The sequence below is a fragment of the Serinus canaria genome, chromosome 4 (genome assembly GCF_022539315.1).
Source record: "Serinus canaria isolate serCan28SL12 chromosome 4, serCan2020, whole genome shotgun sequence".
NCBI classification, from domain to species: domain Eukaryota; kingdom Metazoa; phylum Chordata; class Aves; order Passeriformes; family Fringillidae; genus Serinus; species Serinus canaria.
In genome coordinates, this window is record NC_066317.1 from 14,874,433 (window position 1) to 14,988,270 (window position 113,838).

General features: G+C 39.1%; 3 protein-coding genes across 26 annotated transcripts; 2 read left to right on the plus strand and 1 right to left on the minus strand.

Moving 5' to 3' along the window:
- Positions 1–16,113: 16,113 nt before the first annotated feature.
- OTUD4 (OTU deubiquitinase 4) lies at positions 16,114–41,583 on the plus strand. 13 transcript variants are annotated; one of them, XM_050974049.1, is made up of 22 exons: positions 16,440–16,616; positions 18,151–18,234; positions 21,107–21,157; positions 21,465–21,511; positions 23,223–23,295; positions 23,784–23,865; positions 24,097–24,241; positions 26,105–26,162; positions 26,541–26,658; positions 26,886–26,950; positions 28,642–28,742; positions 30,105–30,229; positions 30,344–30,524; positions 31,093–31,258; positions 32,086–32,206; positions 33,881–33,936; positions 34,483–34,641; positions 35,143–35,281; positions 36,293–36,372; positions 36,448–36,562; positions 37,262–37,302; positions 38,951–41,583. In XM_050974049.1, exons 1-22 carry the CDS (start codon positions 16,452–16,454, stop codon positions 40,175–40,177), a joined length of 3,399 nt encoding a protein of 1,132 aa, XP_050830006.1. In that variant the 5' UTR covers positions 16,440–16,451; the 3' UTR covers positions 40,178–41,583. The 13 variants fall into 13 exon arrangements, 11 of the variants coding, with proteins under 11 accessions (XP_050830003.1, XP_050830006.1, XP_050830005.1 ...); XM_050974046.1 differs by having other exon boundaries at positions 16,114–16,616; positions 36,293–36,562; XM_050974048.1 differs by having other exon boundaries at positions 34,483–34,566; positions 36,293–36,562.
- Positions 41,584–43,181: 1,598 nt separating this feature from the next.
- On the minus strand, positions 43,182–61,178 carry ABCE1 (ATP binding cassette subfamily E member 1). Of its 2 annotated transcripts, none has more exons than XM_009101348.3 (18): positions 61,031–61,178; positions 53,968–54,135; positions 53,564–53,649; positions 52,961–53,058; positions 52,454–52,571; positions 50,468–50,605; positions 50,254–50,323; positions 49,104–49,200; positions 48,055–48,144; positions 47,292–47,413; positions 46,425–46,646; positions 45,949–46,008; positions 45,806–45,864; positions 45,501–45,611; positions 45,268–45,410; positions 45,052–45,174; positions 43,956–44,067; positions 43,182–43,715 (listed from the first exon to the last, which is right to left on the minus strand). In XM_009101348.3, exons 2-18 carry the CDS (start codon positions 54,068–54,070, stop codon positions 43,668–43,670), a joined length of 1,800 nt encoding a protein of 599 aa, XP_009099596.1. In that variant the 5' UTR covers positions 54,071–54,135; positions 61,031–61,178; the 3' UTR covers positions 43,182–43,667. The 2 variants fall into 2 exon arrangements, with proteins under 2 accessions (XP_009099596.1, XP_030094837.1); XM_030238977.2 differs by lacking the exon at positions 61,031–61,178 and adding an exon at positions 60,222–60,370.
- Positions 60,670–93,584, plus strand: ANAPC10 (anaphase promoting complex subunit 10). Of its 11 annotated transcripts, none has more exons than XM_018926904.2 (6): positions 61,232–61,300; positions 63,578–63,689; positions 66,936–67,052; positions 68,973–69,063; positions 69,796–69,916; positions 93,198–93,584. In XM_018926904.2, exons 3-6 carry the CDS (start codon positions 66,938–66,940, stop codon positions 93,426–93,428), a joined length of 558 nt encoding a protein of 185 aa, XP_018782449.1. In that variant the 5' UTR covers positions 61,232–61,300; positions 63,578–63,689; positions 66,936–66,937; the 3' UTR covers positions 93,429–93,584. The 11 variants fall into 11 exon arrangements, with proteins under 11 accessions (XP_018782456.1, XP_009099592.3, XP_018782449.1 ...); XM_018926903.2 differs by having other exon boundaries at positions 61,238–61,309; XM_018926908.3 differs by having other exon boundaries at positions 61,245–61,300; positions 63,585–63,689.
- The last annotated feature ends 20,254 nt before the right edge of the window (positions 93,585–113,838 follow it).

Genomic DNA, 113,838 nt, shown 5'->3' on the forward strand with positions numbered 1-113,838 from the left:
ATAAGAAGAGAAAACATTCATCACATGTTTTAGATGTTTCAAACTAATAATAGTCTGGGACCGGTTTTCAAAGAAAGACATAGCTGTGCTTAGGAAGCGTGTGAATCCCAAGTACAACTGCTGTGAATAAAAGCTTTGTTTCTTTGATTCTGTCCGATTCCTCATGAGAAAAATTTACTCCATATGTAGTACATATAATGGTTTTGCAATTCTAATGGAAAGTGTTAGCTACAGGCAGATTATACAGCATCCAAACTCTGCTACACTCAGCAGTGTGCTGTGGCCTACAGATGTGGCTCCAATAATAGTAAGTGAGCTCATCCTTAGTGTGGAAGATTATTCATTAGGGAGAGAATAATGTAAGTGATACGATCATTACATCACCTTTTCCTGTACATTATTCTCACTACAGCTGACAGGGACAACATTTCTCAGTCTAAAGTTACATTATTTTCAAATTTTGCAGAGTCTAGATAGAAGTGGTGTTTGAAAGTATATGTAAATATTTATTTGATTGTAAAGAAGGGCTAGTGCTGCATGGTTAAATTGTTTGTTCATTGTTTCTCTTTTCTTCATATAAAATAGTTATTCCATAGTGTTACGTCCCATATCTATCAACTGTAGCTATTGTAATTTTTAAAGGATTTTTAGATTTTTTTTTAGAAAAAGGTTTTTAAATCTATATGATCACAGAATCACAGAATGAGGGCTTTTAGTTGAAATAAAGGGCCAATCTGATCAGTGTGTAAAAGCGGTCTTAATCTTAAACTCAAAATTGCCAGAAATTACGATCTCAGGGAAAATTATGTTCCAATTGCAGCAATCACACATTTTGATGAGGATGGAGTGAGTGAAGAAATATGAAAAGATTTCTTAGCTTTTTCTGTGCTTTTGATAATAATGGTTTATATAGCTATAGTCAAGGATAAGGAGAGAACTACATTCATTATGATTGAGATAAAATTTGCCATGATAGTGTGTTTACTGCATAATGAAGCGTAATAAGGTAAATCAAGAGCAGAAGTCTTCCTAATTTTGAAATTATACATATTTTGGTCTTATTTTTCCAAATGGACTGTTGTTCCACTCAGTTCTCAGCAACTGCCATCAGAATGAAAATTATTATCAAAAGTTTGTAAAAGCCTTAGCCTAGCCTATATTAGTACAGATATATACATTTGTATGTCATGGTCTAGTTTTTCAAGTTTCCACTAAATAAGGACATTGTGAGGACTTAGAATGCTCCTGTGCAAATCTTAGGAAGCATTTCTAGAACTGAACTAATGTAGCAAAAAAATACCAGTTTCAAAGTGCAAACAGTCATCCTATTTGTGCAGCAGACATTCTTCAGATAACTAATGAAGTTTTAAAAATAAAATCCATTCTCTCCATTTAGTGTATTTGATTGAACATTGAGGTGAGAAATAGGAACAGACTTTTCATTCAGTTCCACTGCTTTCCCTGGTGAGGACTTCTTTGCATAACCACATGCCACTGTCAGTATTCATAGAAAAGAAACATGTTGTTGGCTTAAACTCAGGAGAGTGCAACTGATCCAAGTACCTTGCTTAAGGAAATCAGCACAAAATATTTACTCTGGTTTTGGCTTCTTTGCTATGGTATCTACCTCATGCACTCGTTGCATTCACAAGGATTTCCTGCTCTTGTGTGCACCAAGCTGGTTTACTGCAGGTGTTTCTGCTTCTGTACTATATTGTTTTTCCTGTCCAAACAGTTACCAAGCAATGCAGTGTCAGTCACCACACAGTGCAAGTGCTACAACACCAACAGACAAGCCTCCCAAATGAAATGAAATTAAATTCTGGAAACCTGCTCACAGAGAGAAAATTCCTTTTTTTTTCTCTCGTTCCTCTCATTCCCAGATGTGAATGGAATAGAAAATGTTTTCTCTTTTTTTAAAGTTGGGTATTTCATGCTTGATAACTATGATTTATAAGTTGTCTTTAAATGGAAGATTTTCCTGATAGAAATAATTTAAAGATTATTACAGTGAACTACCAGTAACAAACAGTCTGACTGCAAAGGGATCACTTCAATAGAAAAATGGAACAAAATAGGTATTATCTATATAACCAGAACACTTTGGCATCACCTCTCAGAAGACTTGTTAGATTTGCACCCCTATATAAAAAATGACTGTTTAAAAAATGTTTGCTATGAGCTGGGGCAGGAGCCCCTGGATGCCACTGCTGCTATGTCATGAGCAGAGTGGTTGGTGGCTGAGGGCTGCTGTGGTGTGGGAAGTTTCACCCAGAGTAAGGGTTATGTTTTGCAGGCTTACAAACTCGTGTGGGAACATGAGGCAACTTTGCTTGGAAAACTTTGTGATGCAGCTGAGGCCTGAGGAAATGAGGCTCTCTGGTTCCAAGGCCACTTCTCACATGGGCAGAGCTAAGTGCTTCCAGCCCCCTTTCCTCATCCCTGATCACTTGCATGCCTGTGCCCACGCCCTGTTTGTTCTAGTGCGATTGTCTGTGGAGCTGAGTAACAAACCAGAGCAGAGAGCTGATCCAACATTAAAAGCTCTCCTCCTCCCCTCCCCTTTTTTCCCTGTTTTTGAAGACATGCTGTTGAGAGAAACATCCACAGAACCGAGAGCTGCAAAGCTAAGAACCAGATCCTTATAACATCACTAAGAAGCCCAAAGGAAATGAGATACCTAATTAAATCTGTGAATCTGTCTTTATATGACCTATTTAGAATTGTGAGAATCCAGCTCTTTGGATTCTGGCAGGTTCTTCAGATTCTTCCCTGGCACCCTAAAACTCAGTTAATCTTATTTTTCATTTATTTCATAACTGGTATTTTAATCTGTTGTTTTCTAGATGCTGGAGTTACATTTCACAAATATTTCACTAATTTAATTTCAATGGATGCTGGAAAATGTACTAAAAATGTTGGCTTAAGTCCTAGCTGAGGGATATGCAAATGTAACTGTATTCCAAAGATATTTGCATTAAAGATCTAATTGAATTAACTGTTCACACAGCTTCTACAGTCAGCTTGTCATGGTCTCCTTTCAAGTTTGACTACATCCATTTTTGATAGAGAGATTTAAAAGGTTTTTTTTCTTTCTCCTGGGATTAAAGATAGGGATGAGCACTAATTAGCCACCTGCACCCACAGTACAGTGCTACAGCTTGTTTACCTTACAAAATCTGCTGCACCCCTGGGGGAAAAAAATCAGTGTGGTGGATATTTTCTTTTAAAGACTTCAAATTCAGTTTTTTCAAGAGAGGTTTAACAGTTTGCACAATATTTGGCATTACTAGGAGGAGTAAGAGTGCCGTTTCCCACACTGCAACCTGGATTCAGTAGAAGAAATAATAAATACTGGGTTTTTTTCTTTTCTATTCAATTTTTCTTGTTCATCAAGTGAGTCACACATTTGGTGTTACCTGCAGCACTTTGATGCCCATAACATATAAAATGAGACTTTGAAAATAAAAGTAACATTTAGCAATCACAAGAGTTCTACTCATGGTAGCATGATGTAGAATCCACTAAATAGGCAATTAAAATACAAGAAAAAAACCAGAAATAAATAAAAGAAACTTCTTAATAAATCCTTTAATGTAGTGATGCTTAAATAGCTTTTTAATTTTTTTAATTGAATGAAGCATATTTAGGACTAGCAGCTGAAAAAGTTGCAATTTAAACTATAGTCTGATTCTTTTTTACTGTTTTTTCTTACCTTGGCATTTTCTGACTAAGAATTGTAAAAAACTGTTCTGCTTTGTTTGTCTTTTATAAGTTCTGACTCAGTGGCAGGCAAGTACTACTTATGGGCCTGATGTAAAGCCTAGTGAAGTCAACTGGAATGTTTCCAATGACTTAATTAGACTTTGGATTGGGTCTGAAGTGCAGCAATTTACTCAACTCTGGAGCATAAATTACAGACATAAAAAACAAATTATTTGTGTGTTTCAGGATTACTGACAGCAAAATGTATGATGTCAGAAAAATAATAGGCAGAGATAGCCTGCACAAGTTGGAAAAGCTTAAAATACAGCCAAAGATAGGGGAATACTCTTTGGCAGGAATAGAGACAGTCTCAGTTCCAGTGCCAGTGGAGGAAAGTTGAGTAATTTGACAGACAATTATGTGATTAATCTAGCAGGAGAAGACACTATCTGTCTCCCTCAGTCATCACTCTGCTGCCTGAGTACTGGACTAATATCTGGATGAGATGATGGTCTGCTGGTCATCAGGAAGGACTCTGAGTCTGTGACTCCTGGAAATCCCTTTGGAAACGTTAAAATGTTAAAATGTTAAAAAACTCTGGCCAAGACTCAGAGCAGAAGTGAACAGTGCCAGCCAAACACATCAGCTGAGTTTGTTGCTAGAGTAAATAAGATAATGTTGAAGAGAATGGAATGAGAATGTTACTGAACAAGAAGTCAAGCAATCTCCACCTGAACCAAAACATTTTGTTGTAGAGAAATATCTCCCAATTATGGTTCTTCTGAAATTCCAAACTGCATGTCTCGGTGAGTTAGGAATGATACAATGAGCTAGGTAGGTCAGTCAAAACTTACATAATTTCCCCTTGTTTGAAAACCTTGGGATGCCAACATCTTGCCTGAACTGCCCTAGAAAAACAAAGTAAAATATTTGTTACAAAGGGGCTATTTGTATACACCTATTCTCAGGTAAGTATTTTACTTCAGCACACAAGAACCTAATCAGTGAAGAGTAATTCTACTTTGGAAAAAGATTCATTATTTTGGAGTAAACCGATCATTTGTTCTGGAAAACCTTATCCAAGCAAGAATTGTTATCCTGGAATAGTTGATTATGCAACAGCTATGTCAATTCATCTTGGAGTATATATCTTTATCTTTCCTTCATTAGCAAATCAGGAAAGATTTTTATAGAGAAGAAGTATTTAGAACATTTTAGAGGAGCATTTACATAAAAGTTTGTATTTTAAGAAAATGAAAAGAAATATGAAGAAATGTGGGTAAAATACCTTTACATCAGTAGCTAATACTACATTCTAAGCCACATAAATGAAAGACACATAATTTGTTTTAAAAGTTGGTGTGCAAAATAAAATGGTATTTTTCAAAGGACACAAAGATGTGAGTTCAGCTTTAACCTGAGGTGTATATTTTCAGTTAATAGATTTTGTCTTACAAAAATTTATATGCAAAATTTATTTATGCAGTAGCATTTTTTCATTTGTTTTTAAGTAGTTTTGCTATTAGAAGTCATCTCCCTCTCCTAAAAGCAAACAAGCCCCTCCCCACACCATGAATAAATAAGAAAAAAGTTTTAGCATTCCCTTTCTATTCAACTTTCTCCATATTTTGTCTCCATTTGTTTTCACCATTTGTTTTCAGAGTTGAAAACAGAGGATGGGCAGAGAAATTGGACAGACAAATGGAAAATAAAAGTCAAGGTTTTGGTTTTTTTTCCTGTTATTACATCAGGTGACAGAGTAACAAACACAGATAAGGTACTGAACAAAGAAATCTTTCCTCAGATCACACCTGTGCCTTAAAGTATGGTAATTTTTTACCATTCTATCAGTCTAATAACCGATTCTCCTCACAAACCTTTCCTCACTTACTGCTTCAAACTGTCATGGTCATCATAACACTTTCCAAACTGGAACAGAAGGAATGGGAAAGGAAAAAGCATAGAGAGAAGAAAGCCTTTGAATAATAGTTGGAAAGAAAAATTTAGAGTAACTGGAAATAACTGTTTTTTAAAATCATTATACAAGAAAAGATGCTTTCTGAGAGAATTCTTCCCCTTTGTTTTTACACCAGCAGAAACTATTGTCTTTTTCTAAAACAGCATCTGTTTTCTGCTGGGCAGATCAATACAACACCACCTCACACACTCCTGCTTTGGCCCAGTAAAACATGCTCAACTTCTCCTACGTATACTCTGTGTGAATTACTGTCAACAGATAATAAATTATTTGATGCAAAGAGTTTGTTTAACATTATTAAAACAATTTTGGTAGCATTCCCAGGCAGGTTTTTTATACTAATTTTCCCACATAAAAATGGCAATTAAACAGTATGAAAAGTGACTTCCAGTTCCCAAAGTTTCGTTTCATTTGGGAGCCAATATGATTTAGTGGCTAGACAAGTTTAAAAGACAAGGAGCCAGAGGAGTTTAATATTTTCAGGGGGTTTGATCAGTTCACTGAATCACCTTGGGCTACTCAGTTAACTGTTATGTTCTTTAGTGAAACCATCTGTAACACTGGGTGAAAACAACTCCAAATCCCCCCCAAAATACCCAACCTCATTCAGAAACAGATGCTTACGTCTGGTTCTCTTCTCTAAAGCAAACAAATTACAAAAAAAAAAAAAAAAAAAAAAAAAAAAAAAAAAAGAGCAAGACAAATATGGCATGAGAACAAGACATTCCTTTAGCAACCTTACAAGTCAAGCTGAGACATAGCTGCAATGAAAGCCTTCTCAGCTGCAGTGCTGCATATCATTGAGTTAAAAGCCAGCATAAAATGCACTCTGATGTCTACTTGATTATTAAATGCTTACTTTGAAACTAGAAGGCAAAAGTCAGGCTTCACTTGTATAGCTACAGCCTCACTGACTTCAGAAAAAACAGTGGAAGTCCAGTAGCATCCTGTGAAGTCTGAACTCCGTGCTCCCAAAAGAAACTTTCAAGTCAAGGAACAGGCATTGCATTCTTTGTTGACACATGTGCTTGCTTGAAAGCACTGTGCATTTTTATGATACTTTATCAAAGAGAAAACAGTTGTCATGGCCATTGTTCTAATCTGGACACCAGCTCAGACTGTCTTGTGAAAAACAGCAACACCACTGTTACCATATAAAACTGTGCAGCAAATGGAAAAATTAATGTGGCAGTGAAGGCACAAGAATAGAGATCAGGAACTCACCCAGGCTTCATTTCCAGATGTATCAGACACTTCCTGCATGATGATGTACATGCCATCAAACTTTGTTGTTCCAGTTTCCTCATCTACAAAATGGACAGGGAAGCTCTTGTTCAGAGGTTCTGTGCTTTGAGACTGAGAAGAAAAAAAGGCTTAAAAGGTCTGCAGTTAAGGACGAACTGCATATTGTTAACTATGGCAGCCTTACTTAATTGTTTTCCTTTTCAGTTAATGCATTATTCAGTTAATTTGGCTTATCACTGAAAACATTCTGCAGTTAGAGGCATACACAATTTAAATGCCCCTAAGTGTCATCGTCAGCTGGATTAATACTAACTCTTACACAAAATGCACGTGAATGTTGCACTTGAAAACGTGCAGAAGGCCTGCATCCCACTGAAATGCAACACAGCATGTGGGGAACCTACAGTTTCAAAGAGCATTGCTTGCAGTCACTGACAGAACCTAGGATCATAGTGGTATTTTCAGCAAAGAAATGTGCTGTCAGTGGCACTCCTTTGCATAATCCTAATCACAAGCAGATACTGCAATTCTGTCCCTGCACACATCAACAGTAGGACTTGACCTTGCCACAGCACAGGGAACCACTAATGCATACAAAGAGCCTCTGGTGGCATCAAGCCAACAAGAGTGCATTTCTGTGCCTGTGCTCAGCTGGCAGTGGCACAACAAATGGGAGAACAACCTGGCAATCCCCTGCTGCTTTATTTACTCCTCAGTGTTGTTGCAGCACAATGGCTGGGGGCAGACTGAGCTCAGAGAAATGGACATTATTTAGCCCTCTGTTCTGGGGCCGGGCTGCACTCTTCATTTTCAGTCAAAAACGTCTTTTTCTGTTGTGCGGTGGTTTTGGTTTGTTTCGTTGGGGATTTTGTGGGGAGGAGGAGGGAGATTTTGTTTGGGTTTTTTTGGAGTCGGAGAGCGCGCATGGAGAGCGCTGCCTGTGTCCCAATACCGAAGCACCAGTCCGGAGTCCCTGCACTTGAACACGTCAGAAAACCCGAAATGCCCGGGGAGCTACCGGCATCTAACGACCAAAAGCTGAACTACACCCACGGCCCCCGGCCCTGCCAGCCACCCGAAAACCACTGCCCCTAAACGGCACAGATTTTCACTTGTTCTGGGGCTCAAAACGGCCGAGGAGACAGAAGGCTAAAGCTGGAATGCCAAAATACAAAAATAATTATTATTACTCAGCAAGATTGGCTCCAACAAAGTCCATCTCTTTGTATTTTTTTTTCTATTTATCACTAGATGTCCATTACTAACGTGACTCATTCTGATTTTATTAATGAATATAATTTCATGCACTTGCACTTACTTTAAACAAAGTTGATAGTGCTACAAATTGCTGTCCCTTCTAAAACACTTCAAAGAATAAATATTCTGCTGCAATATTAGAGATTTATATATTTGAATGATATTTTTTCCTGCCTTGTTAAAAGACAGGCTCTTCCAATCACATACAGAGTCCATACACATGAAGAAAAGTACCTGAATTCTGGAAGATTCTGATTTTGTGCCTGATTTAAATGCAAGGCAAAAAAATGGTTCTTCCCTGGTAACTTCTCTGGGGCTCTAAAATAAAATAATAAGAATAAAACCAATCAGGTTGGTTGATTTTAAAGTTTAATTTTAAGCATGTTTGTTTTGCAAAACAAAATAATAATACTAATACTACAGAAGTAGCATTATTAAGACTTTCTGTTCAAGCTGCTGAAGGATTAATCTTGGTTTGCTGAAGTGTTGAACCAGTTTCTGACAAGCATCTTTTTCTGCAAGGAAGGTGGCAGTATTTCCTGCATTTCTGTTCATTCAACCAGCTCACCTAAATGGATTACCTCTGCTGATATTTTTTCACTCTCTCCATCCATAAATAGGTGGAGATTACAGCATGATCTCTACTAGTTCTACACACTAGAATGACTGAGAGATCAAACCAATCACATTCTCTTCCTGCAAGTATACTTCCAGTTTTGAATAAAAGCTTTTTCAATGCAAAACATATTTAGAGAATCTCCTTAAGAAGAAGAGTCAAATACATTTATCTTATTCCACTAAAAGCAACTATAAAGAGAGTTTTTTTCCTCATTATTTTCTTTCAATTCTCATATTTATCCACTAGGATTTTGGTATGAACCACAATTAAAAGAGTAACATCTACTTAAGGGAAAAAAAAATAACTTAAACAGTCCTCATCTTCCCAAATAGTGAAACGTATGTACAAATTAAGATGTTGTGTTAAAGTCTGAAATGTCTCAGATGTCTGTAACTATACCACATCCTCTTTGCTAGCAAAAAGAAATGGTAAATTATGCATGAAAACCATAATCAGCACATTTTAATGGTTACCAAACAGTGAAAAATCATTCTTTTAGACACAATACAACTGTAATTTAATATAAACAATAATTTAAATCAAACTTTTCTGTTCACTAGCTTAGGACTAATTTTCATGACGACTGATTTAAAGCACTCCTCCAAAGTGTTACTGTTTACTCATTCCAAGCTACAGGAAATATTTTTTCTGCAAACACTGCTGCCAGACTCCTGGCTTTTTCTAGCTGCAGTCACACAGTTACTTCTGTAAGCAGGATTATGGCATTGGTTCCCTTGGACGTATGGGAAGCTCCTGGCAGCCCCTTGCAGAAGCCACCCCTGTGGGCCTTCTCTCCCAAAACCTTGCCACACAAACCCCATACGAAGCTCTGGTAGCATAAAGAAACTGTGAAAAAAGTATTTTTTTAGAACAGAGTACCTACCCATTCACATTACCTAAAGTGATAGCCCCCAATTCACAGCCAATTATTTATGTTCTATCTTTACACCACTAAAAATGCTGTTTCAAATTGATATGGCTCTGCCATCTTCCTCCTGTGCTTATAGTACCACTATTCAGGAGTTCTGAAAGCTTTTACAAGCCTCAATTTACCTCAAATACCTTCTTGCCTCAACTCTCAGCAGTTCTTGACTCGACAAATCTTCAGACCAACATTTTCAAGACAGTTCATGAAGTGTTCCTCAAGGGTGGAAGGAACAGTTTTTACCACAACATGCTTTTTGTCATTTGTGTTATGCTGAATGGTAACCATTTGTCAAAAAAAAAAAAAAAATCCAACCAAGGAAAATATTCTTCTCCAAATTAGAGACTGCAATGGGATATTCTGTCCAGAATCTGAAGATACACCTTTCACAGCAGCATAAATAATACTTCTGGTATAACTAAGAAGTGTGACCCTCTTGTCACATGCAGCCCTTTTATCCTGTCTTTTCACTCTATGTGGGACAGCATTAATTAGTTGTTCCCACAGGAATTCATTCCACAAACTCAAACCAGCCCTTCTTTTGCTTGCTCTGTTGTCATGAGATACTAAGCTGCTGCCCATGCCATCAGCCCATAATTTTTTGGGCGCTTCTCAACTGAATGTTGAGCACCTTGAATCTGATGTGGCATTAAATCTTTTAAAATTCTGGTCTTGACCAAAGCTCTCCAGAAGGAAAAATGTTACATGATTACTAAATTTTTGAGGAATCATTATTTCAAAGTCAAGCAGACTGTATTTTTTGTAATTCCCTGAGATGCACTGAAGGAATGCAGATGCTGGGAGTGTACAACCTTTGGCTCACACATAAAGCACAAAGATGCAGCCAGCTATAAATAGCATGTAGGAATATTGCAACTATTACTATATTCTGCTATTACTGAACTTTTATTCTGCCTGAGGGACATGAAATCCAGGCCTAGTTTTCATCAGCAGAATTAAATCCAAGTTTGTCCACACACAGATATCCATAAATAAAATGGATTTATGCAAGAATTAAACTAAAACTGTTAACAGGCTGTTCAGATTCAGTTCAGAAGGGGTTGGAACAACTCAAACTCTAACATTCTTTGTCTCTCAGGCTGGGGTTTGACAGGACACAAATCTCATCAGGGACTATTAAGCAAATAGGCAACTTAAAATATTTTTTTATAACCAGATCATCCTCTTCTTTTTTTTCAACTGTGTTCCCTTAAGCATCAGGCTTTATCACCACTATTAATATTCATGCTAGCTACGTTGAAGTATTTATTTATTAATGCTCCCTAAACTCTTTGGCTTGATCATGTGTTTGAGTGCTGATCAGAGAGAATCACAGAATCATGGAATGGTTTGGGTTGAAAGGGACCTTGAAGATCACCAAGTTCCAACACCTCTGCCATGATGTCCTGTATTTGGCTGGGATAGAGTTAATTTTTTTTTAAAGTAGTGGGTACAGTGCTCTGTTTTGGATACAGTATGGGAAAAATACTCTGATGTTTTGGTTGTTGCTAAGTAGTGCTTACCCTTAGTCAAGGACTTTTCAGTGTCTTATGCTCTGCCAGTGAGGAAGTGCACGAAAAGCTGGGAGGGAGCATGGCCAGGACAGCTGACTCACAGAATCACAGAACAGTTTGGGTTGGAAGGGGTTCTAGTTCCAGCACCTCTGCCACAGGCAGGGACACCTTCCACTAGATCAGGTTGCTCAGAGTCCCATCAAACATGGCCTTGAACAATTCCAGGGATGGGGCATCCACACCTTCTCTAGGGGACTTGTTCCAGTCCCTCACCATCCCCAGAGTAAAGAATTTCTTCCTAGTGTCTAATATAAACCTACCCTCTTTCAGTTTAAAGCCATGTCCCCTTGTTCTATTGCTACAGGCCCTTGTAAAAAAATCCCTCTGCAGCTCTCTTGCAGCCCCTTTTAGGTACTGAATGGCTGCAGGTAAGGTCTCCCCAGAACCTTCTCCTAACTGAAAAAACCAATCCTCCCAGCCTGTCTTGATAGGAGAGGTGCTCCAGTCCTCTGAGCTTGTCCATGGTCCTCCTCTGGACTCGCTCCAACAGTTCCACACCCTTCTAATGCTGGGGACCCCAGAGCTGATGCAGCACTGCAGGTGGGCTCTCACCAGAGCAGAGCAGAGGGGCAGAATTGCCTCCTTTGCCCTGATGGCTATGCTGCTTTTGAGTTCCCAGCCTGGATAAGCTTTTTAGTCGAAGGAAAAAAAAAAAAATCGAATTTGAATTTGCTACACACTTGCTTATTCTTCTCACAACCTTCCCATTATTTCTTTACAAGCATTTCAAATATTTCTTCATGTCTGCTAGAGCATTTCCGAGGAAGAGCAATGGAATATGAGAAAACACTCTTTGTATATGGTCACATTTCAGAAATATACACAATTACTGCGGCAGTACGCACGTACCGAGGGCATAGTTCAGCAACTTCTTCTGGCAGCACAACCAGTTGTGGGATGTGCCCTCCAGCCTGTGAGGCTGTGGGATGTGCCCCCCAAACTGTGCGGCTGAGGGGCAGCCGCACAGTTTGGGGGGCACACAGGTTGGTGTCCCCTCCATCCCTCAGCCACACAGGTTGGTGTCCCCTCCAACCTGTGGGGCTGAGGGGTGTCCCCCCAAACTTTTTGGTGTGGCGAGATCCCTCCAGCCTGTGTGGCTTGGCATGTCCCCTTCAATCTGTGTGGCTGTGGCATGTCCCTTCCAAACCCCTATGGCTGTGGGGTGTCCCCTCCGACCTCTGCGGGACTCCTGCGGCCAGCGTGACGTGCAGTGTCCCTTTCCTACCCCCACATCTATTCTCCGGGCTGCTACCTCACTATGAAAAACATGGACCCGTCAGGAACACGCTTAGAAACGTTTCGCGTTGAGGTCCCTGAGGTGGAGCGGGGCACTCCGGCCAGGCGGCACCGCCGAGGGAAGCGGGGGCACACGACAGCTCCCGCCCCTCGCTGGGACCTGCTGGGTGAGGGGAAGGAAAGGTTCCTCGGCTGTACCACTGTGAGCCTTGCGGGTGAGGACGACATGAGGCGACTGCCGCTCGCCTCGGCACCATCCGGCTCCCCCGAGCCGACCAGGGCCGGATCCCAGCGCAGCATCCCAGCGCTACACCCCGCTCGCTGCCCCGGCATCCGGGCGCGCTCCCCACCCGCCTTCTCCCCTCCTTCGGCGCCCCCCCGCGCGGCGAATGGTGCGAGCCGCAGGTGTGGCCGGCGGGACAAACCAACAGCGGGCGGGGGGGGATCGGCGCGGCGGGAGGGCGGGACGGGACGGGACGGGGCTGGCAGCGGGCGCATCACCGGGAGCGAAGCGGGCGGAGCGGCCGCCGCGGGAGATTGAAGTGCCGGGACCGCGGCGGGGCGAGGAGCGTGAGGCGTTTGCCGCCACTGCCAGCGTCGCCCGTGGGGAGGAGAATAGGAGGAGGGGGCCGGTAAGTGCCATGGGCCGGCGGCAGCGGGAGTGCGGCCCCGGCGGCGGCGGTGCCGGTGCCGGGGGGGCGGGCAGGGCACGGCGGGGCAGCGGCCGCGGCTCCGGGAGGCCGGGGGTCCACCCCTGCCCGGGTGTCTGTCCCCGGCCTGCCCCGCCGAGCCGCCCGTGCCCGACCTGCGGGTGGGAGAAGGCGCGTGGCGAACCGGGAAAGGGCGCGCGAGGTGGGGGGAACGCCGGGCTGCTCTGCCCAAGGTTGCTGGCCCAGGTGTTGGGACAGGCAGGCCCTGACCTGGATCACAAAACCAATCTTGGTTTAAAGATAAAGTTAGATTTTTTTTTTCCCCCTGAAAAAATTTTTTCAGCTTGAGTCAGCTTCCTGGGCTGATTCAGGGTAGGGGCAGCGAGAGGAGAAACTCGTGGCTGGAGCTGATGCACGTGGTATAAGTGCTGGTCGAAAGTGCTCATAAAGCTGCTGATTAATTAGAACTTCTGTATTAACTCTAATTAGAGCATGTGCAGGAACTCTAGTTAGAACATCTGTAATGACTCGAGTTATAATTTGGTCATTCTTATCTTGATGGAGCATTTATTTTAATGATGAGGTGTTTTAGGTGCCTTTGGGTGGGTGCATTTCTCCTTGAGCCTTAGCAAATATGTGTATGGAGTAGATTTCTTCATCGAGAACTAAACCTCTTTAGAAATTGATTGATTCTTGTATAGCAGCACTTGGAAAAAACTGTGGGTCATCATCACTTGATCAGCTTCAGGGCTGATTGCAGGAAGAACAGGATTTTAGAACACTGACAACTAGACGACTTTAATGCTCTAATTTTCTGTGTATTCACTTATCAGAACCACATTTACATCCTGTCACATACTGAATGGCCTGGTATGTATAGGCATTCTTGAGTCTAACAGATGTGATGAAAGGCATTTGCCCTTCCCCTCAGCAGCCTATAGAATCACAATGACAAAAGGCTGAAATATATGAGAAGATAGATTTGTTAAATATTAGAGCATAGTACTGCCTATAAACATGATAAATTGAGTGAGTAAAAAATTGGATATTCCTGAGAAAGTCTGGAACTGGACACCGGTTTGATAGGTCTCAAAAGAATCTTTCCAAATTACTTTTATCAACAGAAGAAGCTGTTCTCACATGCAGGGCTCTGCTACCCCAAGTTCCTTGAGTGAATGTGGTAGCTGAGTCAGTGGCAGCAACTGTTTATAGTTCAGTCTTATTAGATGATGTTTCCCATCTTCTGGGGGGAAGTTGGAGCTTTCCCTCCAGCCCCTTGCTGGTATTTTTATCCCCTTCCTTGTCTAAAACATCCATCCCCGTGCTGCCTCACTGTGTCTTGGAGGCTTGGCTGCGGGTAGAGCTTTGCTTTCACTTCTTTCACTTTCTGTTCTCCTTGTCTACAGATACAGAGATATCAGGAACTGGCATTTATTTCTTGTTCCTTTCTGGCAAACCTGAGCGTCTGTTAGGAAAGATGGCGTGATGCTGCTGGAGCACAAGACTTAGGCTGCCTTGTAACTTGTGTTTATTTAATAAGTTATTTTTTATTGTTATTACCTAGGGATCTCAAGTCACCACCCTCCCTAGGCTTATTACTGTCAGCTGAAAGTAAAAATCAGGGTTTCCATTCAAGTTACATTACAAGTTTGAAGAGCATCTTTTCTTGTCACATTTTGTGCATCAAAACCTTCTAAATCCCGTTTACAATACCAAGCAAAATTTAATCATGCAATTGTGATATGAATGTTTGGGCTTCTTACAACTAGGAGTGGCATCCAAGAAAAGTAATATATTAAAAGTATTGAATGGCTGTGGCTTTTTAAAATCCCATTTTCAATCAAGCCCTCTTTTACTATCTCTGTTTTATTTTCATCTTCTTTCCTGCAAGTGTATGGAGTTAAAAAATAATCTTACAGTCTCATCTGTGGGGGGAAACCCCATCCAAGCAAAGCCTAACTAAACACACATACCCCACATACTGTGGATTAGGTTTCAGACAAAATCATAGAACATGAAGTGGTTGGAATGGACCTTAAAGATCATCTAGTCCCAGCTCCACTTCCCTATGCAGGGATACCTCCCTCTAGACCAGGTTGCCCAAGGCCTTATCCAGCCTGGCCTTGAACGCTTCCAGGGATGGGGCATTCACAGCTTCTCTGGCCAACCTGCTCCAGTGTCTCACCATTCTTACAGTGGCGAATTTCTTTCTAATATCCAACCTAAATTTCCACCATGTGAGTTTGAACCTGTTATTTTTTGTCCCATTGATACAGTTCCGAGTCCCTCTTCTGCTTCCTGTTAGGTCTCTTTCAGATACTGGAAGTTTGTTGTCTGATTTCCATGCAGCCTTCTCTTCTCCAGACTGAGCAGCCCAAAGTTTCTCAGCCTGTCTTTGTAGGGGAGGTGCCCCAGTCCCATTATCAACTTCGTGGCCTCCTCTGGACTTGCTCCAACAGTTCCGTGTTCTCCTTGTGCTGGGAGCACCAGAGTTGGACACAATATTCCAAGTGGACTTTCAGCCTAGGGGAATAGAGGAGGAGACAATCCCCCCCCCCCCCCTCCCCGCTTGCCCTGCTGCCCACGCTGCTCTGGATTCAGCCCAGGATACATCTGGCTTTGTGGGCTGCGAGGGCACACTACCGGGTTAATGTTGTTTTTCACCAGCCACCCCCCCCCGGTGCTGGTTTATAAACTAAGAAGCACTGGAATGATCCTGGCCGGGAGCAAGGCTGACAGCCCGGCCCCGGGCGCTGTGTCCGCCTCCTCCTGCTTCCTCCTCCTCCTCCGGGACTACGGCTCCCAGCAGCGCCCGGGCTGAAAGTGAAAATAAGCGCCAGGTTACGCTCCTGTTTGCGCCCTCCGCCTCTCTCCCTCCCTCCCTCCCGGCGGGCCGCACGTGTCCTTCCTTTCCCTTTTGTTTTCCGCCCGCAGGCCGGCTGCGCGCCCGGGACGCGCCCGCTCCCCCCGGCACCGGGACCCGCCGGAGCTGCCCCCGGCCCTCCGCAGCAGCCGGGAAGCCGCGGCAGTGACGGAGCTGCGAGTCCGGGCTGCGCAGGAAACTTTGCCGCTTCTCTCCGCGCTCCCCACATGCGAGTGGACGCCGTGAAGCCGGCTGCTGCTCTTCCTGCCGCTCCCGTTCCTGCTCGTGCAGCGCTGCCCCCCGCTCCGGCCGCTGCACCTGTGCCCGGCCCCGGCGCTGCGCCGCGGCTTCTCCTCGCCATGTGGGACTAGGAGGGGTGCGGCGTTCTCCTCGGTGAACATGGATGCGGCGGACAGGGCCGGCGGAGGGGAGCAAAGCCATCCCGGCGGCGGCAGGGACGCCCCCGGGGACACGTCCATGGACCGCTACCTGCGATCTCAGGGCTTGTACAGGAAGAAAGTGGCCAAGGATGGCTCCTGCCTTTTCAGGGCTGTGGCCGAGCAGGTAACTGATTACATAAACAAAGCTCCTTCTCACGAAAGCATGGGAAGTGGATCTCATTAGTGGGTGGCAATTAGTGTTAAAACGCAGACAGGTATAGGTTAAGGTTATGCGGTCATGTGCCAGTGAAAAACTTGAATTTTTAAAAATAGTTTCCACCTTGCGAGGTGAGAGAAGTTATGTGTGTTCAGCTGCCTTCTGCCACCAAGAAATCCTTATCTGTTTTGACCTTCCACCTCCTCCTCAGAGCTTTTTTCAGTGTAAGATCTCAACACCGAAATACAGCTGCTGGGTATGAGATTGTCTAGGAAAAGGAATTTAGAGCTGAAAAGCCATGTTCTTGGTTTTGTTAATCAGTTGACTGTAAAATTAGAGAAAGTGAGTAATTTATTTTCTCTTCTTCCTGTTGAATTCCCCTCCCCCATTTCAGTGTTAGTGTTAAAGGAAAAAAGCGACAGCGTCATCTTGTCTTAAGTACAAGCAAACAGCAGTGGGAGCTCTGGTGCTTCTGATTGTGGGAACCCAGATTCCTGTGCTAATTATACACAGATCACTTTTTTTAAAAAAATTCCTTTCCCCACTGAATTGATAAGTTCAGGCAAACAAACACTATTGATTGGAAGTGGGTGGGGTTTTTTATCTCAAGGGAATAGATATATACATAATATATATTGCTATTCTGACTTTTTCATTAATACATTGAAAGTTTCTCTCACACTTCAGTGTTGGATAGAACTTTTTTTCAGCTGTTATGTTTTTAACATCCCATTTTTATTGTGGAATCATTTAGGTTGGAAATGACCTCTAAGAAAGTAAGGTCTTTAATTCAGAGTTACTAAGTGTTTATCTGCAAATTTGGTCTCATTTGTGTACTCTTCATTCAGAAAAACTGAATTTGGAAGTGATTTATTTTGAGGGTGGTTTGTAAGGACTGCAAGAGACACTGCAACTTAAATTGTCTGGGACTTCCCTACCTTGCACTGAGATAACTTGTAACATGTGATGAAAGTAATAGTTTTCCAGTAAAGATTTGAACAGGAGATAGAATTCAGGTGTCATATTTAGGGAACTGAATTCCTGGCTTCCAAAAAGGTGTTTGGCCAACAGGCCTCTCTAAGAGAAGGTAAACATGCGCTGTGAGGCTTGGTTGGATTTCGTTTGAATGAATGTGTGTTGGTAGGTGGCTTCCTCATCCATTCCTGCTGTAACTTCCTTCAATTAACTGAAGTCCTTTACAAAGGAGGCAGTTAAAGATTAACAATAAATGCTATTCATTTGCTTCGTAAATCCTCATAAAATTGGAGGCTTAAATTTAGCAAACCAGTGAATTCTGCAGTTACTTAATTTTTTATTAAGTAATTGAGGTTTGACTTGCCTGAAGATGTTGCTGCTGAATGAGTATGCATATTAAATATTCTTAAAAATAAAACTAGAGTATTTCCAAGCCTGTATTTAGACAGCAGTCATTAATTATTTGTGGCCTGTCATCAAAACTCCTGAGATCCAATGTCACCTTGTTGTCTTTCTCCCTTTGTAGGTGTTGCACTCTCAGTCTCGGCACATTGATGTTAGGATGGCTTGTGTAGACTATCTTCGGAAAAATAGGGAGAAATTTGAAGCAGTAAGTATTTTTGTTTTCTTTGCCAGCATTTAAGAAAAGTTACTTTATTCCTTCCACTTTGGTATAATCTGCACTTCCCTATGTTTGTGGCAATATTCATCATAGCTAAATGCCAGTTGGTGCTATTTAAGTTAATTAGCACATATGTGGTAGTAACTCATTTTCAGAAGCCTGGTGAGACTTATGTATTCCTTGCACTGGAGTGATGTGGTGTGGGAGAAGTTTTTAATGCTCATGAAGAAAGAAAAGCAAACTTAGTCTTCAACAGTCTATAGTGAAGCTACTATAATTGGTATTTTAGTTTAATATAATGCCTACTTTAATAAAAGTTGTAAAATGTTCTTGTTGTGCTAATTAATTGCTTTTCCAGTATATAAGGGATTTGACTGATCAGATTAGTGAATTTTTTCTTCAGGGTCTGCTGGTTATTATTATGCATTGGCACTCTAGGTTTTTTTCCCTAAGCATCTGTAACTAAGCTTTTCATCCACCACAGATGTAAAATATTTTGATATTCATTTTACTTGGTCAGTGCTGTCGGTGTAACATTACAAATTCCTTTTTTTTCTTCCTTCAAAAAGATCATTACTCAATAATGGTGCTTATGTTTGTATGGCTTCTAGTGTACATACCATTACCTGATTTCCAGGACAGGCAGAAGGGGAGTGAGTATGTGTAAGGATTTGCTACTAGAAGATTATTACTCTCTTTCTGTTCTAAATTTACCCAGACCCAAATTTACCCAAATATAAAGACTGTTGTAGATATGCCCTGGCATAGGGAAGAGAAGGAAAGCAGGAATGAGGGTGTGTCTTTGTGCTCTAATTTCTGACATAGTACCCTCAGCTGTAATGTGATTGATCACATAAATATGGAAGTTACTAGAAATTAATGATATAAAATACAGCATATCTCTCTGGGTCAATGCTGCTCTGACTCGACTCCTTCTGGTTGTTTCTAACTCTTGGATGTCTCTCTTCTTACTTCATTTTTTCACTGCTGACTTTTTAATCCCTTTCTTTCCAGAATTACCCTGCTCATTCCAATATCTACTTCTCTACTTCTGTTCTCTTTTTCTATTGTGCGGTGTTTTGAAATTCCATGCCCTTTTTGACTCTTAAGTGTGTGTTGTTCCCATATTGCTGTTTCCCATCACTGCTTTATTAGCCCTAGCTGGTTTTAGTATGGTTTTAGTATTGCTTTGGTCTCTCTCATCCAAACTCCTGGTCCCAGTGTTCTTTTTTCCCTCTCAGACATTATCCCAAGCTATGACCTGTCCTCTGTCCATCTTTGCTGTCCTTCTGAAAAGTCTCCTTTTTAAAAGTTTCTTGTGAGCGTAGGTGTTTCATATTTGTTCTCATTTCCCAGTGTTCTTCCTCCCATGGGTACCTCACATCAGCTCTGCTGATCTCCTTTGCTGCCTCTGTCTCTCACTCTGCTTTGTGTTTTCTGTCTGGAATATACCAGTTATCTCTCTTTAAAAAACCCAAACAGCATAAACAACAAATGCCTCTTTCCCTAATCTCCTGGTTCAGCTGTTTACTTGCTGCCTCCTCAGTAGTTATGTTTATTGACATGGTGGTGCTTCCTGGAGTTTCTCTTCTCTCTGCCTATTGTTATAATTTCAGCTTAAATTTCTGTCTTTCTTTCCACTGATACTGTTATAACCAAGATTTCAGGAGTGTAGCCACCATCTTCATTTCCATCCTCAGCCTTTTGTGCAGTGTTATCTTGAATTGCTGCTGTGCTACATTCATTCTCTAACTCTTCAGTTTCCTATGAGAACTTCCTGGTGTCCTTCCTTTTTTCCTCTGTGCGTTGTCTTCATGTCATTTTATTTTGACGCAAAAAGTAACTGCTGTCTGCGATCATATTTGGCTGATCCACCTTTTTTAACTTCAAACTAAAAATTTGAGCCAGGCTTGTTAGTTCTTCTCACTTCCAAATGGCTAAAGCAGAACTTTGAATCTCACTACTCCACTCAGTTCTCCTTATAATCTTGTTTCCTAATCACTGCGGGTAGAGGCCATCCAGCTTGTAGCTCACATTCATGAAGAGATTTCCTTCTTGGTTTGCCCCTCTGTGGATCTTTATTTCAGGTAAATCAAGCAGATGGAGACTAAAGAGCAGTTTTTAAAAGCAGCCTTTCTGTGGCCTGTGTGGCTGAAATACTTTGAATTTAAGATGTCTCAACTACTGCAACATCTTTCTCTGCTCTTGGCAGATGTGAATTTGGCCTCATGTGTGTTAGGGAGTGCAGTTGAAGGATCACTTTCTTGGGCTGGCACTTGAAATGTAGCCTGATTGTTTACATCCTTTGCTGAAAGTAAAAGCAGTTTGAGGTGATACAGAACAGAGGAAAAAGTGCTGTATGAGGTGGCTGTACTAGATCTTACCACTGCTTCTATACTACAGAAATGGGGCTCCTATTTCTGATTGTCCATTGCTGTTTATCTAACAAGATGTTTGAGTTCAGGTCCACAATTCTCTCCTCAGTGATGCTGTGCATGCCTTAGATGAATTGCCTATAAACATCTACATCACATCATCTCTGCTTTCTTCCAGATTCCCCATTTGACTGCCGAGTGTGTTTTTGGGGGTTTTGTTTGGTTTATTTTACTTGTGTGATGATTTTGAAATCTGTTTATGTGGTTATTTTCTGCAAGGCTGTTCATTGTTTGACTGTTCATTCCTTTATCTCAACACCCCATTATATTTACATTGTGAGCTTTGAGAGGGCAGGGGAGACTTCCATTTCCAGTGGTACATTCCCAATGGTACAGTGGGTCACAGGTTGGGGATTCTGTATGCTGCACTATTAAAATCACTAATTACTGCTGGTTGTTTTCTGTTTTTTTTTTTTTTAATACAGTTCATAGAGGGGCCGTTTGAAGATTATTTAAAAAGTTTGGAAAATCCACAGGTATGTCAGACCTGATTTATGATAGAAAGCAAGTACTTTTGTTGAAATTGATGGCTAATTGGATTTTTTTCCTCTGAAGTGTTTTTGATTGAGCTTAGGTCTTTGAATTATGTGAATATATAGTTTTATGTATGTACTCTCTACTGTAAAATGAGTTGTGGAATTGTGTTTTTATGTCTTGCTGAACTCCAGATTCAGTGTTCGTATATTTATTTTCAACAATGATTTCTTGCATCTCTTGATCTGCTTATGAGGAGGTATAATTGTGTATTTGTTTAAACTTAATTTTCTTTTGCTTTTAATACAGGAATGGGTTGGACAAGTAGAAATAAGTGCCCTTTCTCTTATGTACAAGTAAGAAAACCTTTCAATATGTTTTACTGAGATAATTTCTGTTGTTTTGTTAGTAAATCAGTTGGAACAGCAAAGATAGAATTATGTTATACCATACCATAATCTTCTGTAAAATTATAAATATATTTGAGAATTGCAGCTGTCAATAGATTAAATAAAAATAGAAGAGTGAGTTTGCAGTAATGCCATGTATCTCACCTGCACAGCCAGTTGTGGGTAATTTCATACAATTGTACTTTGTTAATTTCGATATCTTGTTTTTTCTGTTAACATTGCTTTTTTTCCTGTTACTCACCAAGGCTTTAGTACTAACCCTATTGCTCATATGTGAGCTGTACCCATTTCTTATATACTAAATCTTTCTTCACAAAATAGTGAGAAACAATGTGCTGAGTGTTTGTAACTGCTTTCTAATTACTGTGCAAGGGAGTGAGTAATCCACAGCATCTTCACTGTCTGCTATTTATAAACTCATTAAAAATTCAGAATTTCAAAATGTTTACTGTAAATTAATGGCTTTGTCTATTGATTAGACAGCTGATAAGAGGAAAGAATCAGACTAGATAAATATTACCTTTGGGCCCTTTGAGTGCTATGTGTGGGAAATTGTATGGAATTCTATCTTTGCATTTTGTGAGGTGAATGGGCCAGCTCAGAGTTGCGTGTCCTGCGTGGATGGGGGAGGACTGAGCTGAAAGTCAGAGCAAAGCTTGGCTCAAGAGGCTTAGTGAGAAGGTTTTATGGTTACACTGAGCCAGGTTGTACAGGGATATAACTCAATTTAAGTCAGCAGAATTGGATGCTTAATCACATCAGAAACTGGATGGTCATGATCTGTTGTATTTCTGGCCATGAGAAATGTATTTTCATAAGCAGGACTAGTTTATTTTGCAGTTTTGCCACGCTGGTATCCAGGGCACAGCTGATAAATGAGTAGACAAATCCTGGATAATAACAGCGGGTTTTTAAAATATCTATTGAAAGCATCAGGAGGGTTTTGTGGCACAGATGCAACTGTTATGTAGTATTTCACTGCAGAGGTGCACACACAAGAGTAGTTATTGCTGTGCTTGTTTTGGGAAGACAGGCTTCTATTGAAAAGGCAATTTAGAGTCTCAGGGAAAGTAGGAATAGTGGTGGAGGTAGAGGGAAAGAGCTGCTCCCTCTCCTGTGTGCTGGCAGACTTAAGGGAAGTAAGAATTTCCTGTTCTGTTCCAGTAAGTGACTTTCAGACTTTTCAGGCATAGGATAGAAATTCAGTACAAATAAATTTGATTTCCCTTTCACGCCTCAGACCTCTCACAAATATAGTTGGTTATCTAGTAAATTTTTCTTTGCTTCCTGTAGTGGGTGGGTCTTCCTTTCAGAATTGCTTTTTCTGAGTAGTTGTACAAATTTTAATTTTTTTTTAAATCCAGAAACTGTGAATATACTCAATTATTTTGCAAGACTGATAACATTTTCGCCTGTATGAGAAAGAATTTGAAGGAGGTGACAGGCTGTTAAGCAAAGAGTTTCAAGAGAACATTATGGATGAAAGGGAGAGAGAGAAAATATTTAAGTTTAAAATCACAATAGAGATTAATTATAGCAGAGAAACCACTAGGTGTTTTCTCTGGTTATGTATCTCCTTTGAATTTGACTTCAATGCTCAAATTTTGATTGATATTATTTTTAAAATAAATTCTTCTGTTACTTTTTTGTTTTCCAGGAAAGATTTCATAATATACCAGGAGCCAAATGCTTCTCCTTCACGTGTAACTGAAAATGGCTTTTCTGATAAGGTAAAAAAAAAATTAAAATCATGGCTATTGTGACAGGCTGAAGTAAAACTACTTCATAAACAGCAAGTAGTTGTGTGTGACTGTGACTTTCAGTATTCAACACAATGAAAAGTTCTGAGAATTCAGTTTTAGCAGTTAATTTTGTACATGTTTAAGGCAGTTGTGCTGTTAATATATGTGACGCTTCTTTTTAAATAGATGGGATATTTATATCCCATCTGTTTAGGGTGTGGCATCTTCCTAGTAATATAAAATCCTGTAAAATCAATTTTCATGCACTAATCTCTATTTTATTTATTTTTTTTTTTGCTTTTGTTCAAATTCTATTTGGTTTAAAGGACATCCACCAAACATTTTGATTGTTTTATTGATACATTGAGATCCTGAAAGATGACAAAGCACATGGGTGGCTTAAATTGAATTTAAAGGTAGCGCTTATGAAAAATTGAGATGCAAAGCCGAAAATATCTGTGTGATTTTTTTAATAGGTGTTGCTGTGCTTCTCAAATGGAAACCACTATGATATTGTGTATCCCATAGAATATGCAGAGAAGGCTGCTCTGTGCCAGTGTAAGTATCCAGCTGTTAGTTAAAAACATATTTTTACCAAAAATATTGAAGCTATCATTGTTAGGTTTCAGGAAAAGGCTCTGTATGGAAGTTTATTGTAGTCATTATCAGTGGCTTGGCTTTCAGTTTGACTTGTCAATGACTGTATGATTAGCATCTGAAATGGGGGAATGAAAACTGATTTAGCTGGTAACTGATATTGCACTTCCACTTTCTCCTTCTCTTCCCCAGCTCTGCTGTATGAGTTGCTCTATGAGAAAGTGTTTGATATGGATGTAAAGAAAATCATGGCAGAACTTAGTGCTGTTGGTGTGACAGAGGAAAGTAATGGGAGCAGTGAAGTGTCTGCTTCAGATTCGGAAGATGACAACTACAGGTAAATGAAATTGAAAAGCTGCCCGTGAACACACATTAAATGAATTTTCTGAATTTCTGGTGGGTAGTAGAATCCAATAGTCAGTGTTGAAAACATTCAGAAATTACTAAGAAAGGAAGCAAGAAGAGGTAGGGTTAGAAGTGTGAAAGAATGCAATGTGTTGTCTTCACTTACCTAAGGACAGGCTTCTCCCCTTCCTCTGTTCTTCCTGCAGTCTAGCTTTGAGTCTCTTTACATAATGGATTATTGCCATTGCAACATGTGCCTCTTCCTGTTTAGAGTAGCAAAATTCCCTGGGAGAACTGTCAGTGTGCCAGCCTCTCTGAGAATGACTTGGCTTACTCTGCAGCTGAGTAGAGTTACAGGAATCTGATCCAACTTGTGTGGCTTCCACATCTGGGGGCTGGAATGCCTGCTTGAGGTGAAGCTGATGGAGACATACAGATACAGCTTGCTCCATTTTGATTAGGATCATAAAGAAGCATCCATCTTTTTGTTGGATGCTCTAGCAAGCTTTGAGACTTCGACCTGACTCCTTTTGCACAGTCAGTCATTCACAGTGCCATTTTTGCACTTACATATTGGCAGTTTTTCTTCTGTTTAATAAGGTTCTTAACTCTGGCTTGTATGAAATTCCACTGAATCTGCAGAGTTGATGCTGCATCAGTGGATGTCTCCTCCTCCTACTGATTGTCACAGTTTTTCCCTAGGGCTCTGATGTGTGGCATGTGGCAGAAGAAGTTTTTTGAGCTGTTGGGAGCTGATTTCTCCAACAGGTTGAAAACAACAGAAAGGAAGATAAGGGAAATCATCACAGAAAAAAAAAGTTCCGGGAAATGGATTAGCTTATTTTCGTGTTTGGAAAAAAAATGCTAGGGAATGTTGCCAATTAAAATACAAAGTATTTCTGCCCAAGGAAACAATTATAGCTAAATGTCAGCTAATGGAAATCTTTATTCCTTTCTGTTCTTGGAGCTTTCCTAGGATTCAAATGCAGTAGCCTTACCTTGTATCTTTGGGATTACTAAGAAAATATCCTGCTAACCTCCTTAGCACCTTTGGAAATAAGGTCATGTGCTCACTGGAGACTGTGGAACCCAATGTTTTTGATTGAAACCATATGTCCTATAATGCAGAGGCTGGCGTGTGTGTGTGTGACTCTTGACCCAGTTAACACAAATTACAGACATTTTGCTGAGTTTATGAAGGCCTAAATCTTTCACTTGTCTTAAAGTTGATTTCAGCATGTTTCATAAGCTAGTTTTCCAGAAGATTCTTTTCATTTTATAAATATAAACTTTTCAGTTATGTTGTTATTAAGTGCAATAGTTTTGGGAGAAGTTAATGCTGACGGTTGCCTACCACTGTTGTAGGAAAACTACTTGGAACTTTCTGTGTGGAAAGTTTTTTTTCCAGTGATGTCAGGTGTAGAAAATAAGAGTAAATTAGAATGCCTGATGGAAGTTAACTAATGGAGTTGGTTTTGGTTTTGAGGGGTTTTTTATGTCTACTTTTGCAAGGTTTTCCTCATGTAGTTGCAAAAATTTTAAGAGGACTTTTGTTTCCCTGGTATTCCACCCGTTTTTTTTTTTTTCCTAAGTGACAGCAAAGCACACATAAGATAGACTTCCTAAAATGTGCACTTAAACCCAGAATCTTACTTCTTTATCAAAGAAAGCTACAGTTTCTGTTTTAGACAGCTTTTTCACTTCAAGAGATGAAGATATTCTGTGATATGCTTATTGCCAGGAAAATATATAGAGAATGGTAGTGTCACTATTTTTATCCTCTTTAGCTGATTTTCAGGGCTTAGTAAAGCTGTAATTCATTATGAAAACATAACATGCCTCTGTCCTATTACAGAAGTAAAGCTACAACAGTTAGTGATATGAATGGAATGAAGTCTCTTTCTGGCAACAAGGTATTTATCCATCGAGATTTATTTTCTTTCTAATAACTTGTACTCGGCTATATTTTTGGTATTTAATGTTCATGAGAGACTCTTGAGTTAATAGCTTTCCTAACATGTAATATCCTAAAAACTGCCTGTTTCTTTGGAAAGTAATGGATATTTTTGGTATGCTCAGAGGTGGGTAAGTGTCCTTTTCGTGCTGCTTAGTTTTTAGATTTGTTCTGGCATGGTTAAAATAATACAATTTTTTTTTCAAAGCTTTTTATGCTCTATATATTTTCAGCATTTCTGTGTGTCAGTACAAGGCTTGAGCACTGTGGTGGAAATATGCAAAGCTGGACTAGTCTGTGTAGTTGACCATTTAGCACTTTGTTCTGTTCCATGCAGCACCTTGAGAGCAATGGGAATCCCACCTCGTTGGTGTTACCTAAAAAGGTTCTGAAATCACTTGATCCCTTGGTTTACAGAAACATTGAATACGATGTTTGGCTCCAATCCAAATGGGGTGAGTAACAGAATACTTCAAAGCTGCAGCTTTTGCAAGCTGTGTGAAGTGAAGCCCTCCTGAAGAACTGATGCAAATGGCAGTTTGGGTTTTTAGTTTGGTTTTCCTCACATGGGTCACTGGGCAGATTTGGGGCCTGAACACCTGGTTTGCATTTTGACCACATCAAGAAAGGAATCATTTTGGTATTTTAAACTAAAAGTATATTACTGCTTCTGTATTTACAGATCAACAAAAACAAGATTTTTCTATTGCTGCTGGCATGCAATACTCCATTGGAGATAAATGTAAAGTAAGTAATATTGAATTGTAGTTTATAGACACATTAATTCAAGATGTCCATTTTCCCTCTTTGTTAACTATTTTGATATTGCTACTTTATAAAGTACAGTACTGTATACTCTTGGCTTGTGTCTTCAGCTGAGGATGTGCTTGTTATTTAATTGTTGGCAGTGTTCATGACTTACAGCATAATGTACAACTGAGCAGTGCAATTTTGCTCCATTAAAAAATCACAAGGTTAACTCTGAGAGTACATGTAGTAAGGTGACTGGGAGCCTCAATGTTAAGCATGGAACTCTATATCCATGTGTTTGTTTGAGACTGGAAATAGTGATTACTCTGTGTATATTGGCTTTGATAAAAATCTCAGCACTTCCAAGTAATGAAGTACAGCTTGCTTTACTTCAGTTACTGCAGATCCTGAAGTTTTGGGCAGTTCTTCCTGTCAGGGTGTGGCAAGGGTGTTACACAATTGGTCTTCAAATTCTCTTAAGATTTGTATTAAGTGTTGCTGCTTAAGAACAATCAAGGTTTGCTATTAAATTCTGAATTTGTAGATTAGTCTCCTTATTAAGCCTGTTAATTAAACTGTTGGTACTCAGCTGAACTTGTTTCTTTCTAGGACATTTGACCATCTATAAAAGTTATTAATGACAAAATATTTAGTTGGGTTAATCATGCAGCACAGGGGCTCTTTCAGTTTGTACTTTTTTATTTGTGTCATGGAATCAATCATAGTGACTAAACTGCAGGGAAAACACATCTCCAAACCTAAAAAATAACCCCAGCCACAAAATACTCCACAAAGCCACAAGCCCTCAACCCCCCTGGCCCCCAGACCAACCTAATGCTGAGTTGATTGTTTATTGCTTAAAAGTACAGGTTTAAAATGTGCATTTACGACCCTAAGGCTGTCTTGTGTGGTTTTTATTTACAGATATTATTAGGAGAAAACACTCTGGTAATGACATACTCTATCTGTCAAATTTTCTGTGCATGTGGCAAGACAGTAAATATATAGTATAAAAACATGGGAAGAAAACATGAAGTGAATAGTGAAAATTAGAGTTGACCAAATTAATACAACTGTAAAGCCAAATACTATAGTGAAACATTAGAAATTTATTTTTTATTCAACAGAAGAATTTAAGAACATAGAATGTCAGTCAGACAGCTAACACTGTGATCATATCTAAAGAACTTTTTTGATTGTTCTTAAAAAAACCTTCTGAAGAATAACTCCTGAAGTAATAGGTGTTCATCATGTTCCTAATTAGACTACATTTCACTGAAGTGAAGTGGATTTTAATAGGGAAAAGCTTTGAGTTTTATTGTGAGAGAGAGTGTTTTTAGTAAAGCTGAAAAGCCTGGCTGCACTGATTGCTTTTAACTTTCTCATGTGGTTTTGAAAAGCATATTTCATTAAGTAGGGTTCCTCAGCAAGCTGTTTGTTTGTGGGCTGTTTGTTTAGTGTTGTGTGTGTTTGTTTTAATAGTATTCTTATTTTGTTTTGAAGAAGCAGTAGGGATTGAAGATTGGCTTTTGATTCATTTACTGAATTGTGATGTGTATTTCTCAAGTCTTCTGTTGCCCAGAGGAAAATTTCTGTTTCTTCTTGTTTATATTTTAAAGAGTTAGCTCCTCTCACAGTTGTCTTTACAGCTAATCCACTTTTTTTTTTCTTACTCTTGTTCTTTACAGGTGCGCTTAGACCATAATGGGAAATTTTATAATGCCCATATTCAAGAAGTTTTTTCAGAGAATGGGCCAGTTGTTGTATTTGTAGAAGAGCTTGGAGCAAAGTGAGTGCTTAATCTCTTTTGGAAGGGAGCACCAAACTGAAGAAAGCATTACTTTGGTTCAGAGTTCACTTCAGCCCCTGAAATGTATCTGTTTCTTTACTTGGAGCAGTACTACCACAAATTTGTTAAGAAAGCAGCATACTATTTAAAAAAGGAAAAAAATTATTATAATTTCATACTTCTTTCTGTAGTGCCAAGTAGTCTGGGTATTACTTGCAGAGTAGAATAGTAATTACATCAATAGTATTTTAATTTTTGTGCACAAGATTCATTCCTAAACAGATTGACTCTGGGCTAATAAGGTGTTGCTTGGACTTAATTAAATGCTAGATTTGTGACAAGCTTTTCATATTGAAAAATCCATTAGAGCTCATCTGGTGGTTGAGTAGCTTTGCCTGATTTCATACAGAGTGCCAAGTTGCTCTTTAGATCAGCATCATCTTTGCCCTACCTGGGACAAAAAAGTGTTTGAAGTTGTTCTGGTGGGTTGTGGATTTGATGGTTTTGGTTGTGTGGGGTGGGGATTTTTGTTTGTTGGGGTGTTTTGGTGGGGAGGGGTAGGGAGAGGGCAATTTAAGACATCTTGAGCTCTGCTGTAAGTCCTGTGACTTCTGGGTCAAAAAACCCCACACAGATTGTAGTTTGGGAAGAGGAAACGCTTTCAGTCAAGGTAAATGAGAAAGATGCTAATTTATCTCATATGGTCACTATTAAAAAGAATTATGAGATCTGAAGAGTATCTTGCAGTTTGAATACTTTTTAAATTGGAATTTAACCTGTTTGAACAATGTAAATATATAACTAATATATTTATACTAGTTATATATTTACATTATTAATATAGAATATATTACATTATAGTTATATATTATATAACTGTATAATAAATCTATAAATAAATAACCTTTCAAATAATATGAACAGTTGCTTGGACCATCTCTAGCATCCTCAATTAAAAAGGCAGTAATTGTTCTGGGATATACACCATCAATGTAACATCTTTCAATCTTGGCACCTATTGCAGCATTGGTAGTAAGTTTATCTAAGTATAGCTTTTTTATCTAAGTATATTGCTTTTTGGGATCATTCTCTTTTTCTGTCTTCCCTGAAGGCACTTCACAAATGGCTGACCATTCTTTACTAAGTTTGTGTCAGCTTGCTAGTTTTATGTAAAAAGGAATAAAAAAGGGTTTGCTGTTCTACACATTGTTTGAGTGTAATCATAAAGGTAAAGAACTTTGAGAACAATGTTCTTAACAATGGAAAGATCTGTCAGTATTAGTAAACATGTGGTATTAATTTATGCAAACCCCTGTCTGGTCTTTTAAGATATTATTCCCTCCATAATTCCTTGTTTTGTAGGCATGCTGTCTCACTGAAGAGCCTTAAACCTCTTCCACAGACCTCTCCTATGGAGGGCTGGAACACTGTGCCAGGGAAGAAGATAAAAAAGTTTTACCCAACGTGGGGGCAGAATGCTCAGCCTGGTAGGACTGTACCTGTCTGTGTGACAAAATCTTCTTTGTCAGATGTTTTGTCCCAAAGAGCTTAAAAAAATGATTAAAACAAAAGTCTTACCTGTTTTTACCTTGTTATCACAGATGCAGAGTGCAGAGGGCCAAAGAATCAGAGCAAGTCAATCAAACCCCAGTCAGCACTACCTCCTCGACTTCAGCATACTGTGGGAACCAGGCAGCACCAGTTCTTGTGTTCTGGGCCCCAGCCTCATCAGACCTCAACTGAGCAAAAAGCTCCGGGCAGGAATCCTCCACAGTCTGCAAGGTAAAACTGCAAACAGCATCTTTCCTGGCTTGAACTCTTAACTGAGCTTCTGGAAGCCCAGGTATCTGCTTCAGATGTTTCCAGCATACTCTTTTGAAATACATTGCCACTGAATGCTTAGGAATTGTCCCAAGTCTTTAAGAATACACACTGGCACAGGAACAATAATATTTTTTTTTTTTGTGCATGGCAGAAACTGCCTACAAAGCCACATTTTTTTCTTGGAAAGTGGATGTTAGTGTGGATTATGTTATAGTTGTTTTTCTTTTTGGTTGGGGCTGAAATAATGCTGTAAGTGCTTCTTGGGCATGGCTAAGATCTTCCCTCAGCTTTTGCTGAACCTGTCATAGGGGACTGCTTTGTGTTCTGACTTAACCTTTGAAAGGAGCATTAAAAGAGTGTTTTGCCTGCATTTGTTGGTAGTGACTTTTTGATTCCTTTGGCTGCTTCAGCAGAGTTTCTATTTCCATACTTGCACCTTCTTCCTTTCTCCTAAGCCAGGAGTTTGTGTTGGGTTCGATGCAGAGTTTCTCAGTCCGAGCAATCCTCTTTGTCTTTGCGTGCGCAGGAAGGCGGAGCGCGAGCGCGGCGAGGAGCTGAGCCACGGCAGCAGGGACTGTAACTACTTTGGGCTGTCTCCGGAGGAGCGCAGGGAGAAGCAGGCCATAGAGGAGTCTCGGTCCCTGTATGAGATCCAGCAGCGGGATGAACAAGCTTTTCCTGCTCTTTGCAATGTATGTTGGATTCCTTGTAATTAACAGTGCACTTTCCATACTTGCCTGTGAACCTTTCATTAGCCATTGGTTTGCTGTCCTTGAATCACACCGCAATTCAAAAATTAGGGATATTCATTTTGCACTCGCTTTGTAATTAGAAGTACAGGTATCTACAATGCTTTATATGTTAAAGATAAGAAAATACACCTAATAGTTTATCCTGGGAATAATTGAATGGCCGCCACACAATGCTTTAGGTGTGTAAATATGGGAGACGTGTGAGCATCTGTATTTGTAGGATTTTGTAGAGATCATTCTACTGATGCAATTTTAATGAAAGCGGGTGGGAGTCCTAGTACATACAGAGAAGTGAGCAGATCCTGTGGGTAAAGAGCTACTACTCTCCACATAAGTTTCTTCCAGAGATGTGTGGGACTTTTTGGGTTTAACTCCTATGGCAAACAGAAACAAGAAGAAGGCTGGAAGAATGACTAGGAGAAAGACTGAAGCCTAAGGAACAGAGGTTGCTCTCTCCTGGGTAATAAGTTTGCTGTATTTGCTCACCTGCAGGAGGAGGATGTGATTTATCGTCTGAGTGAAACAGATTTTGTCATGTCAGCTAGTGACACGAATGCTCTTAAAGGGCACTTGGCAAAATGTAGCAATGAATGAGAAAGAGGAGATGAATCTGCGGGATACTGAGCCAGACTCCCCCCCTTCCCCTTTCTGCCTATCACGGACATAAATATTATCATGAAGGCATAATAGTATCATAGCAGATGATGGTAAAGTGTCACTGGACTGATTACATAAAGTGGTATTTCTGCTTTTGTCAACTTCTTCAGAACCAGTTAGTCTGTCAGGCTGCTACACAGACTGTGGATAATGTAAACCAGAAAAAGTTCTCCAATAGTGAAAGAAGAAACAGCAAGTGGACAGCAGAGGTGGAAGAGCAGAAGGAGAAAGGTAAAACTGAATGGGTTTAGATAATGGCTGTTTTTTTTTTTTTAATTTGCTTGGTTTTGTTACCAGCCTCTGAATTTATTCAAGATGGGGCAATTGTTTAGGCAATGAGGGGAAAGTTATCCTGAGTAGCAGTGCCAAACTAAAATGGGCTGGAGGTAGCAAGGGTGTGGTTTGTGAAGAAAGTACATTTCCCTGCTTTATGAATGTGGCTGAGAGAGTAGACTCCTGTCTGGAATTTTTGTAGTAAATGGGAAGAGAAATGAGAAAAACTGAAAGACTCACCAGAGCTACCCTAAATTAGATCCTTTTGAAATTCTAGAGTGTGTGGCACAAAGTGCCAGTGGGAAGAGCCTTAAGAGTAATTTATGAAGCAGTTAAAAGTACTCACTGTAGTGTGGTTAAGAATTAGCATACCTTGGTACAGGAGGGGGAGAAGAAGGGTACAGAAGGGTTGGAAAAACAAACCTGTTTACAGTAGAAAGCTTTGTCACATGGTCAAAATTTTGTTTGGGTTTTCTCTCTCCCCCCAGTCGCTTACAACACTGCAGCTTCTCTTCATGGATTTAAAGCTTTTCCTCCTCTGTGAGGAAGTGGAACATGGCAGTAATAGAAGAAAGCTGTAGGTGCCAGGAGGAGGTAGTTAGTAAATCTCTGCTAATTGCAAAGGAATTTTTTAAGGAACGTTCACATTTTTTTAATGAATGTTCATGTAGAGAAAGCTGGAGAGAAAGTAAAGACTCCACTGTCATGATGAATTTGGCTGAAGGTCATGGCATGTCCAGCTTTCTCTGCTTTTTGTGACACTCAGATTTGCATTGCCTCTTGTGAAACTAGGTTAACAATCCTATGGGAATCAAGTATACTTCCTTCTGAGTGTTTAGGGATTCTTACTGCTGCTCGGGGATTTGGCAGTAATTCTCAAAATCAATACTGTTTCCATTTATACTGCTGTCAGTTGTGACAGAGTATATAACAAGCTTTTAAAAGTCTATATATACTACTGATAATCTGGGCATGAGTTTGATTGACAAGCTGTGATAGCCAGATCTGAACATAAGCCAGAATGTGAAGAATTTGTTCAGATCTTATTATGCCACGATTTTTTTTTAACGCTGTCTTCCCCACCAAAGTATTTGCTGGTGCTTGAGGAATGAAACTTTGTGCAGCAGTCTGAAAACTTTTTTAGATCTTTTAATCCACTGCAACATTTTAAACTTTTTTTTTAATCAGTCAAAAGTAGACAAGACTTTGAGCTTCTTTTATCTAACACCTGAATATGAAAATGCCAATCAGAGCACTTTCCCTTTAAGAAAAGTCCAAACTTGTTTCATTAGGAGCAATTTAGGATGAATATATTTAAAGGGACAGCTGCGTTTCATTCCTGCTTTCCCCAAGCATCACTGAAATGGTTTCCAAACATCACTAAAGAATACCTGTAGAGTTACAGAACCCAGGTTGAAGTAGCTGCTCTGTTACTGCCCAAATAAATACCTGTTTGTTTTAGGATTTGATCTTTGGTAAAAATAGAAATTTAAGTTTTCTGAAGTAATTATATATAAGCTATAGGTTTAGTTTTGAAAGTTTAATTTTGGAAAGACAAACTAACTGGCTTAAGTTGTGATAGCCATAAGTGGTGTAATGGTTCATTTACTAGGTTATGTCTTGGTGTTGCAGAGTCAAATTCCAGGCAGATCCACTTAAGTCAGAAGCTTGAGCCAAATTCATCTGAGGTAATCTTAAAGAAAAGACCAAAATTTTTTTTAATGTTATTGCTTCTCTGATACATGATTAGCAGAGCAGTAGCTGCCTTTAGAGCTGTGATTGCTGCTGCTGCTTTACAGCTTTTAGTGAAATACTCCTAAGGCTGGAGGCTTGTATTTCTGTCAGCTTTCCTCAGCCCTGTAACCTATACTTAGTCTTTCTCTGCAATCAGAGCCCTCAAACCTGGGCTATTGAGAGCACTTACAAATCTGGATTTGTAATTGCTTAGCACAGTCTGTACTTCCAGTATAATGGGACCACAGAAGATTTGATGTTTGCTAATAGCTATTGTGCTAACAGACCATGAGCTCTGAAGTTCAGTGAAGATTTATGGCCTCTTTTTGGCTTTTAACCTTTGCTGTCCTTTCAATGAGCAAATTGTCACACTAGTTTAATATATGATGGGTGCTTAGCCCACTTTGTACGGAGTGTGGTTTACTGTTTGTGAATAACTCTTTGTAAAGTTAATCTTACTATTAGACTAGCTGTGTATGTTGTTTCTAACTTTGCTTTAGAAGAATAGTCAAGATGAGAGTTATCCAAAAGCTTCATCTCCTTTGGAACAAGTAAAAACAGATTCTCCGATTCTTGCTGAGCAAGTAAGAAATGTTTGTTTGATTTCAAAGTTTTCCAGTCAGGAGACTTCAGACAAAGGGGAGCTTCATCACAGCCACGTATGTATTACAATACTGGCTTTTAATTACACAGTCATTTCTATGGTGATAATGCTAAAATTTCATATGTACCGTTAGGAATCTGTTATGTCCAGCATATAGATTGTAAAAGGACAACCCTTGATAGAAAAGTAAATCTATTATTTTCTGAGAGAGGAGTTATTTCATGTCTTTCTACCAAGGTAGAAATTTAAATTCTTTAGCTTTTCTTTTTCAGGTCTCTCTGAGGTTATTGGTAATTGCTTGTGAGGGTGGCTTTTATTTTGGGTGGGAGATACTTAAATGTAAAGCTTGAGGAGGTGGTTCTAGCACTAATGGCTCTGTGGTACAGGCATGGCTGGACAGAGCTCAGAGCAGATCTCTCCACACAGTGATGCAGCTCAGGTCTCTTTGGGTATGTTCCTAGTTAGTACTTCCCTGCAGGGATGGTGGTAGTCCAGATAAGGCTGAGTCATCAGGGTCACCAACCATGACAGGATTCAGATTTGTTTGTTTTTCCAGAACCTGACCGAGTGCTTGCCGAGCGTAACTCCGACACCCTCTCCAGTCTTCTCTGAGGTGCATTTACCTCCAGCAGTGCCTTCTGTACCAGCCATTGTGCCAGCTTGGCCAAGTGAGCCAGCAACATATGGACCAGCAGGTTTGCAGAAATACTAACATAAATCAGAAATTACTAACCCTGGAAAATACTTTAACTCTTTTAACTCTCTTACTAACTTGAAGATAGTCCCAGGAGACACTGTCTCGTATAATTTCACATTCCAAAGGCAGGCATTCATAGGAATGTAGTTTCTCACTGCTGAAAGCTAGTGAGAGTTCTAACAGATCTTTGCCTGTACAGTTTGCTTGACTCCCAACCTGAAGGTACAAGAGGGTTGTGTACTTAAATGGCCGTTTTTCCTCTTGAGTGGGGTAGCATTGAGTTTTGAGGATCTGCTTAAGGTAGAACATACTGTCAGCATGTTGAAACCTGGTAAGTGTTTGTTCTCTGTGTCCCATGTAACAATAGGCTCCTTGGTTTACTCCTGAGGACAAGCTTGGGACTTTTATGTCTGAATTTAATGAGATCCATTTGGACTTGAGCTGCAAAGCCAGTGTAATGGGTTTTGATGTGCTGTGCATATCTTGTGGTCTGTGAAGTTAGCTTAGAATCCATAGTGCTCATTTGATCAGGTGCTGCATTTGCTCTCACACTGCTGTTTCTGTACAAGAACCAGCTTTCAGATCAGCCTGCTTTGTTCACATGAGACAGTCACAATCCTATCTCACTTGACTGTGTCTGTGACAGAAGATGTGCAGCCCAGTTGATCTAAGCTCAGATTCAGAGTTAACTCTAAATGACTAGTCAGAATGAGAACTTCAGGGATTCACATGAAAGTTTGAGTTCCCCCATTTTTTTAATTCCTTCCTATTTCCTTCTGGCATTCATAATTTTAAAAAAGAAACATGGGATCAGTTCAGTTTTTGGAAAGCTTAGATAAATTGTTTCAATCTTTCTGAAAACTATTCTCTGCATTTTGAATCCTGCTTTTCTGATGTCTTTTGGTTTGTGATTATTTATCTCTATATATACATATCTATAGATATGCATTGATACCTGTTCTATTTCTATACGTATAATTGTATCTCTTTTGGGGTTTTTTCCCTCTAGGTATTCCAACCCAAATACCTGCTTCTTCACTGATGCCAGGACCAGCCACGGGACCTGACTCTATAGTATCACAGGCTCAGGTAACATCTGCTTCAGGTGCTGGAGTTCCTGTGTGGCTACAAGCAGTTAACCAGCCTTTAATGCCTTTGCCTCAGACTCTGAATCCCTACCAGGATCCACTATACCCCGGATTCCCTTTTAATGAAAAGGGAGAAAGAGCCGTTGCACCTCCTTACTCCCTCTGCAGTACTGGGGATGACTTACCTAAAGGTGAGAAGTCTGAATTTGACACCATTTTTTCTAATAGGTCTTCTTTTCTTAAAACACAGATAAACAAAACTTTTTTTGGTCCTGTTGTCATTCTTTGTCCGAAGATCCAATAGTTGTCATTCCGTGATTTAAGACGTGGGAGGGAATATTGAATAGAGTTGTAACTCTTTAGTTTGCATTGCCGACATTGTGACTGTTTCAAGTGGTTACACCTGGAAATCTGGTAGAATCATTTTGTAGTTCTTAGCTTGTCCCATCACAGCTTGAGGTTTTGTGCATGTAAAGAATTATATTTGGAGAACTGCTCCTGTCAGAGTAATAGGTTTACTCATGTCATTTAAAAGCTTGGAAGCTGTTGAGCATTTCCTTACTGATCTGGGAAAATACAGGTTTTGGCATACTATGAATGCAAGGTATGTCCATAAAAAACATCTCATGTCTGACTGCACTGTGGTGTTTGTTTTGTGAACTGTTTCTTTAACAACTAGAAGTTCACAGACTGTTAAAACTGAAATTTAAACTGCTGTTGTGTTCTAGATACCTTACTGTGGCAAAAAACCCCAACTTAATCAGTTGAAGACATGCAAGTAGTAACTTAATATTGGTGTTCTCTACTGAAATGGAACTTCATGCAGTTTTTGCATCAGATGAAATATTTTAGGTCCTTATAAATACTCTTCCTTTCTTTTTTTTTTTTAGATAAGAATATTCTTAGATTTTTCTTCAATCTTGGTGTGAAGGTAATTCTTCAAACTTCCTTATGTTTTCATTTTTGTTACAAAAATTGCTTGTGAATAATTGTTGGTACTTAAAATGCAGAAAATTTGTTGCTGCAGGTGTACATTTTAAGTCCATCTTTCAGATTGAAATACTTCCTTATTTTGTGTTCTGTTAACTGGGATTCCAGCAGTTGTCCACAGTGCACTTCAAGTCAGCAGAAATCAAATTCCTGTCAGTAGCATAGTGAGACCTATTGGCTTCCAACTGTGGCTGGACAGCTGGCAAATTGTGCTTTACAAAGTCACAGATAAATTGTGAATGTGAAGATGGTTCTTTTTGGATGACATGCATAGGGAGTGAGAAAATGCCCTCAGACTTCAACCTTGGCTGTGTACTGGCAATGCCACTGCAGTGCAGATCCCAAAATATTTCCCTGGGGCCACTCCCTGAAGTACTCTACATGTCTGTTCTTTCTGCTCAGGTTAATGATAATAGTATTCTACCTTTTTGATAATTATAGTAGTGCGTATGTGTAAATGTGCAAATCTGTGGTGTGGTTGGGGAAGAGGCTTAGCCAAAACCCAATATTTTCCATTGCTTGGCAAGGCAAAGTTGTTTGCTTTTTCTCCCTTCTGCACAAAATGTTTCTTTTTTACCTTCTTTTACTCCTTCTGTCAGGCAAACTACTTTGGGCAAGGTGCTCAGAGCTCTTGGGCTTATTTGATGGGACTTTGGCCATAGCAACGATATTGTTTCCTGTCTGGGCATGGAAAGGGAATATTCAGCACAGTTTCCAATGTAAATTTGATACCTCTGCCTAATATAAGTCTCTGTGCTTAATAAGAAATCCATTAAGTCATTAATTAGCAAGTTGTCCCTACATTGCATTTAAACAGCCTGAGTTTCCTAAGCTGACATGCTTGGGACTTTCCTTACTGCTACAGCGGATTATTTAGGTTCTAGCCTGTTGTTTGGTGCTTCAGCACCATCTGCTGCTCCCAGCCCACGTTGTAGTGGCTGTGCTGCTTCGCTGGTGTCACAGGGTACAGCAGGGTACCTGTGCATTGTCTGGCTGCTGCTCTGCTCCAGACCCTGCCCTGCCCACATCCTTCCACTGCCCACTGAGAGGAAAGGGGCTCCTGCAGAGGAGGTCTGCATAGGCTTTCCAGGATGGTTTGCTCCAGCAACTGTTTCTACAGAGTCCAGTTCATTAACGTGGAGGTCGAGAAAAGGGAAAGGGTCACCACCTGAGGTGGACAACTTTAGTGTAGTGGCCTTTGCAAACTAAGGTCTCGTAGAAGAAATTGCCAATTAGTAACTGGGATTCTGGAAAATGAGTTTGAAATGTTTCTCTTCAAACAAACAGCTAGAGCATGACTTACTAAGTCAAGCTTTATGTCGTTAACCATATAGAAATTGTTACTAAATTTTCTTATTGGTCATAACTGTTGCCCATTTCAACTGCACTTGGAAAGGAAACAAAAATTAAGAACGCCATCCTAGAGTCATATGATTTAGAATGGAGGGCAGTCACTGTAAAGAAAATTCACTTTTATCTCCTGTAATTGTTTTGAAATGGTGAATGACTGATGTGCTTTTATGTCTCTCTGAACATTCAAAAGATCAAATAACTGATTTAATTGTTTTTTTTCTCCTGCTGTGTTGCAGGCATATAGTTGTCCCATGTGGGCACCCCATTCTTACCTGTACCCCCTGCACCAGGCCTATTTAGCTGCTTGTAGAATGTACCCAAACGTGTCCCTTCCTGTGTATCCGCACAACCCCTGGTTCCAGGAGGCTGCTCCTGCTCAGAACGAAAATGAAACTGCACGACCAAACAGGCACTTTGCTGTCCAGACCGAGGTCAGGTCCAATGGTCAGATTCCACAGGTTGACAGATCTCCATCACTGCCTCTGATCATACCTTCAGCTCAGGTGACGGAAAGTCAAGGACAGGTCTGTGTCGAACCGGAGAATCCAGCGCAAGCTCTTCACGCTAACTACGAGGAGTCCCTGAGAGGGAAAAATATGTTCCCGCAGCCACCCTTTGGACACAATCACTTTCTAGGAGCTGTTCCAATAGCGCCTCCTTTCTTTCCTCACTTCTGGTATGGGTACCCAGTTCAGGGTTTCATTGAGAATTCAGTAGCGAGACCTAATCTTGTCTTGTCTCCTGAGGACAAAGAGGCAGCAGCTGGCACCTCTGCCAGCATGTACGTGGGCAAAGAATGCAGCCCTCCAGTTCCTGGAGTGAACTGTGCAGAGCAGCTCCAGAAGACAAGCAGTGGCAGTGGCTCCAATACCGTCCCATTCCCAGTGGCTGCTGCAGGGACCCTGAAAGACACTTCAGCCAGGGCACCTCAGCTGGAGCAAGCCTGTCCTTCGGCCGCTCCTAAGCAGAAAGCAGCCGGGCAGCAGCATCGCCCTCCACAGACACAGGGCCCAGAGAGGCCGACGGCAGGGCCAAGCACGCAGCCACTGCTGGCAGAACCTCCCAAAAATGAACTGAAACCCAGCACTCCCGGCCGGAAGGAGAGGCCTGCTAAAGGGAGAGAGTCCAAGGGCACTGGGAACGTGCAGACGGAAAGCAGGGCCCAGAGAACCAGGGAGGAGAGCTCTGAAGATGACACTGAGGTTTCCGACATGCTGAGGAGTGGCAGATCCAAGCAGTTCTATAACCAGACTTACGGAGGAGGCAGAAGGCCCAGACCCGACAGGGGTTATTCCAGCAGGGGAGGATACCAGTTCCAAAGAAATGAGGAGGCCTGGAAAGGACCACCCAGCAGAAGCAGAGATGACGGCTACCAGTATCAGAGAAACTTTAGAGGGCAGCCATATAGGAATGACAGGAGAAGGGCAACACTGGGAGATAATCAGAGGGGGCAGCAAGCATAAAATGAGTGGATAATTGGGAAATTTAAGCAAAAAGTAATTTGAAGTAGCAGTTTAAAATCTTAATTTCTTTTTAGTGAAGTTCAATGATGTTTAATTTTGGGCTAATTTTTGGCAAGTAAAGACTAGGAGGATGTCAAGTCCTACCATAGGGTTCTTTGGGGGGATTCTAGATTTGTTTGGCTTAGCAGTTTTTCTTCAATGTCAAATTAGGAAAAAAAATAGGTATAGTGTTTGATAATTTTTTTCCCCACAGAGGTTTCTGTTTGTGATAGAAGATGGGTATGTGCGTTTACTAGAGTGACAAATGACAGCATTTGATGTGATCTAGATTCTAAAATTGACAGTAACATTGCACCAAATATAAATGTATATTTTATCATACAATGCCTTAGTTCTGAACTGAGCTAAAGGAATTCTCAGCCTACTGCACTGTTGTCTCTGATATGCTTCCAACCCAAAGGCCTTTCATCTCAAAAAGAAAAAATATCTGTCAAACTTGAATGTTTCTCTTGTGTGTTACACGTATGGCAGCCAGCTAACCCTGTGTCTTAGGTATGTTGTATATAGTTCTTTTCATAATCATAGGGTATATTTTTGAATTTTAAAAAGCATTTATTTGTTGAAATCAAAATCAAGACAAGCGGTCAAGAATACCTGTGTATGAACTGATAAGAATGGCTGTTTCCACCATGAATTCTTCTTAATGCTGGTGTGACTAGAATGGTGCCTATGCCAACTGAATAATTACAAAGACAATAAAAATGTAGATGCTATGCATTTCCAAAATAATTCTGCATCTGTTATAATAGCAGAAGTTTTTTAAATGCCACTTTAACACTAATGCACTGACAAATCCTAGATATTTTGTGAGGAGATGCATAAAGTACATGTTACATTTTTTTAAGTTTGTACGATTGAGCTACTGTTCAGTATTCTTTTGTTGTTGCACTGTTGATGTTTTGCATGTACAACTCCTTGCTGGAACTACTTTTAAAAGCAAGAATGGAGAGTCTCAGTGTGCTCTGCTCTTCCCTACAATTCAGAAGAAAGTGGCTTCTGCCTTATATTTTTACACTGTGTCAGAGTTCTGATGCTGTTTCTTCTGAGCCCAATTACGATCTCTGCAGTGTTCCTGTTGCCTTTGCAGTCTGGATGTTCAGCTGTCCAGGCTCGGAGAGTGCAGTGTGCACAGTATTCACTCAGCTCTGTTGCTCTGTAAAATGGAACTGTTGTGTATATTTTTATATCTCTGTATACAGTAGTGTAGGTGACGGTACCCATTCATTGTGTCTGAGATTGTACACCCTTGGTGCAGATACCAGAGTGATAGTTACATGATAAAGAGTTTGTTTTCAGATGCATGCTATGTATAAAACCCTAATTAAAATAAATGTTTTGTCTTTTCACTTGTTTTCTAAATTATATGTATGTATTTAAACCTGTTGCAATGGCATTAAATGAAATGGTGTTCTTACAGGGCCAGTTGTAGTAAGTAGTAGAATGATGACCAGCGTATGGCAGGCAGCAAACAAAAAGAAGCCATGAACTGAATTTGGAGGTTTTGTTTGTAGGGGTCATGCTGGAGGCTTTTTGGTTTTTCTTTTTTTAATCTAAATACTTCAGGATTTCAAAAGAGGCAATCTTCACTTTTTCAGGTTGAGAACGAAGCAAGCACTGACGCATTTAACTGTTGTTACCACTGGGATTCTCTGTTTATTTCAACTCCTTTAAAAAATCATAAAGAGGGCTGCTTGTTGAGTTTACTGGTGAATTTTAAACTCTTAGCTCTACTCCACATTTGTGCAGCAGTCACTGAACTAATCATTCTGTCCTAGAGCAGATAGTACATGAAACCAGTAACACTTCCTTACAGAAATCTCTTCGGAAACACTGGGGAAGAGAGGTGTGGCAGTAACTGGGAGGGATGTGCTTTCAGAATTTGCATTTAAGAAATAGCTTCTTTCACCTGGGCCTATACTGCCTTGCTACTCTAGGACAGTGAAGGGTGGGAAGGTGTAGGTAAATTTTCTCTGATGCTGATCAAGTAAGTCTGGTTTCCTCTCTTGCCGAAGTAGTAGTAGACTGATTGGCCCAACCTCTGGCCTGTGGCAAGATGTTTTAGATGGCAGGATCCTCCTGTTAATCTATGTAATATTCAGCTGTGTGTCACACAGCTGAACCACATCTTTATCCTTATCACAACTGATTCAGAGAAGATTGCACAACTCAAGTCCAAAGGGAGTTAAGCTGTGCAGAGAAGGACAAGTTTAGTCAGCCTTTTGTCTGACCAGCACAGTTGGGTAGGGCTGCACTCAGTACCTGCACTTCTTCTGAGTCCCTCTGCTGGTGTGTAGTACAGGTGTATTGCTGTTACAGAGGCAGTGTATATATAATGCTCAGTACTGCCAAAGCTGTGAAATAACCACGTTACTAACACACAGAATGGCAAAAACCCACACATTACCCCCACTCCCTTCTGTAGCTTTACAGGCAAAAATGTAAACAAGGAACAAAGCCATGTTTTCTCATGTTTTTCACGTGCCAGTGAAGGCAGAGAACTGTTGAATGGAAAATACCCTTCCTTCCTTTTAAGACAGATAGCTGAAAGTTGTTTTTTACATGTCTGCTTAAGTAAGCAGGAATATTTAAATTTTCCTTCTGGTTCCCTGAAGGACCTTATTGCATAGGGAAGTAAGTTTTTAACAAGGTTTCTTTATTTTTTTTTCCTTTTTGTCATAGTAAGATGAAAGCTTTTTACTTTAGGGAAAAGTAATTCCTGCATCTTAGCCTTATAAAAACTTCATGGAAGAGTGAGTTGGATAGATGGAAAGAATGTTTATATTCTTTAGGATTATTTCACTGATGATTTTCATCTCACTAGGTCTGAGAACATGCACAGGGACAGATGATTAAAAAAAGGTGTAGCTACCTTCAGTGTTAGAGTGTGAGAAAAGACATTATGTATACACACTTCTGAATTAGTAATTGAAGAAATTCTGCAGTGTCACAAGTTATGTGGGTATTTTATTTTTTAAACCCTCAGCCAGAGAGATTCAACCTTTTTAAAAGAGGAGTCGCTCTTGTAGCACGACATTCTTAGTAAACTTTGCTCTTATACAGAAAACAGCTTCAAAGATTTATTTTAAAATGAGGAAGTTCAGTCAGTACTTGGTACATGAGTAGGATATATTGGATTGAAAACCTCCCTTAAATTTTGAAAAATCAAGAGACCCATTTGCACAATTTCAAGGTGGTCTATTTTGAAATTATTACACTGAAAATAGGGCTGTGTCACCAAAATATAGAAAGTGGCAGTTTTACTCAGACTAGGATGTTTACTGCTACTATCTCAGATGTTAAATGCAGCAAAAGATTTTAAGCTCCAAAAGATTAATTGTTCTAAAACCTGATCTGAGCCATCTCATCACAGCTGTTTAGATTCCAATACGCATGTCTATATGCCAGTTAAAAATATGCTGGGATTCAATATTTAGTCATCCAGGAAGAAGTAGTTTCCACTCTTCTTCTGTTCCACATCCTTGGGAAGAGAAAAAAGATCACCATTACTTGAAGTCTTTGGCAGACTTGAACACAACTGAAATAAAAGACACTTATCTAAACTCCTTTCTGCTTCCCTTATTACTCTTACTAGTTTCACATGCTGTTTTTCCAGCACAGCAGAACTACCCTCTCAATCTTAATTTTGTTCCATATTTTAAAATCTAGCTTTGTATCAAACAATCACAGCTCCTGTACTGCAAAGGTGCTCCACTCTTACCTTGATGGAATTGAGTTTATTTATTCTTGGTCTGTAATTGTTGGGGTCTCTTCTAAAAGTGATTTCAAGCTGAGATAAAAACTTATTCATTCCAGCCAAGAGAGTCTGTGGACTGTTGAGACAGAAGAATATTTTAGCTATATTTTCAGGAGTTTTATATCATATGATTACAGGCAGGTTGATCTCCATCCTGAGCTCACTCAGGTCAGGAAATGCAAATGTGAGCTGTATTTGACATACCATGACATGCTACATTTTTAGTCAAACCCTATCTCAGATGCTGCTGAAAGATGAGAGTAGTGTCTCATTGTGGATTCCAGCTGTGACCTTTCTTTTTATTTTGTATCTACATGTGTGTACTGGCACACTTTCATTCAAAGAAACAAAAACCCAACACTTGCACCATAAGTAAAATCTAGCAAAGATCATAACATAACTTTATCAATACTCATGAAAGATTGTGATTTTTGAATTTCAACATGTGTGTTCTTGGAAGGAATACCACCAAACCCAGGGAAGCAGGGGATTGCCATGGCAGGTCAGTGTTTTACTGAAGTGTTTACTTCATCTAGCTTGTGCCTAGTACTCACTGTTCTAAAAGCCTGTTTTCTGATAAGGCTGCTCATCAAAAAGTCTCCATAATCTACATTAAATTATTTACAGGAACAAAAGTAGACATCAAAAGGGATAGCTCTGAAAGAGTAAAGCAATGCACGCTGCATGCTGGCATCAAGACTTGCCCTTCACTACATCTGCATACAGGTACCATTAATACACTGCTTTCTTCTAATGCATCTGAAAGTTATTTTCAGAAGGGTAGTTTACAGTTGGTACATTTTCCATTCCTCGGTCTTTTTTGATTGTTATTTAGCCATCATGCAATTGCTTAAGGCTGGTCTAGTTTTTGAGGGTTTGGTTATGTTCCTCAACCATGCCCCAACTCCGGTTTAGGCAGCCTGTAGGTAAGGATCAATCCCACTTTCTGTTCCATGATTCAAAACAAAAGTCAGACCCCTCAGGACAGTCCTAGATGCAGCTTTAATTTCCGCAGGCAGGGATGACAATCTTGCTTAGTAACTCCCAACGAATCTCTTACCTGTTTGCCAGTGTGTTCTTGGAAGGAATGCCATCAAAAACAATCACACGATCAGCAAGATATGTAGCCATGATAAAATCATGTTCTACCACAAAAGCTGTTTTTTTAGCATGGAGAATGAAACTGAAATGAGGGGAAAGAAGAAAAGAGAGAGTAATGTGAACTCATTGTCATACTACTGCAAATTTCAGCTCCTTGTCCAGCATGTGCACTCACCGTTTAATGACTCTGGCAGCCATCAGACGCTGTTCAGAGTCCAGATAAGCTGAGGGCTCATCAATCAGATACACATCTGCAGGTTTACCCAGACAAAGAGCTAACGCCACACGCTGCAACTCACCACCAGACAGCGTCTGAACCTGGTGGGGTTGGGGGAAACAAGGTCATGCTTAGTTCAGGTACAGGTTGAGAGTTAAGACAATGAGGATATTGATTCAAGCAATTAATACCTCCTGGTCAATGATGTTTTCTATCTGAAGAGGTTTCATCACGTCAGTTACAAACTGGGGGTGTGTATAGGCATCTCTGATCTTCTCGTGCAGCAGCTGACGGACACTTCCCTAGCAAAAGGAAAATGTTGCCATTTATTTTTATGCACCACAAGAAAACAAGCAGAAACAGAATAATAATAATAAAAAATTACCTAAATAAATACAGATACAAAATAGACATAAAATAGCTGTGCATTTTGTAGCAAACACTATAATAACTAACTAACTAACTAACTAAATAAATAAATAAGGCTGAAATGTACCGTAGATTTAGGGCTGATTTTCTGTGGTTTGTAGCTGACATTTAGGACTGGGACCTCACCTATAAAAAGACAAAATTAATAATGTAAACAAGAGAATTTCCAGTATCCTTAAAACAGGTTTCACCTTGGGTGTAACACATTACCTCCTTCATCAGGCGTAAGTCTTCCTGCAAGCATTCGGATAAATGTTGTTTTGCCAGTTCCTAAAATAAAATATAAGTTACATATTAATCACTTTTTAGTAATTTAGACCTCTAACAAGTCACTGATACAACAACAAAAAAGACTATTTAATAAAGAAAACATTTTAAAATTAGACTGCTTTAAGAATTCCTGTATTATCTTCCAGCACTAGATAGCACTAAGAGACATCTTAAAACTACCACCTAAGTTTTTAAAACAGGACAGATAACAAACACAACACGGCGGCACTGTTAGCACTCAGTAACTTCACATTCCTCCTAGTCAGGGGGCTCATGCTGTGATATCTTCACCAAGAAACAAGCAGCTCAACCTGACTCAAATCCAGTAATTTTGGAGCCTGGCTCCCAAAGTGAAGAAGGGCTTTAGGAGCATATTCAGGGCTGGAGAAGTAGTTTCCAACATAAACTGCACTTACCATTTTCCCCTAACATCACCATAATTTCAGAATCGGTGAATTCTCCAGCTACTATGGATAGTTCAAATTCTCCCATCTTCTTTTTCATTCCTGGATATTTGTACATACACATCTTTTTGACCTCTTCTTCATTAGCTGTCTCGGCTACTTTAAATACCAGAGATGCATCGCGAAACCTTAGATTTTCTGTTGGAACATAGCCATCTAGGAAAATATTTATGCCTATGATGGGAGGAAAAAAGATCATTACAAGAGGTCTGCAACTAAGTAAAACAAGATGAATTTCAATCCCTGGCTGCAAATTCCATTCTGATAATGAGAATGCTGGATTTTTAATGCTATGATAAAAGAAACAACAAGACCTCCTCTTTTAAGGTGTGCATATTGCAAACTGAATGAAGAAGAGCCTTACTAAGCTACAGAATGGCTGGAGCAGCTCTTCCTGAAAACCCATTGTTAGTAATGTGTGTGGGGTTTAAAGGAACTCCTGCTGTTGGGCCCACTCTCTCAAGGCCAGTTTTTACTGAGTCTCAGTACTACAAGTGGGGTCAATTCAGGTGAACACTACATACCTCTGTACTGTGCAACCTCTCTCCTGCCCTTTCTCTATTACTTACAGGGTCTTTTGTGTAACTCCACTGTTTACAAAACGCCTGCAAGTATCAAAATTATGTCCATAGCAAGTGAAAATGAAGGCTTTTGGGTTGAGTTACAAATTAAGTATCATGTAACACAGAAATTCTGCAAAAAATCAAACAGTTTTTTCATTGCTGAACTGTGACGGGATGGGGACATGTTTATATAGCAGACAACTGGCATTTGCTGTCTTTTTTGGGAAAGTTTAAAAAGAAATATGGCAAGAATTACCTTCTCTTACGCTGAAAGGCATGGTAACAACACCATAAGCACTTGGCACACCATACAGGCAGCAGATAAAGTCAGAGAGATAATCTAACACACTTAGATCATGCTCTACAACAATAATGTACCTGAAAAACAAAGCCAGAGAGATGCTTTGTTACCTCAATGCAAAACATTTTTCTTTCTTTTTTTCTTACTCTGGTCTTGCATAAACAAGAGCTATCAAGATGATTTTTAGTTAATATGGTTTCTTCACTTTATACTAAAAAAGGAAAAGAGTTCAAATCTCTCACAAGCATTTTTTAAACTGTCTGTAAACAGTTTAAAAATTAATGATAAATTCCAATTCAAAGTCCATCTTCGTGACTGAATGATAAATTTAAAGTCCATCTTCAGCATGAACTGGCAGCTTCTTTATGTACATTAAGTGGAAGGATGTTGATTGATTTGAGTGAAAAATATTTAGCACATTTTAAGAAAATAAAAATCTTTGTGAGAAAGGGATGAAACAGCAATATTCAGGTGAAAAGTAACCACCAATGTTTTCCCATCCTTATTACAAAATTTTGAAACAGGACAAGAAATTACAGGAAATAAGTTTCCAAAATGCAAAAGAATAGAATATTACTGACTTGGAATATCTGAAATATTGGTTAGTGTACCATACTGAGGAGTAAGCACTTCTGAGGGGATGGGCTGGATGTTTCTTCCCTCTGTAAGCAGTCATGCATTATTAGGGTCTGGTGAAACATCTGAAGCTTGTATTTACCTGTCAGGGTTTATGAGGGACCGAATTGTAATGGCAGCCTTCAAGCGCTGCTTGACATCCAAGTAGCTGGAAGGTTCATCAAACATGAAGCTAATCCCAAAAGGAAGAGTGAAGTCTTAGTGAATGCAAGCTTTCTACTTATTCAAAGATAATACTAACATTACAATAATTAAGCAAATGCAAATAAAAAAGAATCATTATTTGTACTGAGAAAGGGAGACAGAAAATGAGAATTGCGCACACCTGCCTTTATTCTTTGTAGACTGCCCCGTGAAAGTGAGTTAAGCATTACTTTCCCAAAAGTTCTGACAAAGTTATCAAAAGTTACAAGAATCAGCAGTTAGGATCCCCATGCACTCACTCTGAGTTAGCTTATATTTAACATGAACTGAAAAGTACAAAATTACTTTAGAAGACTGGAAGAAGGACATTTTCCAAAAAGAGAAAACTGAACAAGGAAACCCACTTGAAATTCACACCAACCAAACAAAAAACAGCAGCCCAAGCAGAACAAAAGCAACCAACTAAAAATTCATGAAAGCAAAAAAACCACCAAACCCTAAAACTCTTCTGAGCTTGCTTTCTTGGTCCCAGGGAGTCAGGAAACAACAAAGATAAGACAGTAATTTCCTGCTTGCAAGACAGGAGAGGAGGAACTCAAGTTCTAAGAGGTAGGGAAGCAGCTGTACCTTTCTCATTCAGAGAGGCTAAGGGAGGTGTGCTGTCCAACAGGATACATTTAGGTGGGATAAGGGAGAGGTTATGAGGTTGAGATACTGAAATCTAACACTGGCTTCTAAAATCAGCTATTTCCACTTGGATACATAAAAACACACAGAATCCAGAGATTACACATGAAGTAAAAATGGTTTTCAGCTGATGAGCTGGCAAAAATGTCTAACAATAATTCTTATACATTATTTAATAGTTTTTAAAAATTCTTCAATATTTCATAAAAATATTATTGTTAACAATAAGTGTAAATTTGAGGACCATATTCTGAGACAGATTATTAGAAGCAATGTGTAACAGAAGTAAATTTAACATACATATCAGCCTTCTGAATGCAAACAACTGCACAAGCAAATCTCTGAAGTTCTCCTCCTGAAAGGTCCTCTACATTTCTTTCTTTCAGATGTGTTAAGTCTGCAAATAAGTGATTAATTTTAGGTATGTGATAACCAACAGAACAATCCATATTTTTATTACCTACAGAAACATGTATAAACATAGCAAACATTCTACAGAGAGGGAAATAGAAGGAGAATAAGTTTTCACTTTATACAGCATCATTATCATACTGCTAATACTAAGCCATAGCAAGCTATGGCTTCTCTGCAGCATTAGTTTCATGGCTGCTTCCTATCGTGCAGAATATATTTCTATTCCTTTTTCCACCAAACTGGTGAAGAGTTCTGGCCCTAAAATAAACTATACCAGTTTGAAAAGTGCTTCTTGTCAGACTTGGCTGGAGAGTTCTGATTTTCAGGAAAATCAAGTCCCTCAAACCATACAGGAGATGGTTGAAGCAGGTATTTTCTAAGCAGCTTAACGAACACATTACAATAAAAGGTTGTGTCATTAATAAATTAAGTGGGACTCACAGACCACATTCTTGGTGGCACAATGGCAGCCCCACCTTCATCACCCAGTTCGACCAAAGACAATCCCATTGTGAATTTAGCAACAACTAAATTTAGTAACAAGTAAATACAAAACACCTACAAGACATTACTAGGCCTGGACTATGCAGATGTTTTTATTAATTGTATTAATCTCAGAAGTCAGTGTTACTCCCACTAAAATTAGACACATACAAGCTTTGGGGTACATTAAGATAACATTTTTTACATGCAGTGTAGAAAGGGGGATGCTCAGATTTTGCTACATTTGTAAGCAAGCAAGAGCAGCAGATGTTTAGTGGAGTTTTTCCAGATTTCAAAATAAGTACTTTCTACTATGAAACAGAAACTGCATTAGATTCTGTTAACTAGAATCTATCAACTAGTTTGCCACCAGAAAGTATTATGTGCGTTATTTATATTACAGCATGCCCCGGGGTTTACACTAAAGCACCTTCACTTTTTCTCTCTTTGAGTTGGTATAATTCACATGTTCTATCATATTATTGTAACTTGGTTGTTTCAGTAAATATGAACTTCTCAAATGCTTTAAAATTTGACTTACAAAATTACTTACCAAGCTGCTGACACACAACAGTTTGTGTCTTAGTTTCATCCTTCCTATCCAGAATTGATCCCACTGTTCCCTGCGTGATAAATAATAAAAAAGCTCAACCAACATTAAAAATTTCAAATAGTTCTGAATTATGCTGCTAAATAAAACCTTTAAACACATAAGAAGTACTACAGAAGAAGCTCACAGCTTTCTATTAACTCATGAAATGTCTCACCTTTGCAGCTTTAGGGATCTGGTCCACATACTGAGGTTTAATGATAGCTTTAAGGTCATCTTCCAGGATCTTGGTAAAATAATTCTGTAATTCAGATCCTCGGAAGTAAGTCAAAATTTCTTGCCAGTCAGGTGGATCCTGTGACAAAATTAAAGCCTTGGTTTACTTATCCCACTTAAAAACATAGTAAGGAACCCTAATTTCAAATTCCAATCAGTAAGGCAAATACAATATGCTTGTAAGAGAACACACCAAAAAAATCTGCAAATGCATTCTAAAAACAAAGTTTAGAGACCTGCTTTTTCCAGGTTTTACTAATCTTAAAAAAAAATTAAATTTGCACAGCTAAGAAGCTACTGAACTGAAACAACTTCATGGAGAAAATGACAGCACGGATTAGTGTAACCACACTTACTAGCTATCTGATACAGCTAATCCAAAGGAAAAGGACTGGAATGATAAAAGCACAAACTAGCACAGAAGATGCAACAAATCTGGTAATATTCTCTGCTTCTAGCAAACACTTCCAAGGAAACAGAGGAAAAAAAAAAAAAAAAGAAAGGAAAAATAACGAATTGAAAATAAAAGGAACTGTTCAGAGCAATCACCCAGGAAAAAGTTCCCCCTTGCACACTGTACTACTCTGAGGGGTGCTGAGTTAATTACTTTGATGATAAACAGTATGGATCAGACTGACACAGTCGTATTTCCAAACCAAGCAAATACACAGAGGAAATGCTTCATCAGTTTTAAAGCAGAAGCAACATGGAAGATTCAATTCATACCACGTGTTTCTGTGGTCATACTGATATGGCTCCTTCACAGCAAAGTCTGATTTTGGAAGCATGGTAATTCAATTAAGTACACATTCAGAAAGTCAAAAGTTTTGCTATTTCTGCAATACTACCACCTGAAACAAGAAGTCCACAAAATAAAATAAACCAAACTTGAAAGAGAATGTAAAATGTAGCTGGGAAATTACTATTTCTTTGCAGCTTTATGTAGCAGCCATGAATGAACAATATATAAAAGCATTACTCTTTCAGGTAAAGAAACTGAAGAAAGTTTCAACACACTTGTTCTTACAAGTGCTTCTAGAAAGAAGAGTGTGCAGCAGCATTCAATTGTCCCCATGCAATCTGAAGGTAAGAAAGTAACATCTGAAATACTGATAAGAGGAGTCATAATAGTTATTATTTATGCCTTTTCTCTAATGTATTTACTCTTTGGAGTAGTGCTAGGTAAAGAAGCCCTTGTAAAATATTTTGCTCACTGGCTGCAGTTTGACTTGGAGTAAACACATAGGAAGATGGATTATGGAATTCCCATGAATACCAGCAGATTAAAAGTTTTTTTAAGTCTGGTTCTCAAAAAGTCTTATTTCTAAGTAACTAGCAACATGAAGAAACTAAGGATTTTTCAGAGCTCAGTATTCAAGTGTACAGTGGGAAATACCTTCAACAACTTACAGTAACAACATACTTTATGAGAAATCTTCCTCAAAAGAATCAAAGATAAAAATGCCTAAGAGATCCCAAGGATACACGTTAAGTGCTCATATACACTTGAGTTGTTCACATAAAAACAAAGGTAACTTTGAAGAAACTCCAATACTTGGGCTACGGAAATCCCTGATGGGAACAGGTAAATTATGCAGGGAGAAAGACATGATGTTTTTTAAAGACTGGTATTAAAAAAACCCCAAGCCCATAAGTGTGACTTCAAAACCTACCTCTTTTTTATCTTTTGTGAGTTATAATTACAATTAGTACCCATATCTTTCTTGAGAGATATACACAATTTGCAAGAAAGCCCTCATTAGCAACAACCTTCTATTACTGGTCCTGTGAGGAGTAGGTCACTGGCTGTCAATAGCTGAAGTGCCAACATCCCCACAAATCTATCACATTCACAGAGACAAACGTTCAGTCCAAAAAAATAAAAAGCTATCTAAAATGCTAACTCTTTTTTATTGCTGATACATACATCATATTTTCCAAGATTTGGCTTTTGTTTTCCTGCTAAAATTTTCAAGGCAGTTGATTTTCCAATACCATTGGTTCCAACCAATCCCAGTACTTCACCTGGACGAGGGATAGGCAACCTGTACAGAACATTGATAAGTTTGTGTTATATTTATGCCATCACACACCAACATTTGGTACGCAAGTAAATGCTGCAACCCATTCTCAGACCTTCTGATTATTACAGCCTTTGTTAACTTGTAAATATTTAACCCAAATGATATCAAATTCCTGAAAAACAGAAGAGCATAAGAAATACTTAAGGGCAGTCTGTTTTTAAATAGAGGCTCTGTAAAATAATCCCTAATACTAGTTTATTTCATTATAATACTTTTTAATAAGAAAAATGTAATTAACATTCTAAAAGGAGCTACTTGGGTAAGAACCAAGAACACTTTGATGTGCACCATGTTTACACTATCAAAATCTTGGATTTTTTTGTCTCTTTGATATTTGAAAAATAAAATACCTGTGAAGTTTGAAGGCATTGGCACAGTATCTATGTGTTGTTTCTTTCTCCAGGTTGCTAGGTAAGTTAACAATTGACAAGGCTCCAAAAGGACATTTCTGGAATTCAAATAAATTATAGATTATTAGTGCACACAATTTATTAACAAAGGCCTATGTTTTATTCTGCACCCAGCTGTGCATTTACATTTTTAAATGGACTGCTACCAAATTTCCTTTACATCGTCAACCTGCCAAGGAAGTTCTGTACCACAATTTTCAAATTAATAGTCTGCAATTTAGACTGTCAGTCCACAATACAAATAAGGCACACTGCATATATTCTCCACCTTTCACAAAAGACATCTTTCAACTGCTGTCTACAGACATGAACAAAAAGCCCAAACAAAGCCAAGCAAAAACAAACCACAAACAAAACCCACACCTTGCAATCCAACCAGTTCAGTCAAGTGACACAGTTATTCACCTTCTATAAACAGTAAGTTAACTTGGTCTGATTAATCCAGGAAAGAAAACTGCTTTTTGAAGTTACAGTATGCATTACTAAATATAATAGCAAAATAAGGGAAATTTAGCACTTTAAAAAGAGCAGTTTAATTTTTACCTTGATGCAAATACCACAACCAATACAAAGTGTTTCTGAAATCCATGCTATTTTGCTCTGTGATGTGACTTCTATGCAAAGTTTTCCTGGTAAAAAAAGATTAAGATAAGATCAGTAAAGTTTCTGGCGAATCAGAATTCCTGCCTACTAAATTCCACAGAGGAACTTGTAACTGATGAATGTTCACTGAAGCTTCAGATTATCCAAAGGTGACACTTTTTATGAAAGGTGTCATTATTACTAAGAATTGTTCACGTTTTTTGTGATATTTCTAAAGGCTTTATGTAAAAAAAGCTTGAATGATACACAAAAATCTATCAGTTATAAAAAGCTCATTCTTTGGAGTAGAACTGATTTAAAAGGTCTCCAATTACTTCAGTACTTTGTTACATTGTATCTCTTACCCATGCGAACCACAGGACAACTCTTCTTGCATTCCTGACGACATTTCTTTGGCTTACATTTGTCATGGTTGACTATAGCAATTCTTGTTAATTTGTCGGCCATAATGCACAATTTAGGGTTAAACACATACACCAATTATAAGAAGGAGTAGTGGGAGTCTTCCAGACCTTAAAGGAAAAAAAAAACCAAAAAAACCACTGTATGAGACCAGGTAACTGACAGCACAGAGAACAAACTCTAACCTAAGTTATTGCTAGCGGTGTGCAGAGATGAAAAATGCAAAATTATTTTATTTCTTTTCCTTTAAGCAACATGGCAAACAACAAAGTTAGAGACACAAATAACAAGGGTACTGATGTGTAGGTAACTGCACAAATTTTTAACATTATCTTTCCATTCCATTACTATTTTTACAGTGTAAAATTAAAATTGTGACTTATCTGAAAATAGATTTATTTCCAAAAAAGCACGCTGTAGTAAAAACATAAGAATGTATACAACTCCAAATTTTAGTTTTACAAATTGCCTGGTATAAAGCACCCTTGTTCACATTGACAAATTGTGACTACAAATATTACTCCAAGGATATGATTGAATATACATTTACAAACTGTATGCCAATATTCTGTATTAAAGGATTAAAAGAGCATAAAATGTAAAGCAGTTTTCAAAGTGAAAATTTGTAACTGAGTATAAAAAGTAAACCAGACAATGTGAGCAGACATTCATGATGATGCTTGATTCTTTAATCTTGACTTTCATTAGTATCTGAATAACTACAGCTACCTTCTGCATTTCCTAATATGGTATCAATGCCTATAACAGATTCAAATAAGTAAAATTCTTTATAAAGAACATAGAAAGGCTCTGCAAAGAGATCTGGCCAAGCTGGATCAGGAGGATCAGTAAGGCCAAGTGCTTGGGACATAACCACCCCAGGTACTGCCACAGGCTGAGGAAGAGTGTAAGGAAAATTACCGGGTGGAAAAGGACCTGGGTGTGGCTGGTGACAGTGACTGAGCATGAGCCAGCAGTGCCCAGGGGGCCAAGAAGGCAAATGGCATCCTGGCCTGGATCAGCAGTAGTGTGGCCAGCAGGACCAGGGGCAGTAGTGTGGCCAGCAGGACCAGGGCAGGGATTGTCCCCCTGTACTTGGGGGTGGCACACCTTGAGTGCTGTGTCCTGCTCTGGGCCCCTCACTTAAGAATTACTGAGGGGCTGGGAGTGAGCCCAGGAAGGGCAGTGGAGCCTGGGGAAGGGTCTGGAGCACTGGTCTGAGGAACAGCTGGGAGAGCTGTGGATGTTTAGTCCAGAAAGGGAGGCTCAAGAGAGCCCTTCTCACTCTCTACAACTGTCCAAAAGGAAGGTACAGACAGGACAAGAGGAAACAGCCTCAGATTTCACCAGGGGTGGTTTAGATTGGATGTCAGGAAATCTATCTTCACCAAAAGGTGGACAAGCATTGCCACAGGCAGCTCAGGGAAGTGGTTGAGTCACCATCGCTGGAGGATTTAAAAGACATGCAGATGTGGCCCTCAGGGACACAAGGTAGGAGCCAGCGCTGGGTTAATGGCTGGACTCAATACTCTTGGAGGTCTTTTCCAACCTAAAAAACTCTATAATTCTGTGTAGTACAAGATGATTAAATATTCATGAAATCACAAATAAATGCATACAAAGAAGTGAAATTATGACTTGTATTCCTCTCTATACACCCCTCTTTGCTCTTTGTAATGTACATTGACAAGTACTGGATTGTAATGGGACTTTGTACAGCTGCAGCAAATGGAGGGAAGGGCGGAGAATTTTAAATTTAATTCTTGATAGACAAAAAAAGTGTGTTTTAAAGTATATTTCTATTTCCTTTACTATATTCACTCATAATAATGAAAATAGCAATACTAATGACTTTTATCTTCCTATGAACAAGGCACACCTAAGGACAACAAAGACAACTGACTTAGGAGGCCCTTGGAAGATTTTAAGATATTTTAAGATAAGATTACTTTTTTTTTTTTGTAGAAATAAATGCCATAAAGTACTAAGCATTTCCATCTCACTAAATAAAGGGATGGCAGCCCTTCAGATGATGCATGTTCAAACTTATTTCAATGCAGTATCAGTAGTTCAATGATATAACTGAGAAGGAGTCTGGAAATAGTTCAGGTTTCCACACAGTGCAAAGGTGCAGCTGCATCCAAAGGATTCCAACATTTTTAATTAAGGGAGAGGTTTTTTTATGTCCAGCTCATCTTTGCTTCACCAAACCAAAGCATTCTGCAGTGGTTTACAGACAATATTTACTACATATGGCTATTGGATGAAGAACAGTTGTGCAGACTCATGAAGGAACCAAAAATAAAATGGGTGTATGACACATTTATCATGTTAAATTCACCTTCTATAAACTTCAGTTGGAAGGAATCCTCCAGCTACTACTGCAATATCTGGAAGTTGGACATCCAACAGCAAAGGTCAGAAAAGCTGATGTTGTTGTATCCTTAAATCCATTACTACCATAGGTATCAATATTTTAAGTGCCTCCTTTAAAAAGTGGTATTCAGTTTATTTTGCCTCCTTTATTCAGTTTCCAAAGTATTTGTAAATTAAATGTCAAAAGATATTCTTCATCACCTACAAATTAATTACTCACACTGCCAACCATATTGTGCCAGTTTCTGCTTACGTTTCTTTTTTTTCCTTTACTATTTTAAATTTCCTAAGCCAGAAAGTCCTATTAACACAGCTGATGTTTCCAAATAAATGACTGAATATAAGAAAAAAATTGAAAGTGATTCAACAGTTCTGTGTTGTCAGACCAGACTGACAAAGTAGGGCTGAACATTGAAATTGCATCTGTTGACCAGGAAAACAGGCATGGAATAATGAGTCTACAGTTCTCACTTTAATACATCAGGAAACAACAATCTAAAAGGCTTATTTTTGAAGACTATAAAGGTGCTTTAGTCTGGGTAATTTTCTTGGGGACAGATACTAGATGTTGTCATTACTTAAATAAAGATACATTCTTTGGGAAGACATCCCAGTGCCTTTCACTAAAATCCTACAGTTTACAAAGAGTATTTGGGGGTGAATCATTCCTCTCTGTTTTCCCAAGGGAAGTGCCTAACGTGGGTCAGCCCTTTGTCCTAGACCTGAGCAGACAGGGCACTGGGGATCTCCCACCTGAGTTGTAGGCAGCAGTGAACCAGTTCTGTGGGTTGCCCCAGAACCAAACCTGCTGTGGCTCAGCAGGCTGCCCTCCCCAGCACCCCAAACCCTGCTCGAAGTTCAGCCCGGACATTTCCCCTCAGCCATCCACCTTCCAGCAGGGGTTTAGCCTGCAGCTCCACAACAGGAGAATGGGATGGGGCTGCTCGCAGACACCAAGGCAAACATGGCTTGAAACAAGCAATTCTTGCCAAGTTCCTCAGCAAGCTTTCCACAGTCTTGGCGGGATAATCAGACTGAAGCTTACACTCATTGCTGAATCAGACTGTGGTTGGTAAGCATTGGAACAGCCCAAGTCGGGGTATTTTTCTAATTCTAACTTACTTGGGAAAATGCCCATGTAAGTTCCATTTTAACTGACAGGAAAATGTCCAATCTCTGGTGAATAGTTTTGGAGGGGTCAGTCAATTAAGTATGTACACTAAGCATTTATTAGAGTACATGGTGGGGGGAATAGAAGTAGTGAAGCAGCATGAAGACACACACTCTTCCCACTCTGCTCCCATCTATGTGACAGAAGCGTCAGTTTATCCAAAACTCTCTAGTGGTCTTAACCATTTTCAGAAAAAAAAAAAAAAAAAAATTGTGACTCCTGGAACTTCTGTAATATTTCCAGACTGTGCTGATATCTACAATGACAATGGTCCACAAAAGAAAATAATATCTACTTAGAACTCAGAAACAAATAAACAAACTGTCCAAAACCAGACTGAACTCAACTTACATATTTACATTCAGTTAGCTGAGTGGCATTTAAATTAACATATGGAATAGGATGGTTTGACTCCAAGGAACAGATGTAGAACTCTCAGGAGACTGAACACAGATCAGCAATGTTACAGTACAGCATACCAGTAATCAAGCAGTGCAGTCAGCACTTTAGGGGCAGGAGGAACTGGTACTCAGAAGCATCTGACTTCATGACTGTGCTTTTCCTTTCCATATCAAGAAGAACAGAATATGAAAATACTAATTTCTACTAACTTCTAGGATAAAGAGCTATTTTGAGTTACTGAATGATGTTGGTGTGGCAGCAGAAAATCTTCCCAGAATGGACTGACAACACAAGTGAAGGAAGGAGAGAATGACTAAAAACTGCTGGCTAGAGAAAAAAGAAAATGCTGTAAAAACCCTGTTAGTATCATCCATTAAAGCCAAAACTGTCCATTATGTTCAACTATGTAATTTAAGACAAAAAATAAAACATGTCTAAAAATAAGACAAAAAACATGTTATCACAAGCATTTTAAGTCAGCATCCTTAGGCTGTCTGACCAGCTGCTGCACACCCTGACACACCAGATAACAAAAAAAAAAAAAGAAAAGTTGCCCATGTGCAGACCTTGCTATCTGTCACAGAAGGCAACAGCAATGTACAATCTGTAGAACATGTTCCATGTGCTTGCATTAACAATATTTATTTCCTTCTCATGCATTAGATAAAAATGACAATTTACTAAGTCATGGCAATTATGACTGAGAAGAATTTGTAATTGCACTGAATTATTCACGCCTAAACAAAGAAAATTTAAACATTAAAAGTTAACAAAGACTGAAACAGAACCAGAGACCATTCAATGAAAGATGTGAAGGCAAGGCTTGGGTTCAGAATTGTGCCATGCTTTGGTTACTTTGCACAAAACGAGTGAACACTTTATAAAGTTACACTGCATCAGACCTCAGAGAGAAACGCTGTGGAAAGAAGTGAGGATGCGCAGCATTTCCAGCTGCCATTGAAAGCAAGCTCAAGAACTGCCTTCCAATTCCACTGCTAATGGACTACATATAGTCACACCATAACAAGAATAATAAAGCCAAGAACTAGAATACCCAAAGAAAATTGAAATTAAAGGTAAAACAGATTTTCAAACTGCACCAACTGGGAGTTTGGTGGGAGATCACTGCATCTGGAAGTATCAAAGCAGAAACAATAGTAAATGATACAAGAACTAGTCTATGGTTAAGGTTTTCACATTTCTTTTAGAAACTGAGGCAATGTAAAAAAGAAGTTTAGACATGCCCCAGATTTCCCTACAGTATTAAATTATTATGTTACTCATAAGACACGACATGAATAAGAAAATATGTTAACATGAAAGCATATGGTCAAGTATACTGACGCTGCAGAACGTGTGGGTGTGTTTAGCTTGTGCTGAGCACTATTAATTATCACTCAATCTTTAAGATTTCCCCTTAACATGAAATGAAATGCATGAGAACGAACCCATAATTTAGCAATCTAATGAAACTAATGAAAGTATTTCATGACCACTGGTTTAGGACTGCAGTTTATGGAAGGAACCACAGCACAGAAATTTAAATTAGGGCATGAATACTGTCACAGGAACTTGCAGGTGAAGTATCCAAGTGCATTCCAGGCAGGAAGCACCACCATAGTCCTTGAGAAAAGCCCTGCCGACTTCTTGTTTTTACACATACCTCGCAGAAAACAGTCTTACCCCGCTATCTTATCGCACCTGCAGGAAGGCTTCATCTCCTCACCGCCCCACAAGCACCCACGTGGATATCAGCTTCCCTCAAAACAAGGCAAAATACGGCCTTTCTCCCCAGCCCGAGAAGGAAGTTCCCCGTTTTTTTAGGAGCAAAATGCCGGCGTTCCCTTTCCCAGAGCCAGGCCACGACCGCCAGGCGAGGATCCCGCTCTGCATCCACAGCGAAGCCATACCCGCGGCCGAGAGCAGCAGCAGGGCCGGCGCCCTCTGACCCCGGCTGCCACAAAACCCGAGGCGTCGGGGATGACGTACCGCATGTGCAGGCAGTGCCGGCCCGGGCCGTGCCCACGCCGGCAGCGATCCCCGATCCCCGGGAGCCTCCGGCCCCTGAGGCCCGGGCAGGGCGCGGTCGAGCCGACCCTTTTCCCACGGTGCTACGGGCGAGGCCGCCGCCCAGGCCGAGACCGGCGGCGGCGGCCGGGCCGGCAGCACACCATGAGGAGCTGGGCTCCTTCCCTACCGCCTCCATTCCTTGCGGAAAGGTGGGGATTCCCCCCCGGCGTTACTTACCGGGAGCTGTGAGGGGGGGCCGGGGGAGGAGGGGTGGGAGCGCGCGCGGCGCCCTCGCGCCGCGGCGGGGAAACGGCGTCCGGTGATCCCGCGCGCGGGCCCGCGCGCGCAACGTGCTCGCGCCGCCGCCGCCACCCGGCCAAGATGGCCGTCGGGCCCGGGGGGCGGGACCTGGCGCGCGCCACGGAGAGGAGGGGAGGGAAGGAAGGGAAGGAAGGGCGGCCCTCGCCAGAGACAGCAGGGGAGGGACGGGCAGCCCTCCTCACCATGGAGACCAGGAGGGCGGCCGCGCGTAGGGAGCGCAGCCTCCCGGGGCGGGTTGGGGCGCCTGAGCTCCCCGAACCCGCCCTGCGAGCGGAGGGCCCGCTCTGAGGGGAGCTCCCGGGTCTGCTCGGCGCTTTCCCGGGACAGAAGGGTCTCGCTGGCCTCTGCCGGGTGGGTGGTGACGGGCAGCAGCAACAGTTAGACCGAGTGCTTCTCTTCTCAAGGAAAAGTGTTCCATACCCTTTCAGGACCGCCGTTTCGGCATTAGGAACCAAGCTCCAATATCGGATACGCGATTGGATTGATTGATACAACGCGAAAGGTACCAAGACAGAATGGTCTTGCTAGCCTTTACCTGTCCGGGGCACCGTGTCTTCTGCACCTGGAACATTGGGGCTACGTGCTTTCATTCCCATCGGGATCAACTGTCATTCTCTTTCGGGAGTCCATCACCTCTCTAAGGATACCACCCCCAATAGTGATCGTGCCCACGGATCGCTCCCATACAAGGCGTGCCACAACACCCAGGTCTTGCTGGCCTTTACCTGCCCTGGGCAGCGCGTCATCTGCATCTGAAACACTGGGACTACACGCTTTCCTTCCCGTGGGGATGCATTTCCAGGAGTCACCTCAGGAACTCAGGTTCCATGCCCAGCACGCCGGAGGAGCAGGGACGCGGCGCTCCCGCCGGCCCCGCCCCGCCCATGGCGTCGTGTGAGGGGCGGCCCCGGCGCCTGAGGGGGAGCGGGCGGGGCGGCGCGCGCGCACTGCGGTGCCTCCGCTGCGGCGGCTGTGGCGGCTCCCGGCGGGATCAGGTGGGAAAGGTGGGAGCTGCGGCACTACCGGGGCCGTGAGAGGAGGAGGAGGAGGAGGAAGAGGAAGGTCCAGCCAGCTGAGCTGGCTGAGGCGGCGTGTTCGCGCCCGCTGTGGGGGCTGCCCAGCTGGGTGCCTCTTGCCGTGCGTGCGGGGCTCTCGCGTCGCCCCCGCGGCCGGGGAGCGGAGCCGGGCTGGGGATCCGCGGGGCCCGTGCCGTGAGTAGGTGCTGCTGCTTTATTTCCGATATCAAAGCGGTTTGTAGGCCTGGGGGCCACGGCCCCGGTATAGTGTTGTAAACCTGGTTACTTTTCATTATGTTTATTCGTAATTGTTACAATTATAACTAATATAATTCATATTGGTTGAAAGCCCTACAAACAAGTCGTGGGGGGATGGCTACCGGTTGGTTTTTCAAAGCGGCTTCATCCTCTGGTCGCTCTTGGTTTTCGCGACAGCTTCCACCCAATATTTATACTGTACACTGCTTGTAAAGATGTGCTTGCCTCCTTTAAGGAACATCTTGTAGCCTTACCAAGTAACTTTGGAAAGTCTGGGCTTTCACAAAAACATATTTTTTTTTTTTTTAAGATTGATTAGAAATATATGTATAAAACTGCTAATAGAATTCTTTTAATTATCTTTTCTTTTAATGAATTTTTTTTGACAATGAAAGTCTGGTAATTTTCATGAATAGGCTTAAAGCTATGCACTGGAGGCAGGGTAAAAATACTAAGTTTATTAAAGTTGGATTGAGAGAATAATCTAGGGATCAAATGTGTGGGTGAGCTAGTTAAAATGGGTGCTGCTGAACACTTGCTATCATTATTAAATATTAATTTAAGCATTAGTAATTTTAATATTTAATGTTTAATCTTCCATCTAATTAAAAAAAATAGGAAGCATTGTGAGAGGCTGGTTTTCAGATATATCTTGAGATCTTTAAAGGCCTTAGAAGGGCAAGGGTCCAGCCAAAGAAAATGAGAGCAGGGACAAGAGCTTGTAAATGAGTAGTAAAATGAGTAGTGCAGTTAAGAAAATCAGGGAATCTTAGATATGAAATTCTCTTCTGTTAAGAACAAGAAAAACAGTCTTATGGATGTTATAAAAGTGCTGAAGTAGTCAGTGCAGCCTTTGTTCAGTTTTCCTGGAAAGGCTGTAGTCAGATATTTGCTAAAATTGAATAAAATTGTATGATTGGAATGCAATCAAAGTACTACTTCTTAAAAGAATAAAAAAAGAGAGAAAAGCCAGATTATCTCTGATCTCCTGAATGATTCTGAGGAGGAGGTTTGGGAAGGGAATTTGTCAGTAAGTAGAGGACAATTAAAATCAGCATGCACAAAGGAAATATTCTAGTGTGGCTTGTTGAGAGTAGTCTGATTAAACTTTTTTTTTTTTTTCAGTAGACAATGCACTTAATAAGGGGGAAATATGAGGAGTCTGCCTTGAGTTTTATAGGATTTCTGCCATTGTTCAAGCTACTGAAGGATGCTCTGAAAATAATTCTTTTTGAAGATCTTTTTTTAAGAGCTTTTGAATCTGACTTGTAAATGACTCACTTTTAAACTGTGGAGTCATGAAACAGTCTCCTGCAGAGTTCAGTTTTGAGTGTATTTTCAATGTTCCCTGGAATGTGGAATACAAAGTCAAAAGAATTGCAAGCACTGTACAGCTAAGGGTTGGAATTAAAAGCCACCTTGAAAAGCTTGGTTGCAGGTTGGAATCAGTGTAACCAAGCTCAGTTCACAGGAACTGGGGGAGGAAGAGAACACAGGAATAAAAAAATCCAAGTCCTGGTTAATGGAAAGGGTGTCAATGAACAGCAAACAGTATCCTAAAAAATACTGGGCACTTATACTGCATTTGAGCACTATAATGCACAGTAAAACCAATATTAATTGAGAATTATGTTGTTTCAACTACCCAGGTGTTGCTTTGTCACGTTAACAAGTATGGGTAAATATAAAGACAAGGGAAGTGATTACTCTGATGATAAAGGGCCTTAGCTAAAATGGTCTGGTTATTTTTTAAAACAACAGTGCTGGATAGTTAGATTCTGCAAGAATATTAGGTTTATTAAACTTTATGAGGGGAACTTGAAAGGCATAGACGTTCTAGAAAAGAGGAAACTAAGATCAAATTTGATGAGTGCCTTCACATCCATAGAAGGGTTGCTGAAGGCCAGTGATTAAAAAATCTTTGAGTTCTTTGTAGATCAAGAGATGCTTGGTTTTAGGTGGTGATACTTGATTTGGATGCTAAAGTAAAATCTTTAGCTTTTAGGTTGATGAAACCTGAAGCTGGGTGTCAACAGATCTCTTGCTGGAGAAGTAAATGTCTGGACTGACATCTCTCAGGCACAGTCAGGTCTCTCAAGGGCCCTTACAGGTGTGTATTTAAATAGTTCTGTGCATACAGCATGGTGGAATTGCAAGCTTTAATAGGGGAAAACTGCTTTGGAGTCTGCAAGTTTCCTTGAGCCTGGATTTTTAGGAAGCTTTAGTAGGAAAGGCCCATGATGAATCCTTCAGTATCTCCTCTTGGGAGTGTTGTGTGCTTACACAAGGGTTTGCTTTCAAGCTCCTGAAGGTGTCTCCTGCTGGTACCCTGAGAACAACCTGGCTGGTGGTTGGAGAAGGCAGACCAACCATTCCAGAAGGAAGTCCAACCATTTAAATCCATTTCCCTCTCTTAGTAAACTGTGCTTGCTAAAACATCTTCAATTGGCTGTTACAGGGCTGGAATGTTTTCTGGAAAAGAAAGAACTTCTGTGAGAAAGATGAGGGATTGAGGGATAAAGAGTTCTAGAAGGGGGAAAAAGCTGCTGCTTTATATTGAGCAAAGGATGTGCAAAACACAGAGGGGAAAATGGAAAAATGAAAGTGTGGCCTTGATTATGTAGTGAAGACATTCTTATTTTTGTGCTGTTAATAAGGAAACAGCAGCCTGTTAATGATCTTCTGGAATAACTGAATGGAATGTTTCCAGCCAATGCTTAAAGGTGCAGTGTGTCTTTCCATTTTTCAGCACATCTAGGAGAAGGCCTTCTAAATAAATTACCTGTTTTTACACAGCCTAAAAAAATAAAGAAAAATTTTATTAGGTGACTTAAATTCCTTTTAGAGCTAAGTATTTATGTCTCATTTAAAATGAGGTACTTTTACTTCTGCTAGTAAAATGTCCAGGAGTGTTGCTAGAGTGACCTGGCCTGTTGCTACATTATTTTTCCTCAGTACTTCTGTCAGCTTTCAGGTTTTAAAGTTCTGAGTATTGGGGAGCTACATTCTGTCCAGAATGTATTGTTCTTGAGCAGAACTTCCCTCATGGAAATCTGACTCATTTAGTTCAACCATTGAAAATTTTCAGTCTTTTTCATCCCTAGTACACAATATATGGCTGATTTATTTGCTAGCAGTGGTTTGGACTTGAAATTTTGGGGGTTGAGAATCTTTTACTGTTAGATAAAAAGAAATACGCTCAGTTTAAAACCACAGGGAACTGGAATGGTGTTTCTTGCTGTGTATTTCAGACCCCCAAAATGTAATGCTCCAATTTTTGAGAACCAGAGCAATACAGTTCTTGCATTATTAAGCTCTTTAGAACTTTGCTCTGTGTGCTGAAGCTTGTAAAAAAGCTCAACATCTTTATCTTAGGGTATTCTGCATACTTTGAAAATTCCAGTAATTTTTTTCTAAAAGCATATATAATCAAGTTTGTGATGTAATCTGATTGAGCAATGTAATTTCTGTGATTTACCTTGTTTTGATGGGATGTTTGCATAGTCTTTGTGTCTTAAGGTTGGGATTTGGAGTTTTTAATTCATTTTCTCTTTAAGTCAAAAGAGTGCCAAGTCTTGCTGGTGATAATATTCAAAAGATGTTTTTTATGATGTTTTTGAGATGTGATCACCTGAATTACAAGTGAACAATTAAGCTTTACTTTGGAAAGTTGAAATTTCTATGCATATTTTTAGAGATTGGAAGAGAAGTATATTTGGTGTCTGGGTAAATTTGAGAATTAAAATGAATCCAACTCAACCTCTCTTAGTTCACTGTCACAAAAGTAAAAAAAAATTGCTCAGAGGTTGGATTAGAAGGTCATTTGAGCTTTAAAATTCACAAATCCAGGATAACAGTCTCCTCAATGCTTAATAATCATAGTTTGAATTTTGGTGCAGCATGGGGGGTGGGCTCATTGATTTTTTGAAGGTCACTTCCACCATTCCAAACCATTTTGTGAAAAATGTTTGTTTTCCAAGTAGCTGTGAACAAAATGTTTTAAAATTTTGTTTCCAATTTTTTTTTTATTTAGATGGCATTCGAATTAGTATGTCCGTGAATATGTATATGACATCTGTAGGATTAGCTGTGTAGTATCCAACATCTCTTCTGAGAGGATGGTGTTTGATTTTGTCTGAAGCCTTTTGTGACACTTGCTGTAGTCAATATTTAGATTTTTCTACACATGCATTTATTTAATCAGATTTTGTTTATGGTAGTTAGGACTGAAGTCTTGTATATGAGAAAGCAGGTAAAATATCTGTGTCAAGCCTTATGTTTGCAAAATTAAAAGAAAATACTCAAGGGCCAATAGAAAGTGTTTGGTGCACTAGAGAATTCAGATTTCCTCTAGCTGCAGATTCACTGGTACATAGAAAATGTTGTCTCTGCCTGGTATCAGTTCTGTTGTGGGTAAGGCGTGGGTCTTGTGGGTCCCAACCCAACTCAGTCCCTTTTTTGCTATCTGGAAGAGGCACTGGAAGACTTTCTGAGATTAGCAGAGCATGATGTGATGTCATGCATGTAAGCAAAGGATGGGAGGTCAGCTCTAATTTTCTGACTCTCTAGTTCTCTATGTTCAATTTTAGGCTTTCATGTAGCTCTTTTCATGGAACTTATGTTTCTTTGGAATTTTTTAAAAAATGTTTTAAGCTACTTCCTAGGAAATAGTCAAGTGCTCTGTACTTTACAAAACCCAGCTTAATTAAGTTGTAGTATATGTGGTGATGTCTGGGTGCTGAGGCTGAGTGTGATTACCTGAACAATGCAAGTCACAAGGTAAGGATTCCAGATGAAGTTGTTAAGTTCAGGAAATGGTCTGTGAATAAATGTGGCTGTAACCAATTGCTACAAATTATACAATTTGTTTAAACTCCCATTTCCTTTTTTGGAGGAGAAGTATCTCTTGCTCTAGTTTCTCTTAATCTACAAATTCAGAACTTTTAAGTGTATCTGTGGGAGAGAATGAAGTTTACTGCTAGCCTGTAAAAACCAAATTCTGAAACCCTAACTCTATATGTATAAATTAGAATGACACAAGTAAAGTATGTCTCATGAATGTTGCAGGCATGTATTGAGTTCTTAAGGACACAAAATTTACACATATATGGAGCCTCTTACATATATTGTACATATATATTCTATATATTTATACATATTACTTTATATATATAAATGAAATGTTCAACAGACATGCAAAAATGTATGTGTGTATATGTATTAACTACAGATTCTGTAGGCTGTTAAAAAAGTGTGAGGCCAAAGAATTAAACTGACTATGTGAACAAACAAAATCCTTTAATTTTCCCATCAAGCTAAAAATATGCCAACTAACTCCCTTGTTTTCTCTCACTAGAAATGACCACCCCAAACAAGACCCCACCTGGTGCTGATCCAAAGCAGTTAGAGAGGACTGGTACTGTTAGAGAAATAGGCTCACAAGCAGTTTGGTCTCTTTCATCCTGTAAGCCAGGTAAATCACAACAGTGATGTAAAAAGTTGAATGTACATTTATATTTTGGGAGGAAGACATGCACAACAGTAAAACTGCTGTGTTGTAGCCTGTAGTTACTACAAATAATGTTGGCCTTCTCTATATGTGATACAATATGAAAGTTATAACTGTATCAGAAATCCTTCTATGAGGAACTATCTGATTTGAACCAAACAGAACTCTTACATGTGGCATTGTGTGTTTTTAGAATCAGTTATTCCTTTTGTAACTCAATAATGGTTCGGTCCTCGGTTCCCCCCAGGTACTTCCCTCACAATGGTTTCTCCCTATTGGAGCTGCCCCCCCTCCCCTGCCTGTCATGGTAACCTCCCCCCTTCTCTTGAGAATTCTCTGTGTCAGTCATTCCTTAATTCGATGTATGATTTGCCCCTGGGTTTTTTCCCCTCCCCTGTGTGATCCTCAGTTGCTTAGCTGTAACCCATGCTCCTCCCTGGGTCCTTGTTATTGGTAAGCTTTGTGTCTCCTCCTATCACACCCACTCCCTTTATCAGCGTCTCCCCGGTACCCTGTCTTTGTCGCCTGTCCCTGAATCCACCGGAAAAGAAGATTAAAAGATCCTTGGTACTTATACAGGTGTCCCTCCTCCTTCCTTTGCTTTGGTACCTCGTAGCCGAGATCCCGCCTGTGCCACCCATGCCACAGACGGTAACCACTGCCCAGGGTTCCGGACGGAATCCAGGAGTGGCACTTCGTGTGGCATCTTCAGCCGGGCTGGGGCACCCTAGCCGGGCACCCGCACAGCCCCGTGGCCGCGGGAGAGAGGCTACACTTACATATTTTATATTAATTTTTTTTTCATTTACATGGTGAACAAACTAAGCCATGTAAGCAGAATCACACCCAGCACAGTGAAATTGTTTCTGTGCTTTGACATGTTGTCTGGGTGTCTTCCATTTTTAACTGAGGATGACCATGCAGCTGGGAGACCTAAATGTTCTGCCTGAACTTTGTAACTTTGTGTGGGCTTAGCTGTTAGAGGGTGGCCCTAAATCCCTGCAAGTAAAATGAACCTGTGGTCCTGAGGGGCAGTTAGTGATACCTGCTCAGAGTATCTGAAAATCTGTGTTCTTTCCCTTTGGGGTGGTTGAGTTGCTATTTCAGAAATATTTATTGGGAATTGATCAGCTGTCTTGCTGCAGCCTAGGGTTAGTGATCCCTTTATGTCACAATATTTTGCTCAGGCTGAATGACTATGGTCTGAAATCCTGGAATATTGGAGAAAAAATGTCTCGTGGTCTTGTTGCTTAAACAGGCTGAAGGATCTTTTTTATTGCAGTTTAAACTTCAGCTGCTATATTGGAACTGTAGCTAGTGTGGACAATCAATAAAAGGATGTGATTAGTAAAAGGATTAGGGAATAGAAAATACAAAGCTGGAATTGCTTCTTCAAATATGATGGCATTAACCTTTAGGAATACTGGTTTTGCCATCTATTGCCTGTTCTAGGTAGTACTTGAAAAAAAGTACCTGAAAAATATTTCAGGACATGACTTGAAAAGAAAATGTTACATTTGGCTAAAATTTTGTAGTGAATGGTCTCTGCTAATGGTTTTTCTTTAGTTCAGAAGTTAAGTTACAGAAGATGTGGAGAAGTCTAACTGTTAATTATTGCTTTGGCAACCAATATGAATTACTACTTAACCACTTGAAATTCCAGGACATGTTGACATGGATTCGCACCCCACAGACCTCAACAGTATTGAACCTCTGCAGATTCACCTATTCCACTTTTGTGTCGGAAAAACATAGGTGCACCTTGGATATCTAGATGTATTTTCTAATATGTTATAGCTTGGGAAACATTAATTTGTAACAGCTGAAGAAGAGCTACATTTGCATCACAGAAATGGGATGTTCAAGATTATCATATTTTCTTAGGGTTTGGAGTGGACCAGTTACGAGATGATAATCTAGAAACTTACTGGCAGTCAGATGGATCACAGCCTCATTTGGTGAACATCCAATTTAGGTATGGAAATATACTCCCTGTGGGTTAGGGTGCTTTGTACCATTCAGTAAGATAGGAATTCTGGAAGTGCAAGAACTCCTGGGTTCTCTTACCCAACTGGTAAGAAGTCAGATAGCATTTCTAAAAATGAGATTTTCAAATGTTATGATCACTAAATGTCTAAATAAGCAATGAAAATGGATGTGTAATGGTATATCAGTTGTGACAGCATCACATTTACTCATGTAAGGTGACTTATGTCCTGATTTTGTGTCTTTGAGTGTCATTTAGCGGGTAGATGGCTCCTATGTAACCTAACAAATGAGTTTGAGAAACCTTTTTTTATTCCGTCCTGCATAAGATACTTTCAGTACGTTTTCTTTAACCAAACTTGAGATGTTTGTCCCCCTTTTTAATTTACTTTCTTGAGAAGGCCTTGGTCTAATAAGAGAGCCCATATTTGAAAAGCCTAACTTAAGCTTCGTTATGTACAAGTGTTTATTTGGCATCTGTTGTTTTTTGGTATACTGATCTTTCTGAAGGCAAGCAAAGGAGAATGGTGAAAATCAACTGAGTGCATAATGTAATGTGGAAAATCACCTATTTCTTCAACAGCAAGTTTCTTATAAATCACTAGGCACACTTATATTCATTTTCAGAACACCTAAATCCTTAGTTATTGCAATCTAGCAACAAGCTCATCCTGATTATTTTTCTTTATGATGCTTACATAGCTTGTGTTGCTTCTTGCAGAAGAAAAACAACAGTGAAGACCTTATGTATTTATGCAGACTACAAATCTGATGAAAGTTACACTCCAAGCAAGATCTCTGTCAGAGTAGGAAATAATTTTCATAATCTCCAGGAAATCCGGGTAGGTCAATGATGCTTTGCATTCTGTCTTAAAACAGTTCTCTCTTGTTAGGACATCTGATGTAATAAAGTGGTTTTTGGAGGTAAAATATGGCATTGTGTTGAAGGGGAAAATGGCTGGGTTTATTTTAATATTTGCTTTTAGCTTTTATCTTGTAAATTTAGTAGATTGGTTTCTGTTATTTTTTATCAGACTCTTTTTACCAAATATCATTATAATTGAATATGTTCATAAATTAAGTTTTACTTTTGAGTATTGTTTCTATTTTTTTTTCTTTTTAATACTTGACAGTTATTGAGATGGAAAAATTTTAACAATATGAAGCAAAATCCAATTTTCTGTTCTTCAGATCATTTTAAAATTTTAAATGAGACGGAGTTGTAGTGTTTTGTTAGTGTTTTATTTATTAAAGTATTAAAGTATAGTATTTTTAATGGTGATGCTTCTAGTCAGAACTGTGATAAGACGTGAATTGCTTTAAGTGCTTAGTTTTTGCCTACCTTTTGGTTAACAGTAAAAGCAGATTTGCAATAATCCATGATCTTGGTAGACATCCACCTTGGAAACTAATCGGGTTACTTATAAGCAGGTATCTTTGTTCATTCTTAGTCAGAGTAGCCTCATGTTTCAAATTCCTCTTCTCTGGAGCTCAGCAGTTACTGGCTGGTATTATAGGAAGGTTGAACTTAGCAGCCTTATATGGCAAGTATTTCAATAACAGAAGGATTGGTATGATGAGAAAAGGGTGGTGCTAAATGGTGTCTTGAAGTTTTACTTCTGGGGTTTTTATTTTTTTTCACTTTGTATTGTTGGGACTGAAAACCAAAGTCCCAAGAGGAAGTTGTAAGTACAAAGCTGTAGATGCTGTGGGAGTAGAAAACAGTGTAGCTGAGATCTGTTAGCATTATGTATTTATCTATATCCTTTCAATGATTTGTGATGTTCTCTCAAGTTTTGATTTACACTTTTATCCTAAATATTAAATGGAAGGCTCTTAACATATTTTATTTTTCTTTAATTATTTAAATATTCTTTTGGAATAAATAAATCATCACATTATTTTGACTTTCATCAGCTGTAAATTCTTTCCATCTTCCTAAATTTTATTGTAGCAATTTGGGAGCTGCGCAGTATCTGAGGAAGGGCAGCTGGATCCTTTCACCTGTTAGGCTGTGGGTCAGTTTCCCGAGTATCCACTAGATGTCATTGTTGTCCTTAATGATCACTTTGATTTTTGCACTTTTATCTGCCCTTTCAATAACTAAATGATTATTGTCCTTTTTGTAGTCATGCTTAGTACAGCACTGTACATCTCGCTGCTTAACTTAAGTTTTCCATACAGTGGTAAACTCCTGCTCTTGAGGGTATGTGTGTGATTAATGTATTAAAGATCTGTAAAGCAATAAAATGTATAACAAGTGTATTAGTTTTTTCCAGTGTCTCAGGCAGTATTTCTTTAGCTCTTTTCTTGCCAAACACGGGATTCTATGCATAATGTATGTAGTTAAAAATGGTGCTTCTATATGAAACAAGTTACTAGCATTTTTTATGGTATATATGAATGTGACTATAATATGATGCATGACAAAGTAATTCTTATGCATACCACATGCTCCTGTGCTTTTTTTACTTCCAAACTGAGGATAAGATATGGTCACGCTTCTTATTAATGAGATACAATATTCTGATGCTGTAAAATGCTTGTGACTGTCATCACCATGATGTTACATGTTGCTATCAATTTTCTTATTTTCTAAACTGCTTGATACTGTTTCTTGAATCTTCCTTCAGTCTTGAAACTTTCTTCAGCTTCTCTGACACATGGGGAGGTTATTAAAGCAGTGTGAACTGTTATGAGCTCTTTACAGAAATCTGCTTAATTATAGAGTGATTCCATTGGCTTCAGTACTGATTAAGTGGGTGGAAAATCAGGCTAAAGCATTTTATATTTTTCCATGGATGCTTGCCCAGCTCATAGTGTGTAATGAATGTGTTTTCTTTCCTAATGGTCTAATTTTCAACACAATGCAATATGCTGTTGAGCTAAACTTTGTAACAAATATAAGATCAGCTTTAGTTTGTATTCTAGTATGTAGGCATATCTTGTTTGGAACCTAAAATGAATTTATTTTCAGAATAAAAGGTTTCTTCCCCCTTGTTTGTACCCCATTATAAGAGTGAGAACAGAACAGCCCTTGAAATCCGGCAGGATTATTCCCTTGCTCACTGCAGTTAAGGTGTGTGCACCCAGCCTTCTCTCATGGCATTTAAGTGCCATTGTATCACAGCTGTCAAGCTTGGAGAGCAAATATTTTCTCATTTGCAGTCATGGAGGTTTCCCACATGATGGTACAAACAGTCTGGATGGACCAGATAGTCTGTAGAGGCATTTTTGGGACATCATCCAGACTCCTCAGGATATGATTTAAGTTATTACACTTTTTCATTGTATGAAAATAACTCGCTGCAAAGGATATGAGTGAAATGCTGTCTGTGAGAGATCTCTGGTCTTGTCAAGTGATGCTCACCTGTTTATTGCATTTTACCTCTCCAAAACATTTAGATTTTTTGCTGTAAGGAGATTAAGTGTTTTGATGCTAAGTGCAGGCGATATTTCAGGGTATAATCTCAATCCATTTATAATATATATACACACGTTGTATCTGCTGTCAGTCTATAAAGTAGGATTTTTACATAGACTCAGGTGAAAGCCCTTTACTCTTAATACACCTTTGTTGCCAAAAGTATGAGGCCTTTGTTTTAGGTTTTTGTTGGAGTTTTTTGTTTGTTTGTTTGCTTTTCCTTTGGACTGCTGTCTGGTTTGTTTTCAGTTTTCTTCTATCCCTTTTGGCCTTGCCTGGTGTTCTGTAACCAGGTGCAAGCACAGCAACCTCCCTGGTGGCATGGAGTTGTGGCTGAGCACCACGGACAGGGCTCCTTCTTCACTGTTTGAAGAGATTCTGCACTGGAGAGGGGAATTACCAACTGGAGGAATGCCCAAGCTGGGAGGCTTTTCCAAGAGGTAGTTTAGGAAGTGACCCCAGTGTAATGCCTTTACTACTCTGGTGTCCAGTGACTGTAGTGAAGAGGTTGGACTTAACCAGGCATTTTCTGAAATCCAGCACTGAGCAATCTTTACCAGTTTTCTGAATGTGGAATAGACTTAGATCCTGAGGAGTGAGGACATGCTGGCTCATCATAGGGCTGCTGCAAGGTAATCAACCAAGAAAATGTGATTTCTTGTGAGTCTCTATTCAAACACCTCTATGGTGCATTTTAAACTGCTTTCCACTGAAGGTGAGACAACTCTAAAGGAGTTGTTACTCCATTAGATTCCTGACTAAGCCTCAGGTACTTTGGGTAGAAACCATTCCTCTGTGTTCTATGTTACATTCAAGAAAAGAGGCATTTCTGACCCCTGATTATTCCTTGGGTTCAGGATGTCAATTAAAAATAGTCAGACTGCTTTCTGCAAACTACTCTTGATGCTAAGAAAAGACTGAGTAAACTTTAGTTTTATAGAATTTCTATCTTTCCTGTCTGTCTCTAGGATGTTCTGTAAGCACAATAATCACACCAGTTGTTCATTTTGATAGTTATCTTGCTGTTAATGCTGGCTGAGTATAGATTTGTTTCATCAGAATGCACACAGATGCACTGTTCTGTACATCTAAAGTTTACTGGTGGTGGAAATCTGCAAAGCAGGGGAGTAGAATGCTCCACTGGTATTGGTTACTTATTAAGCCTTGCCATGGGTAGGAATCAAATTTGAGAAAAAATGTTATTTCCATTTGTACTCTGTGCAAATTTCCACCTTCCAGCAGAGGATATTTTGTGAATCCCCAGCTGAGATGTTCATATGAACTCATCTTTACAAAAAAGAAGGCAAATTAAATGGTGTAACATCACTGTTCCCTGCCAATATCATCATCACTGTAGGTGATATGACCTTTTCATCATGCATGGGTTTATGGAAATAACTAATATATGCTTCAAACTGTGGAAATTATAAACAGGATTAGAATTTACCTGCCCTTTGATACTGTGGAATGGTAAGACATCAGAGCAGAGCTTACTGTGCAGTCATGAAAAGTGCAAGTATTGAAATAGCCTGTTATGCATATGAGGTGTGTGTATACAAATAGGGAGGCCCACATTAGAGCTGGTAGAACACTGGATGATTATTTTGGCCCACACACTATAAGATTGTTAAGCATTTTTATCTTACCTTGTTATGAAGTAGTATTTTAAGAGAAATAAGCATCTCTTCTATAGAGGAAAACAAAACATGTTTTTTATGCTGTGGTACATATAAAAGATATTTTTTCTTTTGTGTCTGAGTGTTCAGAAACAAATCTATGAAGGAACATTTTCTTGCCCCAGAAGGGCTCAATTAGGCAAGGGTACCTTAAAGAGGCCCTGTATTTTCAATTCTGTCAGTCTGACTTTACTCTCTGAAGCAGAGGAAAAGCCATGTGAAACAATGTGGCAACAGCTCTATGGAAGGCAGGAAGTTGATGAAGTACAGAGCTTTCCTCAGGGGAACTCAAGTACAGAGGGCCTAGGAGCTGATGGAAGCCTTGAGTGTTACATATGTGTGAAAACCTCTCCTGCACTTACAACCTTTTTCGTGATTCTTCGTTTAAATTCCACTATGGAAAAGAAATTGGAAAATCTACACCCTCACAGTAAAGAATTTCTTGCTAACATCTAATCTAAACCTTAGTTTAAGGCCATTTCCCCTTGTCCTATCATTACATGCCCTTGTAAAATGTCTCTGTTCTTCTTTTTTGTAGGCTTCCTTAGGTAGTGGAAGGCCACAATTAGGTCACATTGCTACCTTCTTTTCCTGTAGCAAGTGTTTGATTACCTTGTTCCATCTCATTTCTGTAAATCCTCCTACAAGAACTTCATGCACAAAGATTTCCCCCAAATCTTTGTTTTTTAAATATTTTACTTCCGTAAAAATCTTTCTGGTACTAGTGGCTTAAAAATTCAGATTTTTAAAACTGTGTGTTATCAGTGCAGGTAAACTGTCCTCCAGCATGATGGGGGAATTTTTCATTGGCTTTGCAAGCTTTCACTATTGTATTCTAATTACAATTCTTAAAACAAATTCTCTAGTGGACATGAACAGGTTGCACATAGTGCTCTGTGTGTGAGGGGACGGAGCCAGATGCTTGAACTTTTTATATTGAAAGCCAGCTGCAAATTTTGGTGAACACATTCTCTAGCACTCTTTTGAAGTATGTAGTATAATAATACTGTTGTAGAGTAGTAATTGTATTAGGGGAAAAATTGCTGGTTTTTCTTGATAGTTTCTTACCTTCTCTTATATACCTGAAAGATTTATGCAGGGAAGTCTTCAGTAATGGAGATCAGTGTACCAATAGACCAACCCCTTTACCATTTCTAATTAGTATAAATGAAGGATCTCTTTTTCACAAGAAGATATTGTTATGAAGGGAGTACCTGTATGGCAAATGGAACTCATGTATATGTTAATAAAAGTTCTGTGAGAGGAGGGATTCTGGCATTTTTTCTCTTTGCACATTTTGCCAGTGGCACGGCCATGCTGTTCATGTACAAAAACTCTAGCTAGAGCTGTGGAATAGTCCTATTTTTTTTTCCTAATTTTAACTCTACCAACTTCTGCAGCTGATTTACACACACGCACATGCATACACATGCATACATTGTGCTTCTGGCTTTTGTGAAAACTCTTCTTGTAGCCTTTAGCCCTTAGTGCTACATATAGCTTTGTTTCTTTTAAACCATGGCTTTTTCTTTTTAATGCCTGGATACAGCAGAGATGCTGATCTTTCTCCCTTTGATAGCATTACCAAATTTTTAGAGCTCTTAGAGTGATCAGTCAAATTTCTATGTTCTTTAGCTTCTAGGAATTGGTCCATATATGTATATTGATGATATGTAGATATGATATTTAAAACAGTAGCCCCCATGCCCTTCACTGCCTGAAATTTCCAAGTTGTAATCAAACTTATGTGCTATCAGGCTGAGGGAAGAAAAGCATGATTTTCTTTTACATGCTCAAAATGTAGTGAAAATCCCAGTGGACAGTCGTGTTTACAAGGGTAACTGTCTGCATTCAATTGTGGGTTATAAAAGTGCTTGCTTGAATAAATACACAGAGCTATCAGACAGAACAACCAATAGTTCGTTGGACTAATTGACCTTGTCAGTAGAATAGAAACACTTGCAAATAAAATTCCCATTGCCAGCAAAGTTGCAACTGAAAACCCCTGAAGAAACTGTGTATATCCTCTAACTATCTTGGAATGCAATGATTCAGGCAACAGACATGTGCAGTGGGAGGGGGCAGGAGGGGGGAATCATTAACCAAGAAAGTTGTACATACCAGCAGTTTTCAGTGGACTCCTTTTGCAGCATGAGGCTGTATGCATTCCTCAAGTCATTAAGTAGCTCACTTTCTATATTCAGAGTTATGCTTTCTACCAGTTGTTACTACTTTTACCATCCCTTGGGTCCCCCTGTATGATTTGTTTTGCTGGTCTGCTTTTATTATAATGTAGCCTTTTCAGAAAAGGCAAAGGTGTTTGGCTGGTAACCACAGCATGTTGTAATGAGGGTGGAGTGTGTTTGTCATTCTGCAGCAATGGTTGACTTCCATGAATGCCAGTGTCTATAACCACACAGGCTGTGGCAGTTTATCTTTTTGAATATATTCAGATTGCATAACAGTGGAAAAGAATCATAGTAAATATCAGAATATCTGATCTTCCAATAAAAAGCACGATGGAACCATTTTTTTACTTTACCCAGTGATGAGTCATGTATCTTCCCATTAAAAAAAGGAAAATATTTCTCTCCAGAAATAAGTCTTCACAAGTGAATTAGTCATATATCAAACATTTCCTTTTAAAAGTTTGGATAATGTCACACAGGTGGAAGTAGTATGGAAAAGAAAAAAAACAACAGTGAAAGACACAACAGACTTCACTGTGTACTATAAAAACATGATTTTATTTTGGTTAGAAAACAAAACAGGAAAAATGGCATTTGGAAAATAAAGTCTGAAAAATGGTCCAGTTAGCTGCTAAATAAACTTCAGAGATGAAGGTTTAAAAAAAACCTCCACGATTTGTAAAAGAGGTGGGGGGAATAGTGTATTTCACCTTAAGTAAGGGACAATGTGTAATAAGGGATTTTGTGGTTTTACAGCTCGGTGCATGTGTTTGAAAGCTGTTCTCTCAGCAACGTGGGTGGCAGGTTATGCTACCATATAATGTATTGTAGTTGGCTCTCCACACTTGTCAGGGTTAGCGTTCAACCATTCGGAAAATTTTCCCATTGTTCTATCATGTGAACCAAGGCTAGTGTTGAATTCCCAATAACCTTCTGCAGGAAAAAGAGGTTTAATTAGAAAGTTTGAAATTTGATTACTTCTCTTATTGTCTTAATGCACTTCTCTCTAATTTAGGTGCTTATCTGCAAAAGCAATCAATTTTTGCTCAGGAAGATGAAAAACAAACTTAACTTTGTACTGCAGTTGCTTCTACAATTTAAAAAGAAAACTTGTATACTCAATTCTGTCTTTCTTCAGCATTAACACTCTATTTCCATCTTAAACATGTTTGCTTTAGATGGATCATAGCTTTTGGCAGCTACTGCATTTTTAGCAAATAATACTGTTTCTAGTAAGAGTTGCAAAAAAAAAAAAAAAACTTTGTGTGAGGTCCTTGTAAACTGAACCTTGGGAACGTTATGTTATTTCTGTATTTTCCCTTCTTTTGTGCTTCTTCTCTATTTGTGTCATGGTTATAAATTACATCGTTTGAACTAGAGAATTAAAAACATTTCATTTTGTGATTCCTGTAATTTTAAAAAAGAGAATGTTTGTTTAATGTGTATTTCTTTCTCTTTTTACCTGTTATTTCAGAGGCTGGCACACAGAGAAATAAGCAGTTATGGTATTGAAATTCCATTGTGCCAGCACCTCTGGGGCATAATCAAAAAAACCCAGAAAAATCGCCTGCTGGGTTGTATGCAGTAAGCTTGTGTGAACATCAGTGTCTGCTGTTCACACATCATTTTTTACTGGAAGTTCCTGTTGGAATAAAGGTTCTGTGTTTGGAGAGTGCACAGGGATACTTGTTGGTCAATGGTTTTTCAAAGTTTGTAGGGATTTCTAATTAGAGTTTACCAGTGTAGGCTCACTAGATACTTCTTGCAGATAATCATTAATGTTTCAGAAGAAAGAGAAGCAAGCAGGGATTTGGCAACATAAAAATTGTAACAAGAAAGATCTGGGTGCTCTTCTATTCTTTTAAGCTCTTGAGACTGAACATGGGAGTGAGTAATAAGGTGGGTGGTTGGAGGGGGAGGTGACAGCATGACAGGAGACACTCACATACTTGGTATCCCTACTTCAATATTTAACCCTTACCCTTCCTTCCCCTCCTTTTTTAATGCAAGTGTGATGTCTAGTTGACATTTTAAAACATCCAAGTGCCTCCAGCACTACAGCTTATGGTGGGTGTCTGATGCTCATCTAGAACATCTTCATGGTGCTCAGTCAGGTGAACCCCCTCAGCTGATCAGAATTAATTTGAACTGTGGTTTACAAAACATGTGATACTGTGCACTTGCAAACTGGAGCATGTAGCAACATCTACTTTATCTCTTGTGTTTGATTTCTCTGCACTTGGAAAGAAGGATGGAGACCCTGCTAGGCAAACTGTTTAATGCAGCTTTTTACTTGGGTGTTTGAAGGAGTTCCTTCAAGCAGTTCCTTCATAAGGTTTCAAGGTTTGAACTAGAGAAAATGAAAATCTTTGTTGGCTGGCTGTATCAGTTATTGGCTTTTGGGGAAGTGGACTCTAGACATCTGACCTTGCAGTTACTTAGCAGAGCAAGGAGGTAGGTACTATTGAAGAAACTGTGTGAAACAAGGGATGCTTCTTTGATCTCAAGAAGGCAGCATGTTAGGAAGGAGATCTTGGAAAAGTGCAGCAGACCTGTATTTGGAAGGGAAATTATATTTTTCTGTAGTAAAGGGCCCTGCATTGGAATTGTTAAATAAAGAGCTGTTTCTTGATCTAATTTTTCTTCTTCTTCTACCATACCACATTCTATAGTCAGGCTCTTTCCCATTCTATAAGTTCCCTAGGCCTGAGTAATCCAAAATTATCTCCTAGTTTTGGATTCCAAATGTGAAAACACTGTGGGAGTCACGCCACCATCTTTTGCTTAAAGAATGTAAAAATCATCCTTAAATTTGTGTCAAAGCTGACAGTGAGATGCTGCTCGCTCACTCCTGCTTTCCTCTTTCTGGAGGGGTTGCTCACCCCTGGGGAACTTCTTACACTTTAAGCAATTTTTTCTATACTGTGAAATAGGATTGGGAGGATAAAGTCAGTGAATTATAAACAATCATGTTTGATTTACCTGATTGCCTTCATATACTTAACTGTGGAGAGTAATCTTGGAGGGAGCACTAGATATTTTCAAAAATTAAGAAGTGCTAAATACATGCAGTAAGGTCAAATCCAAGACTGATTCTGATCTCTCTGGGTGCTCCTACTAACATAGTATTAAAATCCTCCAAAGAGTAAAGCCAGCTGTCAACATTAGTTTGGTTTAAGCATAAGAAAAGATATGAAAGAAATGGGAATTTTCTTGGATACATTAAGAAAGTTTTATCCTGTCATCTCAACTGATGCTGGTCAGCTGACACAGCACACCTCATTTTCTGTTTCAATTGAACAACTTGTAGGCACCAGCAGCTGGAAACCTCCTGTGACTGTGTTCATCACCCTTTGCCAAACCAGCAGTTTGGCAGCAGGGTGGAGGGAGGAAGTGGCCCCAATTTAAAAGAATATAGGAGCCAATTTGCCCACCACTTATTATTCTCTGTATGTGTGGCTTCCATGTTCTAATACCTTTATTTGCACCCGTACAAATGCAGTCACACTTGGCTTTTTATAGTACATACTGCCTTGTGGCAAAGCTATCAGGTATTGCTATTAATTAGGATTAAAAAAAAAATCCAAACCAAATCCATTAAATGCACTGGATGTGCCATGCTTTGTCAGGTCAGCACTAAAAAGAAACAACCAAAAATTTCCATAAATTCAGGTAGAAATAAAGGAACAAATGTATTCTGTGTAGGTATATGGGGCATTTTTATAATTACCATCAGCCTATTTTTTTTTTTCTTTTCATTCTGAAGCCTAGCATTCTAATGGAAAGCTGAGATTATTCACAGTGTCACTAGGAAAGTAGTGCTGAAAGGAATTCTGTTGATGTGGTAAATAAAAACAATCCTCAGTGTTCAGGAGAAAATGCTACCTGGCAGATGGTAGAGATCTAGGACAAATCCAGGGTTCTGGACCATAAGGCTCAGCTGCTTCAGAACTGCCACCATGGCAGTTCTTTCCAGAGGGAGGTCTTGCTCCTGTGATTACTGAAATGTTATTTTGGTCAGAGATCACATGTCTGTGTGCAGCTTTGATGAGAACACTGCTACACAGGGTCTACATTCAATTCTTTGCTGAGTTTTATTGGGTGGGAAGGGATTGAATGTGGTGTTATCCTGTTCCTTATCTCAAGTAGTGCATGGAAATGTTTCTAGAGATATGAAGTATAAATTTATTTCTTTCTGAGGGCTGTTCTCTGTCTTAATCTGTCATAAGATAACCAAGATCATGTGTTTGAATCGGAAAAACCTTTCCCAGGCTTTTTCCATTTTCCGTGCAAACACGCAGGAGAGGGTGGAGTGAGAATAGTAATGTATCATATGTGTCTGGCTTGAGGGCCTGTGCTCTCTATCTGCCTTCATCCAGTTCCTAAAGTAGGTTTATCTAACAGTCCTATTTTATTTCAGAATGAATTCTGGAGTGTTTTATGTCTCATGTCAAAGGAATGTTATCAAATTCTGTTTTTATTGAAGCTTTTTATGAATGCTGTTTTCAGTCACAGTTTTTGAGTGAATCATGTGGCATAGCCCCTAATATGTCTTTTTAAATTATTATTTTTCCCCCCTCTGTATTTGTCAGAGATCAAATTCAACTGAGTATGAAGAATATTTTGGATTATTTCTACTAGCAAATGCAGATAACTCTAATTTGTTTCTCTTAGTTGAGATTAGTCTATTACTTAGTAAGATGATGTTGATGCACATCATTTTTACCTTAGTAAGGTAAAAATCAAATCATGTTTATTTTTTCATTGTTTCAAAAAGAGTTGCAATTCAGTATCAGAAGAAATGATGTAGGAAAAATTTGAAGTAGGCTTCCCTCTCCTTGACCAGGTCTGTGTTGTGATTATGATGGTCACCATTTGTAACAGAGGGTTTCATAAATCAGCTCTTGGTAAATCTGGCACTGGTAGGGTAGGAACTTCTATTGTGGAATTACTGGGCTTTCTTCTATTTCTTTATACTGTCATGAGGAGTTTAAAGATTTACTTTCATAGCAGAAATAAATTAAGCAGATGAGCATATGTAGCCACAGTAGATGTACAGTAAGTCACATAGATTTGCAATCCAATTCCATCTGCTTGTTGTTGACTGCACTTTGCTAAGCAGTAAGATGACACCCCACAGTAGCTCTAGAGGACATAGCAGGCCTGCTGGTAAACAAGTTTTTAATTAACTCATTCTCATGCTTTGTTTTCCACTGCTCCCTCATTTTTCTGGAGCCTACTTAGGATGCAATTTTATTTTGATTCTTACAGAAGTCATGGTGAAGAGCTCATGTTCTCGGTCTGTAGGATGTAGCACTAAGGCTATTCCAGATGCTGTTGCAGCAAGGGACAGTGCACAGCACCTCTGAATACCCTTTTAAATTGTATATTTTTTGAGTGAATGGTGACTTGAGGGACCTTTGACTCCCAGAAAGAAGTCAAGAAATAAAATTCACATAGATTGAAAGAAGCAGAGTCTCAAGTCTGACCTCCACATAAAATAACAGATAAAAGCCTTGTGGGTTTTTTTTGGACATGCCTTCTTATTGATTTGTAAGAAAACACAAGCAAAAATAAAAGCTCCCCTGCATTTGTTACAGTACATTAAAGAAATTCTGTTTAGATGTAAAATTAAATGCTTCCATTGGGCAACAGTTCTGATTCCAGCTTTGCAAATTTATGGAAGTGTATTCTGGCTCACATAAAACTATCCAACTGAACCTCTGACAGATATATTTCTTCTCTTTTAAAGTTCATTTGTATGAAAATATATCTCCAGTGAGACATGTTTATGAATTTGGGATCTTTCTGAGATGAGACTCTGCGTTGCATTTTAAATTTGCACAAAATAGTTTTCACAACAGTCTTTTGGATTTGTTTCCAGTGAGTAAATATTCCTTGAGCTGAGCATTACACTCTGGATCCTGTGAAATGCTACTCTGCATTTGCTTATGGTGTGCACACTTGAGTAATCTCGAAGTTCATCAGGTTTTGCCCCACTTGCCTTTACTGAGCATCCACGGACTCTTTATCCAGACACAGAAATGTTTGCATATTGTACTTCTGCCAGATTTGGGGATTATTTACAGAGGTTTAGGATCTTTAAATTCCTTGATTTTTGGGAGAGGTAACCCTCTGTAATTCTCAGAAACAAGCCACTTCTTTGAAACCAGGAGATACTTTCTCTTAACCCCAGTGCTTTTTGTCTCTTAAATCAACAACTTCTCCTCTTGCTGGTAAAGAATGAGTAGGGTTTTTTTTAATTTGGTAGCACTCAGGTATAATTTGTTCCAGTCTTTTCCTGACAAATGAAGTAGCTCAGGAACTACAGTCTTGTGTAACAGGTAAAAAGTTAGAGCCATGCAGTTTTATGGGCCTATCTTCTAGTAGAAGATAAGAAATCTGGTTCTCTTCAGTGTGTAGTAATAGCCCTTCTCAATGAGTGGAATGAGGGTTTTTTTTGTTTTGGTGTACTTTCTTCCCCTCACCTATAAAGAGTGCTTGAGATCTAGCAGCTGGCTGCTACTACTATGGGCTTTCTTTAAATATCATGATATTCCCTTTTTTTCTACATTTGTTCATTTCCCATATTAATTTTCTGCATTCTCTGGGAAGCAAAGTGCATGGCATGAAATGTGGTCACTAGGTTATTGCCACTAAGTTATTTGAGATGGTTTGATAGAGAATTAACTCAGTGTGGCCGGTTTTCAAGCACTTAAATCTTTAATATTCCTTGCACAATTTTTTTTTCAAATACTTTCTTTGTATAATTTAACTGTAGCTATGTCTAGACATATTTCCTGGATATGGCTAAACAATTTTCAAGGTAAATTATGACCTGGGTTTTTTTTTTTTTTGCACTTTCACACAAACATAGTATCATTCCATTATGTATGTAGGAGAAATGGGAACTGCAGACATCTGCAATACACTTTTCACTGAATTTGCAAACTTCTGCCCCTTTTTGAAATTAATTATTTCCCAGAAATGTTTTCCAGCCTTTACTTCCATTTTCAAACAATTTGTGCAGTGTACTCATAGAATACATTAATATTGTTCCTGCTTGTCCCCAGCAGTTCTAGTTTGAAAAAAAATCATAGGACTTCTCCCTTTATGCTTTGCTATCTTCTAGGTTTTAATGTGTTCATTCTATTTGCCTTAAGGTCCTCTTGTATAAGGCCATTGTTCAAAGCACTTGTTTCTTGCTCATAGAAAATTCTGTCTATGCACCCTTTCTTGGAAGATTCTGTGGTGTTAACCATAGAATCATTTAAGTTGGAAAAGACCTCTAAGATCATCAAGTTCAGCCTGTTCTCTTGCCTTTCATAAAAGACAGCTGCTTTGTCCCATTCTTCAGTCAGCAGTTCCATTTGTAATGCAAATTCACCTGAGCTTCAGAATGGTTTTTTAAATATATGTTCAGACTTTGCAGTAGAATGTTCCACTACTCCAGTTCAATCTGATTCTATTCTCTTAGTGCAGTTGTCTTCTCTTTCATTGCTGGTTTCCCCTGCCTCTCCTCAATAGATGGTTGAAGTGCTACTCTTCCCTGAGAGCAGCCTGACTCACCTGGAAGTTGTAGGAGATAGTCTTTGCTTTGGGTGGGTGCTGCTCTGAAGCGAGGGACTAAGATTTTGCCATCTCAGTACAGGGAAATCTTAGGGCTTTTTAGTGCTTGGGGGTGAGAATTCAAATTTATGACTAAGATACAAACTTAAATAAAAGTGTTAGTAATGTAGTGTCTTAAGTAATTTTTAAGAACTGTGTGCCCTATTTCTGTTGTTATGAAAACCTTAGTCCACATACCTAACCAGATGGGTTTTTTTTGATACTTTTCTCACTATTTTGTATTATGAGTAAAAGCTTTTGAATGCAGATGGTACTATTTGTTTGAGTGAACATGGGAAGTTGTAGTGGCTTTTGTTATGTTTGACACTTGTTTTTTTTCCAAAGCTTCTGATCAGGTAAAAGTTACTGAGGGTTTTCAAAAGCAGGTTGGTCATGATCTGCCAGGTTTCTACTTAGAAGTATCCCTACACAGTTACCTTATACACATGGGGACTTCTCCTTAGTTACTTAGCTGTCCATAAAATGAAGAAATATTGCAGTGAGATAAACTTTGATTTGAAGTGCTTCCCTAAAGGTATAAAACATTTGTTTTTACTAAAGGAGATTTGCAGTTCTTTTTAAATGTGCAATGTGCAGCATTGGCTATTTATCTTATAGTAACTTTTTGGTTGTTTTTTGCTTTTTTAAAAGTACTGTTTCTTTTTTCACATCTGCATGTATAATACTCTAAGCTACTGATAATTTGAGTTGTAAAGTACCCTGGTTTAAAAAAATATTTTAAAAGTCCCTCATTCTTCTTTCAAAATGCTGTAATTCTGAAAAGACTTGTAGCAAACCATGAATTTTCTGCCATCATTTTTAAGGCCAGACTGTCCAAATGCAGTCTGTTCCGGTATGTCTACAACTAAGATTTTATCCAATTTAGGTACCAGAAATAGACAAACTGAGGCAGAAAGCTTGTTTTGGGCTGCATTACCTGTTTTTTGATACTGTCAGCCAAGTGTCTGCCAAGCTCAGGGGAAGTAACAGGTTCACACTGGGGTCACGTTCGTGTGAAGGATTTTCCCTGATACCAGGAATCTTCTCAGAGGTGCAGTGCCCTTGCAAAGGCATGGCATTCCTGTGGGTTGTGACAGCTGTGCAGTGAGATTAGGTCCCTGTAGGAGTGTAGTACTGCACTTGGGGTGTATTTGCCTTCCCTTCCTCCACTCTTGACTGCTTCTTAAATAAGTTATGAAATGCGTTTTTCTTTAAATCAGAGATCCAAAATTTCACGCCTGTTATGGCTGATTTCAATTGTATTCCTTCTGGAGCAAGAGATTTCTGTTAAGATGGAATCTCTTAGCTGATACCAAACTAAACTTAGCTTCCTGCTGTAGGTAGAAGTTTTCCTTTGGAGTTTTAGGCCTTAATCCCATACTTGCATATATGAAATTCCATTCTAGACTGCATTGTCATTCTGTATTTGCTAGTTGGATCATTCTGCTTTTCAAAGGGACAGGGACAAGATTTTTTATTTTTATCTGAAGTTTCGGTGGATGGTTGCCACTTAAGGCATACACAGCATAGCAATCCTTCTCTGACGAGTTTTAATTTATGGATGTGTCCAGCATGAAGTGTTACGTGAAAGTTCACATGACCTCACTTAACAATAGGACTTCAAAAATGGGAGACTGAAAAGCAAACTGTCCAAGACTATTCAACATTTTTGTCCTTCTCTGAAGCAGTATATACCTCTCGAAGTATGTATTTTTGTAATGAATGTTGAGCTGTCTGTCTCTCGTTCTTCACAGAACATACTAAAAAAAAAGTGCATATGGCACAGCAATGGGAGAACAGTGTCCAGAGAGACTTTCCTAGTAAACAGTCTGTGACAAATTCCTGATGGTTTCTGCAGGTAAATTTTCTAGAATGAAGAGCTGTTTTTAGCCCCGTTCTAGAGAATGAAGTATTCAAAGACTGTTGTAAATTTTTTTCCCCTTTCCTTTTGCTTTTTTTTCCTGCCACCCAGAGTTAAGCAGACAATATTTTCTGAAATTAAAATTGAGTCAGACAGTTGTGGCTGACAATTTCACAGAGGTTGAGCATTTGGCAGGTTATTTATTTGTCTGTCAGGCTGGATGTACCTGACTATGCAAGTGCCATGAGCAGATGCAGAGGTGGGACTGATGGGCAGGGTGGTGGTTGTTTAAGTACCACGGACAGGGGCCCCTCCATATGTGTCCAGACCATCCATGACTTCATCTGTCCAGAGTTTTGTATGTGGGCAGTTCAGCACAGCCTTCACCCTTTTGCAGTCATCATTGTTTGGGATTCTTTGTCACTTGGTGCTTTTAAAAGAGCTGTTTTTCTGTGAAATCATGTCTTAAAGCTCTTTGTATTCCACAGGGTGTGCCACTGTGGAATACCAAGATACCCCATTTCCTCCATTGGACAGGAGGATTATGTGCGTGCTTCTTCACCAGAGGCTTCCCATTGTGTCTAAGACTTAACTGTTGTCCTCTTATGTGTTCATCTGACTTCAGCAGAATTCAAAGACAGACTATAAGGGCATTCGTAAAGCTGACTTTCCCTGTTAACCATTCCATGGATTAAATTTCAGCTCTTCCTAACATTATTCCTGCTGTAATATTGAAATTCTGCTTGTATCAACTGTGTGCATCTTAAAAGATATTGCATTGGTTTCTCAGCAGACCCAAATAAAAGGGTTCCTTTTTAACTGTATGGGGAAATTATAATCAGGGCACCCAATTCTAAAGAATATCAAAATGGATCAGTCACTGAGACCATTTCATGAATTTGCTGGTGAATCATTCTGCCAAATGAAGTTTAGGTTGCATCATACATGGCTCAATTGGCATCATCTGCTCCCTTCAGAAAGCACCAATTGGACACAACGCACTGATGTTGACCAGTATATTTGTGCTGCTCAGGTAATCCAAACAGGAAATTTAGAAAGCTACTATAACAATCTGTATTTGAGCATTGTGAATACTAATCCATGGCCCACCAAGGATTTGCTTTTCTTTATTTACTTTTCTTCTTTCCTGCATATTCTTTATAGCTTGATTTGAGTGTTTAGTTGTCTTTCTTTTTATTGCATACAGCTTTCCAACACCTGGGCATTGATTAATTTTTAGTGTTTTAATCTGGAGCAAAATAGTCTGAAGGAGGTTCTATAAAACTTCTTGCAAGGATCTTTTGGACCTCTTTTCAATCTTCCCAGTCTTCCCAAACGTCATTTCTTTCACTTTATTTGAACAAAGATACTTATAGGATACCAAAAGATAGAAACTTCTAGTGTTTAGAGGTTTCACTCTCTAATATAGCTTATTCTGCAACTGAACTTGTGTCTACCCATATCCACAGCTGACTCTTCCTGAGGGGATGGACTGTGTTCCTTTAGACTCTTCAGGAACTGCTGTTTAAAAGGATGGAAAACTTCTCTTGCCTAATGGACTGAAGTGAGATTTCTTGACCATTTAAGGAGGTGGCTGATTAAGACCACAGAGGCACCTCCTTAGGTGGTCATTGCTTCATCCGCAAGTGTGCTGTTCACAGTGGGTCCTTTGAGCCTGTTGCTGTGTAACCTGTTAAGTTGCTAATGTGGTGTCCCTCCTTTGGCTCACTTGGAATTCACCAAGTTTCTTTTGGATATGCTTCATTTTTTCTGCTGGAACTGGTGCATCACTGCTATTAACTGGTTCTCTTCCTTCCTAAGTGAAGTGATGGCTGAAGCCCAAGCTCTGCTACTTCATGTGTTGACAGTTCCAATACTTGGAATTATGCAGAAGCACACAGATTCTCAGTCCTGGTAACTAAATGGTAGGACATGGCTGTCATGGAAACAGGATTTTGGAAGTTAAGCTAGCCTTCTTTCTCCTTGCCAGTTGTTGTGAAAACTTATTTGGATAGCTGTAAAAAACAATGGCTAAACAGGAAAAAGCCTTTTCCTGCATGGGAAAGTTAGCGTGCTGACAAATATTTAATTTCTGAACGTAGTATTTCTTTTCCCTGAAACTTAGTTTTATAATCTGCTGCTTGGAAGAATACATTATTTATTGAGAACACCAGCTTTGAAAAGCTTAGGTTTTTATAATTAACTGTATTGTAAGAACTAGCTATGCACATAGACAAAATTATATGTGTGAAGAAGAGTCTAGCCACTACTTTGCATTTCATAGTTGGCTGAATCATTAAAACAAAAAGCAGCTTTAACAGTTTCATGAGAAAAGTAGAAGGAGTAAAATTAAATGGTGTTTGATTTCACAGCCATTTGAATCTAGTAGTAAAGTTGATGAAATGGAAATTTGATGAGGTACAAACATCTCAGAATAATGTTTCATGCTGAAGCTGTGATGGCAGCAAGAATTCTCAGCTTTCTGTCAGTACATAGGTCCTCTTCTGCACACACTTCCCAGGGGGAAACAATGAGCTGATTTTTCTTCCTATATATATTTATTCCCCTGAACTGGGAGCCCTGTCTAGAGTACATCTGGGATATGTTTGTAATTACACTAAATGTGAAACTACTTACAATGAGTTTTTTCCTCTTTATATCTTCACAAAAGATACCTTTAAAGGGCAGGAAAAATCAAGTCTTATTTCAAGGAAGAATCAAATTTTATTTCAAGGATGTTAGCCTGTTTTAAATATAGCCAAAAACTTGGGTTGCATTTGTAACTCTAGTAGGAGTAGCAGTTGGAGTTATATGCCATTTGGAGATACCACAGAATGTAAACAGAATATCACTGTGTATGGAAAAGAGGTCAATAATCAATTTAGGTAGGATTAATACTATAGAAAAGTATTCTTTGGGTAAATAACTTCCTAGCCTATAAGGGGGCTGGTGACTGTAGAAGAAAGCTCTAGTCCTGTGTTCAGTCATCTCTCTGAAGTGTAGCCTCAATTGCCTTGGTCTTATTTCCTTTTTTTTTTTAATTTTTTTTTGTTGTTGTTGTGCCGTTTGCATCTTCTATGGTAGGACACCCATTAGTTGCAATAGTAGCCTTGCCAAATATGTATGGAATTCTGTAGAACCTCTGGACTGTACAATAAAGTGAAGAAAAAGGGCTGTTAAAGAGGCTGGAGAGGAGAATTCCAATGAGAACATTAATTTTCCTTCGGCTTTCCAAATAATGTGGATTCCTGGAGTTGGGAGTATATGTCCATAGGTAAAGCTGTAGCATGGAGAGGACAGGAAAAATAAGAACGCAACGAAGAGAAAGCAGGAGAAGAGCTAGAGTATAACAGCAGCAAGGACAAGTGAGTGATTTTTCCATTTCAATTTTTATCCCTTTGTTCTTTTATTTTGACTTTCATGGTCTTCTTGTTTTCCAATTGTCACAAAATTTATAGTATTTGAAGCAAATATAAAAAAGCCACAAACCCTGGGCTTTTAGCGTATTGTACAGTAAGATTAGTCTAGAGCTGCAGGAACTGTCCTGAGTTACCAATACTTAGCTTGCACTGATTCATTCCTATGTTTTCATTTTTTTTTGAAAAAGACTTCTAGAAAAACACATAACAGAAAGAAATTTTGAATTTTTAATTTCACTCAGATGATTAGTAATAAAGCTAATTTTTTAAATTTTCTTGGAAGACTGTTTTTTTACTATGACTGAATCTTAATGATCTGCATAAGATTAAAAATATGGGAGGCAACTTAATCTGGTATTTGCTTGTAGTGGACTGATGCTATAGAGTTGAGGTGAAATAGAAATATATCTGTATATGTGTGTATCTGTATGTATATACAGTGGTCTGTGCTTTTAAAGAACGAGCTTGACTTTGAGCAAAGTCAACTGAAATGGATTTCAAGTGTAGTACTTTATTATGGATGGAGCTGCCAGTGCCATCTGTACTTAAGGCTGTGTGACCCTTTCCATTTAAAGGCTTAACTCTTGGTTACTTTGACTTTTGCCAAAGTTCAGTTCAGACAGATTTTTCCATGCAGGATATCTGCTTTGGGTTGAATTTTTTGAAAGTTTCAGCCAAAGCAGTTCTGTTCCAAGAACAAGGCTAGTGAAAAGTATGCTGTTTTGCTTGTGTGAGAATATTCTGGTGTCCTTCTTTGATGCTCCAGTGCCCCCAAGCTCTAAAGCAAGGATTTGAAATTTGGCATTAGTTCAGCCTTTGTGTTGAGGATGTGCCTTTTGCCTCCCTGTAAAAATCCACCCAAATTTCCAGACCAGTTTACAAGGCTTTGAAAGATTGCCATTTGCATGGGCTTAATAGGAATTTCTTAAAACTTCACAGTAAGCTTCCTTTAGATTCTGTTCACACTGGGAATGCTGCAGGCAGAGTAGAGCCACATATTTCATCCCACTTCTGCTTGGAGTTGTGACGGTTGGGTCTGGGTGCTGACATTGAGCTAGGAGTGGGTAGCATTGTGTCTTTTATCACCCCTGCCTCTTCCCATGTCCTGTTCCTTCTCCCTGGTGACGGACCTGGGCCCTCTGGAAACAGAAAATGTTTCACTCATCTGAAAGAGCATGACAGATGTGGAGGAGAAGAATCTGGGAGAGTGTGTGTGTCTGGTTTATACCATTCCTTTGGTCACAGAAAATGTGTGTATCATACTGGCAAAACAATACTTCCTTTTCTACTGAGTGTTCGGTTTGGTTGTGTTGCGTTTAAACCTCAGTAGTTGAGTGGGTATCGAAGTTTTAATGAAACATGTGAGCATCAATTTCAAAAAAAAAAAAGGTTAGTCTCAAATGTCAGTACAGGAATGTTAGAGAGTAGAACTCAAGAGCTTACTTTTTTCAAACATTGAAGTCTGACATTTGCATTTATTAAACTAGCCTCCAACTTCATCACAAGTGTTGTGTGTTTTATCCAAGAGGCAACTATTTGACTGGAATGGGGAAAGGGGCATATTTTGAGGATGAGTCCAGGATTTGTACGAGTAAAGGTTGTGTATTCATCTGTTAGGGAAGTTGAGAAATGTAGAGTGAGGGAAGCTGAGATTTGGGAAAATAAAGAAAAGTCTTTGTGGCTAAGACAGCTCAGTGGTGCTTAATGAATTGTGTGCTGTCTCTCCTCAGTTTCTACAAGAGGCACTCAAGTGGCTGTTCCTAGGTGGCTGCTCAGACTCTGTGTTGTGGCTGGCTTGAAAACTTGTATCCATTTGCAGAAATGCAGAACTGCAAGTGAACTCAGTGGGAGCCAAACCTCCTGTAAAATCCTGTATTGCCCTTAGGACAGTAAAAACTGGCTCAGAGTATGTGAAGTTTGACATCTGGAGCCAGGGAACCTTTTCGTCTGATTAGCCTAATGCCTCAGTTGCCAGTTTTACAGGTGAAGGAATGACTTGTCCCACCCCTGTGGAAACGCTCAGGAACAAACTGGTTGCCTTTGTAGCAGGACTGGAAAATAACATGCTGTAAATAGAACATAGAACCACCTCCTTTGATCAGGGATGAAACAGAGCCTTGGGAAATGTGCCATACTTTTATCTTTCCTACCTTTTTTTTCCCAAAGTTACTTAGTGTTAACTGTTTCATACTGATCTAAGCATAAAAATCTCAGTATCTTAGCTCTGGAACTCAAATTTTCCACTTTGAATTATCTGTCAAAATGTGTAAATGCTGAGGATAATGTTAAAATGCAAGTTTAATTAGCAATAGCCTTATAATTCTCTTCAAAACCAAAGTCACTTGACCTTAGTAGTAGTTGAATAAAATGTTAGGAGGATCCTCCTCCTCTGTTTACTATGAAGATGGAAAGCATCCTTGTTTAAGCTGTTTACTGCCACCTCACCATGATAAATTTCCCCTTTGTAAAGTTACTTCAACAAGACAGCTATTTTTTATCCACTTGTGAAGTCAGCCATGACCTGAAGTTTTCTATGGAAAAAAAAAAAAATTCAAGTTTTTTGAAAGGGACAGTGCTACAACAAATAAGTGACTGTGTGTTTGTGGAAATGTCTAGCTCCCAAAGTGAAATGATTTGCTGCTTAAGTTTAGTGAATTTAATGCTTTGGAAATAATTTGTTGGAGTGTCTGCAGCAGTGGAGAGTTTTGGGTTGTGGTTATTTGCTGTTTTTTTCTTGCTCTTTCTTTTAAGGTGGAGGTGTAAAAGATTTTTTTGTCTGCTACTTTAAGCTGAAGTAGTCATCAAACTTTTTTACTTGTTTCTTGGGTTGTTTTATCAGGGTGTCTGCTCTAAACCAGTAGCTCTCAGATGGGTCTTTTAAAAGCTTCAGCATAAACAAGGCATTTGACAGCATGTGCCATGCAGCATTTTTGGGAGAAAGATGGGAACTTTGAGCTGCTCAAAGCACATACATCTTCCTTAGGGGAACTCAGCTGCTAAGAACACCACTCTTATTTGCTTAGCTGTGTGACTTCACTTGCTAGTGGACATTGTTTTGTGTTTTGTTTTCTTTCCCCCCCCAGAATTTTTATTTATTTGTGTGCTCTTCCATGTGTGTTTTGAGCTGTGCTTTGAAGTTGGGCAGCTAGTTTTAAACAAAAGCTGTTACCATGCTCTGCATAGCATCCAGTTTGATTTCAGCAATCTGTTGTGTCAGTGATGTGGTTTAGAGTTAAAAAAATTGCTGTTCTTTGCTTGCCTTGACATTGGTTTGTGTAGGATTAAAATTGAAAAAGAAAAAATTAACATGTCACACTGGGTATGTTATATAAAAGACAAGTCAAATGTGATTAGAATGTGATTTAATGGCTGTGCAGCAATTATTAATTTGTCATGATACATTAGATGAAGTTTGAGGTATCCTCTATTTTTTCCCCTGTTACCTTCCATTTCCTCTTCCTCAGTCCCCCTAATAATCTAAGGAATTTCTGAAAATCCAGAACTTTGTGTGCATTTAGTTTCCTACATTAGTCACTCTAGTATATTGTACTTCAGAGTGCCTAGATAAAACAATTTAAAATGCATATTTTGTCATGTTTGAGCATTTTTCTTCAGTAAGAAGGTCCACTTTTACTTTCTTAAATTTATACTAAAGTCTCTATCCTTTGATATTGATTTTTATTTCAAGATTAGGGCACAAAATGAGCAATAAATTCTGAAAGGCAAAAGCAAACACAACTGCAGACAACCAAATTAATTTCCATACATTTACATGAGCAGTAAATCAGCTATGAGTATTCAACTCTGTTATTTCAAATTATTTTGAAAAAGTAACTAAAATGTGATTAACAAGACTGCTTTATTAAATGGGTTTAATATGTGATGATTTATATGAAGTATGTGAACTGTTTCTGAATGTTTTGCTCTTCTGTCTTGTTTTTGGCAGCAACTGGAATTAGTGGAACCCAGTGGATGGATCCATGTTCCTCTAACAGATACCCACAAGAAGCCCATTCGCACCTTTATGATCCAGATTGCTGTTCTAGCAAATCACCAAAATGGAAGAGACACTCACATGAGGCAAATCAAAGTGTACACCCCTGTGGAGGAGAGCTCCATTGGTAAATTCCCCAGATGTACAACAATTGATTTCATGATGTATCGCTCCATCAGATAAAATTTCCTCATGAGGAAAAATAAAGGTATTTTTTCGTGACCATATCATTGCTAAAGTATTCAGATACTTAAAGAGCAGGGTTTACTTCAGTGTAATTATATCTTTATGTTTATACTTTGTACAATTTTGAAATAAAGATAATCTTGTGTTACAGTATGTTGTAGTGTAATTTGGTTTCTTTTTCTAGGAGTCGGAGTTCTATTGTACTCTCTGAGAGAGAAAAAACAATCCAGGCACTCTTAAAATAATGTATTTGACTGGGTGGGAATCAATAATTTATTTGATATAATACAGATATTTTGGGGGAGGATTTCTTCCCCTAGTGATCATGCATGGAAATAGTTCATTCCTTTACATAAAAATGTCTCTTTAAAAAGTTGCTCTTGTTCTTGAACAGACATGATCTAAAGACATTATCAGTAGTATTTTCCTATTGCTTATGCTAATATGTTGTGTCCTTTTCTCTAGAGGGTTGTTTCTGCTCAGTGTCTGTGTGCATGGATTTAGCCTTCTGTGTAACTACAAAGTAAATAATAGAATTGCAGAATAACTCCAGTTGGAAAGGACATGGGAAGATCATAGAGTCCAATTTGCTGCTTCTTGCAGGACTACCTAAAACAAATCCATATGACTAAATGTTATCCAGATAGGATATCTGGATATCCATGTAACAGGCTTGGTATCATAACCGTTTTCCTGGGGAGCCTGTTCTAGTGACTGATAATGCAGTGAAGATGACAATGACATGGAGAAAATCAAACCTTTCCAAATTATTCAACTTAGTATATGCATTAATATAGATGCATTGAGTGTAGGTCATCTAGAACATGATAGCTGTTGAAAATAGGTGACGTAGGAATGCTCTGGCATCCTACAGCCATGTAGGAATGAATGTGGAGTCCAATGCACTTCTAAAGTACTGGGAACTCAAGTATAATACAAGTAATCTCATGGTTAGAGCACAGAATTCTTTTAATGTGTGTTTTAAATAAAGGGCATTGCAAGGAAAATGTGTGCTAGGTCTGTGTGCTGTGAGTAGGAATATTTAACACCTCTACTAATGTCTCATAATCTAATCACTTGTTATTTAAACTTTAAAAAAATTTAGTAGATTCTATTTAGAAAGAGATGTTGTTGAAGTACAAAGGTTTCTTTTCAAGTGTTTGGTACTGATCAAACCCATTCTTCCTCAAACCCATTCTTCCTCTTCTGCACCAGGAAAGTTGATGGTCAATCTAGGCTAATCTCAGCCAAGGAAAACTTTTGTCACTCTTCTTATTTGTGAGCAAGGAAAGGCTAATAATAGTGGAGGCTCATCAAACAATTGTGCATTATCCTGCAGAGGAGAAAGGAGGTGAAATAGAGGAAAATGGGAAGGTTGTTGAAGAGGGAGGAAGATTTAACTGTTGAAATTTGTTTTATATACTTGATTAAGTTGTTGTTTACTGAAAACAACAACTTTTATCTGTGGCTGAATTCCACAGTATTTAGGAGGGTCATTAAACAGGGCGTTTCCTGATAAAGAACCTTGTAGAGAAGTACATGACTAGTTTGGGGTTTCTATTTAAATATGGTTTCAATAATTTCAGGAGGACCTTAATGGAACTTTACCTTTCTCTGTAGAGGATGGATCAAGTGCAGAATTCCTGTTCAGCAGAAGCTGGCTGAACTTTTGCCTTTCGCCAAGTCTGTCACTTCTCTGGATTTTCTTATCTGGTGTTAGAGAGTTGTGCATTCCTATTCACTTAATTAAAGCAAATTCTGTACTTTTAATGTCCACTTCATAGTCTTCTGTTTACAAAAACAACAATATACCTCTCCTGGATTTATCCAGTTACTTTTGCTAAGTTATGGATTGTTTTTTAAAAGGGAAATTATTAGGCATGGAATTTCCCTGGTTTTCTCCTAGAAGTTAAGATGGCAGTTATCCATCCTACCTTTGCATCATCAAGCCACTGTTTCCTACTTAAGGATTCTACCACAGACAATTCTCTGTTAATTTTGTGCTTTAGTCAGTAACATTTATTTTTTCATTCATGTCACTCTGCAAGTGTTATATCTAGACTAATACTCTGTGCCAAACACTATCCAGTAAGCTAGGAACAAGCCAGTCAGCACAGTCTTATTTCTGTCCTTCCATCAGTAGGCATAATTTTTGGATCTTTAGAGAGCTATTCTAGCTTTTATTGATTTTTTTTTTCAGAACATTGATGCTCATACAGGATAGTGGCCCGCAATTTTGTCAAAAATGTGAAATTGTTATTTCTGGCAGTGTCATTGAATAAGCTGAAATGTAGCTTGACTACTTATCTTGCTCTTCTAAAATTACAGATTGTGTTCAAGTGATTTTAAGAATCCATGATACCCACGGTAAGCTGGATTATGTCAAGCTTTACTCTTGGGGAAGTTTCTGTACTTACTTGAAAACAAGTGCAGTGGACATTCTAAATCCATATGAAATCTTTTCTGTGTTTTGTAGCAATTGTAGATACATTGCATTGCATTGGTTTTTAACACTTTTGGCACTTGGTCACATAAGGCTGCTGATTTTAAGTGATGAGATCCTAGGTAAGTGTGTCTGAAAATAAAGCAAGTTGCTGCCTTTGTGTATGAATATGGTACTTAGTGTTTGAATTGGGATAAACAAGCTGGGCTGCCAAGTCATTCAGGAAGTTACACAAATGTTGTGTTTAGCTGCTGCTTCTTTTCCTTGTTCATTGTTTTCAGACACACAGTTGCCTGGAATCTTATCACTTTCTCCTTTTCTTTTGTATAAGAAGCACCTTATAAATATCGAGTAGCACAAGTAATGCTGGAATAAATGACAGACAAAATGGAAGATGTATTTGTCCTGAAAACTCATGACTTGTGTCTTGGTTTGGAAAGACGGGTGCCTGCTAAAGGGAGAATGAAAAACCCTCCCCACCCCTCTGAATTGCTATAAATTTTAAATTAAGGGGCTCTCAGGCAAAAAATATGGGTGCAGGAAATAACAGTTCTTTAATAGTGAAGGAAAAGAATAAAAGGATAAAATAAAACAATGCAATACGCTAGAACAACACTGACAGAGTCAGAACTCAACCTGACACCCTGTTGGTCAGGATGTTGGTAGCAGTCCAGTTGGAAAAGTGGCTGCAGTCCTCCTGAAGTGTCAGATGTTGTTCTGTTGGAGCAGGGGAGTCTTGTAGAAAAGGGTGTATTCTTCCTCCACAGATCCATGGAAGTAGAAGCAGCTGCTGTTCCTCTGGGGAATCCAGTGATGTGTCACAATCTCCAGATTATATCCGGGTAGCAATGCTTGGCTCCTCCCTCTGGCGGAGCATCTCACAATGGGATGTTCTAGTTCTTATCAGCCATGCAGTGACATTCAATAGCTTGTTATCAGCAGATGTCCCCTGTTGAGGGGGGAGTGATTATGATCACTCAGGGAGAGAGATAAGGAGAATTGCCCACTTGACGCCAGACAACTGCCATACAGATGGTAATAGAATACATCTTGCCTTGCAATCTGGAACAACTTGGTAATGATCTGACTCATCACTTCAAATAGTAGTAATTTAAGGGTTTTACAAACCTTTTCTTGGAAGGGCACCAGGCCTTTCTGCCTCACAGAAAAGAAATTTGGTTCCCAGTGTAAGTGTAAAAGCTTTCCTTTTAATTCAACTTTAGCATATTTCCTTTGCAGATGCTAAGAGGGAGGTCACTGAGTCACCAGGATCTTGAACTCCTGTTGAAATAAAGGACTGTACCTGTGTTTTGACTAAGTCATGTCTGTGTGTCTTCTTAGCACCACTGTGTAAATAAAAAAGGCAGATGGCAGGAGAGGGAGAAAAGAGGTATTTGCTGCTCCTGGTTTCTAAAATGAAGAACAGCAAAACATTTATGTTTTGTTTAAATTCACATAGGGAATCTCTGACAGAGCTGGGTGTTAAAGGCATATCATCACTGTCTATCTTCTGTTTTCACTGTGAAGCTGATTTTCAGATAATCATTCTGTTTTCAAGACAAATTTTTCAGTAATGCAATTTCTGTATGTAATTTCATTTAAAAGTTTAAACTGTATTTTGAGTTTTGCTCTTCTGGTTTAGTCTGTAGGGGAGATCCTTTTGCCAGCACTCTGACTATAGATGCACCACTGAAACTCTTCAGCTGAGCCTTGGTGCTTGTTCTTACCTCCCTGAAGTGAGTCTTACTGTTGGTAGTTGTTTTTCTTTGCCCGTGTTAAAACAGTTTAAGGGAAGTAACTGAAACATTATTTAGGCTTGAAATCTGTTTATATGTTAGAGAGAGACAGATACTGAGATTGCCAGTACTGATTAGCAAAACCTCATGAATTTGGGCATAATGGATGAAGTGATAGAAGAAACTGAAGGACCATGGAGAGCTACTGGGTATTGGGAAGGCAAATTGTTGCCTCATCTAATAGGGCAAGCCACAGCTCTGGGCATTAGGTCATTGCTTGAAAAATCCCCACCTTTCACACAGCAGTAGCCAGCAGTAATTATAATTGCCTGGACTCAAAAACTGCAAGTGGAACAGGTGCTCAGGCAATTCATGTCACCTGAAGTGAGTCAGGGTGATAAGACTGGACCTCGTAATTAGAGCTGAATTGTAGTACACCCTGCAAAGAAAGAAGGAGAGTCAGAAGCTCCTCTAGTAAACTTCTCAGGAAGCTCCAAACGCTTCAGCCATTTGCCAACCATAAATATGTGTCTTTGCTTCAAAAAGGGTGAGTGTTTTTTTCTATAAACTGTATTTTCAGGATGGGTCTGCTTAGTAATACACAAAAGAAGAGTTCATTGCTCTGCCAGGCCTAAATGAAAGCATAAATGGTCATCATAGTGTTACTGTGTTTTGCTGTATCAATGAATTATGGAGGTGAGAATCTATCTGAATTCTTTGGGATCACTGGATCACCCAGACTGACCTCAGCATGTGCTTGCCTCCATGGGGAAAATAGAGGTTTGGGCTCTGAAGAAACCGTGGTTATAACAAGCAGTGCAGTGCTGTGCTTTCAGAGCCTGACTTGTTTAATGCCTGGTAACCTTTGTGCTCTCATTCCTAAGTTTTGTCATTCTGTGTTAATGGTCATTTAACATTGATGCATTGATTACAAGAATGCTTTGCATTCCTTTGCATGTATACACAAAAACAGCTGTTTATTTGATATTTAACTACCACATTACTTCTCTAATTAAATGCAATAGTTTTTTTCTGGAGCATGAGATAAAAATCGAAATGCAATTAAAATGTTCGTAATATTAAGAGTCTGTCCCTCTAAAGATGGGATTGCTGAGGCTTCCAGGCAAAGGTATTGGGTGGTCTGCTGGTGGTTTGGAATACTTAAGTGTTCTGGTTTAGATCAGAAAGGTGTTAAGGTGCTTTTATAAAGCTGCATAAAGCATCATTAAACATTGTTCATGGAAGCAAATTGAAAGTCATCCTTCACGTGACATACTTGCCGTAACTCCAGGCTGACATTTCAACGAGCTGTTTTACGTCAGCCTAACAATTGCCTGTGACAGTTTCTCCATTTGCACCAAAGAATAAACCTCTCTTGCAGCAGTCAACAGTATTAGCATGGTTTAGTTTAATGGAAGAATGGAAAAAAAAAAGCCCCAGCCCCAAAGCCCGGGTAATGAAAATTATGCTAATACTTGATGCAGCTAGAAGATATAATCCAGATGTAATTATAAATGAAGTGAGAAAGTAAGTTTGGGATTGTTGGAAACATTAAATACCTGAACTCTGATCCCAATGAAGTGAATTACTGCTGTTAATTATAAATAACTATATGATTATAATAATAATTATAAATAACTGTAGGGGAACAGTTTAGCCAATATTTAATACTCTAATTTAAGGAAATTAAGTGGGATCGCTGACTCCCCAGTTATATAGATAAAAAGAGGCAAACCTGGAGCAGTTTTGGAAGTTTCTTTCTCAGATACTTCTTTCAATATACAAAATTAGGAGTAAATTCCATACACATGCAGTGTAGTATGAACATGTAATTTGTTGAAATCTTTTACAATTAGAAGGTAAAAAAATCCTTGTATTAAGATGAAAGCATCAGTGTTGCTCTGCAACACTTGACTTTTGGAATATTTAATATTCTTGAGTGTATGGCTGATGTTGTGTAGGTGACAATGTCTAGCTTGTAGAATGATCTAAACAAAATTCCCAATGGCTGTTGCATTTCAGTATTTACCAGGTTTTTGTACTGGCATATAATCTGTAATGTGAAGCAACAGAGAGGAAAGGTTCGAGAAACAAATCTCATTCACCCTAGAAGAACACTACCAGGACAAGTAAATAATTTATGACAAAGTAATGTCTGGGCATTTTAATTAGAAAACACCTCAGGACAGGAATTGTCTTGTTCTCTGTATTTGTGCATTTCTTTTAAAAATGCTTTTCTCTCTTTGCTTAATCTGATTAGAAATTTCAAAAAGAAGGTGATTTTACTGATCTCTTGCAAAGGTTTTACCTGTTTTTCTACACAACTGCTTCAGGTTGCTCTCCTGTTGCCATTGAAAATTGGTATAAAATAAAGAGGTGTTCATTCTGGTGCTTCAGAGTAGACTCTTTAATGTGGGCCGTACATCTCTGAAGAAAGTTTCTATTAGGAACAAATAAACGCATACAATATAATCTTTCAATTGTATTTAATTGAATCCTCATGTTTTGTTTGGTGTGATTTTTGATATTTTTACAATGTTCTTATTTTTATCAGTGCGATTTTTAATATAAGACTTACTTTAGGCCAGGATCTTGTGACCTCTTGTACTCAGTATTAAAGCTTATTCTACTTTTCCTTGAGACTAGTCTTAAATATTTCAGATGTTATGCTTCTTTATCTGTTCCATCTGCTACTATTTCCCATTATTTGGCAGTTGACAGGAGAGAATTACAGCACTTTCTAAAGGTGCATATTTCCTTTGAAAAACCAGTGGGAATGCTAGTGAAATCTTACTGAAAGCTTCCAGGCTATTGTTTATCTTCTTTCAGAGATAGCTCATCTCTCAGTACAAGTTATGTATATCTTTGTTCTGTCTGATTTTCTATCAATAATTTATTGAGAAACCAGCAGTCTTTATATTCTTGTCTCTTCTCAACTAGATCTCAAGTTATTCTAAACCTTCCTCATAGGTAGAGATGTAAAATCTCAGTGGGAGTACATGTGCTCAGATGTTGCTGTAAACCATATTCTCAATCCTACTGTATTTCCATGCTCTGATTATTCAGTGTAGTTTTTTAAGACCTTACAATAAAGCAGTGAGGTAGGTAATAAAAAAAATATTTTCTTTTAGTTTTCTGGTCTTTTGTTTTTTTTAATTCTTCCCTAACCTAATTTTTGTATCTGCAGTAACAATTTGCTTTTAGTTCTTCCTTGTTTGTGATGGGTTTCTTTTTGTTTATTTCCTTCATTTTCATATTTTATGAAGGCTTTTATCAAGTAGCCTTACTTCTAAAAGGAGATAAGTTCATCTGGATATACCTGAAAAAACAGGAAATTATTTGTCTGTTATATTTACCAACAAAGTGTTTGTGTCATTCCTAGATATCTCAAAAATATTTTTGAGTATATAAATGGCTGTAAAGACTTTCCTCCAGATAGTGCAGTTTTCAATTCTTCCAGATAGAAGAATTAACTGTTCTCTTGTTAACATATGGCAAAGGCAACCTCATTAAACCAGCGGAACAGTGCAAGCCAGGAGAGAGTCAGTTCTTGCATTCTAAATGGAAAAAGATTGATACACATGTCTTGGGAAGTTTGCAATGATAGGTTTGTCTATATTAATAGTTTGTACTACACTGCCTTTTTTATATGACTGTGTTCTTTATTTCCCACCTTATTTTAGCAGTGAATCAAAATAACATACTGGAAGGACTCTATTACTTCTGGAAATTTGAAAAGTATAGAGTGAATGAGGTGAAGTCTTGCAGAAAGGAAGGATGTGGTTTTTTGATTAAGACAGATTGCTGTTTGGAAAGTTGAACTCCATCTTCATTTTCCCACACAATGACTCTAGCAAAGTCACTTGAATATTTTCATAGGTGATCACTCATTGTCTGTTTCTAGGAGGATTTACTCTGAGAGCTCTGGTTCAGATTTTCCAAAGTATTAGTGGAAGTACCTGGCATTCTCAGATGTTGCTGAGGGCAGAGGCTTGCTTGCATCATTCATTCTATTCATCTCAAGAGATAACCTGAAAAAAAAAATCTTCCCATTAAAAACAATGTCATTCACTTACTGTGGACAAAAGTTTGCATTCAATTAGTTGATTTCTCTGGCTTCTGATGGCTCTTTTTTTTTTTTCCCTCTAAAAGTCATTGTGTCTGGACCCTGCTTTTTTCACTTACAGTGCTTGCTTCCTACCCAGTCTTCAAACTGGCCCCAGTCTCATCTCCAAGTCTGAGTGCTTTTCCACCCTAGGCTTTAGTTTTCCCCCCACCCCTATTTTCCTTCTCCAGAACTCTTTGTCTGTCCCTTTCCCAGTCACTGTGGCAGCATTTTGTATCCTATTTAGTCATACATTTTCTCACCCATTTTCTACTCATTTTCCCAATATCCCTCCGAATCCCCTAACTTTCCATTTTCCCTACACTACTCCTGCAGATTTTCCTTTCTTTCCCAGCTAGTCCCAACTAATACCACATGCTTCCTCCCCACATTGCATAATACATATTCTGCCTGTCAGCTCTCTTCCCATCCTGCTGAAGTCACAGATGATGAGATTGCTGAGAGCACGGGGAGAGATTTTTCTGCTTTTGGTTATAATACTCAACCCAGCCCAAGGATACAGTACCTGAAAGCAGCTATTACAGCAAAAGGTTGACTTTGCCCTGCAGCTTCACACCAGATCATGTTCAGGATTGTTCTGTGGGGTGTGCATTTTTAGGCTTGGCCAAATTGAGCAGACTTTCATTAATGGTCCTGTGTATATCTCCTACTCTCTCTCTCTCTGTTCCCATCTAGTTTCAGAATGTCTAAAGCATTTGAGTGCTAAAAGTTTCCAAATAAAAGATTGTGAGAGCATTTCTCTGAAATGGCTGAATAGTTTTGGCTGGAGTTTTCAAAAATAAATTCAGCCTGAGGCAGACAGCTGGTATGGGAAATTTCAGCTAACAGAGTTGCAATTTGGCTAAGTTTTGAGAAACTCGGAAGAGATTTGTGAGGGAGTGAACCCTGGGTAATGTTTCACATTTCACCAAATAGCATCTTCTGGGCAGTGTGTTTTGTGACTTTGTGTGGACTTGGTATAAAATTCTCTACAGAAACTAGCTAAGCTTCAGTATATTAGAATACCTATTTTTATTTGGGGTTTATAGACTCAGAGTTTTTAAAATTATTTGCCTCCCCAGTCTAGTTGAAGTATCTTTCTGTATAGGTACAGCCTGCCAAGGGTATTTGTACTGAAAATACCTCTGTTCTTTCATCCTTTTTCATAGCTTCTAGGGGGGATTTGTTCTGGAGTAGCAGTGTCCCAGTATGAGAGAGTTTTAACCTAGCACTGTCTGCAGCACCCTGCTGTGAATGTCTTCCCCAGCGTGCAGTCTGTATGGTAACAAAAGGAGCAGAGTAACTCCTCCTGCCCAGTTCTCCTGAACTGTTCCTGTGAGCCAGGCTTATTCACACCCTTGTTTTTCAAGCTCAATCATTATTAAACTTTTCTTTCTTCTTTCTTGCTCCCTTCCTCTTAGATTTGCACTGGGTTTCAACCTGGACATACCTTCATTACTGCAGGCCTTTTTTGGGGCTGTTTGATGGCTCTTGATTTCTGGGGCGAGGCTGTAACACACCCAATCTATTAAAAAGTGTTCAAAAGCCAGTATTTTCAAAATACAAGCAAGCTCCTCTTTGCTAGATAGACTTTTCAACCATCTTTACTGTCTCAAAGTACTGGCCTTCAAATACCAGGGCACATCTGGGTTACCAGGAGTTTCTAATCTTGACCTCCTAAATGCAAAAGCTCTGCTGAGGGCAAGAAAGTACTTGACAAAGACAATTTGGATCATATGGAGCCTTTTTGTGCTCTGGTGGTCCTGAAGCACTCAACCCAAAATAAGAGCAGCCAAAGGAAAAAACAACCCAAGCCAAAGAATAACACAACCCAAGCCAATCTGTTCATCCTGGTAGATAATTAAGGCATAGGAAATCTTTCCCCACTTAATTCATGGTAGCTCCTATTACCATCAGGGTGGGTGAATTGGGGTAGAAAGGAGTGCTGCTACCTCAAGACAAATCCATTCTCTGACTGTAATTCTTTGTTTCACACACCTGTTCTAAAGTAGCCTGGTAAAAACTGAGTACTGTCCAATGAACTGATTAAAATCATGAATACTGTGGAGTGAGTAAAGATTGATTTGATTCCTCCTCCCTGTGTCTTTTCAGTACATAAATGAGAGGATATCAGGTTATGTCAGCAGAAGTTCAAATTAAATAAAAGTATATTGTTCTTAAAGCTGTATTTAAGCTGTTTAGCTTAAATTTAGCTGAAGCGGGTTGGAGACATTTTAAGCTTTTTTATAGTTTCTAGACAGGACTGAACAAATTTGTGGAAGAAGACTTCTTTGAAGATTATGAAATCCAAAAGAAAGGCCATAAATTGTTGGAGATGTCTGTAGTACTGCGAGAAATACCATTACATGCTTGTCCTCTTACACTGTTCCCTTGGGAATTGCTTGCTGGCACTGGTCTACACCAGTGCCTTTCTAAGAGCAGGATGGTGTCAAGTCCTAACAAGAACAAACAACTTTTGCTTGGAAAAGGATAAGGGAAACAAGAATTTGGAGAAACAAAGTGACAACAGGGGACAACAAATGTGGGAAAAGGAATGTGTGTGTTAGGTTCAAAGGTGAAGATTTTTTTCTGCTGTTCAGAGTACCCTTCAAAGCACTAGAAAGTGCCTGAAAATTTCAAATAACCCAGTGGATACTTCCCTGGGCTCCTGTCAGAGACAGGTTGTTGAACTAAATGGACCTTATGGATTTATTTGTTGCTGCCATTTGTACATTTTTCAGTGATTAAGTTCTTCAGCATTTCGCTGTTGGCAAAACTTGTGTAGAATGTAAAGCCAACTGAGAGTAGAAACATTATGATTTGATAATTAAATATTGCATTTCAGTAACACCAAAAAGCAAAATTTTGAGGAGTATGTTTAAGAAAGGAGGAGGGGAAAAGACCCTAACTGTTTTCTCATCACAGTACACTGAGAAAATGTTTAGACTGATACATAACCTTCGTAGTGTTATGTACTATAAAATTGGCAAGAGCTTAGTTCTTAGTCTGAATGCTAGGCTTGTTTTGAAATTTAAATAATAAACAATTTATATATGTATATATTTTAGCTTAAAATCACGTCTTGTCGGATTTGGCTGTTAATAAAAGCTTATGGTGGAATCAGCACTCTGTCCATCCAGTGAAAATATGAACAGGACCACACAAAACGCTTCCACTGTGTCATTCCTTTTACTGCTGTTCCATTAAAATAAACTCCTTGCCACAGAACTTGTCATTTCCCGCTTCTCAAAAATATCACAAGTAATGTAGTTTCTAAAGCTTTTCCACTTCTAGCTCTGGTATCTACTTAATTGTGTTTGCAGGAGATCTCTTTGTATTCCTCCCTGCTGTTCCTTTTCAAACACATGCAGAACTGGATCTTAGCTATACTCTATTAGATGCACTTCTTGGTCAACACTGCTTACAAGTAAACCTAGGCCAGTCAGATAGTGTCATATTCATCTTGGTTTCTGTCATCACAGATTCCAGAGAGAAAGTGCTTTAGCTTCTAATGTATGTGTTCTTTTGTCCATGTCTACTTTAGAATTTATTGAGATAAATTCTTTTTGAATTGGTATCTGCTTCTCATTAGAGCATGCTTTTGTTTTTCTTCTGGATTTCATAGCTTACTGAGCTCCAATGAAGTTAAGAAGAAAAAGATTTTATGGGCATTTGTCAGATTGGATTATTAGCTCATCCTGCTTATATGTTTATGCTATCACCTATACTGTTGTCCTGTGTCATTATTAGGTCTGCGGAGCTTTCTCAGATCAGAAGAACCACGTGTTCATTCTTATTCAACTTCACTGATTCAGAACTATTTTTGTCTCATCTGACAATGTGATTTTCCTCTGGTTTTTGCAAAGCATGATAATAATTCTTTAATATGTGTGTGTGTGTGTGTGTGTGTGTGTGTGTGTGTGTGTGTGTGAATTCTTTAATTCTTTTCACTTCATGAACTTTTTCGAACTTACTTTTCTGAAGGCACGTGCGTAACTAGGATTTGTTTAAAAATCAGAGGAACCTGTTTACCAGAGAGATATTTTGGTGTTTCCTCTTCATATGTGCAGATGAAAATTCATAAAATTTCTTTGAATGTCATCTTAAAACTCAAATCATAGGTAGTGATACCTTCAAGTCACTAATGCCCAGCTTGTAGTGAACTGGGACTCTGGAGATTTAAAATGAGTTGTTGCCATACAAATTTATTATTCAGTACCACCAACTTTACTGTTTCCTTTGGCATTGTATCACCTAGATAGACTCTATCAACATATAAAATTATTAAGGTGCTCTCCCTAAGACTCAACTACAGTGTTGTGATCCAGTGGTGTTCTCATAAATTATAAGAATAAATCAGATTGGTGTCCTAATAGGGCTATAATTCTGTTCTGGCAACAAACCCCAGTAAAACACGACAGGTGCTGTAAATATCCTTAGCAGGTTTTGTTTTAAGCATGATAGCAAATTTTACTTTGCAAATCAACTTTACCTCTTAAAATCCTGGGCTCAAATAACCTCACCCACTTGCTCATACAATTGATGAATATTTAAAACATTTTCCTGTGTTTCTCTGTGCAGTTATTTTCCAACAACTTCTCTTAATTTACAGGGGTGTGGATAATCTGCATTTGCATGCACTGGCAGCAGTGTTCCCAAGCTGGCAGGTAGGGAATGCTAACTCACAGGGCTGTGCTTGAATGCCTCACTTCTGCTGTGCTCTTCCCCTCCCCTGTGCCAGCAGCTGAGAGAGCTGTGAGTTTTCCCTACACTCAGCATCTTTCTGGCTCATTGTCAGTCAAGCCATGCCAACTGCACCAGCCAGTAAAAGCATATAGGAAAATAAATTTGTCATAGGAAAAGTACAGAAAAATTATTATTTTTCATGCAAGACTACAGTAAAGGCACTGTTAGGCTATACTTTGCTAACGAGAGAAAAATAGCTTTCAAAATCAGGGGGTTTTGTCAATGACATTCTGCTCCAAGGCACTTCCACTCAAAGGGTTAGGACCAAAACTTGGGGTTTTTTAAAACTGCTATAACATAAATGTTTTATTAACTCTATGAGTGGATGAGGCAGCATGATACCATTGTGCTCTATCATTCACAAAAAATTCCCTGTGAATAAGAATAAAGGGATATGCTGGCTGAGACACAGGAAGTTACAAGAGATGTGTGTAGTGAAAATTATGAACAGCATAAAATTTCACAGTATGAAATGATGAACAGCACTTTCTACAGTGGTTTATTCATTGAAACTGCAAACACAGTGGTTTTTTATGTTACTTATAATGTAACATAAAATAATAGAAAGTTGAAATACCTTTGTGACTGGTGAAGAAACTCAGCAGACCTTTAGTTTCTAATCTTCCCTAAACACACACATTTCCTCTTACTGTAGGGAGGCAAAATCAAACAGACTCCTGTTTTTGAGCACCTTGCTTCTAATCACAAATTACAACTTTGGGATTTGTGTGATTATTTTATGTCTAATTCTTCCAAAGAACTTTGCAGGACCATGCAGAAAGCATTGTGATACTGAATGCTTCAGCTTATGCTTAAAACGGCTTAGTCTTGGCACACTAATCTAAATAATGACAGTTTGCATTTTTTGTTACTCATATATGTTGAACAGATTCAGTCTCCTAAAAGTCAGTAGTGCAACAAAAATTAACATTGAATAATACACACAATATTTGTCAGAGCTGTCTCAAAGGACTGTTGCATCAATTATTTAACTTAAAGAGTAAGATCAAGCTCATTAATCTCTACTTAATATATTGTATTGACATATCAGCAGACCTAATTTTGCTCAAGGCTTATTCCATGCGTCAGAGGTGGCTATTGAGTATAAAATTCTTTTTATTGCTCTGAAAATAACTATTACATGTCATAAAATGGTGTCAGATTTTCTGAAGTCAAAACATTCAGAGTATAAAATATGCAGAACGTTGCAGGTGCTTAGTTTTGACATTTATGGACAATCAAAACTGATGTACAGTCAAAACTTGAAGAAACTAATCTGTACCAAAACCTGAGGCTGTATTTTCCATCCTGCTGAGGAGGTTTTCAGTATCAAGAGCACTTAGGAGTAGGAGTTTTCATGGGGAAAAAAATATTCCCTGTGTGGCAGAAAGCTAACAAATGATACCTTCTCTTATAGCTGCTGTATCTCCCAGATCCCAGTACAAGGTGAGGCAGGGACTATGATGGCAAACTCCAAGTAAGACGAGATTGGTGCTGGCAAATTGCACTAAATCAACTCCTCTCCTGACATGAAATGCTGAATCTGTCCTAGTCTAGTGACAGAAAAGGAGAGAGTCACACACTTTCTGTTGGTTAGCACATATGAAGCTTATAACTTAAAGATAAGTTAGTTATGGCAAAGAAGAACCTGAGAGAAAAATAAAACATCTGCAATATAAAAATATAATTAATGAAAAAAGCAATATTGACATATTTAACATAAATACTTAAATGTTTATACTCTGAAGGCCAAGCTATTGCCAGTCTATGACAGCTTGTCTTGAAGAGAGGGGACAATGCTTTTTTGCCTCCAGAAGATGGGAGAAAGCTGAGTTTCTATTAATGTCACATTGATTTTATTCAATTGATCAGAGATGCTTTTTCAGATGTACTTGTGCATGCGAGGTGAACCTGAGAACTCCAGAAAAATGCTCTGTTTTACTAGATTTTTGATGGCCCTTCAGGCACTTTAGTTAAAGCTTTCTCTTCCCTGTGATAGTTTAAAACTTGACAGAAATGTTGTATAAAAGAGATGTAACAACAAAGATAAATTTCTCCATCTTTTGGGATGGACTTTAGCTGTGCAAAATTCCAAGAGATACCTGTACCAGAAAACTTGCAGTGGTCTTTCCCTGGGCTCCTCTGAGTCCTGAGAAGCCCCAGGAATTTCATGTATTCCTGTATCTATGTGAGCTCTGGCCTAGGTCACAAAGTCAACTTTTAAAGGCTTAAATAAAAGCCATCTTTCATTTCTTAATGCAGTTTTTAAATCTCCAAGTGCCCACTCTGTTATCTGACTATGCCAGAAAACCACAGGACCGGTGTTTTCACTGGTTCATTTCCTCTGGCTATCTATGGAATCACCCACATCTGATTTTAATTAGCAGTTATGAGTCACTGGTGTGTGTGTTTATGAACCAGCAGAGGAAAATACTCTAGTCTGGTTGTTTGGGCATGTCTCTAGGAATTAGGAAAAATTGTGTTCTCTTCCCTCTGCTGGCCTGACGAACATTTCCTTCAGCTTAACATGAAAAATCAATAAACTATTTTCCTCCTTTTACTTTCCTCTTTCTTGCATCCTTTCTGAAGATGTGGGTTGAAACCACTGAGTCAGAAAGGCTGGTGAGCTCTGGCCCTGCACATGGGTAGTGGGTGGGTGAGGGAGAGGAAATTCCACTTTCCTCCATAGTCCAGAGGGAGGTGTTTAGGAGCACATCTGCATCACCATCTCGGACTCTGGGCTGGCTGTATCTGCACCCCAGTCCTGAGGCATCCCTGCTGGAAATCACAGCACACACACTGCTGGTGTAGGTTTACTGGCTGCAATTCTGTTTGTGTTGTGTTAACATATTCCAGTTTCAGGTGTAAAGCAAATCCATTTGCTGTAGAGGAGTCTTACACAGCTCCGTGCTCAACTTGTTCTCTTTGAGGACTCTCCTGAAGTCTCTCACCAAACACTGCTAAGGGAACTGAGCCAGCCTGGAACTCTGGTTTCCACTGGCTGGTAGAACAACAAACCTTTGGGAGCTGTTTTGGGGAATACTTTCTGTAATATAGTTCTGATTCTCTGTGACAACATATTTATGTTTATTGAGACTCAAGCTCGATGCTGTTGTCTTGAAAGCTTTAGGAAAGGGAGAACAAATTTGAATTTTTAGACCCTTTCTTTTTTTAGAGCCATGATGTTATTAAAGTGACAGGTGAGACATGATCAATAAATGAACAGAAGCCTAAGCACAGAAAACCCTTCTCAAGGATGGATCCTGGGGATGGCGCCCACAGCCCTCCTTTGTAGGAGAAAGAAATGTTCAAAGGGAAGAAGGAAAGCCCCATTGTGTGGCTCTGTACAAAATTGCACTGTGCAGTGGTAATTCCTGGGCTGTGCTACTGAAATGTGTTTTAACAGAGTTCATATATTCGTGGGATTACAGTAAGTATGGCTGCTTCTCCTGAAAAGTAAACAAATACATTCCTCAACATGAAATCCCACACAAATGGTCTAAACACAGATTGTGACTTTCACTTAAACTCCCTGTTTTTGGAAAGAATTCTAACTTTTCTTTTGAATTGGCATAAACTGTTCTTAAGTAACTAACTTCTTTTCAGCTTACTCCACCCTCTTTTCCTGGATTTCTCATGCTTCTAAAGGGCAATGGGAATACAGTTAGCTATTTAATCCACAACTAAGAGTTTCAAAGTCCCTTGTTAGAAGAGTTTTTTGTGCAGATGGGTTTTTCTTGGACCAAATGGGCTAAATAAGCCTGTACTTACCAACTTATCATCTGTCCTTTATCTTTTATGTACAAATAGAACAAGTCTCTCAATAATTAAAAAAATCCCACTTTCTTGCTGCAGGAGACCAGGCTGACTGAGATGATGAGGCTGGAGTCAGTGGGGATTTAGCTACATCACTCACTCAATATTTGGTGTGTTGATACTTCTTAGTCTAATTGACAGGAATGAAGAAGTCAGAACGTGGACTTATATTTTCTTCATTTATGAGTGTATCTAATATCAATGATGTTTGAAGCATAATTTTTACTTGGATAAGCTTCTGTGGTTGCAGACTTTCCTCACGTCCACTTTCAAGAGAATTGTTCCAAATCTTTAGTCAGGCCTCCTCTGACAGAGGAGTAATATGAATAGCTGGAGAATTTCCAGGTGTTACTTTCCTTACACACTCAGGAGGCACTAGGCCTGCTGATAAGCTGCCAGGCGCTACCGTGGCATATTTGTGCAGGCATAAACGCCAGGTAGAAGTTAATTCCTCCTGTGTGTGTACCAGTGTGGCCCCTGCGTCACCTCTGCTTGAATTCCAGTAAGATTTGTGAAAACTGAGATGGTGTGGGCACACGGGCACAGCAGCCACCAGCTGCTGTGCGAGACAGCTCCAGTTACTGCTGGCACATGGGCTGAGACTGAAGACTTTGTATTTAAAACTGAATTTTCATCTCCTCCTCAGTTGTGTGATGTGCTGTTCTCTGGCAGGTCAGAATTCAGGATCTGGATGAACTGGAGTAATGAGCACTTGTTGAAAGTGTAAGACTTAGCTGGTGATGCCTTCAGAACTCATTTTCTCCCAAGAGGGCATGTCCTCTGACATACTGTCATTAAGTCTAGAATTTCTAATGTTTCTATGTGGAAAACGAAGGAAGAAAGTGATTAAAAAAAAATTCAACCATTTCAATAGAAATGTCTAGTATTTTAAAGTTTTTTCAAGCTGTAAAATTTGATAGACTAGTGTATTATTCTATGGGATACTTACTTTCCTTCCATATTCTGTGAAGGAATATCAGTCTCCAAATAAATTAAAAAATATTTTTGTAGCATCCTTCCAATTGCCTAGTTCTCAAACAAGCAGACAGACCAAAAATTAGAATTCATAACTAAGTTTGTTCCTATTTTTCATCAATACTGCTGATTCACAAATAAACCAACATTGTCACATTTCATTTGACAGTCACAGTCATGAAAACTTTTTTTTTTTTGTGGGGTAATGATAGAGATACAGGATTGAGGACCCTTTTTAAGTCATCAACATGTGCTTGCTGATGTCCTTTTTATACATGCCTATAGAAGTATATTAATTTTATATGTATTAATTCAGTTATCAATTCATACGTAGTTGAAGGAATATTAAGCTAGACTAAACTTCTCATAGTTGATACTAGATTTACACTGTTATATCAGTTGAAGAGTTCTCATTGACTGACCCAGAATTGCTGTAATTTGCAACAGCCAAGGACATCAGGTACAGCAGTCTTGCATTGTTCTGCTGCTTATTGCACATCACTGGAATAAGACTGGTTACTGAGAACAGTGATTTATTTCCTCCAAGAATACTGTAAAATAGCCTTTAAACTACATTGTGTGATTTCTACACTTGGTAAAACACAGTCTTGTAAATGGCATTTGCTTTAACAGTAAGACACTGTTATTTGAGCTTGGGCTCTCTCTGTTCTTGAGTGCACAATAAAAACCATGGCTGACCAATTTTCTATATGCAGCTTGTGTTATTTAGTTTAAAAGAAAGCTGCAGCTAGTCTGTGCTCTGCATTTAGGAGTTCTGCAGTCTTAATAAGCTGCAAAATCCCCCACTTAATGGAGATTAAGCTCCTTAAAGAAAACTGCATTTTCCTTGAATATCTATGCATTTTTTTTATCTGTGTTGTCATTTTACTTCTCAGGGTTGGGTTTTTTTTTTTTTTCATTCTGGCAGTTCCACCAATGTTTCATGATTAACAAATGCTATTTATACATTCCTCAATACTGCTCTACTGCGAAACTTTGGATTGTGCATTACTCTAAGATGCAACTCCATGCCCTAGAAAAACAAACTCAATTTTTATAGATAAATATTTGTTAATCATATTTTAGAATGTACACAAAAACATCAAATGACTTGTACTTTTGCACTCTTGGGAGTATGTTAAGTTAGGGTTTGTTTCTGTATCAGAAAAATATAGAAACAATTCCATCAGGTGAGCTTTGGTAAAGATGCTATTTTACTTGGGATATGAAGAATTTGCTGAGCTTGCACTGAAAGTTTTACAAAGTCCCCTTTCCAACAGAAAGTGGAAGTCAAGGAGCAGTTAACTTCATTTTAATGAAATATGAGTTTATCTGTTGATAAGAAACACAGCATGATTGTTGTCTATTAGGAATGTTAGCAATTCTTTGAGATAACTTGAACATACATTACTGTAGAATTAATTAAGCTGTAATATCTCTGTTGTGCGTTGGCTACCCAAACCTTTAGAGCCTGGTCTGTCTCACACTGAAGCTAAACACACTTCTGGACAGTAGATTCTAAATTAAGTTGTGGATTGAAAGTTTGGAACTATGCTTCTCTTTTTTTTTTAAACTTTAATTAATTTGAATGTGTTTTCTTTTTGGGGTCATCATAAATTCATGATCTCTGCTGAATTCAGAGGATGAAGGATAACATGAATAGCCCAGAAACTCTCTTAAGTCACACATGGCTAGATGTGGGACAATGTGTCCAGGAAATGTCATTTATACTATGCCTGTTTCTTATTTTTGTTTCCCCATAAACATTCATCATGACTACTTTCTGATACTGAGCTATAGAATGTGCATCTATATACATGTTTAAAGTTTTCAGTTCAAAAATTACATGGACCCTAGAATGTATCTAAGTCATCGCTGACATTCCAGATCTTTTCGTGTCAGCAAAGGTAATTTAAAGCTTTTGTTTTGTACACATGGCCTTCCTTTTGGACAGAAGCCTAATTCGGAACTGCAGGACTGCTGAGAGACAGTCATAAAATACTGACACAAAGCACTCTCTTAGCAGCCATACCAAGAGATGGTTAGGAAAGATAGCAACAGTAGTACTGAGCTTTTGTACTCCCAAACCAGCACAGTGGTTCCTTGAATGCCCTTATAAACTATGACTAGTCCTGAACTATTTTAAATTCTTGTGGAAACCCTGCTGGCAGTGGTCTGCCTAAAGGATTAAGCAGAGATAACACATTCCCTACAGAGTCCAGCTAGGCTAGCTCCCAAAATTGTAAGACCAGGAGCTTATTTTATGAGGTCTTATATGGTAATTTTGAAGTGCATGTTGATCTTTCAAAACCACTGAAGGAGAATTTGAGCTTTACCAATCACAGACATTAAAAAGTCTTCAGTCAGAAGTCCAAAAGTAGATTGGGTGAATGCCTCTCCTGCTTAAACACTGTTGCACCCACCACTCTGTGGTGTCATGGAGGCATTATATCCCTAATATCCCCTGTAGATTGCTTTTCCCAAAGCCAAGTGGGTTCTGTGCTTCACTGAACAGCTTTCCATCACACTGTATGGGATTGCACAAGATGGGATTTAAGAGGAAGAGTCTCATAGGAGAGCTAAGCT

What these genes read in the sequence shown, in the direction of transcription:
- OTUD4 (XM_050974046.1), top strand. Translation starts at nt 16,452, where the DNA reads ATGGATGCGGCGGACAGGGCCGGCGGAGGGGAGCAAAGCCATCCCGGC. An exon ending in TCAGGGCTGTGGCCGAGCAG is followed by an intron (nt 16,617 to 18,150) that starts GTAACTGATTAC and finishes CTCCCTTTGTAG; the next exon opens with GTGTTGCACTCTCAGTCTCG. An exon ending in ATAGGGAGAAATTTGAAGCA is followed by an intron (nt 18,235 to 21,106) that starts GTAAGTATTTTT and finishes TTTTTAATACAG; the next exon opens with TTCATAGAGGGGCCGTTTGA.
- ABCE1 (XM_009101348.3), bottom strand. Translation starts at nt 54,070, where the DNA reads ATGGCCGACAAATTAACAAGAATTGCTATAGTCAACCATGACAAATGT. An exon ending in AAAACATCATTGACCAGGAG is followed by an intron (nt 45,411 to 45,500) that starts GTATTAATTGCT and finishes CAACCCCACCAG; the next exon opens with GTTCAGACGCTGTCTGGTGG. An exon ending in GCTGCCAGAGTCATTAAACG is followed by an intron (nt 45,175 to 45,267) that starts GTGAGTGCACAT and finishes CCCTCATTTCAG; the next exon opens with TTTCATTCTCCATGCTAAAA.
- ANAPC10 (XM_018926911.3), top strand. Translation starts at nt 66,938, where the DNA reads ATGACCACCCCAAACAAGACCCCACCTGGTGCTGATCCAAAGCAGTTA. An exon ending in TTGGTGAACATCCAATTTAG is followed by an intron (nt 69,064 to 69,795) that starts GTATGGAAATAT and finishes TGCTTCTTGCAG; the next exon opens with AAGAAAAACAACAGTGAAGA. An exon ending in ATAATCTCCAGGAAATCCGG is followed by an intron (nt 69,917 to 93,197) that starts GTAGGTCAATGA and finishes TGTTTTTGGCAG; the next exon opens with CAACTGGAATTAGTGGAACC.